The 139,490-nt window shown below is 56.9% G+C and overlaps 3 protein-coding genes across 8 annotated transcripts in view; 2 read left to right on the plus strand and 1 right to left on the minus strand.

Annotated features, from left to right (window-relative positions):
- The first annotated feature begins 18,914 nt into the window (after window positions 1–18,914).
- Window positions 18,915–94,251, plus strand: TNPO3 (transportin 3). The gene is given in 24 exon segments (XM_075924792.1): window positions 18,915–19,223; window positions 47,410–47,610; window positions 49,051–49,124; window positions 49,808–49,964; window positions 58,581–58,724; window positions 61,924–62,099; window positions 67,876–68,014; window positions 69,930–70,076; window positions 70,761–70,868; window positions 71,746–71,837; window positions 75,023–75,162; window positions 75,291–75,482; window positions 78,322–78,413; window positions 79,603–79,679; window positions 83,560–83,620; window positions 84,343–84,483; window positions 85,608–85,724; window positions 86,916–87,010; window positions 87,559–87,715; window positions 88,147–88,314; window positions 88,636–88,748; window positions 90,630–90,673; window positions 90,676–90,721; window positions 93,180–94,251. Coding segments are annotated over 24 exon segments (3,054 nt in total). The 5' UTR covers window positions 18,915–19,088; the 3' UTR covers window positions 93,418–94,251.
- Window positions 94,252–95,637: 1,386 nt separating this feature from the next.
- IRF5 (interferon regulatory factor 5) lies at window positions 95,638–135,275 on the minus strand. 5 transcript variants are annotated; one of them, XM_075924817.1, is made up of 12 exons: window positions 135,126–135,273; window positions 131,083–131,215; window positions 130,630–130,766; window positions 105,623–105,756; window positions 105,296–105,479; window positions 104,395–104,584; window positions 103,729–103,781; window positions 100,966–100,996; window positions 100,139–100,450; window positions 99,439–99,831; window positions 98,229–98,347; window positions 95,638–96,329 (listed from the first exon to the last, which is right to left on the minus strand). In XM_075924817.1, exons 5-12 carry the CDS (start codon window positions 105,467–105,469, stop codon window positions 96,099–96,101), a joined length of 1,503 nt encoding a protein of 500 aa, XP_075780932.1. In that variant the 5' UTR covers window positions 105,470–105,479; window positions 105,623–105,756; window positions 130,630–130,766; window positions 131,083–131,215; window positions 135,126–135,273; the 3' UTR covers window positions 95,638–96,098. The 5 variants fall into 5 exon arrangements, with proteins under 5 accessions (XP_075780932.1, XP_075780925.1, XP_075780936.1 ...); XM_075924810.1 differs by lacking the exon at window positions 105,623–105,756 and adding an exon at window positions 112,188–112,408; XM_075924821.1 differs by lacking the exons at window positions 100,139–100,450; window positions 105,623–105,756 and adding an exon at window positions 112,211–112,408 and having other exon boundaries at window positions 135,126–135,275.
- Window positions 134,036–139,490, plus strand: part of LOC102453769 (uncharacterized) — a 32,669-nt gene continuing 27,214 nt past the window's right edge. Inside the window, exon 1 of one of the 2 annotated variants that reach the window (XM_075924847.1) lies at window positions 134,036–134,365. In XM_075924847.1, the coding sequence (XP_075780962.1) occupies window positions 134,255–134,365 (111 nt within the window). In that variant the 5' untranslated portion in view covers window positions 134,036–134,254. The remainder of the gene's footprint in view (window positions 134,366–139,490) is intronic. The other variant, XM_075924835.1, reaches the window with a different exon arrangement.

Below are 139,490 nucleotides of genomic sequence, written 5' to 3' on the forward strand. Positions count from 1 at the left end.
GGGCACTAGTCCCCTCTCAGTCGACAGTCAAGGGCCGTTTTTCCAAAAAAAAACCCTCACACTGCAATTGCGTTCTTTCGGGGAAAAAACCAAAAGAACGGAGGGGTTTTCCCGACATTGGCAAACCTCTTTCTACAAGGAAGAAGCCTTTTTTCCAAAACAGCTCTTTCGGAAAAGGCCAGGGTTGCCAGATGGTTTAATCAAAAATACCAAACACCCTGCCCCTCCCAAAAAAACACCAGGGTGGGAATTCTGTTGAGAAAAAAAAGAGGGAGACCAAAGTTATTGACCAAAAAAAAAGATCCCTGAGAGTTGGTAAGCAAAAAAAAAATTAAAAATTAAAAAAACAGCGTGGCCCCTTTAAGAAATGCTTTTGAGGCTTTTTGGCCCTAACAGGCTGTTGGCAGCTGTCTGCCATCTTGTTTTCCTGTGGCGCACCCGGGATTTTCACCTCCTGGCCGGGAAAAAATCAGAAAATACTGGACATTTTATGTGTCCGGTGTTTTCAGAATTTTTTTACCACACAGGAGGTGAAAATACCGGCCTGTCCGGGTCAATACCGGACACCTGGAAACCTAGAAAAGGCGTGTGTGGATGGGGAAGAGGAAGTTCTCTTGGAAGAAGAGGAAAGAGGAAAAAGCACAGGTGCCCTGGTGGCCACCCTGCCCATAGTAATCACAGCTTACATGTGAGATAGCATCCATTCAGTGTGGACGCTATCTTTCGAAAAAGCAGATCGCTTTTTCGATGCGCTTTGGCAGTGTGGACGCTCTCTTCTGGAAAAGGTTTTTCTGGAAGATCTCTTCTGGAAAAACTTCTTCCGAAACAAGCCTGCAGTCTGGACATAGCCCCAGTGACTTCAGTGGACAGAAGAAGCTGTTCTCAGAACTTGGGGAAAACTTCACAAGCTCCCAAGCACAGAACATCAGAGCGGGCAGACCAGGTCAGATCAAAGGCCCATCTAGCCCAGTGTCCTGTCTGCCGACAGTGGCCAATGCCAGGTGCCCCAGAGGGAGGGAACAGAACAGGGAATTACCATGTGATCCCTCCCGTGTCCCCCATTTCCAGCCTCTGATAAACAGAGGCTATGGACACCACCTCTGCCCATCCTGGGTAACAGCCATTGATGGACCTAACCACCATGGATTTATCTAGCTTTTTTTTGAACCCTGTTATAGTACTGGTCTTCACCACATCCTCTGGCAAGGAGTTCCACAGGTTAACTGTGCACTGCATGAAGACCAGGACTGTAAGCATCAGCTTATTGGTTAACTGAGCCAGTGAAACTCTTACATACCTGATGACGGGACAAAGTAAATAACTTCTCCTGATTCACACCCGTCATGATTGTATAGACCCCTATCAAATCCCCACTCCAACTCCTCTTTTCTAAGCTGAAAAGTCCCAGCCTTATAAATCTCTCCCGTATGGCAGCCGTTCCAACCCCCAGATCGTATCTGTGCGGGTCATTTGTGGGCTGAGGTCCTGCCCCAGCTCGCAGAGACTTGTAAAGCGGCTGCCTATGTCAGAGTCTGTGCCTATTCACCCCTGTGCGGATGTAACCATGGGGGTCTTCGCCGGTAGCGCATATCTGGCTTTTCCAAGAGAGAAAATCCGTGACACCCGCTCCCCGCTTTCACCGTCAGACCTGCGGGGTTTGGAGCCCCAAACACAGCGGCCTTCTGCTAGCGCTAGGGAAGCAGCCGCCTGCCTAGCCGACTTCCACTGTCCCAGCCAAGTGTGACAAGGGAACACCTGGCTCCAGCCCAGCCCGTCACTTGCTGATGGACTTTTGCACCTCTGCCGAGCGCCCCGGTACAAGGGTCGTCCCCCTGCGACTGTATCCGATTTCACCTCCACTGGCTGTTTTGATTTGGAGAGAAAATCTCCTACCAGTGCTCTACTACCCTCTATAGCACACCTAGCAAGATCCCTGGGCGTCTGGCTGCCTGGCCTAGTGGTTAGAGCAAAGCTCTGGCCTACCGGTTCCAGCTGAAGCCGGACGGGCAGTCCAGGCGTGAAGCCCAGTGTCGTAGCCTAGCCAGGGGTCAGAGATCTACGGGGAAAAGTGAGCCAGAGGGGCAGGAGGCCTAAGCTGTGAGTCAGAGCGCAGGAAGGAGCTGGGGGCAGGAGCCAGGCTACAGACAGCGTCTGGCGGGCCAGCTGCAGTCAGTGGGTTGCCGAGACCCTATTTCTGCAGCCCAGACCCTGACTGCAGGTCCTACCTGCACCCCGTGGGCTACCTCACCCAGGGCCCCGACTGTCCTAATAATGACCGTGGGCGAGCTGAGACCAGCTCTATGCCCCGGGAACTAATTGGAGGGAAACCCCGCCTGTGTACGAGGATCACTCCCTGTCCGGCCTCTCTCTGCTTGTCCCTCGAACCCTGCACAACACCTTCAAGAGACCGGCTGGGGGGGCCTGGAAGAGAGGGGACAAGGAGGGCCCTGAAGGATGAGCAACAAGGGGAGGACTCTGTGTGGGAGCAAGGCAGTGTGGTAGGGGGAGGGGCTATGGGGTAAGGGACGGGGCCTCGGAGAAAAGGGAAGTATGAGAAACTAAAATGATGAGGGGTTTGGAACGGGTCCCATATGAGGAGAGGTTAAAGCGACTGGGACTTTTCAGTTTAGAAAAGAGGAGACTGAGGGGGGATAGGATAGAGGTCTATAAAATCATGAGTGGTGTGGAGAGGGCTGATAAAGAAAAGTTATTTATTAGTTCCCATAATAGAAGAATTAGAGGACACCAAATGAAATGAATGGGTAGCAGGTTTAAAACTAATAAAAGGAAGTTCTTCTTCACACAGCGTGTTGTCAACCTGTGGAACTCCTTGCCAGAGGAGGCTGTGAAGGCTAGGACTTTAATAGAGTTTAAAGAGAAGCTGGATAAATTCATGGAGGTTAGGCCCATAAAAGGCTATTAGCCAGGGGATAAAATGGTGTCCTTGGCCTCTGTTTGTCAGAGGCTGGAGAGGGATGGCAGGAGACAAATCGCTTGATCATTGTCTTCGGTCAACCCTCTCTGGGGTACCTGGTGCTGGCCACTGTCGGTAGACAGGATACTGGGCTAGATGGACCTTTGGTCTGACCCAGTACGGCCGTTCTTATGTTCTTATGTTCTTATGAGAGGTGGGGCCACATTTCGGGTGCTGGTACCCCCATCCTCCCGCTTTTAGGATGCTTCCACCACTCCTGCTGGGAGCTTTCCTTCATGGACTGAAAATCGTGGATTTAAATCATGGATTTAATGGAGACATTGGTTTCATGGCTCATTACAGTCATCCGTAACCACCGACACTCCTTGAGTGGAGTCACACAAGACATGTTTAACACACAGACATGCTAGCAGGCCACGGAGGACGGTTTCTTGCAACACTTCTTCTGCCAAACAATCCATTCTCCCTTCTATCCAACGGTGGTGCTTTTCCCCCAGACCTGAGACGAGCTCTGTGAGCTCCAAAGCTTGTCTTTTCTACCAGCCGCAGCTAGTGCGAGAAAAGAGAGTATCCCACCGCACCCACCATGTGTCTGTAAAATTATATTGTTCACTGGTAGAGCACCTTTTTTCCCGAATCATCCCAAAGCAGTTTGCCCCCTTTATAGTCATAGTGCTACTAAGATGCACCCTCCTGACTCCTGCAAACAGATGGGCCAGGTGCGAATTTGCTTCTTTAGGTCTGTAGAAGAACATCCATCCGCGCTGTGGGAAGTGAGGATGTATGTAAGAATGCAGCAGGGCCAGTTCGTGTGATTTGCACTGTGAGTCACAGGCTAATTGGTGTTTTTGCTTAAAGCTCCACCTCCTGGAGTCATGTAATGAAGGGAGCATCTCAGCTTTCACTCGTAAAGATAATTTTTTCTACTCTTCTCTGCAGCCCAAAGAGCTAGTAACCTTTCTTTACGGATGAAAGCTGAGACGCTCTCTTCATTATATGACTCCTAAAGGCTCAAATACCAGAATGTAAATAAAGAGTCCAACAGTTAATTATTTAATCATGACTTTTTGCCAAACACATAAGGGATGAGAGGCAGTGTTCGCTGTGAACTGAGTCCTTAGGCGGCCACCCAGGAGAGATTCAGATGCCACCCAGCTAATTGGTAGAGTGTCCAGCGCTGCCCACACCCAGCAGCATGTGTTTCTACTGGTGGTGCACGTCTGCGCAGGCCTCAGTGCACAGAACAAAATTTATTCTGCACACACTTGAAAAAAATTAGAGGGAACATTGGTGGGAGGATGAGTGTTCATGTTCTCCCCATCAGTATCTGGCCCAGACAGGAGAAGTTAAGGATCCAACCAGTAGGCCAAATTCAGTGATGAACCGTGTTCATGGGCCACCTGAGGCATGTTGCAGATGGGCTACAAAGAAGCAGCCAAATTCATGATGTTGAGGATGCTACTGACTATTTCTGAATGCTTGGATTGGCCGTGAAAGACCCTGAGTTAGAAAATAATAACATAAGAACGGCCATACTGGGTCAGACCAAAGGTCCATCTATCCTAGTATCCTGGCTGCCATCAGTGGCCAATACCAGATGCCCCAGAGGGAGGGAACACAACAGGTAATCCTCATGTGATCCCTCCCCTGTCATCCATTTCCAGACAAATAGAGGCTAGGGACACCATTCCTACCCCTCCTAGCTAACAGCCATTGCTGGACCTCACCACTATGAATCTATCTAGCTCCTTTTTGAACCCTGTTAAGGTCCTAGTCTTCACCACGTCCTCTGGCGAGGAGTTCCACAGGTTGACTGTGCACGGAGTGAAGAAAAACTTCCTTTGGTTTGTTTGCTGCCTATTCATTTCATATGGTGACCCCTACTTCTTATATTGTGGGAATAAGTAAATTACTTTTTTTATTTACTTTCTCCACAGCCGTCATGATTTTATAGATCTCTGTCATATCCCCCCCTTAGTCTCCTCTTTTCCAAGCTGAAGAGTCCAAGTCTTTTTAATCTCCCTTCATGCGGGACCCCTAATCATTTTTGTTGCCTTTTTCTCAACCTTTTCCAATGCCAACTGATGTTTTTGGAGAGGAGGCGACCACATCTGTACGCAGTATTCATGTCCCATGGTTTTATACAGAGGCAATAAATTATTCTCTGTCTTATTCTCTATCCCTTTTCCAATGATTCTAACATTCTATTTGCTTTTTTGACGGCTGCTGCCCACTGAGTGGATGTTTTCAGAGAACTCTCCACACTGATCTCTCTCTTCAGTAGTTGTAGCTAAATTAGCCCCCATCGTATTGTGTATATAATTGGGATTATTTTTGCCAATGTGCATTCCTTTGCATTTATCACCGTTCAATGTCAATTGCCATTTTGTTCAGAAAGAGCCATAGAGAAGTCCTCCAGGAGGCTAGAGAGGCTCTGGAGGAAGTAGCCAATCAGGGGCCAGAGAGGCCTACAAAAGGCGCTGCAAAGCTCAGCAGCTGTCAGTACAGGGGCAGTGCTCAAGGTGAGCAGACTGAGGAAATTGCCTGCAGGACAGGAAGCCCTGGAGGTACCAGAAACTGAGGAGAAACAGAGTCAGACTTGAAGACACCAGCACAGGGCCCCTGGTAGGTGTGTGACTAGGGCTGAAGGCTGAGTAGCCAAAAATGCTTTCCAAGAGACAGTGCAGGCAAACGCGCTCGGCCAGATGGGGGGTGCTCGCGGGAGGGGAGTGCTGCCCCGTTACAGCTACACCACGTGCAGGAGACATGCCGAGAAACTTCCGCCCGCTCCCTCGGAGCCAGCCTCATCCCCGAGCTACTGATGAAGTGAAATGGCCATGGAACGAGAGGCCAAACCCTGCCGCGGCTCCGGACCTGGCGGGGAGCAAAGAGTCGGACGAACTGAGCCAAGGCCGACGGGTGGGCTCTGAATACAGCCTGAGTTCGATATATTTCGGATCAGGAATGGAGGGGGAGCAGGGAGGCGGCAAAGCTTGCAGCTAACACGGTGAGTTTCCTTGGGCCGAGCCAGGCAGGATGGCAGCAGGCTCCCTGGAGAGACTCACGTGTGTGGCTCCCAAGGTGCTAGGTTCGATCCTTCCCGCCGCCAGGCGGGTCTGTCAGCGTCACACGACTGTAACCGGGCACGTTCCCTGGACTAAAATACTCTTCAATGCAGGGTCTCCTGGCCTCTAGGTGCCCATTGATAATTGAGGAGAGCTGCAGACTAGGATTTGTAGCGCTGTGCTTACGGTCCCAGCAAAGGCTGGTCAGCTGTGTTCCCTGTAAGCTGAATGCTTGGGGGCCACCCAGGAGAGATTCAGGTGCCACCCAGCTAAGTGGCAGAGCGCCAGCAGCATGTGTTTCTATTGGTGGTGCACATGCCTCGGTGCATGTACAATTATTCTGCACATGGATGAAAAAACTCAGCGAGAACATTGCTGGTCAGAGCTGCGCTTGACTCACAAGAGGCAAATTATCGGCCGCCCCAGCTGCCGCAGGGAAGCCCTGTCCAGGGTCCGGCATGCTGCAGGTTCCAGGAAGTCAGCGAGGCTTGCAGAAACTGGCTGACAGCTCCAGGAGCCGCGCCAGCTGAACCCGCGAGGGCGGCTCCTGCCGTGGGTGGGGCCGGTGAGAGGGCAGCTCCTGGGGGAAGCGGGAGGCTGCCGCTCCAGGGCAGAGAGCGAAAGGCGTGGGCGGCTCCCAGCCGCATGTCAGCCCATTCACAGGCTGTGGGTTCGGACTAGCCCTGGCTGAGTCACTTTCTGCTCAGCCCACACAGGAACTCAGCTGCCCTGCCCTCTCCTCCCCTCCCCAGAGCACCTGGGAAGCTGCTAACCTCCGCGGGATGGGACAGCAGGATGGGCTGGGTCAGGAATTTGGCCTCCCTGCCAATCCCAGCAGGAAACACCCCCGTGTCCTAGCCTGGCCCTAAAACCTAAACCCCACTCTCTGTCCTGGCTGGGTCAAGAAGCTTTTGGGAGCTGGCAGCCCATCCTAGCAGCAGCAGATGCTGGGAGGAGGGAGAAACTATCTAGCTGCCCATCACTGTGGCCTCTGGGCACCGTCTGGCACAGATCCCTCAGTGGATTCTGTCTGTCCTATACGGAGGGTGCCTGGGCACTACATACAACACCCCTGAGTGATTAATGGGTGGGGACGTGGGAGGGAGGCGTTCGGGTCTGATGGAGCCGTGGTTTCCGGCTGTCTGCCGACTCCGGGGACAGCATCACCCCAACATTGTTATGGGCAGGGGGCACCGTCAGCTGCCCGCGAGCTCCCAGTGCGGCGCTGCAGCCAAAAGAACGAACGGGATCCTGATGGGTAAACGGGGGACGCTCGAGCAGCAGAGAGTGATTGCACCTGTCTGGGGCCTTGGTGCGACAGTGGCTGGAAGCCCGTGCCCCGTTCGGGAAAGCCGTCGCTACGCTGCAGAGGGGTCGGAGACGAGCCAGGAGTCTGATGAAAGGGTTAGACAACCTGCCGTGTCGTGCCGGACTCAGAGAGTGCAGTCTAGTCAGTGGGCAGGCCCGGGGGTGATGTGATCATCACGTCACGGGACCCCTCTCCTGTCCTCAAATTTCCAGACACACACAGGCTAGGGACACCGTTCCTACGCATCCTGGCTAATAGCCATCTATGGATCCAACCTCTGTGAATCTATCTAGCTCTCTTTTGAACCCTGTTCAAGTCCTGGTCTTCACAGCATCCTCTGGCAAGGAGTTCCACAGGTTGACGGTACGCTGTGCGAAGAGAACCTTCCTTTTGTTTCCCAGACTGTAAGTACCTGCAGCCCAGCCAAGCAGTCGCTGGCGGGATGTGGAAGGAAGGCACATCCCAATGGAAAGAAGATGGGTATTTTTAACAGTGGGAGTAATGAGCCGTGGGAACCATTTATCCAGGGCCGCGGGGGATTCTCCAACGCTGGCCATTTTTAAACTAAGGCTGGATGTTTTTCTAAAGGCTTGGCTCCGAGGATTACCGCTGGCCAGGGCTCTGGCCTGGGATAGGCAGAAGGTTGGAGGTGACCACAAGGGTCCCTTCTGGGCTTGGAAACCATGCCACTATGAGCTACCCCTAAAACAGACCTCACCCTAGCTGTGTCGCACAGGGTGACTGAAAAACTGTGCACCAGAGTTAGGCCTGGTCTACACCGGACCAGGCAGGTCGGCTTGAGGTGCGCCACCCAGCCGTGCAAAATACGCAGCTGGATTCGGCTTACCTCGAGCCAAGCTGCCGCAACGGGAGGCTGTGCTCCTATCGGCTTCCCTTACTCCTCGCAGGAGGACCAGAGGCCGGCGGGGGCTGCTCTCAGCATGCGATTTGGGGCCTACACTCGATCCACTAAACCAAACGCTAGGAGATCCACCGCCGGAGGGTCGATCTTCTCCGTCGCGTGGACAAGACCTTGCGTCCCTGGTGTAGATGTGCCTCGGAGGATGGAAAGCGTCTGTCTACCTAGCTGGGGGAGGAGCTAGGGTTGGGACGGCCCCTTCCGACTGTAGCCCAGAGGCAGAGACCACTGGTAAGACAGAGGGGAGTCTGCGCTCCAGCCTTAGCTGAGCGCCAGCTGGCTTTTGGCTCGTGGTAGAGGCACGTGGCTTTCGCCCCTAAGGTCGCAGGTTCAGTCCCACCCGCTGCGCCCAGTGGACTGTAGCTCTGCCACTAAAACCCTGTAGTGTGTACGCCTTGCCTACCTGCCGGGAGGGCTTTTCTGTTGCCGTAGCAACACCGCCTCGCTGAGAGCGTAGCAAGGTCCACCACCGCATCCTTCCATCCCCATCAGGGGGAGGTTGGCCTAGGACCGCCCTCGGGGGCAGGGAGAGGGCCGCTTCCCTGAGCGATGGCCTTGTTAAGAGAAAGTTGAAGTTCTGCGCATGCTGGGTTGGCTGGGATCTGGCCCGTGGTCCTCAGCCGGGAGTCTTGTGGTCCAGAAGGGAACTGTCCGCTTCTGACAAGGGATTTGCGATGAAGATGCCCAGCAGGTCAAGCTGGGCCCTCGGGCAGGGGCGGGTGTAGCTGGAAGGACAGTTGGGTTATGTCTACACTCACGGCTTCTTGCGCAAGTAATATGCAAATGAGGCTAAGCGTGGAATATCGCCGAGCCTCATTTGCATACCTAACGAGTCACCATTTTTTTTCAGAAGAGGCTCTTGTGCAAGAAAGAGCATCTACACGGCCCCTTCTTACGCAGGAAAACCCTCTTGTGCAACGCCGTTACATCTATTACTTTTCAGGAAGAACGACGTGGCGCAAGAGGGTTTTTCTTGCGCAAGAAGGGGCCGTGTAGACGCTCCTTCTAGCGCAAGAGCCTATTCTGAAAAAAAATAGTGGCTCATTAGGTATGCAAATGAGTCTCGGCGATATTCCACGCTTAGCCTCATTTGCATATTACTTGCGCAAGAAGCCGCGAGTGTAGACATAGCCTTGTTGTTTTACACTAAGCGGAGCATGCAAAGGGGGAAGTAAACCAGTGCGATTCCATGCGGCATGCTGGGAAGAGGCTGGCGGGTTGTGGGCGGGGCTCAGGATACTTCACCCATCCTCCCCCCCCGGTACCCTGCTCTGATTCCTGCACATCTAACAACCCTAACTCAGCCCTGACTCCTCCACCCCCCTACATCCCCACCCCCTGTCCTGAGCTCCCTGACACTCCCCAGTCCTGGGACCCCTGGCCTTTTGTTTTGATTTGTTTTAGATCCAAGGGAAACCAGGACACTTCAGAGCTACTTAACCCCTAACCCCTTTCTGATGTATTGCAAGCTGTTAATACAGTCGTTTAAGTTCACAAGCCTTAACAACAACGACTAGACAATTTAAACCTTCAATACTCGACATTCTAAAGCAATTCAAACAGCGCCAAGCAGTGCAAAAGCAATTACTACAAGATCTGCTATAGACAATAATAAACCTTCATTCACTTACACTTCACCCATGTGCTACCTACAGCAGCAGCAGGAGGTCGTGGGTCCGTCTCTGCCCATGCAATGGAACGCCACCACCGCCGTAGCCGGCGTGAATGGCCTAATCACATCTAGTTACAGCAAACAGGACCTGTGAGTCAACCTGCCCATTCCCTGTCATCGATTGTTCTTACTAAACCCAATTTATAGCAGAGAGAGACTTCGTTGTTCTACTACTATGTACCGATGGATGACGTATTGTGCAGGACACGTAACATGCCCGGTACCCCTATTTGGGGTACCTCCTGCTGCTCTGTGCGTAGTTGACAGTTTCATGGCTGCAGCTGTACTTTTTGCTTATCAGAAACAGAAGTACCAACACAAGGCCGCTTGTTCTGTGTTCTTGACGTGGTCTCATGTACCAGGCTTAATCTGCATCGTTATGCAAAACAATTCCTGATTCTCGGGCCCTGCCTGCGTGCTTTGGTGCACCCGACTTGAAACAGGCCCGAAATCCACACTTTGGACAAGGCAGACATCACCAGGTATTGGCAAGGCAGGGGAGTGCAGGTTCCCCCACAGACACCCGTACCTCCGAAACCCCTGCCTGATTCCTGCACCCCCAACAACCCTACCCCCTGCCCTGACTCCTGCACCCCCTCACACATCCCCAGTCCCTGCCCTGTGTTCCCCAACATCCCCCACCCTGAGCCCCACACACTCCACCCCCACTTAAACGTTTTACAGGTACTGTCCTGTTGCAACCCCCCTCCGACCCTCTGTCCTGCCCTTCCTGCAGCAGGGAGTTGCATGGTCTGACTGCAATAGGGCCATACCTGTAAGAAATGTAGGTTACTTTCACCCCGGGTTGGTGACCCAAACTGGACACGGTTGTACTCCTCCTGAGGTCTCACCGGTACGGTCACGTCCCGTGACTTGAATGCCCGGCTGCTGTTCATCCCAGCTAAAATTGCATTTGCTTTTTTTGAAACAGCCTCGCATGACTGGTTCCCACTGATCCACCTCGCCTCCCGGCCCCTTCTCGGCCGTGCTGCCGCCAGCCTCCCCCACAGCCTCGGCGCAGGACGGTTTTCTTCCCTTGTGTTTGTCTGTGGTGGGTTTCACTTTGTTGTCTAGAGCCCGGTTCTCCAATGTAGCGAGACCCCTTTGAATTCAAGTCTGTCCTTCGCCGTGCCGGCAGCCCTCCCTCCGTTGTCAGCTGCCAATCCGGTCCGTCTGCTCTGGATTCCAACATCTAGGTCACGCAGCCACAGTGCACCTGGAGCCACGTCACTGGAGACCTCGCTCCGATCCGACGTTGTTCCGTTAACGATTCCTCCTTGCGTGGGGCTGTTTAATCCGTGATGCCGCCACTTAATGAAACCAACACTGAGAATCCCGTGGCACGTAGAGCTCATGCCCCAGTACCTCGGTCAGTCTCTAAGATGCCAGAGGACTCCTCGTTGTTTTTGCAGATACAGACTATCAAGGTTCCCCTCGGCGACGATCCACTTGAGAGTAGTTCGGCTGAGTCCTTGTTTCTCCAGCGGACTTGCTACACGTAACGGGGCAAATTCAGACGTCGGGATCCTTGCTGGTCAAATCTAAAGAGAACTTTGCAACTTGACGACGGGTCACACAGGGGCAAAGCATAAAACCCTCCTCTCTTGCCGCCAGTGTTTTCTGCAACAGCGGCTATTTATATCACTGTCATGTGTGCTAAGCACAGGGGGAAGGAGGGAGACACATGCCTGTCGAAAATGTTCCAGCCCCAGCGTAATGTCCTTTCATGGGACCTGACCGGCTCATGCAAGAACTATAAATGCACTGGGGACTCAGCGGGTGAATTTATAGACAAGCTCCTAGAGCAAGACACAACAGTCCGACGTAGGCCCCGCCCTCTTGGCAATGCGCTGGTAAATTTCACGTATCCCAATCGAAGCAGCGAGAGGGGGAACAGGTGGGTGGCGTGGGAGCTGCTGGATACTCGCCGGCCCGGGAGCTGTAGGGGAGGCTCTTTGCCTGGAGAAAGAGACGAGGTCTTTGTGGAAGATCTGCCTTCTCCTGGTGCAGAGGAGCACAGCCAACGCTGACTACGAGCACAAAGTGCTCCGTAATTGCTGTCCACGCAAAATCAATGACAACTGCTACCACTTGGGTTAGACATACGAAGAGAGATTAAACAGACTGGGGGTTTTCCCCTTAGGAAAGCAGACAGGATAGAGGTCTATAAAATAAGGGCTGGTGCGGAGAAAGTGAATAAGGAAAAGTTATTTGCTTGTTCCCATAACACAAGAACGGGGGGGTCACCAAATGAAATGAATAGGCAGCAGATTTAAAACAAGGGAAGTATTTCTTCAGGCAGTACACAGTCAACCTGTGGAACTCCTTGCCAGAGGATGTTGTGAAGGCCAGGACTTTAACAGGGTTCAAGAGCTAGATACATTCATGGAGATTAGGCCCAGCAATGGCTATTAGCCGGGATGGTGGCCCTAGCCTTTATTTTTCAGAAGCTGGGATTGGGTGACAGGGGAGGGATCACTCGATAGTTCCCTGTTCTGTTGATTCCCTCTAGGGGCACCTGGCATTGGCCACTGTGGGCAGACAGGACAGGGGGCTGGATGGACCTTTGGGCTGACCCAGTGTGGCCGTTCTTGTGTTCTTAAGACATTTGAGTACGGACAAGGAGCAATGGGCTCAAGTTACAGCGGGGGAGGTCTAGAATCATAGAACACTAGGACTGGAAGGGACCTCGAGAGGTCATCGAGTCCAGTCCCCTGCCCTCAGTACAGGACCAAATACTGTCTAGACCATCCCTGACAGACATTTATCTAACCTACTCTTAAATATCTCCAGAGATGGGGATTCCACAACCTCCCTGGGCAATTTATTCCAGTGTTTGACCACCCTGACAGTTCAGAACTTTTTCCTAACGTCCAACCTAAACCTCCCTTGCTGCAGTTTAAGCCCCTTGCTTCTTGTTCTATCCCCAGAGGCCAAGAAGGATGGATCCATCTAGGTTGGATATTAGGAAAAACGATTTCCCTAGGCGGGTGGGGAAGCCCTGGGCTGGGTTCCCTAGGGAGGGGGTGGAATCTCCATCCCTAGAGGTTTTAAGTCTCGGCTTGACAAAGCTCTGGCTGGGTTGATTGAGTTGGGGGTTGGTCCTGCTTTGGGCAGGGGACTGGACTTGATGACCCCCTGAGGTCTCTTCCAGCTCTGATTCTATGATGGCCGTCTGCCTTGCTGAAGTTTGAGCTCATGCTTCCGTCCCGCTTCAGATGGATTCTTGAGCATTCTGCTGCTGGATTTTATACAATCGAACCTCTCTGGTCCGTCAACAGCCGTGGCTCGGCAGGACGGCTGATGTTGCTGCACCAGAGAGCCCGGGAGCAGGGGCTGGCTGGGAGTCAGGCAGGTGGGAGCTTGGCCGGGGGCTGGAAGCAAGGTTGGCAGGTGGTCCGGAGTGCAGCTGGGCTGGGGGGCGGAGCCGGGCTGGGGGGCGGAGCCAGGCCAGCTGCTGACAGTGGACCTGGGTGGCCGGGGCCAACAAGCGGGTCAGTGGCTGGGAGAGGAGGCTGGCCAGGAGGTTGGGGGCCCACTGGGAGGGCCCAGAGGCTGGCTGCAGTAGGGCTGGCCTTGCCCTCGCCTGGTCTGGCTGGTTTGGGTCCTGGACCAGGGAGGTCCAAATGGATTAGCCGGGTTGTTCTTTGGGCGCTCACGATGCAGCTTAACTCCTTTGGGGCGGGTGCCGATGTGAAGGAGAACGAGAGGCTGGCGTCACCGTTACACCCGTATTCACCCCTCCGCAGCCCACGCCAGGAGGACCCGGGCGGGTCTCAGGTCTCCAGCCATTCCCAGCCTCTGGGAAGGGACTCTGGTCCCACTGCCTTCTCCACAGGGATTGTAAGGGGAGCCCAGCGCCCTGCCTTGCGCTGTGATACCCCTGCAAGCCAGCCTGCCGACCGGCCGGCCCCCGACTTCGCTCTCTCCCCAAGGGCCAGGGGCGGCACTTACGGGCCCGCTCCCCGCTCTTGCTCATCGACGTGAGGTGAAAGCGTGACAGAGAAACCTAACGGAGCCGGTAACGGACTTAAGCGCCCACAAAGCCAACCCGGCGTCACCAGCAGTCCTTCCAGTCGGGCCCCCCCGGACTGCCTGTCCTCGGCTGGGCTGAGCTGAGGCCCCGGGTCAGTCCCAGCTTGTACCTTCATCCCAACCCCCTTCCTCGGTCTCCACGTCCCCAGAAACCCCAGCTTGAAGGGGTGGCTGCGAACCGCCCTGGGGCTGGAGCTTCTCAGGCATCCTTTGCAGGCTGGGGGAGCCAACCCCCCCCCCCCCCCCATTCTGGCTCCTGGAGCAGCTGCGGTTACCCTCCCCCGCAGGGGAGAACACAGGCTGACACCAGCCCAGTCACAGGCACCAGATTCTACTTTTCCCCAGGCCGGGGTGCTCAACCCCCACTTAGCCCCAGGCCTCCCCCCCCCCCCCGTCTCCACACTTGTTCTGAAGCTCCACCCTGCCTCTCCCCCCCCCCCCCCTGCTCCTCTGAGCCTGCCCCTAGCAATCAGCTCCACCCCCACCCTCCAGCACGGGTCAGCTGGTCCCCGGTCCTCAGGAGGGGCTGGGAGGGAAGGAGCAGGGGAGCTTGGTGCTAAGCACCCCTTAATTTTCCCCGGTGGGTGCCCCAGCCCTGGACAACCCATGGCCGGGCGCCTAGAAACCCCGTCAGCAATTGACTACAATGAGTCTGCAAGAGCTGCCACACCTGGTGCCAGGTGACTTTCCCCAGCATTGGGGGGGATGCACCGTGGATTTGTGCGCCCCCTCCCTTTGGCAGAGACCTACTGCCATCAGGCACAGGGCAACCCCGCTGATCTTTCAGTAATAAGCCAGCCCTTCTCAGCAGAACCACCCTCCCTGCCAACCCTTCAAGTATCGTCGATTACAGACACAGCCGGCATGGCCATGGTGGGAACGCAGCGGCCCCTCTGTCTGGGGCCTGAAGGAAAGGAAAGGAAAGCAGCTTTAGATTGTCACCTTCTTCCATGTTCACCTAGCAAAGGCTGACTCGTGACCATTGCCCCCTTTTTAGAATGGAAAGGCAAATCCAGTTGCAGAGGAGAGATTAGAACCTGGAATTCCACAGATGCAACCTTATTTCTCAGGCAGGTACAAAGTCCTGCTTTTCCAAGGAACCAAATACCAAAGGAGCCATTTCTGATCTTGCAGCTCCCTTTGTCAACACACCCACATGAGGCCTCTCTCCAGTGTCTCTCCGTCACACCACTCAGACTCACAGCCTAGCTTTTTGGCTCTGCTTCTTCCTCCCCTCCCCTTCCCTTCAGCTGGGGGTGGTTTTGCTTTGGGCAGGGGGTTGACTTGATAACTCCGGAGGTCCCTGATAGCCCTAGTGTAACCACCACCAGGCAGATTCAAACCAGGCACCTCTGGAGTTTAGTGTAAGAGCCTTTACAGCGTGAGCTATAAAGCCAGCTGGCTCTCAGCTTGGGCTGTAGAGCTCCCTTGTTCTTATCTCTTGCTGTAAGTGGTCTAAGTGCCGCTCCATGGGACAGTGAACATGGGTTACACTAGGATTCTATGACTCACCTGCTACTAATTTCTGGGCAGATTCTATTTAGGTCTTGTTTTAGGTGTGGCCCTTAACTACCTCCTTGGGTGGGGTACAAGGACTGGGAGGGCTGAGAGCACCTCAGCTAGAAGAGACAGGGCAGGGGGCTAGTCTTACCCAAGAGGAAGCATCCCCCGTGGCCGATGACTGTCTCTTACAATTATTTTAAATGCAAGATGTGTCCACACATCCGTTTGAAGGTTTTAACTCCCTTCTCTATAGCAAAGTTTCACCCAGCTCATAATATGATTTACACAGTACCGTAGGAATGTGTAAAAACAACAAGGCACCCCATGGCACCTTAGAGACTAACAGATATAGGATCATGAGCTCTCATGGGCACTTCATCGCCAAATCATGCTGTAGCTCGCATCTGAGAAACACACACGCTAACGGCTGCATTCTGATCTCACATCTGAAAATCCAGAGCCGGTGCTGTCCCTCCAGATTCATGCTGTAACATACCGGAGCAGCATCTGACCCGTCAGGAGAGGGAGTACAGCCAAGGATGGCCATGAATAAACGGAGGGAGGGGAGAAGAGGAATTACAAATGCAAAACTAGAGCTAAGTGTTCTGCTACTTCCCATTTTATGAGGTTATGTAGGTGGCGCCAGATTCCGGCATCTTTCCTCCTGGAGTAGTTACTGGACTTGAGGAACAAGGGTCTAGTTGTGTGGCAGAGGAAATACTATAGAATGTTACACGTGACATCTAACCCTTAGAATTTATAAGGAACAGAGCCAACACTTTCCAAGTTGGGCCCCAACATCCTTATTTAAGCATATAACTAAACAGGCCAAATTTTCAGAGCTAAGGAGCAAGCTGTGCTTAAGAACATCAGAGCGGCCAAACTGGGTCAGACCCAAGGTCCATATAGCCCAGTGTCCTGTCTGCTGACCATGACCCATGCCATGTGCCCCACAGAGAGTGTCATGTGGTTTGACTTATTTTAGATCCAAGGGAAACCAGGACACTCCAGGAAAACTTAACCACTTTTTTATTTATTGCAAGCTTTAAGCAGTTAATACAGTTGTTTAACTTTTACACGCCTTAAAAACAAGGACTATACAAGTGAAACCTTAAATATTATGCATTCTAAAGCAATTAATACAGCATAAAGCAATGCAAAAGCAATTAATAGATCTACTATAATATAATAAAGTCTAGTTCACTTGTACTTCACCCATATGCTACCTACAGTACCAGGCAGGAGGTTGTGCATTGGAACACCATGCACTGGGTCACTGGTGTGAAGGGCCTATTTCCTTCTAGTTACATCAAGCAGGATCTGTGGGTCAGTCCTACTCATTCCCTCCCATTGATTGTTCTGCCATTTTATAGTAAAGCGAGATGTGGTCATTCTAATAATATTTACCAATTGATTACGTAGTGTGTTGGACAGTGTTTCTCAATCTTTTTTTATAAACTACAGTAATTCCTCATTTAACATGTGCCTGCTTAACATGTTTTCGTGATAGCACGATTTTTTTTTTAGGGAAAGTTTTTTGAATTACATGACTGTCCCCGGAATAACTCGATTTCGCCAGCTGGCCCATGGCCGGCAGCTGTGCAGGGCTTCCCCCGCCTCCCTGCAAAGCGGCGGAGGGTTCGCCACTCGCCGCGCTGTTCCCTGCTGACTCCCCCTCGCTGGACACCTTGCACCCTCTCCTCTGCCCCCGCTTGCAGGCCGGCGGTTGGGTTTCCCCAGCTGGCCCGTTGCTGGCGGCTGCACGGGGCTTCCCTCCGCCTCCCTGCAAAGCGGCAAAGGGTTCGCCGCTCGCCACATTGTTCCCTGGCGACCCCCCCTCGCCGGACACAGTGCGGGTCCCAGCAGACCCATCACAGGGGCATACTCCCAACCCAATCCCCCTCCCTTCTCCTCCCCTTCCCTTCCCCAGAGCCAAACACCTCCCCTCCCTGCTGTAACCCAGTCCCCTTTCTCCCCCAACCTTATGTCCCGGTCCCAACAGACACCGCCGCTTGACATGCAACCCCCATCTTTTCCATTATTTTCAATGGGAAAATTGACCCCGCATAACACGTTTTCACTTAACTTGATCATTTTCTGAAACATATCTATAGTGTTAAATGAGGAATTACTCTACCTGTTAAAAAATAAATAAGTACCCACAGTATATACAGTTTTCAGACACACTAAATTTTTTCTACCGTTGCAACACATTTGTTTAAACAACTTAATCGTAGCCAGGCGGGCAATGAAATTTTTGGGTGTAAAAAGTACAAAAGTAATAAAACTCTGTAAAACTTAAAACAAAAATTCAGTTTTCTCCAAATTTCAGTTGTGTTAATGTACCCCCAAGGATACTCATACCACTGGTTGAGAAACACTGTGTAGGATATGTAATGCCCAATGCCCCAATTTGGAGTACATCCTATCCAGGATGCTGCTGCTATGTGAGTAGTTGACAGTTGTATGACTGCATTTGTAATTTTTGCTTATCAGAAACAGAAGTACCAGTCCAAGGTTGCTTGTCATGTGTTCTTGACGTGGTCTCACGTACCAGGCTTAATCTGCTTTGTTATTCAAAACATTCCTGCCTCCCACAGCTTCTCCCTTGACCTCGCCTGCGTGCTGATGTGCACCAGGCCTGGGTTTTGCTTTTTAGAGAGCCGCATTGTGGACACCATTTATTGTCAAGGCAGAGAAGTCCAAGCTCTCCTAGTCACCCATTCCCAACTTCTGACAACAGAGGCCAGAACAGGGGTGAGCAATAATTTTAGATGAGGGAGGGGGCACTTTACTAATTTTTGAAGTGGCCCCAGACTGCCCCGAAAGGGGCGGGGCCTCTGGCAGAAGAGGTGGGGCCAGAACACTTCCTGCTCCCCCTCCCACAGACCCTGATTGGCCTGCGGGTGGGGGGTGAATGTGAAGTCTTTGCCCCCCACCCCTGCCTAGAGAGAACCCCCCATTCTGAACTCAGAACTCTTCTGACTTTGGTTCCAGCCCCAGGCCCAAGCTTCCGGCTCTTTCTTACTCCTACTGGGGGGAGGGGCGCAGAGGAGGATAGGGGGGGGGTCTGGGCAGCCCCCAGGCGTGGGGGGGGGTCTGGGCATCTCTCAGGCATGGGGGAGGGGCTAGGCAGCCCCCAGGCGTGGGGGGAGGGGCTGGGCAGCCCCCAGGCGTGGGGGGAGGGGCTGGGCATCTCTCAGGCGTGGGGGGGGTCTGGGCAGCCCCCAGGCGGGGGGGCACCGTCCAGCTGTGTCCAGGGGAAGGGGGCTGGGCCTGGAGCCGGTCTAGGCCGCTGCCCGGCGGGAACTGGTCGGTCCCGGCGTGGGGGGAAGGGGCCCGAGCAGGCGCCCCCTTCCCGCCTCCCAGGCCGGGTCACTTCCGGGTGGGGGGCAGGTGTGGCGGGGGCACCGGCCGGAAGTTGCCGCGGGAGGGGGGCGTTGCGCCTGCGCGGCGGGCGGCGGCCGGGCGGGGGCGCTGCGCGGGCGGAACGCGGCGCTCGGGCCGCGCGCTTCCGGGGGGCCGCGTTCGGGGTGACACCGCCCCTCCCGGTAACGGACGCGGGCGGGCAGGAGATGGCGGCGGCCCGGCGCGGCGGCTGCTGAGGGGCCGGAGCCCGGCGCGGAGCGGCCTGAGCGGGACCCGGAGCCATGGAGGGCGGCGCGGGCGGCGGGGGCAAGCCGAGCCTGCAGCTGGTGTACCAGGCGGTGCAGGCGCTGTACCACGACCCGGACCCCAGCGGCAAGGAGCGGGCCAGCTGCTGGCTGGGCGAGCTGCAGCGATCGGTCAGCGCCGCGCCGCGCCGGGCCGGGCGGGGGGGGGCTTTGTGCGCCCCGGGCCCCAGCGCGGGGCCGGGCGGGGGCGGGGCCGGGCGCCGCGGGAGGCCTGGCGGCGGGGCTAGGCCCGGCCGCGGCCTGGAGCCGGCCGGAGGCCTCGTGCTGCCCGAGCGACGCGCCCGCCCTCCCCGGGGGGAGGCGGCTGCGGGGACGGGGGCCTCGGTGCGCGCCGCGCGGGGGGGGGCGGGAGCTGGGAGCTTGGGGGGGCACCAGTAGCCGCGGGGGGGGCAGTAGCTGGGAGCTGGGGGGGGCAGTAGCTGGGAGCTGGGGGGGCACCAGTAGCCGCGGGGGGGCAGTAGCTGGGAGCTGGGGGGGGCAGTAGCTGGGAGCTGGGGTGGCACCAGTAGCCGCGGGGGGGGCAGTAGCTGGGAGCTGGGGGGGCACCAGTAGCCGCGGGGGGGGGCAGTAGCTGGGAGCTGGGGGGGCACCGGTAGCCGCGGGGGGGGCAGTAGCTGGGAGCTTGGGGGGGCACCGGTAGCCGCGGGGGGCAGTAGCTGGGAGCTGGGGGGGCACCAGTAGCCTCGGGGGGGCAGTAGCTGGGAGCTGCGGGGGGGCACCAGTAGCCGCGGGGGGGCAGTAGCTGGGAGCTGGGGGGGGCACCAGTAGCCTCGGGGGGGCAGTAGCTGGGAGCTGCGGGGGGGCACCAGTAGCCGCGGGGGGGCAGTAGCTGGGAGCTGCGGGGGGGCACCAGTAGCCTCGGGGGGGGGGCAGTAGCTGGGAGCTGCGGGGGGGGGCAGGAGCTGGGGGGGGCACCAGTAGCCGCGGGGGGGCAGTAGCTGGGAGCTGCGGGGGGGGCACCAGTAGCCGCGGGGGGGGCAGGAGCTGGGGGGGGGCACCAGTAGCCGCGGGGGGGCAGTAGCTGGGAGCGGGGGGGGGCACCAGTAGCCGCGGGGGGGGCGGGCGCTCCGCGCTTGCCACTTGCTCTCCTGCGAGATTCCTGCCCCCGGCTCCGGTTTCCGACGCCCGCGGCCGGCCGAGTCCGAGCGCTCTCGTGTGTCGGGACCGCCCAGCCCCCGGGCGCCGAACGGGCCTTGTGGCCGCGGCCCGCGGCGGTGTCGCTCGGCAGCAAACACCCCGGAGCCGGCTCCTGCCTGATCTGTGCCTCAGCGCCAGCTCCTCGTTTGCCGTCGCCAGGCCGAGCCTCGCTCCCTTCCTGCTAGCGAGAGGCCGGGGCTTTCTCTGGCCTGAGCAGCCTGCGCTCGGATCCGGAGCCCACGGTGGCTGGGATAAGAGCAGGCGCTTCACGTTGTTGCCTTCAGGAGCCCCAAGTACACGAAAGGAAGAATCTCTTTGTTCCGGAAAGGCCTGTGCCTATTTTATCCATTTCTCTGTGTGGTCTGAAGTGACTTGGCCTGTGTAGTATCCTTTTGCCTCAACTTGCTGCCGCACTGTTGCCAGATAGGGATTTTGGCTTTGAGACAGCGTGTTCTGTGCTAATGCTCCATTTTTGTGACAGGCTGTACACTCTTTAATAACAGGAGTTAAGAACATTATGATAAAGTTTTATTCCCACAATATGTCATACCATTAGCAGCTGGAATTTCAGGAGCCGGTTACAAAAAGTTTTGCTTATTTGCAAGTTGTGCTTAAAATACAGTGTAGAACTGAAGATAGAGGGGAAAGCAAACTCATTTTTACTATGTATTGTAACAAATCATATTATTTTACAGTTGAGAGATTTTATTTTTGCATCTGTCACAATAGACAATTTTCTTTGCCCTGATAGCAAGATAGCCAGCCATGGGTGACAACATAGTACTTTAGTGTTCCACCCCAGTACTCTTCCAGTTTGGAACTCCACTGCCGCTTGGTCCTGGTGCTTCCGTGAATTGTGACAGCAGGGGGAGACTTCACTTCCTCTATTGATTGCTGTGGTGGGTTTGTCTTAATGAATTATTGCAGGGATGGACAAACTGGGCTAGTGAATGGCCCTCCTTCATCTCAGTAGGCCACGAGACTGTCCTAACCAAGATGGTCCCCGGAACAGGGTCATTTGCGAACTGCTCTTGTGTACCTAATATTTGTACAGTGTACTGACCGGACACAGAGGGAGCACATGGCTCTCAGTCAATGTGGTATGCACATAACACACACTTCCCTTCACATGCCTTTGCCTTGGGTGTGTGTCACTTTAGTAATACTAGTAGGAAAAAAAACCTGAATGGAAACCAGCAGAATCTGGCAATTCTTAGTAGGGACAATGTTATGCAGAATGTCATAGAATCCAATGAGCCACAGGTTTGGTTTACTGGAGAACAGAGCCGTCCTGTTTTTTAATGGCTTTTCTTTTTAGTTCAGTTATATCCATTTTTATGACAATACTGTACAGCCATTGCTTTGCACCTTCGATAGAGAATCTCAGTTATAAATAGGCCAGTGGATGTTCCTGAAGATATATTGATGAGACCTCTTAGCAGATGCTTTCTTCAACTTTATAATACTGAACATGGATTTTATTGTGGTCGATGCTTTTCTACTCTGACTTCCACTTGAGTCCTGTTGGTTTATAGTGTTGGTTAAAGTCTTTTATTATCTCCTGTGTCAATGTAAACTTCCTGCTTTTCTTACATTTAGATGCATAACATTTTTTTTAGTTTGTTCAAACTCTGTGCTATTATGTAATTTTCCCCTCCTATCTATTTTTCTTAGTTTAATATCTTTCTTTAATTTTAACTACGCTAGAGGGGATTTCTCCCTTGATTGGTATTGGAAAAAGGGTGGTGGCAAGTGGCAAGTTCCTCCCAGTAACTCTGGAAAATGCAACCAGATTTTGAAATAACTTTTTTTCTTTTCCCCTGTAAAACTTCAGCTTACCGCGTGAATTTCTCTAGGCTTTTTTTCTTTTAAAAATGCTTGATGGAAACCAAAAGGTCTGTTATTCCTCACAGACCATTCACAGTGAAGCATACTTCCTTAACTGGGGACAGGAAAGGCAGACTCTCCTTATTTGGCACAGGCTTTGCGAAGGCTGAAAGGAGGAAATGTCAGTGACAAATTCTTGAGTTTGCATTTTTTCTGGGATTATAGAACAACCCTTTTTCTGGGTTGCGTGATTCTTTGATCATGCTTATTTCCTCCCTTCTCCCCTTCCAAGGAATATTAGCACATGATTTCTTTCTGCAGCTTCTTGGGGTTTATCTGGGCATCTAATTTGGTAGATCTACTGGTAATTACAGGCCATCTTTAAAGGACCCGTAGTCTTAAATCATAAGTTGTGCAACTCTGATCTAATCGATAAGTTTGGAGTAATATTTCGTGGTTTCAGACTCTTCAGGGTTGTTGATGCTAGGGGGCTGCCCAGTGTTGTTGGACATTAGTCAGAAGGCTAAGTCTACTAGTTTGAAGCCAAGACAAAATGTTACCTGTCTTGTCTGCACCCAGCATGGGGTCTGGGAATGGGTTAGAATCGCAGAAATCTCTAGGTCTGGAAGGGGCCTTCAAAGGTCATCAGGTCTAGCCCTGGTGCTGAGGCAAGACCAAATCAGCCTGCACCATCTTCCAACCCCCTCTCACAGTATTTAAGAACAGTTTGGCCAATGATGATGAGTCCACGCCCTACCTTGGAAACCTAATTTAGTGCTTAACTATCCTCATAGCTAGGAAGCTTCTCCTAATAGCTGATAAATCTCTCTTGCTGTGGATGAAGGTGATGCCATCCTGCCTTCAATGGACTTTTGAAGCTCTGTGTGATCTTAGGCTATCTCCAGCTCACCTAGCTGCAAAATGGGTACCTGATCCATCTGGCAGCTGGATATGATGTCACTTCCTTCTGTGTAGTTGGCTATGAAACTGACATGCCTAATGCATCAGCCCCCTGAGCCCTTGGCTTGGGGAAGCTTTGACCTGCCTCTTTATTACAGCATATTACATATTGGAAGACGTCACCCCCTCAGTCATCCCTTTTCAAGACTAAGCGTAACCATCTCTATAACCTTTCCTCCTGGACCAGGTTTTCTAGACCTTTGATCATTTTTGTTGCTCTGCTCTGGAATTTCTCCAGTTTCTCTGCATTTTTCCTAAAGAACTGGACACAGTACTCCAGGTGTGTTCTCACCAGTGCTGACCAGAATGGGACTATTAACTCCTTGCCTTGCAGAGAACACTTCTGTTCAGAATAGTCCCCTTTTTGTCAACTGCATTGATGGTGTTGGCTCATACTTTGTGATCCATAACTTCCACCAGGTATTTTTCAGCAGTGCTATTACCTGGCCAGGTAGACCCCATTTTGTAGTCCTACATTTTGTTTCTCCCTCCTAAGTGCTCATCTTCATTGACAGGGCTCGCCAAGCGGCGGTGAGCCCCACTCGCCAGCCGTGCGGTTCAGCTTGCTGCACATGCGCGGACCGCGTTGCGCGGCTGTGCTGGCTTGTAATCTACTCGCCACTGGCGAGTAGATTACACTAATTGTCAAGCCCTGTTCATTGAATTTCATTTAGTTGATTTCAGACCAATTCTCCCATCTGTCAGTCATTTTGAAGTCTAATCCTGTTCTCCAAAGTGCTGGCAACTCCTCCCAGCTTGGTGTCATCTGTGGATTTTATAAAGATGCTCTCGGCTTCATTACCTATATCATTAAAGAAAAGAGTGAATGGTATCAGTCCCAGGACTGACTTCCTGAGTAACTCTACTAAATAAACCCTCCCATGTGGGCAGGGAGCCATTGATAGCTGCTACTCTGAGTATTTCTTTCAACCATTTTGGTGCACCCACCTTATAGTAATTTTATCTGACCCACATTTCTGCGGTTTGCTTATCAGAATGTCATGTGGGCCTGTGTTAAGTCTTACTAGTATCAAGCCATATGAGAGCGATGGCTTCCCTCATCTGTTTGGCCCAGTCTATACACTTCTAATAGCTCCTAGTCTCTTCTGGGGTCTGAAGTAGTGAGGTGATACTTTAATCCAACAGATCCGTATTCTAATTCAGTGGCAAAGAAGCTATGTTTGCAAGGAGTGAAATTTCCTTGATGTTATGTTGACCTGTTACAAAATGTTGAGTAAATCTCAAACCTCTGAAAATCCAGGAAGTGCACAGTTAAGGATGCCCCTGCAATCTTAACTCTGCTCTCTTTGAGCAGTGTCCTAATGCACCCCACTAACACTGATACCTTTTTACTCTGCCGACACCCATTGCTGAAATGTGTAAGCTCTTCACCGCCTCCTACAACCCATTCACTCACCCTCAGGCTTCCTTCTGTCCCCTGGAGCTGACAGTCCCCCATGGGAAATTGTTTAGTGACGTTCCAGGTGCAGTCACCGTGATATGGGCACCCATGTTAATTGGTGGAGGCGTTGAAATGATGCATACTGGATCCTGAAGGTACATATGCTGCTCTTCCCTTGCTCACTCATCGCAGTGGGGTACAAAATATGCATAAGCAACATGGGTTTTTACATATTTATTGCTAAAGTCCACAAAGGTTCACTCTAGAAATATCAGTGGTAAACCATAGGCATGTTCCTAGAACTACTCCCATAAGCATAATGTCGCTTCATAGAAATTCTCTCCTAGTTTTTCTCTTTATTGATGCAAGCCTATTGTGATCTTCCAGACAGCTCATCTATGCACACAAGTAGTGAACATCTTAAATACTGTTCACAATTTGGGGTCACCAAAGACTTAGTGGGTGCCATGGGAAAAAACTGACCACTAGAGACCGCTTGGAAACACATTGCAGGAATAGATCTACAGCTTGGAACAAAGAGACTCCACCTTGAAATTGGAAAGTGGCAGACTTTTTCAGGGCTCCTTGTATCTCTGGAACCCCTGACTCAAATGACCTCAAATTTGGGTCATTAACCTTACTATATGTGCCCACAAAGCATAGCACATTTCAAGAAAAGCCATGCAAGCGTGCAGACTGTAGAGCACTTAGAAACATTGTCCTTTAAATAGGCCATGTCTACTACAAACGTACATTGACTCAAGTGACATTGGCATACAGTCGCCGTGGGTAGCACTTCACTTGTGCACGAGTGTACTCGGCCCTGTGTTTTGACAGCGCATGTGCTCGCTAGGAGTGCTTGTGTAGATGCAGCTTGGTGCACCATGGGTATCCCAATGTGCAGCTCACCACCATCCAGCACATGGGTTTTTGCAAAGTTTTACCCACTGCATGATGGGGCTGAAATGAGTTGCACAGATGTGACTGGGAACATGGTGTCAGTTTCCTCTATCAGAAAGAGGTAGCGGGGGGAAGCAAAGGGGGTGCTTCAAAGCAGCAGTTTGGTGTGGAGCCTAGGGCCAGACCCCGGGCTCCATGCAGTGCTGCCACTTTGAAGTGCCATGTACAGCCCGGGCTGGCTCTGAGCTTCATGCAGCATTTCAAAGCGGCAGCGCCACACCGAGCCTGGGGTGTGCTGCTTTGAAACACTGTGGGGAGCACGGAGCCAGTGGGGGACGGCATGAGTCCCCCGCTGGCTCTGTGCTCCCCACAGCGCTTTCACCTTAGTGTAGCAACGGCCATGGGGCTGTTGCTACACTTCAAAGGCGGAGGTGCCCTATGGACTAATCGAATAGTCCAGTGGTTCTTAACCTTACTGCAGTCTGCACCCCCTTGGTTCTCAAAATATGTTCTCGCACCCCTTATTAAAAACATTGAAGTTAAACCTAAGATGCATCATAAAAATCTGGCATGTCTCGCACCCCCAGAAAGGGCATCTCGCACCGCCAGGGGGTGCATGCCCCTCCAGGTTAAGAACCACTGGAATAGTCAATGCAAATTGCATCAACTACAGGAAACTCCCGCCTTACGAGAGCCCGAGTTGCGACCCCCTGCGCTTACAGCCCTTTTTTTTGTAAGTGCAGAAGGAGCCGAAAACCCCGACTTACGTCCTTGGCCTGCATTTACGACAGCGCACGGCACCTGTCGTAAATGTGGCCTCGAGTTACGACGCCCCCGACTTGCGACACTTCCCCAAGAACTGATTGCATCGCAAGTCAGGGGCAGCCTGGATTCGATTGGCCAATTAATGTAAATTTCACATCCCTATGCTTGACTGCTGCCCTCGCTGTTCACAGCAGGGCCCTGTTCTTGGGCTCTTTGAAAGAGGGGTGCAGAAAGGACTGGAGGGGTTTTCATTGAGGAGGGTGTGCAGCGCTTTGGACAAGAGGCAACTCAGCGGCTTGCACCAGATCGATTGTCGGCCTTTTGCTACCCCCGCCCCATTCCTTGGCTTTCGTGCAGCACTGCTGCTGGTCCCTGGCGGACCCCTTTTCCTGTGTCCCCTGAGGAATCTGCTCGTTCATGGGGAGGTTTCTATGGCTGGTCTGGCGTTGTGCCTCTTCTCCCCACAGGCCTCCGAGACCCAGCATCTGGAGAGTGTTGTGTGGGCAGCTTGGCAGTTGCAGGAATTTCAGGGCTTTAAACAGGAGGGGGGCTTCCAACCTGTGACCCCTGGGCAGTGAGCTCACCCTGCTGACCAGAGGGGTCAGTGTGTGTCAGCTGCTGGAGGACAGTAGATTGACTGAGTAGTGTGGCGTGTGCACTCCCAGTGCATCAGCCTGGGCGTATCAGCCGGGCTGGGTGCTGCTCAGGAAGATGGGGTTTCTAGCTCTAGCGCTCTGATGGGTGAGCGTCTCCCATTGGCATAGTTAACTCCTCCGGGAGAAGCTGTCTGCACCAGCACTTAGCTCGGTGTAACTGTATCGCTCAGGGGTGTGGCTTGTTCACCCCCCTGAGCAATGTAGTTCTGCCGGACTAGTTCTATGGCGGAACCAGCTGTCAGTCAGTGAAATGAGACCGTGACATCGGTAGGAGACCCAATTTCAGTGTAAACGTGCGTGGGTTGGTGGATGTCGGTACAAAGCAGATTGATAACTTCACAGGCCATGGGAAAGCAGAGGGAGATGGAGGGAAAGGCCTGGATGGCGCATCCATCTCCAGCACTGGTGGCTCTGAAAGGTGCGAAATGGCCCATTCATCTCAGTATGATCTCACCTCCATGGGGTGTTCTCGCTGAGTCGAGTAAGGTAGCTCTGAGAGATGTGAGCTGCTCCATTAATCGTGGTGGGTGTTCCTGGCCCCCTCCTGAGCAGCGCTCCCTCTATTCTTTTCCCGCTGCGTGGAATACATTTTTGTATGTGCACCAAGGCATGCATGAATGTGCACCACCATTACAAATAAAACTTCGCTGTGGGTGCTCTGCTGCTCAGCTGGGCAGCATTGGAATCTGTCCTGAGCAGCTGCCCAAGGGCCCAGTTTACAGGGACCACTGGTGCTGAGTCCATGTGATGTGCATGAAGTTCGCCAGTTCTCAGTTCATCTGGAGGGGCAGGACTGCCTCAGGTCCCAACTCACATGGAGAGGGTTGGGGGGGGGAGCCTCAGACCTCCCAAAAGGGTAAACCTCTCCCCTCCCCCGAGCCTGCCTGGCTCACAGGAAGTAGGTCCAACCCCTGGATATGTACATGGGGGCAGTGAGGGGACTCAGTTCCCCCGAGAGGCAAGACCCCAGTGCAGATCTGGGCACATACATGGGAAGGGAGACTGGAGCTGTTGGGTGCTGTTGCCCCTATTTTCCTCCCCACTGGGGCAGGGGGTGTCTGGCCCATGTCCCTCTTCCCAGTGTCTTACCCCTCCACTCACTCAAACCCCAGTACCCCCTCGCCTGACCCCCAACCTCTCTCCTCTCCCTTTCCATCCCCATTATCCCTCCTCTCCTTTCTCCCCGGCCCCCCATTCTACCCCCCCATAGCACTCTCCCTCCCACAAAGCATTCACGGGTCCAATTTTTTTTCTATAAATACTCCCATTACTTTCCTCCCACAATAAAATGGCCACCCATGACTCAGATGGTAGCAGCCTCCAGCCAATTAGTCTAAAACTCCCTTCTGTCTTGTATAGGGGCTTGTGGTTAATTGGAGGGTGAGTTCACAGTCACCAGTCTCGGAGGTCTGATTCAGCCAGTCACTAGCACTTCCAGTTTAACTGGCCAGGCAGCAGAAGGAAACTGTTTTTGTGGGAGGGGGCCTATCATTTGGGAAACCCTTGATCCAACGACCCCCAATTTGGATCACTGACGCTGCCGTTTCCCCCGTAAGGCATGCCAATTTTCAGAGCAGTCCGAGTAGCTCCATAGTCAAGCTTTAAACTGTATCACCTGACAGGAATGGAAACCCTCTACCCTTTTTCTGGCTTGACACTTGCCCGCTAAGCAAAAACGGTAGATTTTTAGCCCGTTCCCAGTTTGGGTGCCACACGGAATTAGTGGGTGCTGTCCATGCCCTTGGCTGTGGGGGTGCAAGCTGTGGGATGGGGCCGGAGATGAGGTGTTTGGGTACAGGAGGGGTTTCTGGGTTGGGGGGGGCTCAGGGCTGGGACGGGGGTGTTGGGGCACAGGCTGATCTCCGGTGGCTCCCGGTCAGTGATGGAGTGGGACGGACGGACGGACAGGCAGCTGGCGCCGTGGACTGCGCTGGACCCTGGGAGAAGCCAGCCACAGGACCAGTTCCACAGGCTGCCCCCTCCCCAAGTTCTGGCTCTGCACTCCCATTGGCCGGTTCCTGCTTTGTCGCCAGGCCTTGCCAAGCTCAAATGGTCGCAGCTCATTTTGGGCTTGATTTGGAATGGGGCTGGTTTTACTTTCCTGTGAGAGTTGGCTGCTCACCTCCACCCAGGAGCCCGAACTGCTGCTGGCCGCTTCCCGCGCACAACGCAGTCCGCAGCACTGGGACAGGCAGGAAGCTGCCTTAGCGCCCCCGCTGGTCACCGTGCAGCAAGGCGACCCAGGCCGGACTCTTCGTGACCCAGTCCTGGGGTGCAACCTGTACTTTGAAAGTCAGTCTCCTGAAAGATCTGCTCTTGGAAATTAGCTTGGGAGGGTTCAAACATCAGCCAGAGAAGCGCTGAGTTTTATCAACCTGTAAGCACAAACTCAGATGCTTCTGGGGGAGAGCTGCATTAAACAGACAGCTGTACCCCAGAGGGCTGTAGCAGTGGGTGGGCCCAACCTGGTAGTCAGGGTACAGCACAAGCAGATGGTGGCATTAGGGAGGTGTTTGAATTGTGTTGAATGAGGCTCATTCAGGCTTTGGGGCAAAATGGGAAAATGTCCGTGTGGGCATGCGTGACGAAATCCAGCTGAGCGATCACTTGGAGAGCTGCTTTCTATCAAGATGACTTACTGAGTATTGGGACCGGAAATTCACGAGGGCTGCACCACTACGCTAAAGATAACAGCATCAGCCAGCTGGCTGCTTTGTTGCACTCTAGGCTGTGTTCCATCTGCCCCCTAGTTTGCAGAATTTCTCATCAAGAAATGCAGGCCAGTGCTGTGATTCTCCTGCTCGGGACTTCTCCTTCATCATCTGGTCCCATCCCTCTTGTACATTTGTGATTTGGGTTCCTGCCTCGTTCTGATTGGTCGTGATTCAAACGGGCGTTTATCTGGGCTTGCCAGGTTGCCTTGTGTAATACATTTAGGCTACGTCTAGACTGCAAGCCTCTTTTAGACTACAGCCAGTACTTTCGATAAGCAAGCCACTTTTTCGAAAGAGAGCACCAAGGCAGTCTGGATGCGCTTTCGAGAAAGCACAGTTTGCATTCCATAGCCCCCTTTTTCGAAAGAGCGCTTTTGAAAAAAGACATTCTTCCTCGTAAAACAAGGTTTTCCCCGGTCGAAAAAACTGCCGTGTTCTTTCGATTTACTTTTGAAAGAGCACGGCAGCAGTCTAGACGCAGGGGAAGTTTTTTTTTTTTTTTAAAGGCCACTTTTTTCGAAAAAACCCTGTAGTCTAGACACACCCTTAGTGGATCACAGGTTTCATTTTTAGCCTTTGTTGTTTTGAGTTCCTTCTCTTGCTTAATTTATGGCTCTTTAACGATTCCCTCTCCACAACTCCCCGCTTCAGTCATTGCCACTAGAAACCCATTGAATGACTGAACATTCAATTTCTGTAGGAAATGACTGCTCAGACAGCGGTGCAGAGAACTTGTCGAGCAAGATGGTTGATCCTACTTCAGAGGATCCCATTTTGGTTTGTAGTAGGGAAGTTAAATTTTGATTAATCCGCTAATCAAGTAGTCGATAGAATTTCCATCGACTAGTCGATAAGGGGGGGCGCACTCGCTGTCCCTCTGTGCCTCTCCCTTTGAAACGTACAGGAGCCGCCCACAGCTCCTGTATATTTTCAAGGGAGAGGCCCAGTGTGTTCTCGCTGCCTCTCCCTTTGAAATGCACAAGAGTCACCCGCAGCTCTTGTACGATTTAAAGGAGCATCAGTCGGGCCGGTGTGAGCGGGACTGCTTGAATCCCCACTTGCGCCATATCCCCTCTGCCTCCACAGAGACAGTGCTGGGGTAATCAGCTTTTAAGCCAGCTCCCCTCGCTTGCTGCCTCTCTACCTGACAGTCGCTTACATCTCTAGTTTGTAGAATAATAACTCTGCTCTCATCTCAGGCGAGCTCTTGTGTCTTTGGTTTCAGAAATCTTCTTCCAACTTTGGACCATGCTCTCTGTTTCATGTGTTGTAGTACAGATGTTTCCCTTCAAAACTTAGCCCATCTCTAGGTTAACACTCTTGGTGGCCCTCTTGCTTTCTATTATTGTGTAACAGGGTTGAGTCTTTCAGAGCAATCGTGCTCATGCACCTCTAATGGAAAGATTTTGGTAAGAAGTACCCAAGCTGTCCCTCACAACACTGAAGGTCTATTACCAATTTTAGAGGTGAACTTTGTAGCTACACCTGGTTTGCTCTGACATGCGACTTGTCCAGCTCGCAGAGGGAATCTTGCTGCTTTAGGCCTTGTTTGCATTGGCACGTTTTGTTGCCAAAACCTGCCTTTGGCGACAAAAGAGCATTTACAACTAAAATGCAACTTTTGCCGGGGTGGGGGAAACACTCAGTTTTGGCAACCGAAAACTGCAAGGTCTTTGAGAGTCTTTTGACTCTGCCCCTCCCTCTATTGTTGACACAGAGCCAGTGTGGATTCTGCTGTTTTTGTTGCAAAAACTAGCTTCAGCTAGTATCCCCCAATGCCTGCCCTAAGGGCTGTGCTCAGGGTTTTGTGATCTCTGCTGCCCTGCAGGCATGCGCCCCTCCCCTTTCAAAGCTCCAGGAAGTATCTGACAGCTGAGTGAGCTGCTCCCTTTGGGGAACAAATAAAAAGAACAGCTCATCGGAATGCTCCTGTTCTGCTCTGCTAAGACAGCAGGCAGGCTGCTGCTGCCGCCGGGGGAGGGCTGGAGAGACTGCTGTGCTGCTTTGACATTCCTCCGCATGGAGCGCTCCCTGAGGAGGCTGTGGGAGAACTCGAAGGGAATCCCAAGAAGAGCAGGGATCCGTCCTCCCTTCCTACCACACTGCGCTGTGGGCTGCTTACCAACGCTGCTTTGCTCTGTCAACAGGGGAGCCAGCAATGCACCCATGGATTGTCGACAGTGGGAGGCAGGAAAAACAGCTTGACCGGTTTTCACTTTTGCGCCTCGACCACACTTCTGTTGCCAAACCTTCCCCATGTCGACAGAGCCTTAGTCTTCATTGCCTCAGTGTTCAAAGGGAAATCCGAATGCCTGCTCGAAGGGAAGGAGTGTTGAAAAGTTAATTAACCCTCTTTTAACCATAGTAATAGGACCTCCTCTGCCTGCCAGTTTGTGGTTTGAGGAATATTATGCCACACTCTTCGGAATCACCAGCCAAACTTCCAAGTGCTTGATGGACGTGAACGAATTCAATCTGATACTAGCCCCATGAAGTCAAGGACAGCCCTGCAGTGCTGGCCCCAGTACTGGGGGAGAGGGTACCCAGCCCTCTATGTAGGGCAGTGGTCACCAACCAGTCGATCAGGATCTACTGGTCGATCTTGGAGCCTCTGACGGGTGATCTTGACTGGTTTGGCTAAGAGGCTATCAAATGCTGGCACGTCAGCTGCCCCTCCCCCCACTTTTCCGTGGAGCTGTCCGTCCTCCCCTGCTTGTTGTGCAGGTCAGAGAAAGGAGAGGAGGGGGGGCGTTGAAGTCAGTGTGACCACTCTCCTCCCCCCCCCCCCGTGAAGTCTATCCCCACAGAACGGAGGGGGGCACAACATGTCTTGGGATGGAGGGAGTTTGCTGGATACTTTTGGGAGTGGTGCAGGGCCAGAGCAGGAGTAAGCCTGCCTTAGTCCCACTGCACCACCACCCAAGAACCACGTGTGGTAAGCAGTGCCCAGGTGGAGCCTGCATCTTGAATCCCTGCCCCAGTCATAAACCCCCTCCTGGACCCCAAACCGCAATCATAGCCTTGAGCCCCTCCTAGACCCAGACTCCCTTACAGAGCCTGTACCCTGAACCCCCTCCTGCACCCCAGCCCCAGACTCAGCTCAGACACTAAATCCTTTCGCACAAGACCAGAACCTGCACCCCTGCGTGATGAAAGGGAGGAAGGATGGGGGAGGAAGGGAGCTGGGGTGGGGCCTTGAAGAAGGGGTATAAAGGAAGCAGAGCACGGGTATTTGGGTTTGAGGTAGATCCTGGATTGCAGTTAAATTGAAAAAAGTGATCTTGTGCTTGAAAAGGTTGGAGACCCCTGATGTAGGGGCATAGCTCCCAGCAATGGGAGCCTGCTTACACTGGTGCCTTGCAGCACTGTAACTGGATCTGTTGGGCCGGTGTGTGTGTTTCACACCTCTGAGCACGTTGGTTACAGTGCAGTAACTTGCCAGTGGAGACTACAGATGTGAGGCTGCAGACTCCTAGCCCGTGGGTCTGGAATAGCCCTCCGCCCTTGCTGAGCAGTGGGTCTGCTCCCTGGTAACGGTTAACTGTTAAGGGTGATGCTTACTGGGTAATCCAGTTATCTGTTCACATCCTTAGTGTAGACAAGCCCTCAGACACAGACTACATGATTTGCTCAGTCACGGGAGGTCAGTGGTGGAGTTGGACTAGATCTAATGAACTTCCTTCTCAGAGACAGTGGGTGGAAGTTTTAACTAACTAGCTCTGGACTCTCTGGGTTGGGGTTTGGTTGTGTTTATGCAAGGGATTACTGCTGTTAAACAATGACTGGCAGATTATGTGCACTCAGCTCAGATCAGGATGTGTTGTAAAAGGGGGGTTAGTCAATTTCACTGGCGCTGACGGTTTCACAACCGGGTAGCAGTGAGTCATATGGTGACAAAACACTTTGAAATGGAGGATTCCTCTCGCATGGGTTGCGGAGTGTAATAGGAGGATTTAGAACATGCCAGTTAAAAGCTGGCTGAGCCGTGGATGGCTGCAGAACATTCAAGGCAGTGGGCAGCTTTCGGAAATACCAGTATAAAAATCCTCCCCTCCCTCTCTTGAACAATGCACCTGAGATTAGGTGGTTAGATGCCAAATGCTCCTCCTCCATCTCCAAACGAAATGCAATTGTTGAAGCTCTTCCAGCAGTCCTGTTCAGAGTTCACCTGCCTTCCATCAGGCTGCAGTGATCTTCCAGGAACCAAAAGCTTGTTTTCCCACACCCAAGCCATTTTTTTTTCAGGTGACAAATCTGAGGAACTGCTCCACATTGAGGTGTTAGCAGGCGTTTTGGAATACAAGGAATTAAACAGTCAGAACTCGCCAGGGCCAGATGGTTTTCACCAAAGAGTTTTGAAAGAGTTCAAATATGAAATTGCACAACTACTACTGTGGTTTTTAACCTGTGGCTTTAAAAAGGCTCAGGAAGCGATCCTGGCAGTTACAGGCCAGGAAGCCTGAATTCGATACCAAGCCAATTGGCTGAAACAATAGTAGAGAACAGAATTCTCAGACACGGATGAACATGGTAAGGTTGTGGAAGAGTCGGCATGGCATTTGTAAAGGGGAATCATGTCTCTCCAAATCCACAGGTTGAACCTCTCTAATCTAGCACCATACATGGTCTGGCATGATGCTAGTTAGCCAGATGTCCACTTACCAAGGGAGTGGCCAAGTTTCCTGCAGGCACATAAAGTTTGTCTACAACTACCAAAACTGGCTCTGTGTTCTGTGCTGTGGTTTAGCTCTAACGTACCCTAAATATCTAAGAGCCCAGGAAGCAGTGGGAGTGTTGGTAACGCTGCTAAGTAATATTGACGTCCTGTGGTTTGGCAAATTCTCTGGCTTGGTACCGGTCAGGTCTCAAGTGTGCCAGACAAGAGGTTCAACTTTTGGACAAGAATTCACTGAGGATGTCAGCGACCCACGGACAAGGAGAATCCAGTGGATATAGCGTACTTGAAGTTTCTGAAATGTGTTGACAAAAATCTCTTATCAGAGGCTCTTGAGCAAATTAAGCTGTTGGATAAGAGGAAGAGTCCTCTCATGGATCAATAGCTGGTTAACAATTGGAAGCAAAGTGTAGGAATAAATTGAGTTTCACAGTGGAGAGAGTTAAATCGTGGGGTGTCCTAGGGATGTTAAATACATGTATTCAGGTGAACGTGTAACTGCTGAATTTTTCATCTGTTTAATCTTTGTAATCTGTACAGGGACCAGTGCTATTTAACGCAGTCGTAAATAATCTGGAAGAAGGGGTCTGTAGTAAAGTGTGGAGACAGTTTGGATGTGTCCACACTGCAGTTATAAATCTGCAGCTGGATTGTGCTAAGTAATGCAGGCTCAGGCTGTGTGCCTAACTACACTGTAGTACAGGGCTACTCAACTTTGGAAGCCCCGCGGGCCACGACGATACTCGCAGCACTTGCCGAGGGCTGCACCTTAAGGGTGGTTGCATAGACATGCAAATATATGTGTATCTATGCAAATAGCTTCTTTCACACGGGCAGGCATGAATACAAAGGTTAAGGCAAGACTGCACAACACACAGGCCCATTTAAGTCAATTCTGCTGATATTAATAAAATGCAATAGTTCCCCGATTTCCACCCGTAGGACAGCACTTTTCATGAGCAATGAGAGTCCAGGAATTGAACTACTAAAATGCATCTCAGCAGAAGACCATTATATTGACTGTTTTTTTTGTTTTGGCTTCACAATTTTAACACATCAAACAAAAACTGCTTCGGCTTAGAAAGAAAATGGTATCCCGGTGTTTTGGGTGTTTCACTTGAAGCGTCAGGTTGTGCGTTGCGGTGATTTTACTGTAAAAGGAAAAGTTTCCAAGCCAGAACTCCAGCTGGCGGCGGGTGGGGAGCTGGGCGAGTCAGGCTGGACATGAGAGGCATAAAAGGCCAGGTGCCCGGGAGCCCCGTCCTGGATTCCCAGCAGTGCTGACGTCCCCACGCAGGAGTCTGTTGCTCCGTGCGGGACGGAAGCAGGGCTGCCCAGCCACAGCGCCAGACCAAACATGGCCAGTGTGAGCCAGTCGGCACTTCTCAGGCTCTGCCCACAAGGCTAAGCAGCCAGTGCCTCTCACAGTGCCCCAGCGCTCCTGACACCTCCTCCCCACTGGGGGCTAGAAACACCGACACCCTGTACCCGTCTGTGCCAGTCCATCCGTCCACATGCATCTTTCAATGCTCATCCCGCCTGGGAGACACTGTTGTGGAGTGTGTTCCCAGTGGAGCCCGTGTTCAAAGGATCCCGGCCGCGTGTTGAGCCCCATGTAAACCCAAACCGCCCCGCGTGCCACAAACGAACAGGCCACGTGTTGAGTAGCCCTGCTGTAGACATTTGGGATTAGGCTGTAGCACGGGCTGTAGGACCTTTCAAGATAGGAGGGTCCCAGACGAGCCTGATCCCAAACACTTGTCCTGCAATGAAACAGCCCAACAGCCTGAGCCAGCTGGCTTGGTGCAGCCACAGGAGTCTAATTACAATGTACGCATACTGTCTAGAATTACTCCAGATAGTTAAATCGAAAGCAGATTGCAAAGACGTACAGAGAGATCTAAAGGAACTGGGTGCCTGGACAACACAATGGCAGATGAAACTCAGTGTTGATAGATGCAAAGTAATACACGTTGAAAATGGTGATCCCGACTATATGTACAAAATGATGGGGCCTGAATTAGCTGGTATCACTCAAAAAGATTTTGCAGTCATTGCGGCTAAGTGTTTTTAGTTTGGGGTGGAGGGGTGGCACTGCGAGGCTTGCTGTGTGAAAGGGGTCCCCAGTACAAAAGTTTGGGAACCACTGGGTTAGGTAACAGAAAATGTGCCACAGTAAGAATCCGTGTTATGCCTGCACCTTGAAGACGCATGCAGTTCTTGTCATCCCATTTCAAAAAGTTGTATTGGAGTTGGAAAGAGTGCAGAATGGGTAACAGAAATGACTAAGTGTCTGGAACAGCTAGGAGGTCTAAAACTAATAAAAGAAAGTTCTTCTTCACACAGCGCATAGTCAACCTGTGGAACTCCTTGCCAGAGGAGGCTGTGAAGGCTAGGACTATAATAGAGTTTAAAGAGAAGCTAGATAATTTCGTGGAGGTTAGGTCTATAAAAGGCTATTAGCCAGGGGATAGAAATGGTGTCCCTGGCCTCTGTTTGTCACAGGCTGGAGATGGATGGCAGGAGACAAATCGCTTGATCATTGTCTTCGGTCCACCCTCTCTGGGGCACCTGGCGCTGGCCACTGTCGGCAGACAGGCTACTGGGCTAGATGGACCTTTGGTCTGACCCAGTACGGCCGTTCTTACGTTCATAAGAACATAAGAATGGGCATACTGGGTCAGACCAAAGGTCCATCCAGCCCAGTATCCTGTCTGCCGACAGTGGCCAATGCCAGGTGTCCCAGAGGGAGTGAACTGAACAGGTTCAAGCGATCTCCTGCCATCCATCTCCACCCTCTGACAAACAGAAGCTAGGGACACCATTTCTATCCCCTGGCTAATAGCCTTTTATGGACCTAACCTCCACGAAATTATCTAGCTTCTCTTTAAACTCTGTGCTAGTCCTAGCCTTCACAGCCTCCTCTGGCAAGGAGTTCCACAGGTTGACTATGCGCTGTGTGAAGAACTTTTTTATTAGTTTTAAACCTGCTGCCCATTAGTTTCATTTGGTGGCCCCTAGTTCTTGTATTATGGAAACAAGTAAATAACTTTTCCTTATTCTCTTCCATGCAAGGACATACTACAAAGACTGGGGTTGCTCATCTATTGGAGGGGTATGACCATCTATAAAATCATGAACGGTATAGAGTGAGTAAAGAAGTGTTGTTTACCCCTCCCCGTAACGCAAACTAGAAGTGGCCGAGTCGGGGTTACTAGGCAGCAGGTTGAAAATCAAAGGAAGCTGACCCAGTATGGCCATTCTTATGTTTTCACCCTTCCCACTGGGTTGGATTTTGTTATATAAACTCTTAGTCAGGGTGGCAGACAGCACTGAAACGCAAGGCTGACTTTGTAGAAAGGGGCAGCATCTCATTACTTTATTTCAAGAAAAATGTGGAGAAATTGGAGGAGGTCTAGAGAAGAGCAACAAAAATGCTGAAAGGTCTAGAAGACGAGAGCTGTGAGGGAAGACTGACGGAATTGGCCTTGTTTAGTTTGGAAAAGAGAAGACTGAGGGGGGACATGGGAGCAGCTTTGAAATATCTAAACGGGGGTCACAAGGAGGATGGAGAAAATTGTTCTCCTTGGCCTCTGAGGACGGGACAAGAAGCAAGGGGCTTAAACTGCAGCCAGGGGGGTTTAGGTTGGACATTAGGAAAAACTTCCTGCCTGTCAGAGTGATTAAACACTGGAGTAAATTGCCCAGGGGGATTGTGGAATCTCCATCACTGGAAATATTTAAGAGCGGGTTAGACAGACACCTGTCAGGGAGGATCTAGCGGTGCTTGGTGCTGCCCTGAGGGCAGGGGACTGGACTCGAGGTCCCTTCCAGTTCGAAGATTTTACTGCCCATTAGCAGCTAGATGGTACTTTCCACCCCGGAGCTCAAAGCGTTTGAATCTGAGAGGAATAAGTTGTATTGCCTGAGGTTCTGCAGCGCGGGAACAGCAGAGGCGGGGATCGAACCCTGACTCCTAGTGTACGACTTTAGACACTGGACTATTAGGGCTTTGTGGGAGGAACTCCCAGAAGGAGGGGAAAAAACGGGAAATCTTTACAATCTCCCCTACTCACCTCACTCCCTTTGTTGTGACCCTCTGAGAACTTACCCGAAGTGACTGACCTGGAGGGTTATTTTGACACGGGACACAACAACTCAGCCGTGTCAGTGAGCCTCAGAGCTGAGGTTAGCTGACATGGGGCTGTGCTCTAGGGCTAAAACAGCAGTGGAGACGTTCCATTTTTACCCCCACTGTGCGAGCTTGAGTCGTTTGACTGAGGCTTGCTGACATAAAGATTGGGCGCTTGCGTTTTTTGGTTTGGTTTGTTGCTGTGTCGACACACCTGTAGTAACTTGTTTAAGTTGCAACGTCATTTATGAACCTGCCATAAGAGGCTTGTTTTGTGTCCAACGGGCTGTGTAAATTAACAAATCCAACCCTCTGGGTGTGATCTTTCGTTGGTTAAATAATAAAAATAACTGGTTCTTAGCCATGAGCACTTCAACTTTTTGTTCACCATCAGCCTAACAAACCCTGTGAGCAACGTAGTGTTCCAGCAACATCCTTTATGTTCTCACAGCAGCATTTACGCCGGGGGTGGGCAATCATTTTTGCCTGGGAGCCAATATCAAACATTTTTGAAGTGGCCCTGGGCCACTCTGGAAGGGGCGGGGCCTAAACGGGAAGGGGTGGGGCTTTCCCCTCCCCTCCCCCCTTCCCACTTGGCACTCATGCCCTGGAAGAGGTTTGGCACACTCCCCCACCCCCAGGCCAATCAGGGAAGCCTCCTCCCGCCATGTGAGGAACACGTGGCACTTTGAAGTGTCATGGGCTCCTCGCAGGGCCGGGGCAGGGCAAAGGGAGCTTCACGCAGCTCCCCCACCCCCAGGTCATGATTGGCCTGGGGGCAGGGGAGCAGCAGGGCCTCTGAAGGCTGGATCCGGCCCGCGGAGGCCCTTTTGCCCACCCCTGATTTACGCCGATCAAGTCCTTGACTTTTAATAATGGTGGTTGTAATATGAACGGGAAAAGAATTTGCAGTAATTTGAGTTTTTAAGATTTTTTTTTTTCCATTCACAAATTCTTTGAACCAATTAAGGGTTTCTTAGTATTCATTACTGTAAACTACCCTGAGTAATTTCCATAGTTTTTTATTAGATTATGCCTGAGTGATTTGCGTATTGGATATTTGACTTGTGCTGGTTGGTTGCAGTGGGCACATAGGTCATGCATTTTTGGCAGTTTCCCAGGGGGAAAAACTCATTTAGGACAGGGTGCCGGTAAATCCTGCCTTCAACCCAGTTTAAATCAGGAAGCTGGGAAAAATAATTGCATTTATATTATTTTGAAAACTGTAATATGAGTTATTCCTAAAATACTGAACTGAAATATATAGACATTCTGATGTTTAATATAATTACATACTAGTATTATACCCACTGCAGTTTTACTTTTTAGTTTTACAGCCTTAAATATATATCTATCATTTGAATATGAAATTAAAATTAAGTGTAATGATGTTTAAAATAGAAAATGCCATAAAAGGAGTGTCTTATGAGAAGTTTGTTTTCCACAAACCTCAAGAGACTTCAATGCCTGGCCTTGATTTGCTCACCTGTAGGGAGTATCTCAAGGTCTTTAAAACCACAGAATTAATGGAGATTGCCTATCTCCTAGAACTGAAAGGGACCTTGAAAGGTCATCGAGTCCGGTCCCCTGCACCATCCCTGACAAATTTTTGCCCCAGATCCCTAAATGGCCTCCGCAAGGATTGAACTCATAACCCTGGGTTTAGCAGGCCAGTGCTCAAACCACTGAGCTATCCCTCTTCCCCTAATTACAGAAGCCACTGGGCTGGTAAATCTGCATTACATGTTTTGAGTTAAACTCAAATCTTCCAGGAGATATCTTTTATTTATTTTTATACATATAATGCAAATATTACGTGTACTTGATCATTACTCGTTAGAAAACTGTAGATTTCAGGATAGGAACTCCACCTTGGAGGGGGAGGTCTGTTTTGCTGCTGCTTTAATAGCTTTCTGTCTGTTTGAAAAGTTCATAAAAGTAGTGTGCAGTAGAGACTGGTAGCAGAGACCTGGTGTTTCCAGGGTATTCGACGTTCCGAAGGTAGAGTTCTATGGATTGGTTTGTGATTAACGGATGCTTTTTTAAAGTGGGCTGAAATGCAACATGGGTTATAGCAGTGTAGTTTTAGTTACTTTCAAGGCTAACTCCAGTGTAGACTTTGTCTCTCCTTCCACCCCATCATCCTTCCAGTCAACTAAAAAGATAGTGATGTACTGGGCTTGACAAACGGCGGCGAAAGCCGCTCTCCAGCCCCGTACTGCGCATGCGCAAGAGCCGCATTACACATGCACGTGCCGCCGGTAAACAGGGCACGCGGCTGAAATTACTCGCCCATGGCAAGTAGGATTCTATAGTTTGTCAAGCCTTGGTGATATATTAAATTTAGTGCTGATTGAGGCTTTGTCCATTGGAAATGATTCTGAGACAGGTTTTGAAAATTCCAGTAGAAAGTTTTTTGAAGGCTGGGGCGCAATGTTCCTTGTAAGTTTTTCCATCCTTGGGCAGAATAAAGTTTGTTCTATGCAGCGAGGAATGTGCAGATGTGCACCACCAATAGAAACACATGTTGTCTGCTATGAGCAGATGTGGGCGCTCTGCTAATCAGCTGGGTGGCCGCCCAGGTGCTCAGCTTACAGGGAACACTGGTGGGGAGGAGAGTCAGGAAATTCCCCCTTAGGTTTTTGCAATTCAAACCTATGAAATATACTAGAAACAGAATGTCGTCAAACTGGCTGCTTTCTTTTCAGCATCTAAACAGAAGGAAATGCAGACTGTGAACAAGCAGGGATGTAAATATTGAAAATGTTTCTATTTTAATATGCCGGTGGAGTACAAAGTCCTCCTCCTTAAAGATTTTGAGAGGGAAGCTTTTGTGTTCTCAGTCACTCAATCTGAACTCAGTACAGATCGGAGCCACTGCATGGGAGGTTTTGTCTAGTAGAAAATAGTGCTCCGCTCCCATTCCTTACCCAGCCGATCAGTGGGTGGCTCAGAGATGTGACTATAGAAATAGATGTGTGGGGGTTATTTGTGGTGTTTTAGAAATGAAATTGTGGTGTTTTAGAAATGAAATTCACACGTATTGGTGATGTAGTGCTGACATCAGTTTCCACACTTATCTTTGGGCGGACTCAGTTACAAGTGTGTTAGGCTTCTTAAAGGGTCCGAGAGAGCTCTAATGTTTGCCTGGGCTTTTTTGGACCGCAGAGGCAGATACGGTTCTCTGGTGCCTTTGAGGAGCCACGAGAATTCTTACCTTATGATAGTTCTTGTCCTCTTATCTAAGGCAGGCTTTTCGGCTGTGACTCCCCTCTGAATTAATTCTGAATCACACAGCTCTTATGTATACAGCCACCTACTCCCCCTAGAGCTGTGGATTGTACCAGTCTAGGGAGCAAGGCCTTGTTGGAAGATGGAATGTGTTTAGGTGCTTACATCACACCGTCATGTCTAAGTGCTTCCCAAGCATTTAAAAATAGATACAACATTACCTCCCTCTCTCCCTCCGTGGCCTGTAGGAGAAATAACCTGCTCAGGAGAGTCCAGTTTCAGCTTAATGACTCTGTCACGTTGACATGCCGCTGTCTTTCCCCAAACCAGCTGTACCCTACAGGAAACTCCCAATCCCTATGGCCTCAGAGTGAATGGTTAGTGTTGGTGGTGTACTTCAAAGTCCTGCACGGGATCTTTTCGGGGGAAAGGCAAAACATCACATATAGCAATCAGCTCTTATCATATGGGTATGATATATTTCTGTGTCTCTCACACACACACACACACACACACATATGTGCGCGCGCACACGCCATCTTGTTGTTACCAATAGTTGCTCTGCCTAACTGCACCGGCCAGGTGAGTTAGGTGGGGGAGGGGTAGAGCCAGGCTTCTGCCCATCCAGATCACTGCTCCCATGTTGACAAGATGAAAACCGGGGTCCCTCTGCAAGATGCCTTAGATTTATAGCCCCCTCTCATGCAGCTCTCTACCAGTTAATCACATGCATGTGCACTTAGTCGTCTGTGGCACCTTCCTCTGGGTGGTGTCTCAATGCTGCCAGGTGCGCACTTGCTGCTGACTCCCAGTCTGTATGTCCAGTCTTCTTTCAATGAACCCACTTCACAGGTCTCATTGTTCTTGGATCTGGCTTGCATCCCCTCTCCAACCATTACAGTGCGGGGAGGTGCTTGCCTTTCACACCTCATTCACTGAATAGGGCAATCAATTAGCAAAAGAACTATTCTATGAAATACAAGGTGTACAAAGGCTTAATACAAAGTTTCTTAAGATTTCATACAAAGTTTCCATGCTTAAGCAAAAAGTTTCTCTATCAAAGGATCAGAGGGGTAGCCGTGTTAGTCTATCAAAGGACTTAATGCAAAGCCAAAGGCTTATTACAAAGCTAAAAGGACTTGATACAAAGTAAAAAATTTCAGTGAGAAAATGATCAGTGAGATGTATCTTCATTGGACCCCAAACGGCCACTGTATTTTGGCCGTGTCTGCCCTCTTGCCTGGCACTACTTTGGCTGCCACATGCTGGGGAGTGTTGTCAGCTCACATTTTTGTTCAGCCTGACTAACTTAAACAGTCCAGTTCCTGATAGAGAATCCTCTGTATCTCCAGTTATTTTTTTTTAATCGATTGCAATTGTTAGAGGGATTTTGTGCTCTTTTGTTTATGCGCATCTTCTGCAGAGTGGAAGGAGCCTAGCACTAGCTGACTCCTCCCTTTGCAAACTTCCCTGGGGGTTGGAGGGAGATTAGGAGGTTGGAGGGTGATTAACCCCTCAGCTTGGGGAGAGATACAAGAGGAACAGGCAGGGGGAGAGTTTCTGGAGGGAAGGGCCGAGAAGCCCAAGATTTCAGAGAGGTGAGATCGCTCATCCTCTGCCTACAGGGCATACTGAAGCTTGGGAGAAGTACACTGGGGAACTTACCTCTGAGCAGGAGGACTGCTGGCAAAGAGAAATCCAGAGCGGGGGATTGTGCCCTGTGACCAAGGGCCTTCTCTCTTGCGCTGACTAGTTTACTCTTGGTTTAATGCAAGGGTCTCCAACATTTTTCCGCATGAGATCACTTCTTGAATTGAAGTGCAGCCCAAGATCTACCCTGGCTCCGCCTCCTCTGTGCCCCTTCTCCGAGGCTCCGCCCCTGCTCACTCCCTCCCCCCCATTCTCCTTCCCTTTCCCCAGGCTGGGGCAGAGGGCTGGGGTGCAGGCTCTGGTCTTGGATTAAGGGATTTGGCGTGTGAGAGGGGCTCTGAGCTGAGCATGGGGCAGGCAGTTGGGGTGCTGGAGGAATTCTAGATACAGGCTCTAGGAGGGTGCTCGGGACAGGTTTGGGGTTCATGACGGGTAGGTTTCAGGATGTGGGCTCCGACTGGGCACTGCTTACATCAGGTGGCTCCTGGGTGGCGGAGCTAAGGCAGGCTCACCCCTGCCCTGGCCCTGCACCACTTCCAAAAGCAGCCAGCAAAGTCCACCCCAAGTCCTGTTGTGCCCCCAGCCCTGCTCTGTGGAGATAGGATACAGGTTGGGAGAGGGGGCACCTTGACATCAGAACCCTCTTCTCCCTCCCCTGCCCTGCCCTGCACAGCAAGCAGGAGGCTCCCCAGGGGAGGGGCAGGAGAGGGGCAGCAGTAGGGGGAGGAGCAGTTGAAGCGCTGGCACTTGAGAGCCTCTTGGCCAAACCAGTCAGGATCCCGTCAGAGGCTCCAAGATCGACCAGTAGATCCCAGTCGACTGGCTGGTGACCCCTGGTTTAATGGGATGCACAAAGTAAGCAAATGGAGACAGACACTTTTGCTGATGGCAGCGATCGGCAATGTTTGTGGCCATTGTAGACTGAAAATTGTGACCTCCCCCCCCCCCAGTTGATGGTGTCCCTTTAAGGCATTTCCATAATTACATTTCAGTTTGGTTTTTAAGTTTCTTTTATGGGCCAGGAAACCTGATGAGATCTGGCTCCATGGGGGAGCAGACTGGGAAGAATTTATGTAATTTCTAGATATACTGGAGTTAATTCAGACGTGTTAATGCCTCGTGCGTCCCCACGTCTGGGCCCTTTCTTACTAAATTGGAAGCCTTTCTAAACACAGACATTTAGTCTTGTTAGACTAAACTAAACCTGTCAATCATGCAGTAGGTTCTCCAGCCTTTTTACTGTGTGGTCCTGCGGTAAGACCCTCTGTTGACCCTCTCCCAACTTTCCAGTCTCTCCCATTACTCAGTGCTCTGTATTGAATCCTACAGATGACCAAGAACTTTGCAGACCATTGGTGAGCCATGGACTGCTGTTGGCATCTCTTGTTTAGATTACCTTGGGAGTCTGGCGTGATTTGTTTACAGCTACTTACCCTTGGCTTTCCAAACTGGGCTGGAAGCAGCTGCTAGGGTAGAGTTGTGTCTACAGACACTAGTCAAGTATTGTTAAACTAGAACCATTTTGGAGCCTGTTTTTTGCTAGTTCAGACAGGCATGGGCAAGGCCTTTCGTATAATGATAGCTGGGGTTTGGAGAGAAAATGTGTGCAGTAGATTTTTGTCACCGATGGATATAGCAGCTGGAAAAGACGTAACACAAGATCAAGAACTTTCAAACGGCACAGACATCTGGTTTAAGGGAGACAACACCTGAGAGGTCCATAAATCTCATCCAGAATCGCTAGGAATTGCTTCGGGCCTCTTCAGTTCGCTTTGAAAAGGAACAGGGCCCTGTCCAAGCTATCGCTTTCGTCAGCTGCAGGGGAACTGAGCATGAAAGCCACTAGAGCAGTGTTTCTTAATCTTTTTAAGACTGAGGAACACCAAGCAATTTTTTTTATGGGGAACAGCAAGGATTTTTTTGTTGAGCGGAAAAAAAAAGTTTGTGGGGGGAGGGGGATTATTCGGGCGGGGGAAAAGGTTGCCTGCCCCTTTTAAGGGTGGCCATTTTGAATTCTATTGTTCTCCATGGCACACATCCGACTGCCTCGCGGCACACCGGTGTGCCATGGAACACAGCTTAAGAAACACTGCTTAGAGCAGTGTCAGCTTGGTGTTGGAGACAAAGATCTTTTGGGCAAATGGCCTGAAAGAGCCGACTGGATGATGCATGGAAGGGGAGTAGAGACCTGTGTTTGGAATGAAATGAAAGTCCTGCGGAGTAACTGCACTAGAGAGAACTTGTCTTAAAGCTACGAAACCCAGAGAAGTCAAAGCAAAGGATGAAACTGTCCTTAACGCGTGTTGTGTCTAGATATTGTAGATATTCAGGTGGGGTCAGGATTTACTGCCGCGGTGTCCTCACAGGCCTCTGGCTCCATTGATGATGATAACCAAAAGGCTGCTTGCGTGTTGGCCCAAAGACCACAAACCAGATGAGGATGGAAGGTGCCAGGCCAGATTTATTGTTAAGCAAAGTACAGTCACAGTTGTCAGTAGACTCTCCTGAACCACCACGCACATGACTTGCCACAACGGAATGACTCAATCAGTGGGAAATTTCCACTGCCCCCTACATCATACAGACTGTCGTCCCCCCCCCCCCCCCAGACATCACTTTATAAACAGGTACAAGAAGTCACACCTCACTGCTCACGTTGTCAGCTTTCCACCCTCTGACACTACTTAGATACCATCCATCACCCTGTACCTTATGGTTTGTTTTGATCATCTCTCTCCATCATGCTGTCACTTTAGACCCTTTCCTTACCCTGGGTCTGTGTCTGTGAGGAGTAGGTACCAAGGTTTTTTTTTTAATGAGCTGGTGGTACTATGTGATTTCAACTTATGACCAGTACCAGTGACTGTTCTGAACCAGGGCCTAGTAGCAATTAGCATTTTGCTCTCTCAGCCCTGTTTGTGCCAAGTTCTGTGAGCAGGGGCCTGCCTCTTGCTCACGCCTTAGCTTTGCTTTAAGCTAGTCATGTTTTGTCCGTTGGTAGCCAGGCTTCAGACCAGGCCAGTGCTGCATTGGCTTATGTTTTAGGCCTTCATCTTACTACAACTGTCAGGGTGGTTAAGTACTGGAATAAATTGCCTAGGGAGGTTGTGGAATCTCCATCACTGGAGCTATGGTTAGACACATACGTGTCTGGGATGATCTAGTTGTTCGTAATAGTGTAGCTTTGCACCTGGCTCGGCTGTAGTAGAGTCCCAGCTTACCTGGATATCACGATTATTCTGTAAGGCTGCCCTAGCTGCCTCGTTATTTCCTAGTCAGATGGGTTTTGTTGTTGGCGTGCGAGCTGGATTCCGGTCTCGTTTGCAGATCTAAAGTTTAACTGCAAATGATTGTCCCGAAAATATTTTCACATCCTTTCTGTTCTCTCCCTTCCTGCCTCATCCCCACGAAATGGCTTCAGTTAGCTATCCGCCGCTCAGGGGCAGTTCTTAGTCATTTGTTAAATTGCAGGGACCAGCTCGGAGCCTGAAGCTGTACTCTGGATAGTCCCAGGTAACTAGAGCTTCAGGCTGTATGGCAGCGATGGGCAACCTAGGCTCGAGAGTAGGCCGCATGAGTGGTCTTCCTTCAGCTCCATGGGCTTGATAGTCGTAAGCAAGAGTCTCCTGGATTAGGGGAATTTGCAGGTTGTGCCGATTGTGGCGTTTTGATGGGATGCGTGGCTCCCACTGGCAGCTGACGTGGGCAGCGGTAAAGAAAACGTTGTGTGCAGCCACACGTAGAACCCCGATGGGCCGCAGGTTGCCCAGCCCGCTGCATGGTGATGTGGGTGAAAGGCTAGTGTAGCCTTCTGCAGCTGAAATCAGAATGATTCCCCACTGCAAGAAGTGGCAGTGACCGCAGCTTGAGAACAGCTGTAAGCATTTGCATGTTTAAACCAAGGTCTGTTGGCAAAGCGGACTCCAGTTCTTCCCCAGAGTCGCCTGGTAACGGGAGACATGAACGTGTTCCCGCGGCAGCTGCATGCTCTGCTCTTACCTTCAGGGGAAGGCGATTGTCGTTGTCCTCAGGCCTGGCGTCTCTGGAAACCAGCCTCTGCTAGGGGACTGATGCGGAGGGAGTCCCGGCTGAGGTCTCCCTGCGAAGAAGGGGGTTGTAATGGCAGGAATTCTGGGGTCTTCCTTTTGCAAACTTGCGGTTGTTGAGCCCGGCGATAAATGCTTAGCTGCTCCAAGATCTAGTCCGCGTCGTTCTCTGCCTCTTGGCAATGTTCCATTCTGCCTTTAGGTCCATGCGTGGGAGATCTCAGACCAGTTGCTACAGATCCGGCAGGATGTGGAATCATGCTACTTTGCAGCCCAGACCATGAAAATGAAGATCCAGACCTCGTTCTATGAACTCCCCACAGACTCGCATGCTTCATTGCGGGACTCGTTACTGTCCCACATCCAGAACTTGAAAGACCTGTCACCCGTCATTGTAACTCAGGTAAGCCTTGTGTTCCTCCCCAGAGCGGGAGAATTTTTCAGCCCAGTCCCGTGCCACTTTCCTGTGATAACGGGTGAATAATTCGGTATCTTAATCAGATATTGTGTTGTGGACGTGGTGTTGTAACACCCATCACTGCCCTTCCAGCTCCATTCTGTGCCTTATTTCCGGAAAAGGACACAAAACAGTGACGTTAATCGTCGCCACCTAAAGGTTTTCTCTCCTGGCTTTCAGAAATCCAACATCATGCTCCCTGGCTGTGCTTGGTTTAGCGTGGTGCAAGACAAGGACAATCAAAGCCCTTTACCCCCAGACAGAGCAGTTTCTCCATACGTGGGCTCAGCTGAGTTGTCTTGTTTCTTGTCCAACGATCAAAGCAGCAGGGATTCGGAGCGTTAATTATTTTACCCCTCTCTGTGTTGCTTTGGGAGGGTGATGGGCGCAGCTTTGCCAGGATCTGTTCCCTGCTCAGCTACGCAAACAACACTGAATTACACATCCAAACGCCCTTGGCAACTAGAAGGCCTCAAGTGGGAGGTGCTACCATTTCCCCAGGGCTGGGTTCACCTTAGATACTGAAAACCTAATTCTTCCTCCTTGCTGTTAACTCAGCTCTCCTGCGTGTTACTGCAGAGCACTTGCTGAAGTCGAAATCCACCCCGCTAGCTGTTGGCTCTCGATCAGCCTGAAGGGTCTAATCCTGCGCTGGTTGAAGTCAGGGGGGATGTTCATATGACTTCTGCGTGGGCCAGGTGGGGCCAGAGTGAAAGCTGTTGCTAGCGGAGGGACTGTACGTGTCCGTTGCAAATGAAATGCAAATAACCTGGCAGGGACTGCTTAAGTGTCTAGGCACTGGAGTGAGAGACCCCTGGGGGAAGGTTTGCCACCGTGGAGAAGGTGGTTGACCATCCAGGACGGATATAATTTACAAGTGGGTGGGAGGTGCAGGTCTCATACCGACAGGTGAGTCGCACACCTGTGACCCCTCCGCTTGCCAGAGGTGAGACAGTTACCTGTCGGTAGGCTGTGCCTGGCACTGAGTTCCAAGGAGATACATGCTCTGCAATACGTCTGACCAATAACAGCCTGGCAGGTTTTAGACAGGAGAGGTCCCACGCTACTCTCTGTAAATTGGATAGCCATGGGTGAGAAGTTGTGCTTTCCTACAGCCCCTGCCCTGGGCTGGTGCATGGGGTGGTGAGCGTTGTCATGACTTCCACAGCAGAACAATAATACTTTGGTTCCTGGTCTGAGAGAGTCCTCGTGGGATTGTGGGGAGAGCTGTAGGGCCTGGCTTCACTTCTCAGAGGGCCTGACTTCTCCCCTCATTGTCGACCGGATCTGGATGCTTTTCTTCCTGCTTAGCAGTACTAATGGGGCACATCATGTGTGTAGCACTGGTCTTAGTCTTGTTCTTTTTTTTCCTCCCCTGCGTTGTAGCTCGCATTAGCAATAGCAGATCTCGCCCTGCAAATGGCTTCTTGGAAAGGCAGTGTACACACACTGGTGGAAAAGTAAGTATTGGTTTTATATCCTTAAGTTTTATCAAAATATTAACCAACAGATCCCTCGGCTCCTGCAAGACGTAGCCAATGAGAATGCGAAAGCGAAGGTAATGATCTGAAAGCCCGGCTGCACTTGTGTGCACGGATACAGAAGAGTGTGGCAGGAATCTGTGTCTAAAGCCTTTGGGGCGCCGGTCGAAGCCTTTCTCCCCTCCGTTTCTGTATTGCTTTACAAGCCCTTTCTCATGCACGTGGCTGTCGGCCTTTGGTTTCGGGTTGGGCTGCAGTTTCCCGCCAGTTAATGCTGCATCTTAGCTGGTCGCGGCAGTAGCTGGTTAGCACTGCCAGATGTTCCCTTCGCCTTCTGCAAGGGCCGAGTACTGTCCCTGTAACTAGTGCTCAAAGCAGGATCCACACAGGGCACCGCCCCTCGCATGCGCGTCACACTGTCGGGAAGGTTGCTATGAGAACTAAGCCCTGAATCTGGGGCTCTGATGCTCGTTTGTTTTGTAGCCGAACATTTGCCACGTGGTTTCAGACACCTGCCCTGAATCTGTCTGGGAGATTCCTCTCCGCTTCTCCGGCTGGGGTGTTAAAGGTGCTTAGACGCGCCTCCCGTTCGATACTGTGCGTGCTGGCAACCCCCTTTCTTCTCCTGCCGTTTCACTCCTCTGCCCCTCCCTCTGCTGCAGGTACAGCAATGACGTGACATCACTGCCCTTTCTGCTGGAGATCCTCACGGTGCTGCCAGAGGAGGTTCATAGCCGATCGCTGCGCATTGGCGCCAACCGCCGTACCGAAATCATCGAAGACCTGGCTTACTACTCCAGTACAGTGATCTCCCTTCTCGTAAGTCGATCCCCTGGAGCGCAGGCCAGTGATAAACCAGCCTGCTCGGGCGGCTTAGGGCACCGTCCACGAGGCTGTTTCAGGTCCAGCCCAGGCTGGAAGCGGTCAGAGAGCCATCAGGCCTCCTAGCAGCTGCTGGTGTGAAACTGTTTGTTTGCTTTCTCGATCCAGTCCGTAGCAGATGAGTCCGACACAGCCACAGCTGGGCCCCACCTGTAAGCAGGCCAAAAAATGAGGTTGGTCATGGAGACTTAGCTACCCCCCGAGCTAGTTCCTCCAGGTCAGGATTGGAGACATGCTAGTGAGGTGCAGGGTGTGTTGGAAACTTGCTGGTCTGCTCTTCGTTGTGCGCTCAAAGGCCTTCAGTCCAGCAGCTCTCGCTGGCACTGAATGCCTTTACGTGAACGGGGGGATGATTGTTACTTTTCCATGGCATGTCCGCCACCTGATTGGCTGCGTTGAGGCCCATTGTTGTTTTTCCACTGTCAGCCGTGCGTGGCTGAGATCGGGGACCGCTGCTGTTGAAACGGCAGTGAAAGCTTTGTATTGCAGAGTCTGCAATACCGTGCATTGGTGGGCCCCACTTGCAAATTAAGAAGGAGGAGTTTGATCTCAGACCATTCACTTTTTTGTATAAAAGGAGACTGCAGCAGCGAGAACCTTCAATGTTAATTGTAGGATAAAAGGTCTTGATTTATCCCAATAAGCACCTTGGGATTGACGGCTGCCTAAGACAGGGTACAAGGAGTCATTCTTCTGCTCTACTCGGTCCTGGTTAGGCCTCCATTGGAGTCTTGTGTCTCATTTCAAGAAAGATGGGGAGAAATTGGAAAGGGTACAGAGAAGAGCAACAAAAATGATTCAAGATCTAGAAAACATGAGCTAGGAGGGAAGACTGAAAGAACTGGGCTTGTTTAGTTTAAAAAGAGAAGTCTGAGGGGGGACATGATAGTGGTTTTCAGGTATCTAAAAGGGTGTTACAAGGAGGAGGGAGAGAAATGGTTCTCTTGGGCCTCTGAGGATAGAACAAGAAGCAATGGGCTTAAACTGCAGCAAGGGAGGTTTAGGTTGGAGATTAGGAAAAAGTTCCTAACTGTTAGTGTGGTTAAACACTGGAATAAATTACTTAGGGGAATTGTAGAATCTCCATCACTGGAGATATTTAAGAGCAGGTTGGATACACATCTATCAGCGATGATCTAGACGGTGCTGGGTCCTGCCATGAGGGCAGGGGACTGGACTTGATGGCTCTCAAGGTCCCTTCCAGTTCTAGGGTTCTGTGATTCTAAAGCAGGGGTGGGCGATAATTTTTGACGGGAGGGGCCACTCCAAGATTTTTGAAAGTGGTCGAGGGCCACGTTCTTCCCTGATATGAATGGAGATGTGGGGTCTGGAATAGAGGTTGGGTGCAGAAGGGAACCTGGGGTAAGGGACTGGGGTACAGGAGCGAGACTGTAGTCTGGGAGGGAGTTGGGATGAGGCAGGGTTGTGACCGAGGGCAGGGGACTGGAGTGCAGGGGTATGGGATGTGCCCGAGGGGATTGTGATCTAGGGCAGGAGATTGGGGTGCCAGATATGGGAGGGGGTATGGGTGTAAGAGGGGGACAGAGGGTTTGGGTATGTTGTGGGGGGGGGGAGACAGAGAGTTGGGGCAGGAAAGGGCTGGAATGCCAGAAGCAGGCGGTGGCCAAGAGACTTACTTGCCAGCTGCCAAACTTGCCTTCCTGCCTGCAGACTTAAATGCCATATCTCCACTGCAGGCTTTTCCAGCAGAGAGTACGCTAATGAAGCGCTCAGTAGCATTTGTTGCGCTGTCGTTGGCATATCTCTGCCGATGCGTTTTGCGCAAAAAAACCCTTTTGCGCAAGATCCTGTCTCCCTCCTTTCTTGAGGCATAAGGGATCTTGCACGAGGGGTTTTTTGCGCAAAACGGACCCATCTCCACGGCTTGTTTTTGTGCAAAAACCTCGTGCGCAAAAAGCACGGGCAGAGATATGCAATTGACGGCGCAACACATGCTAATGAGCGCTTCATGAGCACACTTTGCCTGCAAAAGCCTGCAGTGTAGACGTAGCCAAAACGTTTCCTAGCCAGCCTCCATGGGGGTGCTTCATGAATAACTGAGCCCAGGAGAGGGGGGCGGGATTCTTCTTAGCTGCCAGTTATTCCAACAAGCAGCTCCCATTGGCCGGTTTCTGCCAGAAACTGGCCAATGGGAATGTTCTGGGTGCGGGGTGGCTCCTAAAACTTTTCCCCCCTTCTCTCCAGTTTCAAAACAGGCAGGGAGCCCGCAGCCACATTTCTGCGGGCAAGCAGGGGAGCCTGCCTCTGCCTCCCCGCTGCCTCTGCGGGCCAGATCCGCCCGGATTTGGTTGCCCGGATCCTGCCCGCAGGCCATATTTTGCCAAGGCCTGTTCAGAAGGTTACCCTGAGTTCATGCTTGACTTGTCCCCCCCCTTCGTGCCTCACCCTGAAAAGATGCGCAGAGGCTCCCAACACTCACGTAGTGTTCACCCAAGGGACCATATGGTGGCAACTGCAAAAATGTGCCTAGAGGAAACCGTCGGCATCCGGCAGTGAATTTCTAGCCACGTCCCTGTTGGTGGCCCTCTGAGGAGAGTTCAGGCTCTCCAGGGAGCTAACTGCTTGAGGACGCGGGTGCTCAGCGGGGCTTGTGACTTGGGTTTGAGGAGTGAAACGAGTCCACCCGTCTCCACGGCAGTGGAGAGAGATTGAAAGGAGCTGACTAGAAATAGCCAACCCTGCTCCATGGGGGACAGTGTTTTCCCAAGGACGTGTCACTCATTTCCTACTAAATCATTTGAACGGCTACCCAGGAAATCCAGCCCCGGTGCACATTAATGCGAGCGCCTTCCGACTTCTTCACATTGCTTATTGAAAGGGGAAATACAGCAGGCCCCCGGCTGTGCGCAGTACGGCTGTTAATATCCTAGAGCCCCAGGTGGCACTGCGTTCTGATGGATTATAATTATAATAGATGGCAACAGAAATTATTTCTTTGCTTTGCCGCCCACGTTGTCGCTGCTTCTCTCTTTTTGCTGCCTTTTGCGCCGGTGTCTGTGTTGCTGTCCCTGCCCTGGGCTTTTCCTCCAGCTGCTTTCCATTTGCTGCAACTCTGTTGGCCATAAGCATTCTCGTTTCCATAGCTGTTGGAGCTGGAACCGTTCTCTTGAGTTACTAAGCTCTCTTATTCTCCTCCCTTAAAAGCATCCCAAGCTTAATGCAGGTTCGTTCCCCAGGTCTTCAGTGCTCTGTCTAACGCTCTGTGGGTCACCACTTCCTTTGTCACCTGAGCAGTCTCACCCTACGTTTTCCTGTGCTCACTCGACTGCCTCCACACCTCACTGCAGATGCCAGAATCAGGAGTGGCGAAAGCACCCTAAAAGCGGGGCACGTGGCCCACCCACTCCCCGCCCAAGGTCCCACCCCCCCCCCCCCACCTGTAAAAGTGATGGGGGCATGGCCTCCCGTCCCCTCCCTTCCCATCCCTGCTGGAATTCCCTTCTCAGCCCGACGCTGCACCCGTGGTCATTTGCAAACCGTTGTTATAGTCCCTTCTAGCTGCTGTTTAGCCCTGCCATATGTAGAATATGTAACCTTACTTTGTGAGTCAACTCTCTCGCCCATCTCAAATTCCCTTTGCTCTCTAGATTCCCTCCATCTTGTTTGTATCACTGCTGCAAAAAAAGCAAACATGATTCTGGGTGGCATTAACAGGAGTGTTGTGAACAAGACACGAGACATCATTCTTCCGCTCTGCTCTGTGCCCATTAGACCTCAGTTGGAGTCTTGTGTCCGGTTCTGGGCAGCACGTTTCAAGACAAATGTGGAGAATTTGGAGAAGGTCCAGAGAAGAGCAACAAAAATGATTCAAGATCTAGAAAACAGGAGCTAGGAGGGAAGACTGAAAGAACTGGGCTTGTTTAGTTTAAAAAGAGAAGACTGAGAGGGGACATGAGAGCAGTTTTCAAGTATCTAAAAGAGAGGAGGGAGAAAACTTGTTCTCCTTGGCCTCTGAGGATAGGGCAAGAAGCAAGGGGCTTAAACTGCAGCAAGGGAGGTTTAGATCAGACGACAGGAAAAACGTCTTAACTGTCAGGGCGATTAAACACTGGAATAAGTTGCCTAGGGAGATTGTGGAATCTCCATCACTGGAGATAGCGTAGAGCAGGTTAGACAGACGTCTATCAGGGATGGTCTTAGACGGTTCTTGGTCCTGCCGTGAGGGCAGGGGACTGGACTCAAGGACCTCTCAAGGTCCCTTCCAGTTCTAGTGTTCTGTGATTTTATGGTTCTGTCTTTCTGGTACCAGGTTGCTCAGAATTGGGCGTAGTGTTCTGTGCTCCAGCCATAGAGCTCCCTGCATAGTGATGGGACACCACTGCCCAAAAGCATCTCCGAATCCAATAGCACGTGTTGCCCTTTCCTTTGCTACCCTGTAACAAGCACCTCCAAGTCACTGCCCAGTGTCATCCTCTGTCTGGACTTGCCTTCGCTCTCCTGTGTTAAATCTCACTTTGTGTTCAGCTCCTGTTTCTTCAGTCTGTTCTTCTCTTTGTGTTCTTGTGGCTGCCTGTGACTCCTCCCCCAGCGTTTCGTTTCTTCTGTTTGCTTAACCTGCTAGTTGCTGCCTTTTACCGGCTCATCAGTAAAGATGCTAAAAAAACTCCTGGGGAAATTCTTCATCACTGCGTACGTGCAGATTTTTTTGTTTCCCTGCAGAAAAATGAACTCTGATGGGGAAGCAAAGGGAAGCCGCAAGAGGGGTCACTCGCCCCTCTCCGGCAGCACGGGCAGGTTGTTTTGGGCTCCTGGAGTCACTGCTAGAGACGTAAATCATTGTGCGAGGGATGGCCGGGGCGGGGGGCTTGGCAGTCATGCATGTGAGAGAGAGACTCTGTCCCTCTTTTTTGCTAGTGCAGCGTGCTCAGGGGGGTTCTGAGGAGCTAGGCGGGGGAAAGCTCCTTTACATTGCCAGTGCGGTGTGAAGGACAGCATGGCTCTAGAAATGCGTAAGGTGCTTTCGTGATTAGAACTGAATGACATTTTTGGACTGAAAAAATGTCCTGTCAAAACGTCCATGACCTGTTTGCTACGGACCTGTCTGGAGCGGAAGTCGTGAGTGCGATTCTCCAACCCTCACGTGCTCCTCCGTATCCTGGGATGTAGTGCTGATCACCTAATAAACCATCCTGCTAGTCTTTAAAGTGCTGCATAGGCCTGTCTTTTGGTCCCGTTAAGGATGTTAAGTATCAGGTAACTGACTAATCGAATAGTCGATCCATTTTTGCATCGACTATTCGATTAATCGATAGGGCTCCTCCACCTTTGAAGTGTAGCAACAGCCCTAGGGCTGCTGCTACATTTCAGAGGCAAAAGTGCCGAAGCCCAGGGTCAGCTAGGGACACCCCCAGGCTCCATGCGGAGCTGCCGCTTTGAAATGCCATGAGGAGCCTGACGCCGGGCTCCCTGCGGCATTGAAAGCGGCAGCGCCACATGGAGCAGCTGCACCCGGGCTGCCGCTTTGAAGTACCCCTCATTTTCCCCCCTTGCTGCCTCTGATAGAGGCAGCAAGGCGGGGGGGGAGGAGGGGGGAGAGCGACTAGTCCTTCACATCCCTAGGCCGCGTGTATTTTTGTTGTCTTATAACTCAAAAGGTCAACCCTGGCTACATTACTGCTAGGCCAGGGGGTTGGGGATTTCCTCCAGCTCTTCTCACTCCCATTCTCCATCCATTGTGTTGTAGCTGAAATAAATTACCAAAAGAACTGAAACCAGCGTGATTCTATTGTTTAATTAACACACACACATGCTGATTTTTGCAGCATTTTAAAATACTGCGCTGAGAGGGTTTGTTTTTGGCATGGAATTCCCTTCCCCCCCCCAGAGTATAAGTAATATCGGACCTAACCGCGTTCTGTGGTCTGACCCGGCGCTGTACTCACCCCCCCTTTGTCAGCGTGCCGGCCCCCTCGTATCCCTGTGTTCGGCTTTACAAGCTGAATTCTTTTCTTTTCAATTGGAAGTGAGCGCTTACTGCTCAGGTTCAAAGTTCAAAGCACCTGCCTCCATACATGTGCACGGGGTCGGCAACATGGGGTCAGAACATTGATCCACCAAGTTGTCCCATGCCCAATGGTGGCCAATATCTAATGCTTCCGAGGCAGATCAGTGACGTCGCTGCTCTTCCTCTGTGCCCTTCCCCCACCCCCGAAACACACCCCACACCAGACAGTGCACCTGCCTGGATACAGATGGCCATGGAGAGCCCATTTCTCATGGTACCAGTTGCCTTAATCCAGGTTCCGGACATCTCCTAACGTCTGGAGGGACCATCGTGGTCACATCACAGGCCCCTCGAGCTTGTACTAGAATTAGCTGGTGTAGGTTAAAGCCGAGGGGTCCGCAGAGACATTACCCCTAAAGCGGAGTGCTGCTGCTTTTGCTCGGGCTGCCTCGGACTGTCTCTGCGAAGAGAGGGGAGGCCGGCGGCTGTTGGTGAGTGGGTTAGATGAGCAAGCTTATCGCTCCGATTGCTTAGTGCCTCAGTAGAGATGATCTAGGAAGCCTGAGGGAGGCAGAAGCTGACGGTGGATCATAAAGGTGGAATCGGAGCATGTTCCACCAGGATGACCCTCCTGAAGCCTGGAAGAAACGCGGCTTATGGGGGCACAGTGGCATTCCCAGGTGGTTCCCTTTCCGCGCATGGATCGTCTGCAGATGTCTGCTGCCGAGAGGCTGCGGCTGCCGATTTCTTGGGCCAGCCCGTCGTGTGTGCGCTTTGCTAGCCAGGCTGCGCCCAGGTGTTTGCTTTGCGCTCGGCATCTGTGGATGGTTTTATGTTCAGACTTTCCTTTGCAAAGTCCAGAGTGGGCATTTGAATCAGCTGCCTGAAGAGCAACATGAAATCGATCTGCCTCTTTAGGGATGTGAATGGTTACCCTCAATGAGGGAGGTTACCCATTCTGGTTAACTGGTGGGACACGGAGCAGTCCCCCTCCCCCCCACCACCTCATGGTGGGCACTCCAGCCCAGCCAAAGTATCTACTGTCGGAGGCGGGGGGCCAGCCAGGCTGGAGTGACCCCCCATCTGCCCACCCTTCTATCAGTTAAACATGTTTAACCGGTTAACCAATTAAATGGGCTTTTACATCCCTAGTGTCTGTCTGGGATTTAACCGCTAGTTACTTATATTTAGGGATCTACCAAATGTGCAGCTGTGAAAATCGTGTTGAGGTCCATGGAATCTGCTCTCCCCTAGGAAATCTGGTTCTGAAGGCAGAGCCAGAGAGCCGTAGCGGCTGCCCGGGTGCCCAGGTTTTAACTCGGTGCCACTGCAGCACCAAAGTAAGGATGACCGTACCATGCCACCCCTTCTCTGCAGCTGCTGGCGGCTGGTGCTGCTGTCAGAGCTGGGCACCCGGCCAGCAGCTGCAGCTCTCCAGTCCGCCTTCAGCGCTGGGCATCCTGGCTCCTGCTGCTGCTCTTCTGCCCGCAGCGTCAGGCACCGCAACCCCCAGCAGCAGCACAGCAGTGGGGAGCAACACTTTTGAGCCTGGGCCCCTAGCTTGAGAGCTGTGGAGAAGACACACGCTTTTCTTGGGTTCATCGCGGAATAGACAGTCAGTTTCCAGGCCACGTGACACATCTGCGAGGGTCACTATTTACGCCGTGACCCACCCGTGCAAATTGTGCGACTTCTCCACGCGCTAGTAGGCCCCTGCTTGTGTCGGCAACAGGGGCTTTACTGGAGTCCTGTAGAGGCTGTAATGATGGACAGGGCTGCTAGGCTCTCTAGTGGTCGGGAAGCATGACCTCCTTGAAACACTACGGTGTGCGGTGAAACACTAGGCTCCATTCTCCTTGGAGATGGGGTGGGCTGGGGTCCCAAAACCCGAGGGGACCTCATTTAGGTTGGCCCTAACCTTGTCAGTGGGATTGCTGCTGAAGAACGGAAGGCCCTCCCTTCTCCAGGGCTGAGGGCGCCCAGCCACGATCCAAAATAACTCCCCAATTTCTTGTGGCACGCCAGTGTCCCGACTGGCATCCGTCTGGCCCGAAAGCCGCCTTCCCCCTTCCAGGCCCAGGCGAGCGTGTCTTGCAGCAGTGAGTGTAAGGAAACCATAACTTGGCAGATACGGAGCTTGTTCGGGCTGAGCGTCCCTCTTCGAGACGGGGCCCTGCAGGAAACCGATGTGCCGCGGACGAGTGAAAATATTCCGGGCTGCTTTCTCACCTTGCGCTGTCACTGCTGAGGAAGTCAATTGGTGTGCTTGGTGCACGGGGGCTTGTCTGTTTGGGCAGGGTGTGTGCCCAAGCCGTCTCCGATGCTCCTTCGCTCGTCTGCGTACAGCACGTGGCTCCTGTTTCTGCCCGCACCCTTTTCTCGAGAGTCTGATTGTAGGCAGGGGAGTGTCGCTGGCGGGAGGGGGATCGTCCTGCGGCAATCATGCAGTGGCCGCCATGTCCCTGTAAACCCGGCCCCTCTCTGCTCACAGCTGCCAGACCCGTGTGGTACACGGGAGGGCCTTCGTTCCGTGCTTGTGGAAACAGAATGGTGGCAGCGGGTCGCTAACCCATCCTTGTTCGCCCTAGATGACCTGTGTGGAGAAAGCGGGCAACGATGAGAAGATGCTCATGAAAATTTTCCGCTGCCTGGGGAGCTGGTTCAACCTGGGCGTGCTGGACAGTAACTTCATGGCCAACAGCAAGTTACTGTCGCTCCTCTTCGAGGTGCTGGTGAGTGTTCGCGTTGGGTTCCACGGGAGCGCCCGGCGCCGGGGAAGAACGGCGATTGCTTTTTCCCAGACGCAAAACGCAAGCCTTTGAAATTCAGCTGCCCCGTGCTGGTTCGTTTCCCCTCACCCCCCCGGCCCCGGTTGTAAATTTTGGCATGCTACGGTGACGCTCCTCGGGGGCCTTCGTGCAGGTCGTGGAGAGGCGTTCCCTCCCCTTGCTGGGCCCTTCCTTCTGCCTTAAGCACGAGGCCCGTCCCATCTCCTCATCCACTGGAAAGAACGCAACATGCTGCTGCTCCCCCTCCAAATCAAAGAGCCCGAAGCCAGCCCTTGCCGACCTTCGGAGCCATCTGTGCTCCTAGCTACACGCTGGCTCCTCCCCGCGGCCCGCTCCTTAGTGCTCCCTCCATTTCCAGCTGAAACGGCCCAGAACGGGCAGCACGGAGAAGCACATGGCAGCCAGAGCCCAGGAATCTCAATGAGCAAGAGCCCAGTTCTGGCCCAGTGGCTGGGAACCCCCCAGCTTCCCTTGCTCATTGCTGTCTTGCGGCGTTGGAAAATCGGGGCAGGCCCAGCTGGCTAAAGCTTGGTAATAGCCAATGGTACAAGAATTCTTTACGTGTGTCCTCTGATTGCACGGGAGGTCCCGAATTCACCAGCGGCTGCCGTCGCTGGCCTGAGACATGCCTGGAACGTGGGCAGATGTTCTTGCACAGCATGCTGAATCCGGCCAGGCCTCGGGCCTGGACAGGGAAGTGGAGGAGGGGCGATGTTTGCGTTCTCTGAAGTTCCAGTCCTGTCCGGTTCCCTTTTGGGTCAGAGAGCGTAAAGGCAAATGGCGAAGGTTCTTTGGGAGCAGGCTGGGGGGAAGCGTGTGGAAGGTAGACGACGCCCTCGTTAGCCCCCGGCGAGTGCGAGAAACGAAGGTTACTCCCCTCGTGCCGTAATGGAGTTCTTCAAGGGGGTGTCCCGGTGGATAGTCCACATCTTGGCACCAAGACCAAATGTGGAGCATCCACGTGGGACCCCTCTCGAGGCAGAACTGGACAGCAAAGGGCCGTGGTTCCCGGAGTTGGGGAGGAAACCAGCCTCCATTCCTCTAGCGCAGGGGTGGGGAACCCTTTTTGGGTTGGGGGCTACTGACCCACAGAAAAGTCAGTCGGGAGCCGCACACAAGTGAGAAGCCAAAAAACAACCCCCCCCCCCAACCCCTCACTGCCGTGGCCCCTGACTGAGAAGAAAGACCCTCCCACGTTCCCCTCACACACCAGAGCCTCGTGGGACTGGGCTAGTAGACTGTGTGCGCTCCAGTCCCTCAGTAGGCGCATGCCCCCCAGTCCTAGGAGGGGAGCCCTGAGGCTTGGGGGCTGGATCCTGGCAAGCCCCCGGGCCCCCGGGCCTGAGGTTCCCCACCCCTGCTCTGGAGTGACTGCGGAAGAGGGAGAACCCCGCACCTTTCGGGGCCACCGTCCTACGCTCCAACCGCTCGCTGGTCAGACAGCGACAAGACCCATGAATTTGTTCTCCTGCCGCATTTAAAAGGCCTCGGTCTGAGCGCTGTGAACATCTGAAATTCAAGCCGAGTGTGAAGACACCACCTCGGCCCTGGACTGGCCGTGCTCTGTGGCTGTGTTCCTGTCGAAAGCCCCGCTGCAACAAACCCTCCCTCGGTTTAGTTTGGGGTTCAGCTGTTCTATCCCCAGACAGGCCGGGAGCAGCTCAGTAAATCCAGTACACTGATCCAGGACACGGCCAGGAAAGGGTGATATTGGGGTTAGGGATGTTAAATGGCATTTAATCAGCTAATCGACTAGTCGACGGAATTTCCATCGTCTAGTCGATTAGTTGATGGGGGAACTGCAGAGCCGCAGCGCGGTTAGCGCCCAGTGCTGGGATCTATCCTCTCTGCGGCTCTGCTTTTTACAAGGCTGAAGCGCAGTGGGGATGGGGGAACCTCAGGCCCGGGGGCCGGATGTGGCCCCTGGCTTGCCTGGATCCGGCCCCCGAGGATCAGGGCTCCCCTCCTAGGACTGGGGGGCGTGCGCCTACTGAGGGACTGGAGCACACTGGTGGTTTCCAGCCTTGAAAGTAAATGTGAAAGTTGCCTGGTCGTGTAACCGTCCTCAAAGAAGCAAACGTGGCTGAAGATTTTCCAAGTTCTGAACCTTTAAGTCGATACTTTGTTCCTGCACAGTACAGCGGTTTTGTCCCTCCTTTTTCCGACACTTGGAACTCAGACGTTCCTGCGTCAGCTGTTCTCTCTCCAAATGTGCAGAAACCCCAAAGAGCACCAGTATAACAGGAAAATTAAATGTAGAAACTTGCATGAACGCACCTTGAAGGTTGAAGAGCTAAGCTCAGCGCTCCCGTCAGAAATTCCCCAATGGAACAGGTTTCTCCTGCTTTGTTCGCTCAGCCCTGTTGCCTGGGTGAAGTATTGTCTAATGTTGGTAACTTAATTTGCATTTGTTGCATGATCGTCTAAGCAAAGAACGATGCACATGACGGTTCCCATTGAGTAATGGAGAGAGGACTAGCCGGTGCGTCATGCATGAAACAAGGCTGGTTAACGTGGCAGGAGACCTTGTTATCCTCCGGGGGTTTTCTGAGTACACAGCTTTCTAGCCTGCGTGTCACGTGAATGTTTGTGTTTGCAGTTCGTTCCTCCCTCCCTCTCCTTGTTCACATGGGACTGTGCTGCTTCATTATGTGATGTCTGCAAAATGCTTAAAGATCCTCTTGTGAAAGGGCATTTATAGGTGTGCGCCGTATTGCTGCTCTTCGCCGCCTGCGCCCTTTGTAGGACACCAGCCCGGCCTCCTTCCCTGATTGCCCCAGGTCCTGCCGGAGCTATTAAACCTTCTGTGAAATGAGCCTTGCACAATGGCCAGGAATATTTAGCAGGCCTGAGTAATAAAACCAGCCTTGTACTTGCACCTTAGAGGGGTGTCTCCCCCTTCACACCCAAGGAGGAAGGGCGAGTACGTTTTTTCCCTCTGGTGCTGAGCTCCCTCAGCCCTAAGATGGCCGTTCATTTGTACCCTCCAGCGGCAGGGTGCACAGGGCGGGGGACAGAGGTGGTATGGACGGAGCAAGGCGCCAAGAAACACGACTTGGTGTTTGGGCTTCGTTAGGTGCAGCCTCTCGTATTGCTCCCCAGTCACCTGGCTCCTTTCCTTTCCTTCCCTCCCGCCCCACAGCGCCAAGACAAAACCTCCTCCAACCTGCACGAGGCCGCCTCGGACTGCGTGTGCTCGGCGCTCTACGCCATTGAAAACGTGGAGACCAACCTGCCCCTGGCGCTGCAGCTCTTCCAGGGGGTCCTGACGCTGGAGGCTGCCTACCACATGGCGGTGGCCCGGGAGGATTTAGACAAGTAAGCAAATGAGCTGCGCGGGGCACAGGCGGGGCTGTCGGGTCAGCGGCTGGGCGTGTGCGCACGACTGCTCGCAGGCCAGACAGCTGAGTCAGGGCGCTCCCTTGGCCGTCAGCACACCAGCCTGGAATCGGGGTGGGGGTTGGCCCAAGCGGTGGCGGGCAGGTGCCACCCTCAGCTGATGCTCTTCTCGGGGTGGAGAAGATGGGCTCCACCCGGGGTGGAAGGGGGGTGGCTTCGGGGGAGGGGAGAACAGCCCTTGCAGAACTCCAGCATGGCACTTCCGGTGCCAGGGGTCTGTCCCGCTCTGGAAGGAGCCCTTCTTGGTGGTTTTATTATGGTACGAGTTAAACCTAAATCGGAACTGCCAGACCATGGATGTTCCAGGACCAGAGAGTCCCAGTGAAGGCTGGTGCTCGGAGGCCAGTGGCCAGGCCAGGGCTGGGCATGCCAGTGGCGGGGGGGAGGCAGAAAGGACCCCGCCTGGTCTAGCAAAATCCCTCATCAGGGACTAGTCAGGCCTGAGGGTGCCGGACCCGGGAGGTCCAATCTGTAGCTGCTCCGGCCTGTACGGTGCCTAGCGCAATCCGAGAGCGTACAGTGCCAGACAGGTAAGGCCGAATAAAAGGCGAGAGGAGAAAGAGGGCAGAGTATCGACTTCCCGTGAATGACACTCCACGTCGCTCCTAGAACTGGCACTAGAACTCCGGGGTTAACTCCCCGTCCTGTGCACGGCCCACGTGCTGTCAGTTACAGAAGGCGGTGCTGTCTGTCCCCGGCGCTGCGAGATGGCAAACACGGAGACGTGACGTGCTGCAGTCAGCCGTCACTCTGTCGTCTTGGCGTTGATCTTTCTCCTTCAATCAGACTAACAAAGCTGGGTAGATGGGGGATAGGTTTTTTGCTGTTCAGCTCAGCCCCTCAAATAGCTTCCTGAAGAGGGAATGTTAAATTTAGAATAATTGGCTGATCACAGTCGCTGCAATTTGCATTGACTGCTCGACTAGTTGATAGGGCGCCTCCCCCTTCGAAGTGTAGCAAACCCTAGGACTGTTGCTATGCTTCAAAGGCGAAAGGACTCGCCAGCTGATCCCGGGCTCCACACGGCACTGCCACTTTGAAACACCGTGCGGAGCCTGACACAGGGTGTTACCGCTTTAAGTACCCCCTCCTCTTCCCCTTCCCCTTCCCCTCCTTCTGATAGAGGCAGCAAGGAGGTGGGTAGCGTCTAGTTGACTATTGCGTTGACCATCTGATAAGCATTTGCTTATTGGATAGTCGTCTAGTCCCTCACATCCCTATCCAGGACCGCCATCCTGCCTTCTAACTCAAATGCCGCCCTCTCTGTGACGTGCTGCTGTGAAACTCAAGGCTGATGAAGTTGGTTCACGTGCTTCTGTATCATGTGACATTGCCCCGCGCCTCCGTGGAGCAGTTTTTTAAACGAGGGGCTGGGAGAAAGCCGATAGGTGCGGAGGCGCACGTGGATCGGACAGAGATGTCCGTGGGGGATGGTCTATTAATAGAGTTTCTCTGTGTCCTAGTAAAGAAAGGAGGGAAGATAAAATATGGGGACGATCTGATGAGAAACAGTCAAATGAGAGTCCCATTCAGTCGCGTCAGGCAATGGCAGACCGCTAAAAAGTGACCAGATTTTTAAGTGCTCGTACACAGACACGAGAAGTCTAAATAATAAAACGCACGAACTAGAGCGCTTCATATTGAATAAGGATTTGGATATCAAAGGCATCACAGAATCTGGGTGGGATACAGTCGTCCCAGGGTGCAAAATATATCCGAAGGGGAGAGCAGGTCGTGCCAGACGGGGGTGGCACTATCCGTGAAAGGAAGCAGGGACTCCAATGAAGTCAAAATTGTAAATGAGCCAAACTGTTCTGCACGACAACTGTGAGACTGTGCCGTGGAAATGGAAAGGAGCTGTCAAAAAAGTGAAATGCCTGCAAGCTGCAGGGGAGCGCTTAAAAACCTCATTAGAGGCTCGGGCTAAATGCATTTCCCTCCCGCCCCACCCCAGACTGGCGAGGACCCAAAAAAGCCACCCCGGCTAAACACTGAGTAAAGGGGACAGCTTTAAACATCGGAAGCCAGCTCCTGCTGAGGATAATGCAAAGGAGCATCAACTCTGGCAAGCCAAGTGGGAGAGTGTAGTAAGGAAGGGCCAAAAGAGAATTTGGACGGTGGCCAGCTAAGGATGCCGCCTAAGAGCAGCATATGTGCGAAGTGCGTCAGAAGCGGGGGAGCCTGCCGAATACAGTGGCCCCTGGGTGATCGGGGGGCTACAGGAGCACTCGGGGAAGACGAGGCTGCTGCAGCCGAGTGAAATGAATCTTTGCATTGGTCGCTGGCAAAGGATAATGATCACCCAAGAGCGCCAAGGGAAGTCAGGAAATTGCTGAACTACAGGTTGGGCCTCCCTGGTCTGGCACCCTTGGGACCTGACTAAGGATGTTAAGGACTAGTCGACTAGTCGATATCTCCCCCCTCGCTCCCCCACCTCTTTGAGAGAGAGCAGTGGGCGGGGGGGAGGGTACTTCAAAGCAGCGTCGCACAACTGAGCCAGGGATCAGCTGTGTGGTGCTGCTGCTTTGAAACCCCAAGGGGGCTCAGCTGTGCGGCACTGCCCCTTTAAAACGCCGCACAGCTCCACACGGCATTTCCCTGGAACCTGGGGTCGGCTAGGGACTCCTCAGCTGATCCCAGGTTCTGCTGAAATGCTGCGCGGAGCTGGGGTCAACTGGGGACCCCCCTGCTGACTCCGGGCTCCATGGCTTTAAATGCACAGGAGCCCCCGCTGGGGACGCTCGTGCATTTCAAAGCAGGCACCCGCGTGCAGCCCGGTGTTAGCGGGGCTTCCCCCTGGCCCTGGGCTGTACGCGGGGTTGGGGCTCTTGTACATTTCTAAGGAGGGATGCGGACGTGCCTGTCGACTAGCTCAGTAGTCTGCTCGACTAGTCAATTAACCGCTAGTTAACATCCCTAGACCTGAGCAGTCCAGAAGGAGGGAGTTTGCCGGACCAAGGGAGGTCGGCCCCTCTGCTGACAGACTCCAGGCTCTCCTGGGATCTGTTAGCAAATCGCCAGGCTCCCCCGTCCCTGGGCTACTGGGCTCCCAGCTCCATGGCCAGCCGAGAGCGGGCTGCCAGCGCTCTGCCAGAGGCTGCCCCGGGGCATCAGGACTCCACAGCCGGAGGAGTCCGGCGCTCTCTGGTTCAGCAGCATCCACGGTCCTGGTGGACCACAGATGTTGCCGGCCCACAGGTTCAACCTGTCCTAAGTATGGTTTGTAACCTATCGCTCCAGTCACCCCTGTACCAAATGACTGGAGGGTAGCTAATGTAACCACACAGCATGGGAGGCGGGGTCTGCTCCGGCAGCCGGGAATGGGACCATGGCGGGGGGGAATGGACGGACGGACGGTCGGTCTGCTCCAGCAGCCGGGAATGGGACCATGGCGGGGGGGAACGGACGGACGGTCGGTCTGCTCCAGCAGCCGGGAATGGGACCATTGCGGGGGGAACGGACGGACGGTCGGTCGGTCTGCTCCAGCAGCCGGGAATGGGACCATGGCGGGGGGAACGGGCGGACGGTCGGTTGGTCTGCTCCAGCAGCCGGGAATGGGACCATGGCGGGGGGGAACGGGCGGACGGTCGGTCGGTCTGCTCCAGCAGCCGGGAATGGGACCATGGCGGGGGGGAACGGGCGGACGGTCGGTTGGTCTGCTCCAGCAGCCGGGAATGGGACCATGGCGGGGGGGAACGGGCGGACGGTCGGTCGGTCTGCTCCAGCAGCCGGGAATGGGACCATGGCGGGGGGGACAGATGGTCGGTCGGTCGGTCGGTCTGCTCCAGCAGCCGGGAATGGGACCATTGCGGGGGGAACGGACGGACGGTCGGTCTGCTCCAGCAGCCGGGAATGGGACCATGGCGGGGGGAACGGACGGACGGACGGTCGGTCTGCTCCGGCAGCCGGGAATGGGACCATGGCGGGGGGAACGGACGGACGGTCGGTCTGCTCCAGCAGCCGGGAATGGGACCATGGCGGGGGGAACGGACGGACGGTCGGTCTGCTCCAGCAGCCGGGAATGGGACCATGGCGGGGGGAACGGACGGACGGTCGGTCTGCTCCGGCAGCCGGGAATGGGACCATGGCGGGGGGAACGGACGGACGGTCGGTCTGCTCCAGCAGCCGGGAATGGGACCATGGCGGGGGGGAACGGGCGGACGGTCGGTTGGTCTGCTCCAGCAGCCGGGAATGGGACCATGGCGGGGGGGAACGGACGGTCGGTTGGTCTGCTCCAGCAGCCGGGAATGGGACCATGGCGGGGGGAACGGACGGTCGGTCGGTCTGCTCCGGCAGCCAGGAATGGGACCATGGCGGGGGGGGACAGATGGTCGGTCGGTCGGTCGGTCTGCTCCAGCAGCCGGGAATGGGACCATTGCGGGGGGAACGGACGGACGGTCGGTCTGCTCCAGCAGCCGGGAATGGGACCATGGCGGGGGGAACGGACGGACGGACGGTCGGTCTGCTCCGGCAGCCGGGAATGGGACCATGGCGGGGGGAACGGACGGACGGTCGGTCTGCTCCAGCAGCCGGGAATGGGACCATGGCGGGGGGAACGGACGGACGGTCGGTCTGCTCCAGCAGCCGGGAATGGGACCATGGCGGGGGGAACGGACGGACGGTCGGTCTGCTCCGGCAGCCGGGAATGGGACCATGGCGGGGGGGAATGGACGGACGGACGGTCGGTCTGCTCCGGCAGCCGGGAATGGGACCATGGCGGGGGGAACGGACAGACGGTCGGTCTGCTCCAGCAGCCGGGAATGGGACCATGGCGGGGGGGAACGGGCGGACGGTCGGTTGGTCTGCTCCAGCAGCCGGGAATGGGACCATGGCGGGGGGGAACGGACGGTCGGTTGGTCTGCTCCAGCAGCCGGGAATGGGACCATGGCGGGGGGAACGGACGGTCGGTCGGTCTGCTCCGGCAGCCAGGAATGGGACCATGGCGGGGGGGGACAGATGGTCGGTCGGTCGGTCGGTCTGCTCCAGCAGCCGGGAATGGGACCATGGCGGGGGGAATGGACGGACGGTCGGTTGGTCTGCTCCAGCAGCCGGGAATGGGACCATGGCGGGGGGGGACAGATGGTCGGTCGGTCGGTCTGCTCCAGCAGCCGGGAATGGGACCATGGCGGGGGGGAATGGACGGACGGTCGGTTGGTCTGCTCCAGCAGCCGGGAATGGGACCATGGCGGGGGGAATGGACGGTCGGTCGGTCTGCTCCGGCAGCTGGGAATGGGACCATGGCGGGGGGAAGGGACGGACGGTCGGTCGGTCTGCTCCGGCAGCCAGGAATGGGACCATGGCGGGGGGAAGGGACGGACGGTCGGTCTGCTCCGGCAGCCGGGAATGGGACCATGGCGGGGGGGAACGGACGGACGGTCGGTCGGTCTGCTCCGGCGGCTGGGAACGTGACCTGCTGCACAGATGAGAGGGGTGGAGTTTCTGCTCCGGAAAGAGAGAGAGAGAGAGAGCCCCAGAGTGTTAGTTAAGAACTTGGGTGCCCTGGTATCACACGTCCAAACCAGCGCCCGTGACCTCAATATTGATGCACAAGCCAAAACTCCCTGCGCTCCTGGTTGGAAAGTCTGAGGGGGACCCTGCTTGTGACCCCCGGTGCCTGAGTTCAGGGGCCAGCGTGCCCTGCCTGTGAGACGACCACTGTCTCTGGTCACATCTTCTGCTTCTCTTCCTTCGCCAGGGTTCTCAATTACTGCCGCGTCTTCACCGAGCTCTGCGAGACCTTTCTGGATAAAATCGTCTGCTCGCCGGGCCAGGGGCTGGGGGACCTGCGCACGCTGGAGCTGCTGCTGATCTGTGCGGGCCACCCGCAGTACGAGGTAGGGCTCGGCCGGTTTCTCGTGCTGCCTCCGCCGTCGGACAGCAGAAAGCCCTTCTCTGTCGCGGAGCTCGCTGGGGCGGGGTCAGGCCGGTGCGCGGTGGCCTGGAAAGCCTTGCTCCAAAGTGGTGGTGCGGAAGGTCCGGTCGAACTCCTCCAGGCCTGGGGCGGAAAGCCCTGAGGGAGGAGATACGGAGACGTCCCTCCTCCGTGTGATTGACGGCGTTTTAAACCTCTCGTGTGCTAGGGGCTGCATCTTGTTACTTCTGAGCCAGTCAGTCGGGGCAGGCTTAGGGAAAATGGATTCTGGGGTTCACTTGTGTTTTGGGGGCCCCCTGCCTTCCCACTTCCATTGTCCCTGGTTCTGCTACCTCCTCACCTCCCCGCATTGGCCTACGCTCCCTTCTGTGCCTCAGACCCCAAGCCTGCCCCACTCCTTGCCTCTTGACCACGCCCCCCTGGGCAGCAGCCCACCCGTAAGGCTGGCCCTGGTACCAGCCACGTTTGGGTGTATGTGGGTTCTCCCTCCTCGCCCCTCGCTTCCCACAGCACGCTTTGGCGGGTGGCTTGAAGCCCAGACTAGCCAGATCCCACGTGTGAGAGGAGAGCTTTCCTCTTCCCTTCCCCGGATCCCCCACCCTTGGGAGACCCCGGAAGCGCGTGGTGACCCACAGTCGTGCCGACGGATCCTAGCTGCGGTTGTGTCCCTTCTCTTCCGCTCTGGGCGCCCGTCCCACACGTACGGAGTCGTGGGTTGGCCCTCCTGCCGTGAGGTCACGGGCCAGGCCTGCTTGCCTCACCACCTACCCACGCGCCTCGTGGTGCGCTGCCCTTTACTGAGGGCCCATTCGCGCCTGAGGAGACAAGTGGGAAATGGGCCGAGCGAGTCTGAGGCGGCGAGCGAGCTGTTAGCCTCGAGGTGTGGCTGTCCGAACACGAACGGGCCCCTTAGGTCTGCGCTGCATTCCGATTGGGTACCGGACCGCTGTCAGTCAGTCGGGGGGCGGGGAGCCGTGTTAGTCGGTGACTGGAAACACTTAAAACCAACCAACGGTCCTGCAGCACCTGAGAGACCAACCCAACATGCAGAGGGTGGCGGGAGCTTTCGTGGATACCGCCCGCTTCCTCCGGCCCACGAAAGCTGACTCCACCATCTGCATGTTGGGTTAGTGTCTCGGGTGCTGCAGGACTGGTGGCTGTCAGTCAGAAGGTGCCGTTGCTTTAACTGACACATTAGAAGGTGCTTGGTCGTCCCGTGAGGGCCGGGGGCTGGACTCGATGGCCTCAAGGTCCCTTCTGGTTCTCGTGTTCTGTGACTTCTACTGGCTCACCCCCGGTATGGGCGCAGTTAGACTGGTACAAGGCTTGCGTCTGCTTAGAGCTGTGCCCGCAGGCTGGGGCAGCGCGCTCACTAGCGCTCATGCGTGGGCCAGGCTCTGGGGTGCGAGTCAGGTTCTCTTTCCCCAGGGGAGCAGGGAGCCCCCTGACAGAGCTTTGAGCTGCCTGAGAGGAGCTGGTGGCGCCAGCCGAGCTAGTGAACTGCATACAGCCTTGCCAGGCTCGCTAGCGGTACCGAGGGAGGCTACGTTCCTGCGTGCTAGACCAGAGCGCACCCCGCTGGGGGTGTCCTCACTGTTAGGCTGGGCGAGCCAGTGTCGCTCCTCCAAGCCCTGTGCCCACACTCCCCCCTTGATGGCGTCAAACCCCTGCTTAACGCTGCAGGTTTGGGAAGCCAAAGAAGCTGCTTGTTGTCGTGTCGGGGCTCCGGGCCCTGGCCTGGCTCCAGCGGGGAGCAGCGCCCGTGCGTCTCTGCCGCAGCCTAGGCGGCCTGGGGACCCGTTGCCCGGCCCAGAAGGCCGGCGGTGAAACGGTGTCGGTGGGAAAACGAGGCAGGGCTGGCTTTCCTCTCCCAATAGGTGGTGGAAATTTCCTTCAACTTCTGGTACCGACTGGGCGAGCATCTGTACAAAACGGACGATGCCGTCATACACAGCATCTTCAAGGCCTACATCCAGAGGCTCCTGCACGCCCTGGCCAGACACTGCCAACTTGACCCCGACCACGTAAGGCTTTGCCCTCGTCTCCCTCCGTCAGCTGAGGTGCCAGGGTCTGGCACCCTGGCCGAGCACGATCGCCTGACTGCCTCCCCGCGGGGCCCTGCTCTCCCTTCCTGGAGCCGTCCCGGCTGTATCCCCCACCTCCCAGGGAGCTTGCCTGGGGCGTGCGGGAAGAGGGTCTGTCCCGCTAGTGCAGCCCGTGTGGGGCGAGGCAGAGGGGCATCGCTCTGTGCTCCGTCCCCTGAGATGGAGGAGAGGCGCCCGTGGTTTACGGTGGCTCGATCCAGGTGTCCCTGATTCGGGAACACCCGTGGTTCGGTCACTGGCAGGGGGAGGAGGAAGTGGCTCTGCCCTCCCCCAGCTGGGAACGGCAGCGCGGCAGAATGCTGGTCTGGAGGCTTTTCCCTCGCTGCTCCCCGAGCAGCAGGGGGCGTGGAGCCAGGTGTGCCCCTGGGTGCCAGGTAAGCGCCCCACCTCCATCCCCCTCCCGGCCAGATCTTTCCCTCCTCCCCCCCCAACTGCCCTTCATTATGGCACACCCATGGTCTGGGCAGTTCCCCAATCCGGCATAGCCTCTTTCCCAAGTTGGAGCATAGCTTGCCTTGCCCTTCCCTTGCTGGGTGGGCTAATCAGGGTCTGGAAGTCCCCTTAGCTCTACAACCCCATTTCCTCCACCCCTCGCTCTGCTAGGAGGGTGTCCCGGAGGAGACGGACGACTTCGGGGAGTTCCGCATGAGGGTCTCGGACCTGGTGAAGGATTTGATCTTCCTGGTGGGATCGGTGGAATGTTTTGCTCAGGTGAGCCCCGGGCGATGCTGCTGTACCGCTGGCTAGGGGGCCGTCGCTCTGGGTGCGTTTAGCGCGGCCTCACGCACGCGGGGTGATGTAACGTCCGTGTTCTGCGACGGATCGGTCCCCGGAGATCTCCCTGTGGCTGCTCCCCTCCACCGTGCCGGCCTAGAGTCTCGCTGAGCGCCTCTGGTTTGATCCTGGGCTGCCACACCCCCTGCCGCGCGCTGCTCTTAGTTCAGAGCCCGCAGCGGTACTCGGAAGGCTCTCTGCACGTCTGGCCACGGTCACCCGCTATGGCCCAGCTGAGCCCTGCAAGCCATGTCGCAGGCTCCTTTCCTCTCTGTGGCTGAAGCTGGGGGTGCTGCAATCGTGCCCAGCAGTGGTGGGTTCTTGGCGTCCTATCCCCTGGGCCACGCGGGAACCCGCCCCTGCACCTTACCACAGGTAGGCCCTTTATCCCGCCTACCCCAGCACCGCCTGTCCTGAGCCGACCCCACCCCGGGGAAGACAGGACTCGAACACGTGACCCTGTCCTCCCCAGGCGGGCGCCCCTATCCCCTACGCCACGCGGGAACCCGCCCCTCCACCTTACCGCGGGTAGGCCCTTTTTCCCACCTGCCCCAGTCGGGGTGAGCTGCTGCTGACGGGGGCTTGTCGCAGGCCTTGGTGCGCTTCAGGCCCTCCACGCACACCCCCCGCTATCCCACCCCCCCGGGGCTGGCGGCGCTCGCAGGGAGAACTGGATTGGGTCGGTGCAGAGCCTGGCTCCAGAGGGAGCTGCGGAAGTGGGCTGGGAGGATGTGGGGAGGATCATACACAGTGCTACCCTGCTGTGCCCTGGCTTGCTTCATCCTCCGATGTGACCGGCTCTCTACCCCCACAGCTTTACGCAACCTTGAAGGACGGGAACCCTCCCTGGGAGGTGACGGAAGCCGTTCTCTTCATCATGGCCTCTATAGCCAAGAGCGTTGACCAGTGAGTATCGGGCGCTGCCTGCGGCTGCGGAGACTGAGCGGAGGGGCCGTGGCGGGCCGGGCTGACTGCAAAGGTCCCTGCCTGCCACGCTTGGGACGCTGTCCCCCTAACCGGTTCCCCTGCTAAAAACTCAGGCCCTGCGCTCCCGCAGAGCCCTGCAGTGTGAGCCAGCGATCCTGGCTCGGGATACGTGCTAGGCCAGATGCCGCCTTCGTGCATCCCGTCAGGGCCCTGCGGCACCCGGCTTCTGCTTTCCTTCTCCCCTTCCTCACCCCCGCTCCTTAATACGCCGCTGCCCCCAGAGCCCTCTGCTCCTCCACCCCTCCTGGGTACTCTCTGGTATTGGCTTGGGTAAGGGGAGGCAGGGAACTGCTCTGGGAAGCACCGTGTCAGTTTACAACTCATTGCACGGGGCTGTGAAAGCCAGCCTGGAGTATCCCCTGCTGGCAGCCGCCCTGGGATCGGGAAGGCTCCCGCGTCCTGGCTGACACGGGCAGGGGAGGGGTTGGGACGTCCCTGACAGCTCCTGCGGCTGGAGCCTGGCGTGATCTGTGGTCTGGCTGTCCTGACACCCCCACCGGAGTCACAAGGACTAGCAAAACGAGGAGGATAAATTCAGCATTGGCCCCGTGGCATTTGAGGTTTGCCGGAACAAATCAGCCAGGTGCCCCAGGGAGGGCGTTGTGTAGTCTGGCCCACAGACTGAGCGGCTCAGGCGGCCGATCATCCGAACTCCGCCTGTCACCGCGCTTCTCCTTTCTGACACGGTCCCCCCGTAGCCAGAGGGGTGGCGGTTTCGGGGAGCGGCGCGCTTTGTGTGGCTGTGCTGGGAGGTGGCCTGTTCCTGCATCGCTGGCCCCTGTTCCTCTGAACCAGGCACGGCCCACGGTGGCGCCTGCTGGCTGCTGATGACTTGGTTAATGGCGTGAAACGCGGGCAAGCTGCAGGAGGGAGAAACCTCCCCCAATAGGGCTGAAGTCCCTTTCGGTACCACCAAGGGGCCCGCTTCCCGCTTCCCCTCGTGCAGGCCTAGCTGCTGGATCCGGGCGGGACTTCACCCTCCAGCTCCCCGGCGCTTCTCGTGGGAGCGGAGAATGGCCGCACCCGAGTCCGGAGGTGCAATTCCACGTTCATTGGGGTTGGCGTCCAGCCAGCACGACTCCAGTTTCCTTTCTTTTTCCCTTGGGGGTTTTCCTGTTTTTTCTCCACTCGCTTCCTGTTTGTCCCTAATACCCAGAAATATCGCTCTGTCTATTCCTTAATCGGTCGCTCTACTGACCTTAAACTAGCCAACCCGAACATTGTAACGTGATCATCCAACCCAGTGGCTCCCGGCCTTTCTCATACTGCGCGCCGGCAAACCCATTCGCAAACTTCTGGCAGACCGGCATCATCTTATCTGCATTTTCATTAGGTAAATCATGAATATGCAAATATGTAAATAAATTGTTGCCCTCTGCCAAAAGCCCTGGTCCCCAGAGCTCCATGAACAGCACCCCCCTTCCTCCCCTGTGGCGGGCGGTTGCCGTAGCTGAAGCTGGCTGTTGGTGGTGGCTCTGGGGACCCCAACATAAGAACGGCCGTACTGGGTCAGACCAAAGGTCCATCTAGCCCAGTATCCTGTCTACCGACAGTGGCCAGCACCAGGTGCCCCAGAGAGGGTGGACCGGAGACAATGATCAAGCGATTTGTCTCCTGCCATCTCTCTCCAGCCTCTGACAAACAGAGGCCAGGGACACCATTTCTATCCCCTGGCTAATAGCCTTTTATGGACCTAACCTCCATGAAATTATCTAGCTTCTCTTTAAACTCTATTATAGTCCTAGCCTTCACAGCCTCCTCTGGCAAGGAGTTCCACAGGTTGACAACACGCTGTGTGAAGAAGAACTTTCTTTTATTAGTTTTAAACCTGCTACCCATTAATTTCATTTGGTGTCCTCTAGTTCTTCTATTTAGGGAACTAATAAATAACTCTTCTTTATCGGCCCTCTCCACACCACTCATGATTTTATAATGAATTATAACCCTAGACCCCTCCACCCTTCCACTGGACCTGCGCTAGCCACTGACCCCAGGGTCCCCTGTACCCAACCCCCTCCTCTCCCCCCCCCCCCCCAGTGCCTGCCTCCTGCCCTCAGAGGCCCCCGGTGCCAGACCCCCTTCCCAAACGCCTTAGTGCAAGCCCCTGGTGCCAGCCTCCTGTTTCCAGAGCCCCACTGCACCCAACTTCCCCAGTGCCAGACCCCCGCCTCTTAGAGCCCCCCAGCGCTAGCCCTGCCCTCGGGCTCCCCAGTGTCTCCCTCCCCCCACTTAGCACTTAGCCCTGCCCTGCCTCCCAGATGCCAGCTGAGTGCTGCTGCCCAAGTTGTGGCTGCTCTAAGGCTGCCGGTGCTGCTTGGCTGAGAAGTGGGGCAGGACACGCAGTGGGAGGGGAGACACTGTGCGGTGTATCCCTGGCAGCCAGCAGTTCGCGGCCCGGGACCAGTGGGGAACCATAGATCTAACCAGTTCTATCCCGCCACCTTCTTGGGTTTACACCCAGCAAAGTTAATTATACCAGAGTCCGGGACAATCGGAGACAGTAGAGTGGGGAGCAAGCCCTTGCCAGACAGACGGCTCCCAACCTGCGTTTCTAGGCTCTCCCCTTCATCAGCAGGCTGTAGAGAATAGCCCCAGGCTGCTGGGATGTGCCTTATTTCAATAGCAGTGCTCTGGACTGGTACGTGGGGCTTGTATAGGCCTTTCCAGGGCTGCTCGGTGTTCCTCAGGATCTCCGGCTGAACTCTCCGGAGTGTGCGCTGCTCTGTCTTGCACCGTAATCTTGCTCTGACCGGCCGGCATGTCTCACTCACTGTTCTTCGCTTGCTGCTGTTCCTTGCCGTCGTGTTCGGGAGCGCAGCTCCTCTCCCCGGTGATGGGCCCCTTCATAAAGCGCGTTGATTGAACGACATACAAGTGTGGCGTAGTCACCGTTCTCATTAGTTACCGTGCCCTGGGCTGGTTGGGGGGGACCTGTCCAGGCTCCTCGGGGTAGCACCTGCGGGGTTGCCTGTGTATCCGGTACGTTCGCCCTTCCAGTACAGAGTGGGTGCACTGGGTAAATGCAGGAACGGGACGGGCAGTCGGGTCAGTGTTGGGAGTAAGACTGCGCCAGATACCGAGTAACGGCTGCCCTCTCTTCCCAGGGAGAACAACCCGACGCTGGTGGAGGTGCTGGAGGGGGTGGTGCGCCTCCCTGAGTCTGTGCACACGGCTGTGCGCTACACCAGCATAGAGCTGGTGGGCGAAATGAGCGAAGTCGTGGACAGAAACCCTCATTTCCTGGGTGAGTCTAGCTCCGGAGCCCGGCTCGGTCCTGGCCCTCCGGGAAGTGTGACCCCTCCGAGGCCAGTGCAGCCAGTCTCCGAGTCACCGGCGTAATCCAGCGGCTCCTTGTGCTTTCTCCCTCCTCAGACCCCGTCCTGGGCTATTTGATGAAAGGGCTGTGTGAGAAGTCACTGGCCTCCGCCGCCGCCAAAGCCATCCACAATATCTGCTCCGTATGCCGGGATCACATGGCGCAGCACTTTAACGGCCTTCTGGAGATCGCCCGCTCCCTCGACTCCTTCATGCTCTCGCCGGAGGCTGCCGTGGGACTCCTCAAAGGTACTTCCTCCCAGGACCACACGTAGCCGAAACGCCATTGGGGCGATGGCGTGGGTCCCCCGGGGGGCGTGGGACAGCCCCATCGTCACCCATCCGTTGGCATCCTGGGGGTAACGGTGAGCTCTGGGCAATTCGCTTTGTCCATGCACCTTCTGGGCCCAAAGGTTAATTTTGTTAAAGCAAGTTGGATCAGTGTCTGCTCGGTTGTGCTCCGCTCTGAGGAAGAACGAGGTTCGTTTTCTGCCTGAAACCCAATTGCCGCACTTCGGTCCGCGACTCCGGAGGCTGGTAGAACACTGGAATGTCGCGCGTCAGTGCGAAGTAACCACATGGCCCAGGTAGTTTGAGAGTAGCTCTGAGCACACTGGACAGCAGAGAGTTTTTTTGTACTTCTGGAGAGGGACTGAGTTGTACCAGTGCAACATTCCATGGGCTTTCTTCAGTGCGTGTCGGCCACCAACTCCCACGAAGGGCTTAAAGGAGCAAGCTGCTTTTCAGAAGTACGCTTCTCCGTGTGAGTTAGCTGTTGAATTGCTTGTGCACCTGGAACAGGCCTGGCTTTAAAGATCTGCAGAGCCTCGCACCTACCGTGGTAAAGAGTTCCAGGCAAGCCGAGTGCTTACAAAAACCCGCCAGGCAGGGCAACTAGAGGCCTTGTTTAGGGAGTTTGAATACTCGAGGATTTGGATAGCAGAACGTGAGACTGCATTAGCAGAACGCGGTCCCAAGAGCACCATTGTCAACAGCTAAGTACCGCTGTCTGCAGGTTTCCGGTTTCTAAGCCATGTCCGCTTGCTGCTGGCATGTACGTCGTGTTGTGTGCAAAACGCTGGCGAGCAAACTCGCAGTGCGCGACATTTGGCTACATGACGCCTGCTGGTGCAACCTGAACTCTCGCGTGCCCGGCTGCCTCCGTCACGTTGCAATAAGGAAGTGGGCCTGTAATTGCGATGGTGCCCTGCATGTTTCAGGGCCCGATACTGTGGGTATCCCTGGCCCTTACAGCAGTAGGCAGTGAGGGGGCAATGCGAGTGTCCTTACGTTCTGGACAGATTGTAAGAGACACACACACACACACACCCCGATAGAGACATTTTGTGCCTTGTTCTTTTAAGGTCACAGGTATAACTGAGTGTGGCGGCTGGATTTTTCTCTTTCTCCAGCACACCGGCATCTTTCACCTCCCAGCCCAAGCGTCCTGGTCAGGCTCTGATCAAAGTGAAACCTCAGTGCCATGCTGTGATCTAGTGCAGTGGTCCCCAACCATTACAGGCTGCCGGGTGCCAGGGGGTGTGGCTGTTCGCCTGCCGGGCGCTAGAGGGCGGGGATACTTGCGCGCCCAGGGGCGGGGCCCCCCATAGCTGCGCGTCCTCGGGGCCGGTGCCCCCCCCCATGTGCTGCGCGTCCTCGGGGCCGGCGCCCCCCCCCCCCCATGTGCTGCGCGTCCTCGGGGCCAGCACCCCCCCCCATGTGCTGCGCGTCCTCGGGGCCGGCACCCCCCCCCCATGTGCTGCACATCCTCGGGGCCGGCGCCCCCCCCCCCCCATGTGCTGCGCGTCCTCGGGGCCGGCACCCCCCCCCATGTGCAGCGCGTCCTCGGGGCCGGCACCCCCTCCCCCATGTGCAGCGCGTCCTCGGGGCCGGCACCCCCTCCCCCATGTGCTGCGCGTCCTCGGGGCCGGCACCCCCCCCCATGTGCAGCGCGTCCTCGGGGCCGGCACCCCCTCCCCCATGTGCAGCGCGTCCTCGGGGCCGGCACCCCCCCCCCCCCATGTGCTGCGCGTCCTCGGGGCCGGCACCCCCCCCCCCCCATGTGCTGCGCGTCCTCGGGGCCGGCACCCCCCCCCCATGTGCTGCACGTCCTCGGGGCCGGCGCGCCCCCCCCCATGTGCTGCACGTCCTCGGGGCCGGCCCCCTCCCCCCAAGTGCCGTGTGCCCGGGGCCAGCGCTCCTGTCATGTGCCCAGAGCGCGGGCAGCCAATTGGCAGCGCTCCCGGGGCTGGCGCTTACCATGTGCCGGGGGCCGGCTCCGGCACCAGGCATGCACCACGTGCCCAGGGCCAGGCGAGCCCCGAGCACTTGGCGGGCGCACACAAATGCCGTGTTGGGGACCCCGATCTAGTGAGAGGAGTGTGATTTTATCTGAGGGATAATAACGTCACGTCCAGTCAGGACACCTGGTTATTGCTCTCTAGTCCAGCACCCTCTGGTCCGGTAACATCCAGAGTCCGGCGTGATTGTAGTGAGCCAGACGTCCATTCTCATGGGTGTAGCCAAGTTTCCTGCAGTGCCATACGCGCCCTCCCCCCGCCCCCCAAGAAAGAGCCCTGTCTGTCTGGAACACAAGCAGCTTGGGCAGGGGAGGATGGAGCACCCTGGGCAGACTTCTAAACGGCCTTCTTAAAAGAGCAAGGCCTGCTCTGCAACTTTGGTCAACAACTTTTCCCTGGAGTACCAGCACCTTTTTTAAACACTGTTCCTGGGAATTAAAGGGGCCGCGACTATTTTTCGGCCCCGGTCAGTTTCTTTTTTTTTTTTCTCAAGTTTTGCTGCTATGGGGGCGGGGACGTGAGAGTTTCTCAAAAATCAAAAAGGAGGCCTGATGACAAAGCTTGGAACCACTGTGCTAGACAATATTGACTTCCCGCAAATTCTCTAGTCCGGTCTAGAAGGTGCCAGATTGAAGAAAGGTGCCAACCTGTAGACGGTTTTTTTCCTGCTGCGTGTAAGGAGATTTTCAGTTGATCTGCTGCAGCTGGTCCGGCAGGGGAAACGTGTTCATGTCGTGTCTGAAACGGACTGCACGCCCACCTGACTGTTTCTCTCTCTTGCATTGCAGGGACAGCGTTGGTCCTTGCCCGGCTACCCTTGGAAAAGATAGCAGAGTGCCTCAGTGAATTGTGTGCCGTTCAGGTCATGGCTCTGAAAAAGGTGCGTTTGGGGCGTCACGGTTGCAGGGGTTTTGCCTTGTGATGTACCTGGTTTGGCGATGCCAGTGGGGGATGGGGATTTTCTGTGCGGAGCTTGCGCGTCGCTGTGGCTGCCACGTCCCTAGCATGGATCGGCTTGCTGCTCCGAGCGCTGCAAATAACGGGGGAAAGGCGAAAGCAAGAAGCAGGCTCTGACAACCCGGCCTCTGTGGGCATAGCTGCGGTGCTCACTGAAGTCACTGACTTACCCCAAGGCTGCTTCGGAGAGGCGCGCCGTAGCTGGATTTGCAGAATACAAGAAAGTGCTGAAAGGCCGGGAGCCGATTTGCTGGCAGCCCGAGGGCAGGAAACGTAGCCAGCTGCCGCATTCGTGCCGTTTCACTGTGGGGCCCGTCCCCACGTGTCCCTCCCAGCACGCAGCATGGCGTCTTGCTGAGAGCTGCTTCTGCCGGGATCAGGCTGGAACGGTGCTGCCATCTGGAGTCTCTGTGGACTGCACCACTAGATCGGGGTGGCCAGTCATGTTTGCAGGGAGGGGGGGCACTTCATGAATTTTTGGAAGTGGTCACAAGCCACCCTCACCCCCTAAAAGGGCGGGGCCTCTGCCGGAAGGGGCGGGGCTGTTCCCTGTTCCCCGGCAGGGAGGGAGGAAACTTACGTGCTCCTCCGCCCCCCAGGCCAATCAGGCAAAGTCTCTCACCCCACCCCGTCAGGGTGCTCAGCAGCTGGCGGTCCCCTCTGGTGCCGCGTGCCTCTGGGGGGGATGGGACGGGGAGGTAGACTCGGCGAGCTCCCTCGTTCCCAGGTCTCCATTGGCCTGGGGGAGGGGAGCAGCAGAGCAGCCCCGAGGCGGATCCTGCCCACCCCTGCTCTAGATGATGGGGGCCGGGAGCCACGTTTTGCTAATCCCAAGATGCCTTTTTGTTTGGAGTCGACTGCAGTGGGGTAAAGGCTAGAGGGGCTGGGAAGCGAGGGGGGCTAAGTAGGATTGCCTGGGAAGGTCCCGTCCGTACGTCCTTCCTAAAGCTAACTGGGCTGGCGGGCTCCCTGGTAGCTGCGGGAGAGGTGTCTGCAGGCCGTGGGGGGTGAGGCCTGGCTGTCTGGGGGGAGGCGCCATGGTGGCCGTGCCTTCTCGGCGGGGAGCTCTGCGCGGCTACTCAAATCCCTGCTGATTTTGCTTCTTTCCCCAGCTGCTGTCTCAGGAGCCGAGCAATGGCCTGTCTTCAGACCCCACCGTGCCCCTAGATCGCCTGGCTGTCATCTTTAGGTAAGAAAGGCAAGACTAGTGCGGGGGGGGGGGGGGGGAGATCCTGCAGGGACTGGCGGGGGTGGGGAGGCCTGCTGGTCTCTAGATCAGCTCCAATTCCCTGCGGCCGCCAGAGGCGCTCATTCCCAGAGTGTAAAACGGACACGTTCTTCACAGGCTTGGCCCGGGGTTATTCCCCGGCGGGTGCTCACGTACCCGGGGTCGGCGTATTGATTTGCGCAGGTGCCCTGGCGGGTCTGCCTCCGACCCGGGCGCTAAAGGGCGAGCCAGACCGACTGTGCCTGCAGTTCTTCCTCACTGCCCGGTGTGCGGAGCTTTGGCTTCCTTCCGTCTCTGGAGAGCCGCCCACCACGCTTGTGTGGAGTCCGGCATGGGACTCTCTGGTTTTCAGCCGAGTTGGATCTCTGGGTAGCAACGTTCCCGCCGTCAGAATGGGCCCCGGGCTCGGGGCTCGCACGCTGCGTGGCTGGCCGCCGCGGGCAGCTCGCCTTGCCGCAAGGTGCGCTCTCCCCAGTCCGACCTGTGCGGAGCGGCAACTTGGTCTGAGGGAGAAGGCCAGAAGCCCGGCTGGGGATCCCTGTACCTGGGCCTGACTCAGCAAGGAGTGGGCCTCCCACCTTAGGAGCACAGGAGGGAGCCACCGGAGCTGCGCGAGACTCTGCTCAGCCCACGGCGTGAGCCCTCCCAGGAGCTGACAAGAAGGGACCCGGTCTCAGGGCTCCGTTGGTACCAGACCACGTTCCACCAGCAACAGGGCCTCTGGGGCCAACCAAGTCTCTGCTCTAGGAACTGATGGCACTGGCAGAAAGCAGCCAGAGTCCCAACCGCCAACAGGACGCCGCTGCCTCACCTGGCCGGCGCGCACGGTAACAGACTGGAGGCCTCTGCCTCGCCTGGCAACCGCCAGGACTCCTCTGCCCGGCGCGCACGGTAACGCCGACAGGACGCCTCGGCCTCGCCCGCCCGGCGCGCACGGTAACGCCGACAGGACGCCTCGGCCTCGCCCGCCCGGCGCGCACGGTAACGCCGACAGGACGCCTCGGCCTCGCCCGCCCGGCACGCACGGTAACGCCGACAGGACGCCTCGTCCTCGCCCGCCCTGCACGCACGGTAACGCCGACAGGACGCCTCGGCCTCGCCCGCCCGGCACGCACGGTAACGCCGACAGGACGCCTCGGCCTCGCCCGCCCGGCGCGCACGGTAACGCCGACAGGACGCCTCGGCCTCGCCCGCCCGGCACGCACGGTAACGCCGACAGGACGCCTCGGCCTCGCCCGCCCGGCACGCACGGTAACGCCGACAGGACGCCTCGGCCTCGCCCGCCCGGCGCGCACGGTAACGCCGCCAAGACGCTTCTGCCTCGCCCGCCTGCCGCCAACTCGGTTGGTTCAGGCAGGCAGGCCTGCTCTTGCGCCAGGCCGAGCCACCTCTTGCCACATCTCTTCCTGCTCCCCGGTTGCATAAGGTCCTTCCTGCAGGGGGAGAGGGAGGTGCAGACTCTGTCAGGAGAGGCAGCTTATGGGAGGGGTCCGTTCTGTTGCCCAGGCAGCGTTCCCCTCCGGGGGATTGTCACTTCAGCCAATGGATTCCCAATTGGCCGTTCCTTGGGCGTCTGACACCTGAGGAACCGGCAGAGCACGCCTTCCCAGACTAGGGCCCCCCACCCATCTCCTTACCTGCCTCAGATCTGGTAGTGCCCAATGCCATAGGGTCAGCCCCCCATGACCACTGATCAGACACGTGGTTTCATCCGCCCTTACCACACCGCTCGCCTGACTCCATCTTGGTGGCCTGCAGCCGTGGCTCAGAACCGTCCCCGAACGCCCGGGGACTCTTCCCTCCGAAACAGCAGCATCCCTGCTGCGGACGTATCCCCACCGGGCACGCTCGGGCATCGTCCTCCCACCCTCAGACAAGCCAGTCCCACAGGTGCCTCCCTCTGACGCCGGGGAGCGCCCAGCCCAGAGCATTGGCACAGACTGAGACACCAGGGTGCCCGGCCGTATTCTGGAGCGTGAAGGCAGCCCACCCCTTTCTCCCTTCGGCTCCCCTCCTCCCCCTTACCCGCTCCCACTTCGGGTCTTACGGAGCGGTCGTCTGGGCAAGACCAGCATCACCCTCGTCTCCCCAGTCATCTCTGCGTGTCACCTCGACTGCCGATCATCGCGGGGCCGGGGAAGGGCAGGATCGGGAGGAGGGGCACAGACTCCAGAAGGTTCAGCTTGGAGCAGGGCTACTCAACTTTGGAAGCCCCGGGGGCCACTGATACAGCACACGCTGAGAGCCACAACGTAAGTGTGGTTGCGTATACATGCAAATATATGCAAATCGCTTCTTTCACACAATACCCGGCACATCGTCCCTGGGGCTGGGAACACCGACACCCTGTACCCATCTGTCCCGGCCAGCCCGTCTGCTTGCGTCTGTCAGTGCTCACCCCGCCGGGGAGACGCCTCGCTGCTGTGGAGCATGTTCCCAGTGGAGACCACGTTCAAAGGATCCCACCCGCAGGCCGCGTGTTGAGCCCCGCGTCAACCCAAACCGCCCCGCCCTGGCTTCGAACCTGCCAAGGGTCCTTGCCACTGGTAGAGAAGATCCCTTACAGGACGGTGTGTGGCCGAGTGGAAGCGTCGTCTTCTCTGGGTGCAAGAAACACTTCCACTGCCCAGAAGCTCCGGGTAGCCCCTGTAGGGCGGATTCCCTCAGACCGTGGCCGTTTCCCATCGTTCTTTGGGGGGGGGCGCCTGGCAGCGCTCGGTGCTTACCCCGGAGAGTTGCATTCCTGGTAGCTCCCCCCCACCCGCCAGAGGTGCGGGTGAGCTCGGCACCAGTAGCAGGTCGGCCTTACGCCACGTGCCATGGACGCCGTGTGTCTGCAGCCTGAGCACGTCCCCCAAGTCGTGTTTTCCCCTGCCCCAGTCAGGCCGCTCGGCTGTCGCTTCCGAAACCCCCCGCGTCTGAGGGAAGGCAACGTCCCCCCCTCGACAAGCCGCTCCCTTTCCCCGCACGAGGGCCCGGCCAGTTGGAACATCTCCCCGGCTCTTCTTCGCTGTCGTGGGACGTTCCCATGGGCCAGCCACATCTTCTGAGGTCCTTCAGTGGCTCTCTGGCTATATCGTACGCTGGGCGGCCTGTTCTTCCTCCCCCGCCTGGCGCGAGGGCGCACGCCGCTCCGGGAAGTACCTCCGCTCGGCATCGTGCGCTTCAGCCCGGAGTCCTCCGCTCAGCCTGCTTTGGGAGAGCAGGCCCTGGAACAGCCCTGCGGCCTGCCTCCTTCCCCCCCACCTCGAGCACTGCTTGTCTGTCCCCTCCCGTGGGGACCACCAGTGGGCTACTTACCTCAGAGAAACTGTGTGCTCCCCTCTCTGCCTTCTGCTGCCCACCCTCCGGAATGAGCTGTGGAGAAGGACTTGGGAAGGCTCTGCCCTGGATCTCCTCAGTCGGATAATCGCGGAGACCCAGGGTGCCGGCGTGGACCAGCGGATGCGGGGGGGGCGCACGTGCACGCACCGTGGAATGCTGGGCCGAGAGCCCTCCGGTTGTGGTGAGTGGCATTCGCTGCGGAGCAGAGAGCCGGGGCCGGGGGCTCGTGCGTTCCCCATCTCGACTCCATCACCTCGTGTCTGGTTCAGGTACCGCAGCGGTGACTCCTGGCTGGCGCCCGGTACGCGCTGGGCCTGCAGCCCCAGAGGCGACGCTTGTGACCCCTCTCCTCAGAGATGCTAAATAGATGAACTCCCCCTCCCCTTGCCCCAGGGGCTCGCTCCAGATGTGGGAGGCCTGCGCTGTCCCTGTGCGGGGGCAAAGGGGGGCCCTCGGCACCAGCCCCGACCTCCCCGGGACTATGAAAAGGCGTCTCACCCTGTGTTGTTCTTCCTAGGCATACCAACCCCATTGTAGAGAACGGCCAGACTCATCCGTGCCAAAAAGTCATCCAGGAGGTAAGTGAGCAGCGGCTGCCCCTCTCTGTGCGCGTCTAGCCAGGAGTCGGGGCGTCCGGAGCCGGTCTCCCATGGCGCAGCTCTGGCTCCAGGCTAGTGAGCTGGCGCGAGCCCCCCGTCCCATCCCTGCTGCCTCCTCCCTGGAATCCGAGCAGAGAGGCTGGAGAGAGCTGCCACGGGCAGGAAGTTGGGCCCAAGAACCAATGGGCTTGTATCCTAGTCACTTGGCCCCTCTGCTTGGCCAAGAGAGGGGTGAAGGCAAATGGGGAGCAAAGCTTCCCAGCCCCGTCTTCACCGAGTGCTTTGAGATCCTTGGCTGACCTGCTCTGAGCGCGCCACCGTCGCTGCAGCCGCAGGACGGGTTCCCTCCGGGCGGTGCCCGTCCCAGGGCCCCGGAGTTGGGGGCGTGCCTGAGGGGCACTTCTGGCCCATAGTTTGGGGCTTACAGGGATGCAGAGCAGGGTTCCCTGGAAGCTGAGCGCTTGTGCAGCTGCTCAGGAGAGCGTTAAATGCCGCCCCGCTGATCAGCCGAGCGCCCACAGCTAAGTTCTGTGTTTGTATCGGTGGTGCGCGTTCACACATGCCTCGGTGTACGTAAAACATTATTCCGCACATGCATGGGGGAAAACCGGCCCGTGGATGGAAGAGACTCGAGAGATCGTAGACCGTATTTGTGGGGTCCCTCGTGAATACCTAGACCCCTCCCCATTGTCCTTGCTCAGATCTGGCCGGTCCTGTCGGAGACCCTGAACAAACATCGTGCCGATAACCGCATCGTGGAGCGCTGCTGCCGGTGCCTGCGCTTCGCGGTGCGCTGCGTGGGCAAAGGCTCTGCCGCCCTGCTGCAGCCGCTGGTCACGCAGGTGAGCACCCCTCGGGGATCCGCTCCTCCGGGCGGGGCAGGGAGGGGAATCGGGCAGTGGGTGTCAAAACCTTGGTGCCTAAACCAGGCGCTACCCTGTCCTAGCACCTCCTGCTGGCCCCACACTAAGAACTGCCTCAGAGCCCTGCCGGCCTGGCTACGAGAGCTGCCGTCCAAAGGACGTGGGGGGCGGGGGGGACACTGCCATCGCCCCATGTCCGGGCGACGGAACGGGCGCCTCAGCCTAGGATAAGGCGCCGGCGCCGCTCGTGGCTAGTGCTTTATGGACGCCGGCAACGGGCGCAAGAGAAGAGGAAGCTGGGCTGGCTTCAGGCCTACCCCTGCTGCCATGGAAACCAGGCCTGCTTCTGGGTAGCAGTGGCTAGGAAGGAAGCCCCAGTTCTCTGGGGACAGCTAGGCCCAGGAATAATTAATAATTATAATTAATGGAGATTGCCTGTCTCCTAGAACTGGAAGCCCCCGGTGTAGGTCTCTGTCCGGCAGGAGGCTGCTCCAGTGGGTGCAGCGTATCCGGCGTGAGGGGTCCAGGCTGGGCTGAGGCGGTGGCGACGGCCCCGGGCTCGCTGGCCCCCATAGCGCGAGGGGGGGGGGGGGGCTCCTTTAGCCAGCCCAGGGGGTCTCAAACACCATCGTACGGCAATGCCCTTCTGGTGACAAAAACCACGTCATGGCCCCTGGGGGGGGGGAGGGGCGTCAATGCCTGAGCCCCAGCTCTGAGGGGGAGCGAGCAAAAGCTGAACCTCAAGAGTTTCAGCCCCAGGCAGGGGGCCTATCTCCTGAGCCCCACCACCCAGGGCTTCAGCCCTCGGGTTTGGCTTTGGCCCTGGGAAGTGGGGTTCAGGCTTCAGCCCCGGGCCCCAGCCAGCCTCGGCCCGCCCTGGGGACCCCAAACAAAGCGGAGCCCGGCCCACAGGCGGAGAGCGGCTGGCTGGCGCTTGGCCTCTCCCATGGCAGAGAGCTGAGGTCGGAGGGGCCGGGCCAGAGCTGGCCCTTTTCGGGGGAGAGGTCACCGGGGGTGGGGAGGCCGGGCAGCCTGGGGCCAGGGCCGGGCCCCTGCCGTAGGCCGCACCTCTCGCGGGGAGTAAGCGGCTGTGTCCTTGGCAGATGGTGAACGTGTACCAGGCGCACCAGCACTCCTGCTTCCTGTACCTCGGCAGCATCCTGGTGGACGAGTACGGGATGGAGGAAGGCTGCCGGCAAGGGCTGCTGGACATGCTGCAGGTGGGTGTTCCCGAGGGCCCGGCCGGCTCAGCCTCCAAGCCCCGCCCCTTCCCGCGTGGCGGCGGCTCTGCGGGCCCCTCTGCTTCTCTCCCGGCGAGTCCACGGGCCTTCGGCTGCGAAGCCGCGGCCGTTCCTGGGAATATTTCCACTTCTCTCCTGGCAAGTCCCCCCTTTCGCAGCCGGGCGGGGAGGGTGAGCGCCCTGCGGCTTTCCCCCGATGCTCTGTGCCTGAGGTGGGCCGTGGTCCCTCCCCGGCCCACCCTGCCAAGAGGAGCGGTGTTTCTCCCCGGCACAGCGAGGCTTGCTGTGCCGGGCCAAGTGCTGGCCGGAGGGAGGAGCCTGTAACGGCGCGCCCAGCGGGAAGGATTGTGCATCTGCACCCGGAACGTGCCCTCCAGGGCAGCGGGCGCCTGAGCTAGGCACGGTGCCCGGCCCAGGCATGGTGCGCGTTCGAAGCCCGGGGCAAGCGCCGGGCCTGGCTGCGTTCCGCAGGAAGGTCAAGCGAGGCCAATCACCCAGGGAGCGTCCGCCCGTGGCCGAGCTGGCCGTGGGGCAGCCCTCCGCCTCTGACTCTTGGTCTCGGGCACCTGCGGGTGGGTCTTCGGAGCTTCCCCGGGAGCTGGGGCGGGCGTGTCTCTGTGCAGCTCGCCCTGCCCTCCGCGGGGTGGGCTCGCCGGAGGGGGCCGAGGCCAGGGAGCCATTCACCAGCAGATCCCCACAGCCAAAAGCCGCCTCGCTGGATGCTGCCGCTCCCCTCAGCCCAGGCGCATCGTGTGTACGGGCCCGTCCCATGGCAGGCGACTCGGCTGGAGTCGGGGCACCTGGGTTGGCTCGGCCGTGGGCGAGTCCCTGGCTCGGAGGCAGGGAGACGGATTCCTGCCTCCCTGCGGCTTTGGTCCTGTTTGCCGAGGGATGGGAACCCGCAGCTGCGAGGGCCGCGTACGTGCCCGGGCGCAGGAGCTGAGGGAGGCCGCCGGGCAGCGTGAAACAGCCAGGTCTCTGCTTCTGCCGCTTTGCTGCCGCCGGCTCCGGGAGCTCAGACTACCTGCCGGCTACTCCCACGACGGAGCCTGACTGCACCCCGAAAGCCTGCGAGCAGCCCCTCCCTTCCCCTCACCCGCTTGTCCCCCTTCCCCGGCCTGCACCCCGAGGGCAGTGGCTGGCGGCTAACCCTTCCCTGGCCCCTTCCAGGCGCTGTGCTTGCCCACCTTCCAGCTCCTGGAGCAGCAGAACGGCCTTCAGAACCACCCCGACACCGTGGACGACCTCTTCCGGCTAGCCACCAGGTAACCGCGCCCCGCCCGGACGCCCTGAGCCCTCCCTGCTGCCTCGTGTGGGCTGCCGTGCCCTGGCGGGGGCTGGGCACGTGGGCACGGCTTCCCGGGCCGCTCGAATGGCTCGTCCTCTTCCTTTGGATTTCTAAGCTGGATGAACAGCACGTGCCACCCGCCCCCATCTCCTGACGTTCATGCTCACAGCCCTGTCCCAGCGGCCCCCCCGCAGTCAGCAACCGCAGCTTTGCCTGACCCCCCCCAGCCCACGCCCGCGCAGGCGCCTTTCTAGCTGCCTGAGGGGCTTGGCGGCCGCACCACACGTCCTTGGGTGGGGGACGGTCGGGGGGTCCAGGCAGCGACCGCGGCGTCGCCGTTGGTCTCCAGCAGGGGGCAGTCCCGCGTGCAGTCAGCCTGCTGGGGCTGGCCGTGGGGCAGGCGGAGTTGGAGGCCCCGGGTGGCAGCGGGAGGTCCGTGGGGCTGGCCCCGAATCCAGCCCCCGCCGCGAAACCGCCTTCTGGTGGGCCCCCGGCAAACCCGCCTGCTCTCTCTCGCCCTGCCAGGTTCATCCAGCGCAGCCCCATCACCTTGCTCCGCAGCCAGGTGATCATCCACATCCTGCAATGGGCCATCGCCTCCACCGCCCTCGACCACCGGGACGCCAACTGCAGCGTCATGAAATTCCTGCGCGACCTCGTCCACACTGGGGTCGCCAACGACGTGAGTGGTTCCCAGGGGGGGGATACGCCCTGCCCAGTCGGCTCCGGGAGGCCGAGCTTTATCCCCCTGTGGGTGGCTTCGATCCGCGTGGCTCTTGGAATTGCCCCTGACCGATGAACCGTTCAGAGCCGGGTTTGGCCTCCCGCCTGCCGACGGGGAGACCTCGCCTGCAGGGCCCAGCGCTGCTGCTGGCGGAACCGCATTGCCAGGAGCTGCCTCGGTCTCCCCATGGGAGGCTGGTGACCGGCTCCCTCTCGGGTCCCGTGCCACAAAAAGCCGGGGCTGTTGCTCGTCCGCCCTTCCGCCTGCACGTCGGTCAGTGCGGCAAGTCCTGCCTCGACAGGCACGGGGAGCTGGCGGGGAGCTGGGAAGGGCCCCCGGGGCAGGCGGGCGCCTGGGCTGGGCTCACCAGGCCCCTCTTCCTCCCGCAGCACGAGGAGGACTTTGAACTCCGGAAGGAGCTCATCGGGCAGGTGATGAACCAGCTGGGCCAGCAGCTCGTAAGCCAGCTGCTGCACACGTGCTGTTTCTGCCTGCCGCCCTACACCCTGCCCGACGTCGCCGAGGTGCTCTGGGAGATCATGCAGGTCGACAGGCCGGTAAGGTTACCCAGGGGGGCGGCCAGGGAGGGAGCAAACCACAAGGGTCCATTCCACCAGCTGCATGTTCGTGAGACGCCCCAGGGCGCTGGCCGTGCTCAGCCTGCGCCGCGCCGCCCTACCGAGCTGGGTACCCGTCCAAGCGAGGTCCGGGCAGGGGCAGGGTTGGGTAGCACCTTGGACTGCTTCCTGCGGGCTGTCCTGACCGACACGCACCCCCGAGACGGACAAGGAAGTCTCTGCTGGCGGTGCCGTCTGTGACGCTGGCCTGCTGGCCGAGCCACGGCGTGGTCTGGAGCTTCTCCCTTCCTCCCGCTCCAGACGTTCTGCCGCTGGCTGGAGAATTCACTGAAGGGTTTACCAAAGGAAACGTCGGGGGGAGCCATCCAAGTGACGCACAAACAACTCACAGACTTTCACAAGCAGGTGACTAGGTGAGTGACCTCGGGGGTGTTCAGAGGGGTTCCCGTGAGTCAGCCCCACGGCCCTGTCCCGGGCGAGCCCCGGCCTCTTGGAAACATAAGAACAGCCAGACTGGGTCAGACCAAGGGCCTGTCTCACCCAGCGTCCTGCCTGCCCACAGTGGCCAGTGCCAGGTGCCCCAGAGGGAGGGGACACAACAGGAAATCCTCCAGTGATCCCTCCTGTCGTCCGTTTCCAGACACACAGAGGCTAGGGACACCTTTCAAAGGTCTCTTCTCAGTGTCCTGGCCACTGTCAGAGCCCGGATAGTGGACTAAGTGGACCTGTCTGGCTGTTCTTGTGTGCTTCCCCTTCTGCTGCCCACGCTGCGCCCGGAGGGGTTCTTTGCCTCCTGTGCAAAGAACGGGATTGTTACGTGCCCCTCACCGTGGCCTCTGGCTGTTCTGTTACTGTATGTGCTGCCACTTATCAAACCCTCTGGTTCCTTAGCGCCTTCATCCCCTCCCACGCGGGACCTGTGGCCTTGTGGACCTTGCCCCTCCCCCCTCCATTTCCCTGCAGGGGGGCTCACAGCCCCTCCCCAGGCAGTCGGAGGGAGCCAGCATGGTCACAGCACAGGGCTGATAGTGTGGAGGGCTGGCTTCTGATTCTAGCACCAGCACTTCCCTGGGCGGGCGGGCGGGCGGGCTGTACGCAGGGGGCGCCTTGGCAGCACAGTGGGACTCGGTTTCCCAGCGGAGAACCGGCTTGGGACTTTCCATCGCCTCTCGCTGAGTCCATGCAGCGTATCACGGGGGGAGGGGACCCGCGAGGAGCTGGGAGACTGGCTGCCGGGCTCTGGGTCCGGCCAAGACTCCTTCCCCACTGGGCTTCCATTGGCTTCCCCCAGGCTGCCCCTCACCCTCCAGGCTCACCGCCGTCTGCTCTGCCCGTGGCTCGGCCGCTCCCATGTGACAGGCCGGCGGCTTTGCCCCGGGAGTTGTGTTGCAGGGAGGTCCCAGCCTGCTCTTCACCCAGCTCTTTCACACCCTCCGAAAGCGCCAGCCTGGCTCCCTCGGTCAGAAATTCAGCCCCAAGTCCTGCCTCCCCGGGCCTGTTCCTGCCACCGCCGGGTCACCAAGTCCCCTTCAGACTAGGGATGTAAGCGGCTAGTCGGCTAGTCCCGCGACTAGTCGCTTCCCCCCGCAGCAAGGCGGGGAGCAGGAGCCAGGGATGGGCGGGGGGAGCCCGCTTAAAAGCAGGTTCCCCCCAGCACCAGGGTCGCGGGAACAGCTGATTCCCGACTCCCGCTGCGCTTCAGCCCTTTAAATGGATTAGGAGCTGGCAGGCTGACACAGCAGAGGGGCAGCTGGGAATTAGCTGAGCAGAGCTACAGTGGGGTTAGCTCCCGGCTCCGGGCACATCAACTACTCGGAGGAACTAGTTGATTAAACTGCACTTACCCTGCCTACTTCAGACCCGGGCCGTGTGAGCCCTGGCCCAAAGGCCCCGCTGGAAAAGAACGAACTGGGGGGGTTCTGAATGGGATCCGGCAGCCCCGACGTGGGCACCGCAGCAGGGCCTGAATCAGCCCGTAAGGGTCTCTGGAGCGAGACGGACTCGTGCTTGGGACGACGAAGCAGGTTCCTCACCGCCCTCATGCCAGCCCCTGGTCCTAGGCCGGGACCACCAGCTGCAGCCCCCCAGAGCTGCACGCAGGCCGGCCGAGCGTTGAGCCCCGCTCGCTGTGGCGGGAAATCAGCGGCAGCTGCTCGCCGGGGCCGCGTGCGGCCTTGTGTCGGGGGCAGGCAGGTGCCTTCTGTGGGAGGTAAAAGAGGGAAACTGACGTCCTGTAGCATCTCCCGCTTCTGGCCCAGCTCGGCCTGCCCCTAACCACTGCCCTTCTCTTTCAGTGCGGAGGAATGTAAACAAGTGTGCTGGGCCCTGAGGGACTTCACCCGGTTGTTTCGATAGCTCGTGCGCCCGCGCTGTGCCTGTCTCCCAGGTGAGTAGCTCCCTGCCGGGCGGGCGCCCCGCAGCACGGGCCTGCGGCCTGACGCGCCCGGGACCTCGCCCACGACTGGTCGAGTGCAAACGTCCAAAAGCCTCGACCTGCGAAGTTCTGTGCGACCCGCCCCGATCCCACCCCGAACGCTGGCGAACGGGCTGTGGCACAGGTCACCGAAGGGGGAGCCACCTCTGGCGTGCGCTGTCCAATTCACCGCCAGGAACAACGTCCCGCACCTTGAAATCCGGTCTGTTGTGTGCTTTTACCCTCTGCAGATCTCAGCGCGTCTCCGACGGAGGGTCCCGACCCAGACGGGCGTGGCAGGGGGCTCACCGGGTTGTTGGGGGGGGTGTCACCTTATTGCCACCCCTCCTTCTGCGCTGCTGCCTTCGGAGCTGGGCGGCCGGAGAGCCTTGGCTGCTGGCCGAGGACCCAGCTCTGCAGGCAGCAGCGCAGAAGGAAGGGTGGCAGTACCCTCGCAAGCCATCCTTCTGCGCTACTGCCCGTGCAGGCGGGGCTCCCGGCCAGCAGCCGCTGCTCGCCAGCAGCCCAGCTCTGAAGACAGCACCGCCCCTACAATAATCTTGTGACCGTCCCCCCTGCCCTACACCCACCACTTTTTCGGGGGCAAGTCCCTACAATTACAGGACCATGGATTTTCAGGTTAAAATAGCTGAAATGATATGTCTGATTTTTAAAATCCTCTGGCCATGTATTTGGTAGCCATGAGCCCGGGGCTAATAGATCAAACGATGCCGGACTCGTGAGGCTATTTCCTGTCTGCCGTCTCAGGGGACCGCCCTCGCCGGAAGCCAGAGCCGTGGGTGCGGGCTGGCGCAAGGCAGGGGATCTAACCAGAGGACTGCACGCAATGCAGCCCTCCTGACTTAGAGCAGCTCAAATAGCCCCTCCCCTCTTGGCACCCCCAGCTGGTAGCTTTAGCATGTACATCATCTGTTCCAGGGGCAAAGGGCCAGGGACTGTTCGGAGTAACGGGGCTTTCACATCAGGGCTACGAGTTCAGATTCAGTCCCAGTGCAGGAGTCATGCAGACCAATATTCCCCTATTTTGTTCCTTCCGTGTGCAGGATAAATTTTGTTTTGTGCACAGAGGCATGTGCAGATGTGCACCACCAATAGAAACACACCCTGCTGGCGGTGGGCGCTCTGCTCATCAGCTGGTCGGCACCTGAATATCTTCTGGGCAGCCCCCCAAACACTCTGGTCCAGCCCATCTGAGAGCAGCTGGATTAAGTGGGAGTTCCAAGGGGTAGGGGACAAAGCAAAGAGACCAAGGTCGAAATCCAGCTGCCTTCTCCCTAGAGAGACTTCAGGTCAGGGGAGCATCCCGGTGGGTGGGGAGCAGCTTGGAACATGGCTGCTGCCCACTGGGCTAGAGACTCTCGTCTCAGGACTTGATCACCAACGCTCAGGTTTATACGTACAATATGGTGGGGACTAATTTGGCTACAACCACTCCAGAGACAGACCTTGGCGTCAGTGTGGAGAGTTCTCTGAAAACACCCTCTCCGTGGGCAGCGGCAGTGAAAAAAGCAAATAGAATGTTAGGAGTCATGAAAAAAGGGATAGAAAATATTATTGCCTCTCTATCAAACCATGGGGCGCCCGCATCTTGAATACTGGGTACAGACGTGGTCGCCTCATCTCCAAAAAGAGCTCTAGGCATTGGAAAAGGGCAGCAAAAATGATGAAGTTTGGAACGGGTCCCAGATAAAGAGATTAAAAAGACTTGGACGTTTCAGCTTAGAAAAGCGGAGACTAAGGGGGGATATGAGAGAGGTCTATAATACCATGACAGGTGTAGAAAAAGTGAATAAGGAAAAGTTATTTACTTGTTTGAACTAGGGGTCACCAAATGAAATTAAGAGGTAGAAGATTTAAAACAAACCAAAGGGAGTTTTTCTTCATGCAGCGCACAGGCAACCTGTGGAACTCCTCGCCAGAGGATGTTGTGAAGACCAGGACTTTAACGGGGTTCAAAAAAGAGCTAGATAGAGTCATGGTCCATCAATGGCTATTAGCCAGATTGGGTAGGAATGGTGTCCCTAGCCTCTGTTTCTTTGGAGGTGGGTGACAGGAGAGGGATCACCTGATGATTCCTTGTTGTGTTCCCTCCCTCTGGGGCACCTGGCCTTGGCCACTGTCGGCAGACAGGACACTGGGCTGGATCGACGTTTGGTCTGACCCAGGCAGGGCCCGTTCCTAGGTTAATGACAGAATAAAAACTGTGCGTAGTGCTTCGGGTGCACCATTCAGCCTCTGGCTCAGTTGTAGCAGTGCAACTCCGACTTCCCTGGGGTGACTGTTTGCAACAGGGCCCTGTGGCTCTCGGGGGGGCGGTAGATCCTGTCCGTGGCTGGGGAGCCGATCTTGGTAGCGGTAAATCGCCCGGCGTGCTCTGGAAATACTGACTTTGCTTTCCATCCCCCGCCAGGAATGTCTTTTTATTTAGAAGACAGGAAATAACAAACCCAAGAATGTGTCCCACAATCAGCAAACTTCATTGTGGCCGAGGGCTTTTGCTCTCTCTAGTACCGTCAACCCGAAGAGACACTTCGCCGCCAGAACCAGCCCGTGAAGTTCCTGTTTGTGAGAGAGAGGGCCACTTGACCCCGACTACAGATGGCTGCAGCCCGACCGACGGCATTGCAGGGGGAACGCTGCTTTCCTGATGGACTTGCTTTAAAAAAAAAAAAAAAAAAGAGAGAGAGAGAGAGAGGGGAAAAAAAACAAACAAAAAAAAGAGAAATGAAAAGAAAGGAAAAAAAAATTTGCCTGGCAGCAAAAAAAAAAAAAAAAAAAAAAAAAATACAAAACAAAGTAGAAAACTTTCTGTGAAATGAAAAATAAAATAAAATTTACTTAAACTGTGGGGATTAAGAATTAAGACCCAGCAAAACCAATTGTCCGCCCTGGGAGGGGGGAGGAAGGCACCCAGGTTTTTAACCCCCCCCCCCCCGGACTTGCCAGCTTCCTCCACTCCCTCCCTCCCCCCCTTCCCCCCCTTAATCGAAAAGAAACAATCGGGAGGATTTGGTTCCCCCATGCGGTGCTGTGGGGATCCTGCCGTTCGCCCCTGTGGAGCGTACTTCCAGAGCTCTGGGAGTTTAAACTTAACCCCCCCACACACACCCTCCCTCCTTAACCCCCCCCCCCCCAGCTAAATCTGATACCGCAGAGCTGTCAGCCTTCGGGGGGAGCAGACTGGGATAGACTGTTATATATTATATATATATATTTCTTTTTTTAGTTTGTTTTTTTAATTTGGTTTTATTTGGGTTTTTACCATGAGGGGGAGAGAGGAGAAGCGCTCCGGAGCTCGCGGGGACGGGGCTGACTCATTGTACGCAGCTGCTTTGGGAACGGCTCCCCGGGAATCGCACACTGACAAGAGCTGAGCCCCTGCGCAGGCGTGTGGCGTGCGCGAGGCTGTTCCGTCTGGTGTTGTAGCCATCTCGAGAACAATAAACAAACAAAAACACAAAAAATAAATTGAAAAAAATTCAGCTGTCGGGTTTGTGCCTCGTGTCTCGGGCGCTCGGCCCAGTCTGCGCGCTGCCCGCGAGGGAACAGCAGAGCGATTTGGATTTTCTGTGCTTGTCCTGAGACTGAGCCTGGTCGAACCCTCTTTTCCAGCCAAGCTGGCCTCTGCCACTCTGGGAAGAGCATTAACACCCCCCAGGAGCACTGACTGGCACAGCAGCATTCGCGGACCTGCCTGTAGTGTGCCGATTCCTTCGCTGGCCTGGGTAGAGCCTTTGAAAGGACACGCGAGCAGGCCGGGGGGAATTGCTGAATGTTACAAGTAAATGAACAAAGAGGAGCAGAGTCCAGGTGTGGTATTGCCCGGTGGGGGCGGGGCATGCATTGCAGCACCTGTGGGTATGTTGTTCATCAGTCACCGTTAGCTGCGGGGAGAAAGTTGCTCGCTAGCGTGGCTGTGTAGTGGGGAGCGACCTGTAACGGCTGACAGGAGCGTGAAATAGCTTTAAAACCAAAGGAAGTTTTTCTTTACTCCCAGGCAACCTGTGGAACTCCTTGCCGGAGGATGTGGTGAAGGCTAGAACTTCAACAGGGTTCAAAAAAGAGCTGGATAGATTCATGGAGGTTGGGTCCACCAGTGGCTGTTAGCCAGGAGGGGTAGGAATGGTGGCTCTAGCCGCTGGTTGTCTGGCCTCTGGGGCACCTGGCATTGGCCACTGTCAGCAGCCGGGATGCTGAGCTGGATGGGCCTTTGGGCTGGCCTAGTCTGGCTGCCCTGATGTTCTTATCGTGGCCGAATGAGCCAAACAGCAAATCCACCCGGGGCCGTACGGCTGGAACGGGGCTTCCCTGGCTCTTTGCTTTCGCCATCGCAGCCGGCTCACGGGGGAGCAGCTCAGCGCCCAGCCGGGTGCTAGACTTAGCTAGGATCAGGCTTTGCCCCCCCCCCCCCAGCCACGAGAGGCATGTGGGAGTCCAGGTTTGCAAGCTCTTTGCCGAGCCCTGCAGGAACATGCCCCCCCCTGCTGCTGGAGGGGGCTGCTGAAATAGCTCGGAGCCAGGCGGGCCGGGAGGGACTGGCAGCGCGGAGCAGCCCAAAGCCCGGCCTGCCGGTCCAGCCCCCGCAGCTGCGCATTGGAGAGATGCTGCCACCCGGCTCAGCCCCTCCAGCTGACACGGCCCAGGCGGGGGAGGAGGCCCCCGGGGGGGTGGGGCTCATCGTCCCCCTTGCAAGAGAGCTAGGGCACGGCCTCTACCTGGGCCCCCAACGGGCCCGTCCTTAGTGCCCGGCTTGGTGGACGTGTCAGGCTGGGCTCTAGCCCCCGGGGCAGGGGGGGGCCGGGCAGTCTCGGGGGCTCCAGCTGCGTCCCTGCCCATCCCCCCAGGCGGGCGGAGAGACGACACCCCGGTAGGCGTGTGGTTGCTTTATTAACAGCTGGGCCCCTCCCTGGGTGCCGGGGCCCGGGGCACTAAGGGCAGTGCCCAGCCCCGCCCGCGGGCTGGATCCAGCAGGCCTGGCCTTGCCCCAGGCCCCTGGTGCCCCCCGCCAGAGCTGCCAAGTTCCAGTCTCTGCTCCGTCCCAGGCAGCGCCGGTCCCTGGGGCCGAGCCGGAGCCGAGTCGTCCCAGCTGGTGAAGGCGCAGGCCGGCCTCCAGCCGTCTCCCAGCGGGCACCCCTCGCCCCGGCCTCGGTGCAGCAAAACGGGAGGGCCCGGAGCAGGCGGCTGAGCCGGGATCCAGGGCGCGCCGCCCTGCGGTTGAAGCAGCGGAGGTCAGTGTGCCTCAGTTTCCCTCCCCAGGGCTGGTGCGCGCAGGCCTGCGCCCTTTGGGGGGCCGGGGAAGCGGGTGAGCACGTGCGCCAGGCTCCCCTCCTCACTGCTGCATGCTGCTGGCTTGCATCGCCCACGCGTCCGGGCCTGGCGCGAGGGCCGGGGGCCCCTGCAGGCTCTGCTGGTTTTGCCAGAGCTGATGCAGCTCCTTGAACTGCTCCACCATCCTGTCCTTCAGGTCGGGGTGGGAGATCTGCAGGCGGATGCTGTCGGCCGACCAGGAGAGCTCCCCCGAGAACATCTCCAGCAGGATCCGGGCCGCCACCGGCACCACCTGGGCGGCAGACACAGACGGGCAGGCGGCAGCAAGCGCCCCTCTGCCGCTGGAGCCCCCCGGCCCCTCGCAGCCTCCGCCCCACTGTCCCTGGAGGGCCCCTGCCCTGTCACCCAGCCCCTCTGCCGCTGGAGCCCCCTGGCCCCTCGCAGCCTCCGCCCCACTGTCCCAGGAGGGCCCCTGCCCTGTCACCCAGCCCCTCTGCCGCTGGAGCCCCCCGGCCCCTCGCAGCCTCCGCCCCACTGGCCCGTTACCCAGCCCCTCTGCCGCTGGATCCCCCCGGCCCCTCGCAGCCTCCGCCCCACTGGCCCGTCACCCAGCCCCTCTGCCGCTGGAGCCCCCCGGCCCCTCGCAGCCTCCGCCCCACTGGCCCGTCACCCAGCCCCTCTGCCGCTGGAGCCCCCCGGCCCCTCGCAGCCTCCGCCCCACTGGCCCTGGAGGGCCCCTGCCCTGTCACCCAGCCCCTCTGCCGCGGGAGCCCCCCGAACCCTCGCAGCCTCCGCCCCACTGGCCCGTCACCCAGCCCCTCTGCCGCTGGATCCCCCCGGCCCCTCGCAGCCTCCGCCCCACTGGCCCGTCACCCAGCCCCTCTGCCGCTGGATCCCCCCGAACCCTCGCAGCCTCCGCCCCACTGGCCCTGGAGGGCCCCTGCCCTGTCACCCAGCCCCTCTGCCGCTGGAGCCCCCCGGCCCCTCGCAGCCTCCGCCCCACTGGCCCTGGAGGGCCCCTGCCCTGTCACCCAGCCCCTCTGCCATTGGAGCCCCCCGGCCCCTCGCAGCCTCCGCCCCACTGGCCCTGGAGGGCCCCTGGCCCATCACCCAGCCCCTCTGCCGCTGGATCCCCCTGGCCCCTCGCAGCCTCCGCCCCACTGGCCCTGGAGGGCCCCTGCCCTGTCACCCAGCCCCTCTGCCGCTGGATCCCCCCGGCCCCTCGCAGCCTCCGCCCCACTGGCCCTGGAGGGCCCCTGCCCTGTCACCCAGCCCCTCTGCCGCTGGATCCCCCCGAACCCTCGCAGCCTCCGCCCCACTGGCCCTGGAGGGCCCCTGCCCTGTCACCCAGCCCCTCTGCCACTGGATCCCCCCAGCCCCTCGCAGCCTCCGCCCCACTGTCCCTGGAGGGCCCCTGGCCCGTCACCCAGCCCCTCTGCCACTGGATCCCCCCGGCCCCTCGCAGCCTCCGCCCCACTGGCCCTGGAGGGCCCCTGGCCTGTCACCCAGCCCCCACCAAAGCCCGGTTCGTCTCTCCCAGCTGCCCAGTGGCCCACTGGGACTCCACCTGGAGCCTAGCCCCGGGCCGGTCCCCTCCCTCGTGCGCCTCTGGTGCACCCTGGCACTGCCGCTCCTCCACCTCCCTCCCCATGTCCCTTGACTCGCCTGATTCACACCCTGGCCCTGCTCCGGGCGCTGGAACCCCGCCAAGCAGCTGTGCCCAGCATTCCAGCTGTGGGCGCGAGTCGGGCGCTTTGTGGCGCTCCGAGCAGGCTGGGAGGCGGAGGGAGGGGCAGGAACTGGGGGGGGGGATCCAGGGCCAGGCTGTGCGAGAGGGGCAGGGGGAGGGAGTCGGAGAAGTTTCTTCTCCGGGGGTTCTAGTCCTCCCAGCCCAGGCAGAGCCCCGAGGGCCACGGGCTGCTACAGCCCGTCCCTGGCTTTAGACCACAAGCGGCCGGGCCCGTTCAGCGCCACTGAAATACCCCAGCGGGTCGCAGGGGGGAGGCTGCTGAGAGAAGCGGGCACCCGTGTTCCCGGCCCAGCCTCCCAGCCCTGGGGATCCTGCTCGGGACGGCCCCCCAGGGCCGGGGGCACCTCTGGGTGCAGGCGGGGGGGGGGGCTGGGCCGTGGAGAAGGGGGGAGGGGCTGTAACAGGGCCCAGCCAGCGGCAGCCCCCCCCCCCCCCCCTCACCTGGACGGTGATAAGTTTCTTCTCCTTCGGCTTGTGGTCCGGCCACTCCTCCCCGAAGCAGAAGAAGATTTCGAAGGGGGGCGGGGTGCTGGTCTGGCCCTTCTGGAACAGGATGAGCCCTGGGGAGCCCCGCAGCAGAGCCGCCGTGAGTGGGGGGGGACCGGTGGCATTTCCAGTCCCCTCTCCCCTGCAGCGACCCCCCCCACCCCCACCCATGGGAAACTGGAGCCTTCGTGGGGGGGCGGGGACAGAAGCCAGCAAGGGGGAGGTGAGAGGTTGGGGCAGGGACTGGGAGGAGGGGCAGAAGCTGGGGAGGTGGGGAGACCCCCAGGGCTGGAGAGTGCAGGGTCTGGGAAGTGGGGGAGACAGCAGGTGGAGAGACGCCGGGGCGGAGAGACACCAGAGGTAGAGACGCCGGGACAGGTGGGGGGGGGAGGGAGACACACTCCGGGAGAAGACACCAGGGTGGGGGCGGAGGGGGGAGAGACACCAGAGGCAGACGCCCAGAGCTGGGGGGGGAGGGGGAGAGACACCAGAGGCAGACGCCCAGAGCTGGGGGGGGGGGAGGGGGAGAGACACCAGAGGCAGACGCCCAGAGCTGGGGGGGAGACACCAGGGGCAGATGCCCAGAGCTGGGGGGGGGGGGGAGACACCGGGGGCAGACGCCCAGAGCTGGGGGGGAGACACCGGGGGCAGATGCCCAGAGCAGGGGTGCGGGGGGAGACACCGGGGCAAATGCCCAGAGCTGGGGGGGGGGGGGGAACACAGGGGCAGACGCCTGGAGCTGGGGGGGGAGACACCGGGGGCAGACGCCCGGAGCTGGGGGGCGGGGGGGAGACACCGGGGGCAGACGCCTGGAGCTGGGGGGGGGGGGGGAGACACCGGGGGCAGACGCCTGGAGCTGGGGGGGGGGAAGACACCTGGAGCTGGGGGGGGAGACACCGGGGGCAGACGCCCGGAGCTGGGGGACGGGGGGGGAGACACCGGGGGCAGACGCCTGGAGCTGGGGGGGGGAGAGACACCGGGGCAGACGCCCAGAGCTGGGGGGGGGAGAGACACCGGGGCAGACGCCCAGAGCTGGGGGGGGAGACACCAGGGGCAGACGCCCGGAGCTGGGGGGGGGGGGGGGAGAGACACCAGGGGCAGACGCCTGGAGCTGGGGGGGAGACACTGGGGCAGACGCCCAGGCCGGCCCCCCGGCCCCCCTCACCGTTGAGGAAGCTCTCCAGGCTGAAGAGTTTGATCTTCCTCTCGCGCTCGATGGGGTTGGGGCCGGGCGGGGCGGGGGCGGCGCAGGGGCCGGTCCAGAAGACCTTGCACTGGCACAGCCGGATGGCGTAGATGTCCTGGCCCTGCAGCTCCAGGATCAGGCCCCGGTCCATGGCGTCCAGCAGCTGGCAGGTGTAGAAACGCTGCTTCTCGTTGGCGATGTGCTGGGCCTCGGGGAAGCGCACCTGCTCCAGCGTGACGGGCCCGAACAGCGCCACCTGCTCCCGCGTGGGCGCCAGGCTGCTGTGGAAGAGCCGGCAGCCGTGCGGGTTGCTGACGGTCAGCGAGCTGGCCTGCCGGCCCCGGTAGTGGAACTTGATCTCCAGGTCGGTCACTGGCCGTGGGGAGAGCGAGACAGGCCCCTTAGCCTGGGGGACGGGGCCCCTTAGCGCCGACCCTTCCCCCCCCCCCGCCATCCTGCCTCTTGTGCCACCCACGCCAAGGTGCCCTCTGGCCTTTTCCACTCATGCGTGGAATAAATTTTGTTGTGTGCGTCGAGGCACGTGCGAATGTGCACCACCCGGAGAAACACACACCGAGGGGTGGGTGCTCTGCTACTCAGCTGGTGGCATCTGATGCTCTCCTGAGCGGCCGCCCATGCAGGGCACTCGACCCCACGCCTGGGGGCACAGGACACTTACAGGGCAGCATGTGCGGGCTGATGAGCAGGTCTGGGATGAACTGTTCCATGGGCTGCACAGCTGTGTCCTCAGGGGGCAGGGGGCCTGGGAGCAGGCTGGCCAGCGGCATGCTCTCGGCGGGGCTCTGTGCGGCCAGCTCTCCTCCGGCGGCGAAGGCCCCCGCGGCGGGGGGCGGAGGCACCCCTCCATCCGGGTGCAGGAGTTCCTGGGGGCCCAGCGGGGCGAAGGGGCCGTTCCCGCAGGGGGGGGTGTATGGGGCTTCCTGCTTCGGCCACACGTAGGCGGGCAGCGTCTCCGCGCCCTGGCTGGGATCTGCAAGCCACCAAAACCCACCGGCTCAGGGCCCCCCCCGGCAGCTGGAGCCAGCCACTGGCAGGGCCCTGGCGTCGCCAGCCGTGCCCGGCTCCAGCCCACGGTGCCCACCACCCGGAGCCAGGCTCTCCAGCACCCCTGGGCGAGGCCCCTCGGCCGAACAGAAAACACCGGCCCCTTTCCAGCTGGGTCCCCTCCCCTCGCCAACCTCAGCCGACGGCTCAGGGGGCCCGGTCAGCATGGGAGCTGGGGGGGACGGGGGGGGAGGGAGGTGCTCAGAGCCTCGCAGGGTCCTTGCCACTGGGCCGGCTGGAGCGAGGGGCCCGGCTAGCGGCTGATGGGACGGGCCCGGTCGCAGCTTCCACTGGGGCTCGGCTCAGCCCCGGCACCACAGGCCCGTCGCAGGCCAGGGTGGGACCCGAGCTGGCAGGGCGCCGAGGGGTGGGGGGCTCTTGTCCCTGGCGCTCGGCTTGGGGGGGGACCAGCCCTGCACATCCTGCCCCCCCGGCACTCACCCGCTATCGTCAGCATCGTCATTTTCTGCAGCTGTGGGAGAGACAGACGGACGGGGCTCAGCTCCGGGGGGCGGCGACCGACCCGGGGGGGGGCAGAGTAGGGCCCCCGCCAGAGACCCCGCCTGTTGCCCCGCCCCTGCCCTGAGACCCCGCCCCTTGTCCCACCCCTGCCCTGAGACCCCGCCTGTGGCCCCGCCCCTGCCCTGAAACCCCGCCCCTTGTCCCACCCCTACCCTGAGCTCCTGCCCCTTCCCCAAGACCCTGTCCCTGCTCACACTATCCCCCGCCACCACTCGCTCAAGAGGGGGCGAGGGCTCCAGGCTGGGGGTGGGCTCTGGGGCCAGGGCGTGGGGTGCTGGGTCCGGAAGGGGGCTCCGGGCTGGGGGCGCCTGAGGGGTTCCAGGTTGTGGGGTGCTGGGTCCGGAAGGGGGCTCCGGGCCGGGGGTGACTGAGGGGTTCCAGGGCGTGGGGTGCTGGGTCCGGAAGGGGGCTCGGGGCTGGGGGTGCCTGAGGGGTTCCAGGGCGTGGGGTGCTGGGTCCGGGAGGGGGCTCCGGACCGGGGGTGACTGAGGGGTTCCAGGGCGTGGGGTGCTGGGTCCGGAAGGGGGCTCCGGGCTGGGGGTGCCTGAGGGGTTCCAGGGCGTGGGGTGCTGGGTCCGGAAGGGGGCTCCGGGCTGGGGGTGCCTGAGGGGTTCCAGGGCGTGGGGTGCTGGGTCCGGAAGGGGGCTCCGGGCCGGGGGTGCCTGAGGGGTTCCAGGGCGTGGGGTGCTGGGTCCGGAAGGGGGCTCCGGGCCGGGGGTGCCTGAGGGGTTCCAGGGCGTGGGGTGCTGGGTCCGGAAGGGGGCTCCGGGCCGGGGGCGCCTGAGGGGTTCCAGGGCGTGGGGTGCTGGGTCCGGAAGGGGGCTCGGGGCTGGGGGTGCCTGAGGGGTTCCAGGGCGTGGGGTGCTGGGTCCGGAAGGGGGCTCCGGGCTGGGGGTGCCTGAGGGGTTCCAGGGCGTGGGGTGCTGGGTCCGGAAGGGGGCTCCGGGCTGGGGGTGCCTGAGGGGTTCCAGGGCGTGGGGTGCTGGGTCCGGAAGGGGGCTCCGGGCTGGGGGCGCCTGAGGGGTTCCAGGGCGTGGGGTGCTGGGTCCGGAAGGGGGCTCCGGGCCGGGGGCGCCTGAGGGGTTCCAGGGCGTGGGGTGCTGGGTCCGGAAGGGGGCTCCGGGCCGGGGGCGCCTGAGGGGTTCCAGGGCGTGGGGTGCTGGGTCCGGAAGGGGGCTCCGGGCCGGGGGTGCCTGAGGGGTTCCAGGGCGTGGGGTGCTGGGTCCGGAAGGGGGCTCCGGGCCGGGGGTGCCTGAGGGGTTCCAGGGCGTGGGGTGCTGGGTCCGGAAGGGGGCTCCGGGCCGGGGGTGCCTGAGGGGTTCCAGGGCGTGGGGTGCTGGGTCCGGAAGGGGGCTCGGGGCTGGGGGCGCCTGAGGGGTTCCAGGGCGTGGGGTGCTGGGTCCGGGAGGGGGCTCCGGGCTGGGGGCGCCTGAGGGGTTCCAGGGCGTGGGGTGCTGGGTCCGGAAGGGGGCTCCGGGCTGGGGGCGCCTGAGGGGTTCCAGGGCGTGGGGTGCTGGGTCCGGAAGGGGGCTCCGGGCCGGGGGCGCCTGAGGGGTTCCAGGGCGTGGGGTGCTGGGTCCGGAAGGGGGCTCCGGGCTGGGGGCGCCTGAGGGGTTCCAGGGCGTGGGGTGCTGGGTCCGGGAGGGGGCTCCGGGCTGGGGGCGCCTGAGGGGTTCCAGGGCGTGGGGTGCTGGGTCCGGAAGGGGGCTCCGGGCTGAGGGCGCCTGAGGGGTTCCAGGGCGTGGGGTGCTGGGTCCGGAAGGGGGCTCCGGGCTGGGGGCGCCTGAGGGGTTCCAGGGCGTGGGGTGCTGGGTCCGGAAGGGGGCTCCGGGCCGGGGGTGCCTGAGGGGTTCCAGGGCGTGGGGTGCTGGGTCCGGAAGGGGGCTCCGGGCCGGGGGTGCCTGAGGGGTTCCAGGGCGTGGGGTGCTGGGTCCGGAAGGGGGCTCCGGGCTGGGGGTGCCTGAGGGGGGGGCTCCAGTCGGGGGGTGCTGACCTCAGCTGGAATGCCCAGCTCCTAGGCAGAGGGCCCGGGGGGGGGGGGGGGCTCACTGCCTGTGCCTGCTGGTGCTGCCCCCAGCTCCCATGAGCCTCGGTTGCCAGCCAATGGGAGCAGCCAGGCTGGTGCTCAGCGCAGGGGCCGCCCCGCGTCTGGGGTGGGACGTGCCGGCTGCACTGGGAACCAGCCGCGCAAGGCCGGGCTGGGGGCCGCACGGGGCCAGGCCGGGCTGGGCAGGGAGGGGGCCAGGCTGGGGGCCAGGCTGGGGGCCGCACGGGGCCGGGCTGGGGGCTGCACGGGGCCAGGCCGGGCTGGGCAGGGAGGGGGCCGGTCTGGGCAGGGAGGGGGCCGGGCCGGGGGCCGCACGGGGCCAGGCCGGGCTGGGCAGGGAGGGGGCCGGGCTGGGGGCTGCACGGGGCCGGGCCGGGCTGGGCAGGGAGGGGGCCGGGCTGGGGGCTGCACGGGGCCAGGCCGGGCTGGGCAGGGAGGGGGCTGGGCTGGGCAGGGCAGGGAGGGGGCCAGGCCCCGCTGCGCCCTGACCGGACGTTGAAGGGCCCCGTCAGCGGCGCTGGCTGGACCCAGCTAGTGGGATCGGGCAGCCCAGGGGACTCCAGGAGCTCGGCCCCAGCAGCCCGCGAGGGGCAGGGCCAGTCGCCCGCCAGCCCCAGCCCCCGTCCTGCACTTACCTCCTCCTCCTCCTCGCCCAAGCAGCCGCCCTGCTCCTCCCCAGCCTGCGAGTCTGCAGCGGAGACATGGGGGGGCAAGTCACACGGGGGGGCCAGTGGCCGGCAGAGGGGGACACTTGGGTGGGGCCCGAGTTAGGGTGGGCGAGGGTAGGAGCATCAGGACCGTCTCTTCCCCTCTCCAGCCCCTGGGGCCACACACACTGGCCAGGGAAAAGCGCCGCCCCAGCTGGCCAGCCCAGGAATTGGGGCTGGGGCCTGCCCCCGCACACCCGCTGGGGAGCAGGGTCGGAGCAGTGGGTGGGTCGCAGGGCTCACTGGCTGCGGAGAGGAGGGGAGGGACACGGGAAAGATTCCCGCGCCTGTTTTCCATCCATGTGCGGAATAAATCGCGTTCCGTGCACTGAGGCATGGGCGGAGGTGCACCACCACTGGAAACGAAGGCTGGCCGCGACGGGCGCTCGGCTCATCAGCGGGGCGGCACCGGACTCTCTCCAAGCGCTCAGCGGACCGGGAACCCTGGTGCTGGGGCCCGATTCTGGAGCGGGCTGGGGGCCGTTTGCAGGGGAGGCCCTGCCCAGACTCGGCAGTGCCGAGGGGGGGCCCACTGAAGAGGGGAAACTGGCCAGAGACGCCCGGCTCCCCGCCCCCCGGCCCGGCTGCGGGTACCTCCGTCGGGCTGGGGGCCCGGGCACACCTCGTAGATCTTGTAGGGCTGCATGGGCGTGTCCTTGGTGCCGTCGTAGATCAGCTTGAACTCCCGGCTCTTGTTGAGGGCGCAGCGCAGGTTGGCTTTCCACTTGGCGGGGTCGGGCTCGTCCACCCCTTCATTGTACTTGCCCGTCTCCTTGGCCCAGGCCTGGCGGGGGGGGGGGGGGGGCAGACACAGGTCAAGTCCAACCCTGGGTCTGGGTCCGGAGCCTGAGAAAGGGCCCCCTCCGGAGCCTGGGTGCACCTCCGCACATGCTCCGGCCCTTCGCCTGGCAGCTCAGCTGATGAAAGATTCCCCCGCTGCACAGCCGGGGCGGGCCGCTCACAGTGTCCCGACACGCCCCATGCACTGGCAGGCGGTGAGCCTGGCTGGGATAAATGCCGCACGTCCCAGCCCGGCTGGCAGCAACACCGCCAGCTGGGTACAATTAGCTCCGTTTCACTGGGGAAACTGAGGCCCGTTCAGACAGACACCTCAAGAGGCACCCGAGCAGCTCAGCATTTCGGGGCACCGAGCTCTGGGTTCCCATCTGCTGCAAGGCCTGAAAGGTGCAGCAAACACCACCCGAGACCTAACCACTAGGGAGCACTGCCCTCTGGAATTAAACTGACCGCACACTGGCACAGCAGAGAACTGACCCGAGCCAGGGCTCATCCCGAGGGCATTGTGGGACACTGGGGTTATGCTGAGCCCACCCATCCCCAGGGGGCGGAGTACCCCTGGCACGCCCATTGTAACCACCACCAGGTGGATTTGAACCTCCCACCTCTGGAGCTTAGTGTAGTGGCTATGAAGCCAGCAGGGTGCCCTGTGCCCCGAGGGCTACCCTCCCCAGCCCGGCATGCCCCGGGCGCTCACCTTGAAGACGGTGTTCTCGTCGTCCTGCGTGGGGACGTGCCGGGTGGCATGGCGCCAGGGGATGCAGAACAGCTTGCGTTCGGGGTTCACCCACTGCAGGCCAGGGTACTGGTTGCTGTTCACCTGGGCGATAAGCCAGGGCTTCAGGCGGATGCGCCTGGGATGCGCATTCATGGCGACTCGCCTGCATCGACACAGAGGGACAGACCGTCTCAGAGGCAACGCCAGGCACCCAGCTAGGGCCATGGGGCGGGACTGAGGGGAGACGAAAGGACCAGGATAAAAGTAGGGGCGGCGGAATCCGCATGTCCCCGTTTTCACGGGCACCTCGGGCTGGGAGGTCCCCAAATCCAGTCCCCCACGCTGAGGCAGGACCAAGGAAACCCGGACCCGTCTCTGACAGGTCCAGCCGGTTCTTTTCCCCTTTTTCAGGTCCGGTTATTCAATCGCTCATCACAAATCTGCGGCAAACACAAAAAGAGAATCCTGCAACGAAACCGACCGCAACGGTTGCTCCACTTTTCGGTACCACAGACCAGCTGGCTGCCTTCCCAATCTCTATGGGTATGTCTACACTGCAGCGTTTTTCCAGAAAAACGGCCGTTTTCCCGGAAAAACAATCCTTACGCCCACACGGCGATTGCGTTCTTTTGACAGAAAGTCAAAAGAACGGAGGGTTTTCTCCGACAGCGGTAAACCTCTTTCTATGAGGAAGAAGCCCTTTTCCGAAAAAGCTTTTTCGGAAAAAGGCGTGTGTGGACGCGGAATAGAGTGTTTTTTCGAAAGAAGAGGCCTCCAGGAAAAAGCACAGGTGTCCTGGTGGCTACTCCATCCACAGTCATCACAACTGAAATGCGAAATAGCGTCCAATCCATGTGGACGCTCGCTTTCAAAAAAAAGCACATCACGTTTTCATTGCGTTTTTGCTGTGTCGACACTTTCTTTCAAAAGAAGCTTTTCCGGAAAAGCTTCTTCTGAAAGACGCCTGCAGTCTAGACGTATCCTACCCGAGACCCCTCAAGACCATCCCTGGTCCGCACACCGCTCAGGGAGAAACACTGACAAATACGATCCGGTCAGGTCTCTCAGACTCTGACAAAAACTCTTCTTCAGAGGGCTAAACAGGCGCAAAGGACCACCGACGCGGTCACCACCAGGGACTGAGAAGAAACTAAACGCTTTTCTATGGTGATGTAGTAAGAGGAGGACCCATGTAGCACACGCCCAGCGTGAGGCGTGACACCTCGCCAAGTGTTGTCCGCTGTTAGCTAACATGAAGCAAAGCAACGCTGGGAGCAAGACGCAGGCCCTGTGCACAGATAGGGTTGCCAGATGGTTTAACTGAAAATACCAACTCCCCCCCCCCCCCAAAAAAAAAACACCGGGGAAAAAATTCTGTTGATAAAAAAAAAAAACAGGACCCAAGACTTATTAAGCAAAAAAAAAAAAAAAAAAAAGCATGGCCCCTTTAAGAAAAGCCTTTGAAGCATTTGCCGGCCATCTTGTTTTCCTGATCGAGTCAGAAGACAGCTTCCCTGTGGAACCAGGTAAGCGGGGAGGTCTGGAGGGCCCCGGGGGGAGAGGCTGGGGGTTGGGTCCGGTTGCTGAGTGTGTGTAGGGTTGACGGGTGTCCGGCATTTTCGCCTCCTGGCAGGGAAAAAAAATCAGAATATACTGGACATTTTGTGTGTCCAGTATTTTCTGAATTTTTTTACCAGGCAGGAGGCAAAAATACTGGACTGTTCAGGTCAATACCAGACACCTGACCACCCTACTCACAGAACATGGCACTCGGTGGCGACTGTAGAACAGAAATTGGTACTGGGCACAGGTTGAAAGCACCTTCCAAAAGGATGGTACCACCAGCTTGTGAAAGAAGACCGTGGTACCCACAGTCCCCTCAGAGGCCGACCCAGATCCAGGGAAGGGTCTAAACTGACAGCATGATGGGTAGAGACGTTCTCACTGAACCAGCAGGTGCAGGGGGATATCAAAGTATCACAGCACACTGGAACTGGAGGGGACCTCGAGAGTCATCGAGTCCAGTCCCCTGCCCTCACGGCAAGACCCAGCACCGTCTAGCTCAGGGCTACGCGACACGCAGCACGTTGGTTTGTGGCCAACGGGCCGGGTTTGGGTTTACACGGGGCTCAACGTGCGGGGTCCTTTGAACGTGGCCTCCACTGGGAACACGCTCCACAACGGCGCGGCGTCTCCCCGGCAGGTGAGCACTGACAGACGCAAGCAGACGGGCTGGCTGGCACAGACGGGTACAGGGTGTTGGCGTTTCTGGCCCCTCAGGGAGGAGAAGCGCTGGGGCATTGTGGGAAGCGCTGGCTGCTTAGCCTAGTGGGCAGAGCCTGAGAGATGCCGACTGGCTCACACTGGCCACGTTTGGTCTGGCGCCGTGGCCAGGCGGCCCTGCTTCCATCCCACACGGAGCAACATCAGCCCTGCTGGGAATCCAGGACGGGGCTCTCGGGTACCTGGCCTTTTATGCCTCTCGTGTCCGGCCTGACTCGCCCAGCTCCCCACCCGCTGCCAGTTGGAGCGCTCTGTCTTGGAAACTTCTTTTTACAGTAAAGTCCCTGCAAGAAACGCACAACCTGATGCTTCAAGCGAAACTCCCAAAACACCGGGATACCATTTTCTCATTAAAAGTGCTGTTGGGTAAATGTTGCATTTTACTAATATCAGCAGAACTGACAAACGGGGCCTGCGTGTTGTGCTGTCTTGCCTTAATCTCTGTATTCATGCCTGTCTGTGTAAAAGAAGCGATTTGCATATATTTGCATATATATTTGCATATACATACTTAAGTTGCGGCCCGCAGCATGTACAGTGAGTATCCTTGTGGTCCCCGGGGCTTCCAAAGTTGAGTAGCCCTGATCTAGACCATCCCTGACAGGTGTGTGTCCAACCTGCTCTTAAATATCTCCAGCGATGGGGATTCCACAACCTCCCCAGGAAATTTATTCCAGTGTTTCACCACCCTGACAGGTAGGAAGTTTCTCCTGGGGTACACAGCAATGTTATTTCGAAATAACTTAATCCGCGGCTACACACCAGGCAGTTATTTCGAAACACTGTCAAGCTGGAGGACTTCTTACTCCGACTCCTGTGACCCTGATTGTGCAAGGAGTAAGGGAAGTCAGACGCTCCCAATTTCTAAATAAGCTATTTCGTAATAAGCTATGCAATTGACATAGCAGGGCTTAACTTGAACTAAGCTATGAACTGTGAGTGGTGTAGATACACCCCGAATGTCCAACCTAAACCCCCCTTGCTGCAGTTTAAGCCCATTGCTTCTTGTCCTGTCCTCAGAGGCCAAGGGGAACAATTTGTCTCCCTCCTCCTTGTGACACCCTTTTAGATACCTGAAAACGGCTCTCATGTCCCCCCTCAATCTTCTCTTTTCTAAACTAAACAAACCCAATTCCTTCAGCCTTCCCTCATAGCTCATGTTCTCTAGACCTTTCATCATTCTTGCTGCTCTTCTCTGAACCCTCTCCAATTTCTCCACATCTTTCTTGAAATGCGGTGCCCAGAACTGGACACAAGACTCCAACTGAGGCCTAACCAGCACAGAACACAGCGGAAGAACGACTTCTCGTGTCTGGCTCACAACACTCCTCTTAATGCCTCCCAGAGTGACGTTGGCTTTTTTTGCAACAGCGTCACGCTGTTGACTCATATTTAGCTTGTGGTCCACTCTGACCCCTAGATCCCTTTCTGCAGGACTCCTTCCTAGACAGTCGCTTCCCGTTCTGTGTGTGTGAAACGGATTGTTCCCTCCTAAGCGGAGCACTCTGCATTTGTCCTTATTAAACCTCATCCTGTTGACCTCACACCATTTCTCCAGTGTGTCCAGATCATTTTGAATTATGATCCTATTCTCCAAAGCAGTTGCAACCCCTCCCAGCCTCATATCCTCTGCAAACCTGTCTTGCCAGGACAGTCTTTGTCCAACCTAGGGGGCAGAGGGAGCTCCCACTAACTGAATCAGGCCATTGTAAGGGAGTACATATGTGTAGCGGTTCAGTGGTGGCTCCTGACAGCTATTATTGTACTTCGCTTAACAATGAACCTGGCCGGGCACCTTGGATCCTTATCTGATTTGTGGTTTTTCACTGCTCTTGAGATCTGCTGTGTTACCTCCTTGCACAAGTCAACACAGCACACACAATTGCGCACACACGCCGCAGCGGACCCGTTCCCGTCACTGATGGAGCGGGAGACCCGCCAGGACACCACGCCGGTAAGTCCTGATGACCACAGTGATCAAACCCCGGTTGCCCACAAAAGAGCTCACATCCTGGGTGCTCTCAGAAGCTGGAAAAGTCTGCAGTCCAAAAGAGCAAGGGGGAGCTCTTCCAGCACTCGATTAGAAGGTATCGACACTCGACTATACTGCCATTGGAAAAGGTTCCGAAAAAGGGCAACAAAAACGATGAGGGGTTTGGAATGGGTCCCAGATGAAGAGAGATTTAAAAGACTTGGACTTTTCAGCTTAGAAAAGAGGAGACTGAGGGGGGATAGGAGAGAGGTCGATAAAATCATGAGTGGGGTGGAGAAAGTGAATAAGGAAAAGTTATTTACTTGTTCCCACAATATAAGAACTAGAGGTCACCCAATGAAATGAATAGGCAGCAGGTTTAAAAGAAACAAAAGGAAGTTTTTTTTCCCCCACTCAGCACACTGTCAACCTGTGGAACTCCTTGCCAGAGGAGGTGGTGAAGGCTAGGACTTTAACAGGGTTCAAAAAAGAGCTAGATAGTTTCATGGAGGTTAGGTCCATCAATAGCTAGTAGCCAGGATGGGTAGGAATGGTGTCCCTAGCTTCTGTTTCTCTGGAGGTGGGTGACAACGGAGAGATCAGGCTGTGTTTCCTGCCTCTGGGGTATCTGGTATTGGCCACTTTCAGCAGAGGCGGCTCAGGGATGGGGTAGGGGTTTGGGGCTCGGAGGGAGTTTGGGTGCAGGGATTCCGACCAAGAGCAGGCAGTTGGGGCACAGGAGGGGGATCGGGGTGCGGGCTCCTACTGGCTGCAGTTCCCGTCCAATGGGAGTTCCCAGACGACGGGACCCCTGCCTAGGGGCCGCAGGGACATGCCGGCCGTTTCCAGGAGCTGGACGGAGCCAGGACAAGCAGGGAGCCTGTCTTCACCCGCTGGACCGGGCGCTGCGGATGAGAACCTGGCGCCTGGACCCAGCACCCACCAGCACAGGGGCAGGGGGCGGTGGGCAGGGGCGACCGAGTTACATGGACACAGGCAGGACGAGTCCTATTAATCTCATTTGGTGATCTCTAGTTCTTACGTTACGGGAACAAGTAAGTACGTTTTCCTTATTCGCTTTCTCCACACGAGTCATGATTTTATAGACCCCATCACATCCCCCCCAGTCCCCTCCTGGGGTTCGTAAAGAGATTGCAGGGGGAAGGACAGACAGAAAATGGACAGACAAGAGTCATCATCCTGGCAGTCACACCCCCACCCCAGCTACTGGGAGCCCACGTCCCGGCCAGACTGGGCCAGAGAGCAGAACCCAGATGACACGGCCATCTCTAGCGGCCCCAGCTGAATGCTTGGGAGAAATAGTACCCGACGCTAAGCAGCAGCTCCAGCTAGGGCAGGGGCAGGCAAGCCCACCCTGCTGGAACCCCAGGGCTCAGAGCTGGGGTCCAGTGCAGTGCCCAGGGAAACTGAGGCACACACTCAGGGTTCCAACAGAACAGTAGGAATCACGTGCAGCATGACAGAGCGAACACAACCCCCACTCCGTCACAGGGGGCTACTCCATAAATTGTGGGCCGTGGTCCAACCCGGAGAGGGCGGGGCCTCAGGCCGAAGGGGCGGGGCCTCAGGCCGAAGGGGCGGGGCTTTCTAGGCACTGCGCGCCCCTGCCAGGGGCAGGAGACGTCACGCGCTCCCCAGCCCTCGGGCCAATCGGACAGCGTGACGTCATTCGAGAATCTTAGCTGCCAGCTGCCAAGAAAGCAGACCAGCCCGTTCCCAGACACTGGTTGTGGAGAACAGCCTGAGTGCGGCTCGGACAGAGCTGGAACCAGAAGGCAAAGAACCCTGCTTGTATTTATTTTGACTGCGAGATTTTTTTTTTTTTTTTTAAAGCAGATCTCATGCCTACAGGGGTGAGGGTGGGAGACCGCGACCGGGGGGAGGGTGGGAGACCAAGGTGACTTTGGAACATTCGAGGTGGGTGCGATCAAGCCCAGGGTGAAGGGGCGAGGGGGGAAGGGGTCCCTCTCTTTGCACCGGAGGGACCCAGGTCTAGCAGGGTCACACACAGAGCCCATCCTGCCTCGGGCGCGCCAGCCGCAGAGACGCGGGCCGCGCGGAAAGGCCTCGGAGAAGAGCTACAACAATCCTCGGGAGGAAAGGTGAGGCTCGTTCAGAGCGGCTGGCGGAAGCGGCCGAAAGGGCGGCTCTGAAACGCCTCCCGAGGAAAACACATGACCCCAGGGGAAGAGAAAATGAGGCGGGAGAATAAACGCTGGCGAAGCAACAGGAAGCGGTTACTGGGAACGGCGGCTGCGGAACAGAATGCCGCTAATGAGGAAGTACCCCATGGACGGGCACAGAAGCCAGCACTATTAAAGGGACAACGTCCCCTTCAAGTCACATCCCCTTCCAGACGGAGCTGTAAGCTCTCCCCGGAGCTAACAGCCACCCCAAATCCTTTGGGCAGGTCTTGTGGTGATGGAATCGCTTGACCTCGACTGCTCTTACAGCCCAAAGGATAAAAATCCATCTAAAATATTGGACTTTTTAAAATTCATATTAAATATGTAAAAAAAAGACATCGCGTTTGAAATTGACCACCTGCGTTAAGGTCTAGACTTACGCTCTATTAACATCGTTTAAAATAAATACAGCACGATAACAGGAAGCCGTACATCTGCTGCCACGTTTGAAAGATGGTCAAGCCACCGAACTGGCAGGAGTCGCTGGGGTAGCAGCTGGAAATTCTCAACCAGCTTTTGCGAGCAACAGCGTCTTCTGCAGGGGCAGGGAACGTATTTTCTTCACCTCCGTTTGCTCGGCTAGTTCAGCTCAATGGCCAGTTCCTTCCAAGTGCAGAAGTCAACTGGGAACTGAAAAACAAGCGAGCTTGTTTTCCTCTTCCAGTCTGAGAATCGAAACTAGAAGTAAGAGACTGAGCTGTACTAGTTCTAGAATGCAGGATGGGGGGGGACGAGAAACAATCGATTCATTTCACTGACTGCCCGTATTTTCTGTCTTTAATAAAGCGGTTCGTTTTAAATGCAAACCATGTTGCAGTACACTCTTTGAAGCCAGCACTTTTAGGGTCGTTTAAGAAAAAAAATTAAATGGCGGTTTTGTGCGTTTTAATTGAATTTGAATTCTCATCCAAGTTAATCATCTATTGAATAAGAAATGCTTCGGGTCCCCATTTTCTCATTGCATAAATATTAAAAATGAAGAATCTGAATAAAACGTTCAAACTGAGTCTATAGCTATCGCGTATCCTCCCGATTAGCAAAAAGCAGCACTGAATTTAGCACAAAGGCTGCGTATTTCTTTGCAAATCAACATGGCTCCATGGTTACTGCCAACGGGGAACGGACCCGTCTTTTGGAAAATATAAAGTGCAAACACAACACACAAATAATATCGATGATTTAAATCAAGGCTTCCTCCTGGGTGATTTCAATCGACCCACTCTGTTACAAAGGCCGTTTTCGGCCTTGTTTCTGCAGGGGAACAGCTGACTTGGTGGAGGAAACCGAATACAGTACTGGCTACCCAGAGCTCGGCCAGGGGCTGTTCGGTGCAGCTTTCCACACGGAAATATTTTGGTTAGGCTCATGGTATCCCTGTAATACTGGAGCTGATCTTGGCCCTGCTGTCTCCAGACCAACCCTTGGGCCCAACATAGTGTCAACTGCCAACAGGCCTATGCCACAAGAGAGAGGGTGAGTGACAAACGCCCAGGTTTGACTCTTTCCACTCAATGCAGGCGTGCCAACCCCCTCCCCCAACACTCACACTCACACTCACACTCACGGGACCATGACACTAGAAAGTAATGAGCAGAAGGAAGAACGCGGCTGTGAAGCGACCTCCTCCAAAGGTATCTAGGCACCTAACACCCTCTAAAACCAATGGGAGTTAGGCACCAAAACACCTTTGAGGAGCTGGGTGTAAATTCGCCAGGTTAGTCGAGGCCATAGTACAATGTGAGAAGCGCCTGTTGGTCGGGGGGGAAGGTGGAGCTAAGTGGGACGGGAGACCTGGGTGCAGCTCCCGGCTTTACCAAAAGGTGATGTTAACGGACTAAAATAGGACCACGTCAAGTCTTGCTGCAACCACCGTTCTATATTTCCAGCAAATCGTGCGCAGAAAGGGCGACGGGCTGGGGGTTCTGTCCACTCTTATAGTCCTCTGTTCACTCTGGTTTTGTATTCACTGGGGCTAGGTCTGGACTGCAGGCCTCTTTCGGAAGAAGCTTTTCCAGCAGAGATCTCCCGAAAAAACGTCTTCCGAAAGAGAGCGTCCACACTGCCAAAGCGATTCGAAAAAGCGATAGCATCCACACTGAATGGACGCTATCTCGCATGTAAGCTGTGATTGCTATGGGCCGAGTGGCCACCAGGGTACCTGTGCTTTTTCCTCTTCCCTCGACTTTCAAAAGTACTCCCTCTTCTCCATCCACACACGCCTTTTCCCGAAAGAGCTCTTTCAAAAAAAAGCGTCTTCTTCCTAAGAAGAAGTTTCCCAATGTCGGGAAAACCCCTCTGGTCTTTCGATTTTTTTTCCCCGAAAGAATGTGACTGCAAAGTGGACGTTAAGTGAGGGTTTTTTTGGGAAAATGACCGTTTTTCCGAAAAAACTCTGCAGTGTACACATAGCCTGGTTGCTTTGTTGTGCTGTGTGCGATGCCTACTGTCGTGACTGTGTGTGTGGGGGGGTGCCCAGTGGGCAACGGGATTTCTGGGGGAGTGGCCTGACGCCTGAGCTAGGTGCTGGATTCAGTCTGGTGACACTTTGCCTCCCGGAATCTGAACAGAGCAGGAGGCGGAGTCTGGGGGGCTGGGAGCAGTGGCTGTGGGTCTGAGTTAGTTTTCAGCTGGCTTGGAGGAGAAGGGAGCCTAGTGGCCTGCAGGGGGAGCTGGGGCCCAGAGCTGGGGTTCTTGGCCCCCCTTTCCCAGAGATGATGGTACTGGCTGCTCCAGGTTCCTGTAACAAGAAATCTGGGCTACACTGGGTCTCTGTCAACCCACACACCTTCTGTTCTACCTGCCGCCTGAAAGTCCCAACTGGCTGCGGAGGGGGGTGCCGGGCCCGGGGACCCCTCCCCCCACTCCGTGAGAGAAGGCAACCGAGGGAGGGGCCAGGAAGCGGTTCTGACCATCCGGGTGCAGTGACTCTATTGGTCTGCAGGTCTCATTTTCGTACCTGAAGCGCTGAGCTTTGGGCTCTGGGCTTGGATTTCAAGGCGTCTCCTTTGGAGACGACCCAGTGAAGCATCAGCCCGTGCACGGACTATTCAAGTTGATGGCCCACTGAGGAGGCGGCCGCGGCAGATACTTAGCCTGGGGAGGGGCCAATTCACAGCCGAGGAGCTTTCCTGGTAGCGTTTGGACCAGCAGGGGGCGGAAATGGCTTCTACCCGCAAAGAGTCAGCCACGGACGGGTGACTTGCCCCAGGTCGGTTCCCGTGCCTGGACACCGTCTTGGTACAGCACGTCTCCATGGTAAGAACACCGGGCGTCCCGCCACATGGCAGAAGCCACCAGAAGACCTGGGGATCTCTCCAGCTGGTCTCTTTCCTGCTCCAGCCTCTGGGCTGCGGACTCGCCCCAAGGGGAGCAATGGAGCCAAGGGGCCGAGGACCTGCCAACGATTTGGAAGTAGCGAAGTTCATCGACTTGGGGAGTATGATGGGCAGAGACGGAGGAACAGACAAGGAGATCAGGGCTAGGATAGGGAAAGCAACAGCTGCATTCAAAACTCTTCGTCCCATATGGAGCTCACAAATAATATCTGCGAAGATGAAACTGAGGATCTTCAACACAAATGTGAAGAGGGTGCCTTGTATGGATGTGAGACCTGGCATACTAAAAAGTCTTCAAATCACAAGCTACAGACATTCCCACACAGCTGCCGGCGGTAAATCCTTCACATCAAATGGCAAGACTGTGTCACAAATGAGGAGCTTTGGAACAGAGCAGGACAAGAACCACTTGATGTTGAAATCAAGAGAAGAAAGTGGGGATGGCTAGGCCACACTCTCAGAAAACCAGCATCCAGCACAGCCCATCAAGCTCTCACATGGAGCCCGCAAGGAAAACGCAAGAGGAAGGCCTCAGACAACGTGGACATCTGCTGAGACTGAAGGACAACAACTGGGGTACTTCTGGAGTCAGCTAGACGTTTTGTCTCAAGACAGAGTGAAGTGGAGGAGACTTGAAGATGACCTACGCTCCACTCGGAGAGCAAGGGTTTAAGAAGAAAAAGAAGAGACGTGACTTGAACCAGGAGTTGGTTCCTTCATGCCACCAGCCTGAGCCAAGACCTCGGCAACTGGTGTGTGGATTTGATTCAGTTGACCAGTTTTAACTCCCCCCTTCTTTTTATAAGCAAGTCTTTGGATTTTAACAAAAGACAGGACGATGCAGCACTTTAAAGACTAACAAGATGGTTTATTAGATGATGAGCTTTCGTGGGCCAGACCCACATCCTCAGATCAATTTGTGGAAGAAAATTGGCACAACCATATATACCAAAGGATACAATCAAAAAAAGTGAACACATAAAATCGACAAATCAGATTTTAGAACAGAGGAGGGATGGGGGGGAGGTTAAGGTCTATGAGATAATGATATTAGAGGTGATAATTGGGGAAGCTCTCTTTGTAATGGGTAAGATAATTAGCATCTTTGTTAAGGCCCATTCGTAAAGTGTCAAATTTAAGCGTGAATGACAGGTTCAGAGGCTTCTCTTTGAAGTCTTGCGTTAAAAACTCTTTGAAGCAGGATGCAGGTAGTCAGGTCATTGAGACAATGCCCAGTCTGGCTGAAATGGCAAGACATTGTTTTTTCTTTGTGAAACTGTCTGATGTCTGTTTTGTGGGCATTGATTCTTTGGCGAAGTGTCTGAGAAGTTTGTCCAATGTACATAGCAGACGGACACTGTCGGCACATGGTGGCATAAATTATATTTCTGGATGAGCTGGAATATGTGTTCTTGATCTTATAACTGACCATTTCAGTGGTGGGGCCAGCGTTCCCACACCAGTGCCCCAGGAGACCGTAATGCACCTCTGACTCCCCCTGCACCCCGGCATGCACTTTCACGTGCCCCGCGCCACAGGAATCCCCAAAGCAGAAAGGGAGCTGGTGCTGAGCAGGAAAACCTCAGCCCCCAAGCATGGGACCAAGAGACAGGATCCAGCCAATGGCCCACGGGGGCCTGGGACTGATTCATAGAATCCGAGAACACTAGAATTGGAAGGGACCTTGAGAGCCATCAAGTCCAGTCCCCTGCCCTCATGGCAGGACCAAGCACCGTCTAGACCATCCCTCACAGGTGTCTGTCCAACCTGCTCTTAAATATCTCCAGAGATGGGGATTCCACAGCCCCCCATGGCAATTTATTCCAGTGTTTAACCACCCTTGCAGTTAGGAATTTTTTTCTAATGTCCGACCTAAACCTCCCCTGCTGCAGTTTAAGCCCCTTGCTTCTTGTCCTGTCCTCAGGAGGCCAAGGAGAACAATATGTACTCCTCCTCCTTTTGACACCCTTTTAGATACCTGAAAAGCGCTGTCACATCCCCTCTCAATCTTCTCCTTTCCAAACTAAACAAGCCCAATTCTTTCAGTCTTCCTTCCTAGCTCATGTTCTCTAGAACTTTCATCATTCTTGTTGCTCTTCTCTGGACCTTCTCCAATTTCTCCACATCTTTCTTGAAATGCGGTGCCCAGAACTGGACACAATACTCCAACTGAGGCCTAACTAGCGCAGAGCAGAGCGGAAGAATGACTTCTCGTGTCTTGCTCACAACACTCCTGTTAATGCAGCCCAGAATCATGTTTGCTTTTTTTGCAACAGCATCACACTGTTGACTTATATTTAGCTTGTGGTCCACAATGACCCCTAGATCCCTTTCTGCAGGACTCCTTCCTAGACAGTCGCTTCCCATTCTGTATGTGTGAGACGGATTGTTCCTTTCTAAGAGGAGCACTTTGCTTTTGTCCTTATTAAACTTCATCCTATTTACCTCAGACCACTTCTCCAATTTGTCCAGATCATTTTAAATTTTAACTCTCTCCTCCAAAGCACTCGCAACCCCTCCCAGCTTGGTATCATCTGCAAACTTACTAAGCGTACTCTCTATGCCAATATCTAAATCGTTGATGAAGATATTGAACAGAGACGGTCCCAAAACAGACCCCTGCGGAACCCCACTTGTTATGTCCTCCCACCAGGATTGTGAACCGTTAATAACGACTCTCTGACACAGGTTTGTTTCCTGGGCACCTTGTCTGCCTTCCTGCCCGGGCACTAGCTGGCTCCCACCCTGGGAGCGCTTAGGGGGCAGAACTGTACTGTGTCCCCCATCACATAGGAGGACAGCTCCTAGCACACCTGGATGCCTGGAGGGGGGGGGGGCTCCTTTCAGCGCTAGTGGGATATTGACAGCTCCTGGAGGGAATGTGTGTCATAGGCCCTGTACTGCTGGTGGGTGTGTGGGACTGGCCCTGTTGTCGAGGAGGCAGCTGAGGCTAGATGGGCTATGTGGCAGGTCAGGGAGTCAGTGGCAGGAGCCACGCTATGCTGCTCCCAGCTAGGAGTCGCTCTTTGTAGAGCTGCCTGATCCCTGTGGGGGAGGGGATGAAGGCAGAAGTGGGATAAGAGTTGCCAGGGACTGAGAACAGGGGAATGGAAATTGGGGTCAGCTCTGGGCAAGCCCCCATGGGCCAGTCTGCCCCGCGACCTGACCCGAACACTGGCTGGCGCTGGTTTCTCCAGAAGACAACAGAATGCCTCATCTCCTCTCACCCCAACTATACGTACAGTATGATGGGGGCTAATTTGGCTACGACAAATCAGGAAAGAGATCTTGGAGTTATCGTGGACAGTTCTCTGAAAACTTCCACACAGAGTGCAGCGGCGGTCACAAAGGCAAATAGGATGCTAGGAATTATTGGGAAAGGGATAGAAAATAAGACCCAGAATATCTTACTGCCCCTGTATAAAACTATGGTACGCCCACATCTGGAATACTGTGTACAGATGTGGTCTCCTCACCTCAAAAAAGATATTTTGGCCTTGGAAAAGGTTCGGAAAAGGGCAACTAAAATGATGAGGGGTTTGGAACGGGTCCCATATGAGGAGAGGTTAAAGCGACTGGGACTTTTCAGTTTAGAAAAGAGGAGACTGAGGGGGGATATGATAGAGGTCTATAAAATCATGAGTGGCGTGGAGAGGGCTGATAAAGAAAAGTTATTTATTAGTTCCCTAAATAGAAGAACTAGAAGACACCAAATGAAATTAATGGGTAGCAGGTTTAAAACTAATAAAAGAAAGTTCTTCTTCACACAGCGTGTAGTCAACCTGTGGAACTCCTTGCCAGAGGAGGCTGTGAAGGCTAGGACTATAATAGAGTTTAAAGAGAAGCTAGATAATTTCATGGAGGTTAGGTCCATACAAGGCTATTAGCCAGGGGATAAAATGGTGTCCTTGGCCTCTGTTTGTCAGAGGCTGGAGAGGGATGGCAGGAGACAAGTCGCTTGATCATTGTCTTTGGTCCACCCTCTCTGGGGCATCTGATGCTGGCCATTGTCGGCAGACAGGATACTGGGCTAGATGGACCTTTGGTCTGATCCAGTACGGCTGTTCTTATGTTCTTATGTTCACCCTGCCTTTCCCATCACACTCCTTCCTGACCCCAGCTGCCCAGCAGTTTATGCCCTGATGCATGAGGGTGAAGAGCCAAAAAAGTGGGTTTAGACTTGCAGCAGAAATCAGTCCACCAAGACTGAGGCCCTGGAGGTTTTTCGCCTTCCTCTGTAGCATGGGGCACGGATCACTACTGGAGGATTCTCTGCATCTTGGGGTCTTTAAACCATTTGAGGACTTCAATATTGGAGATATAGGTAGGAGGATTATTCCAGGAGTGGGTGGGTGAGATTCTGTGGCCTGCATTGTGCAGGGAGTCAGACTAGATGATCGTAATGGTCCATTCCGACCTTAAAGTCTATGAGTACGTCTACACTGCAATGAGTTTACCAGCGAATTCGATTTAGGGGCTTTATTCCAGAATCCCGTTTCACTGCCGCGTGTAGACGCAGGCAGTTACTTCGGGCTAATCAATTTCTAAAATGGCGACCGGCCAGGAACTTGCAAATCAAGCGTGGGATATTTAAATCCCGGGCTTGATTTGCAATTTCGGTCGCCCTCATTAGCCTCCCTAGATCCATCTAGGGGGCTGGTGTAGATTTACCCTATGAGGGGCACGTGCAGAGGAAAAACACAGGAGCCTTCCTTCCTCTGTCTTTCAGCTCCGGGAGCAAACAGCACTGCTCAGCCTTCCTCCATGATATTTACGTGCTGCCGGGACTTTACAGCCCAGCTGTGTGAAAGCAGAACTTTGCTACCAAGTTTTTGATACCTGGAAGCACATGACCGCTCTGGGAGGACAGGGGACTTCCCAGGCCTGGGGGGATCCTACCCATCGTTTCAGCTGTGCTCTCTTTGACACGCTAGGAAAGACTTTTAAAATACTTCAGGGAACATTTACGGTGATAGGCACCAACCTGCCAGCAACAGGCATCGCAGGGCCCTGGCTGAGCCAAGCCCAGTTAACCTGCGGAACTCCTTGCCAGAGGATGTGGTGAAGACCAGGACTTTAACAGGGTTCTGAGAGCTGGATATATTCATGGAGGGTAGGTCCATTAATGGCTATTAGCCAGAATGGGTAGGAATATGTCCCTAGCTTCTGTTTGTTTTGAGACGCTCCCTGCTCTGCACCCAGCCAGCAGGGGGCGCAGAACTTTGCTGGCCACTTCTAAAGCCCAAACTGCCCAGCACCCGGGTACCCGCCCAAAGATGCCAAGTGACCAGGCGCACACTGGAAAGGGGAGGTGTAGCCGGCTTAGGACCGTGGGGAGCGGCTCTTGGATTTTGCAGGACCAATGACATTTGGTTTCTGGGGAAGCTTGTCACACGGAGCTCTCGCCAGGGGCCGGCTGCTGCCCCCCCGGGGCCGAGGAACTGGGGAGCGGAAACCAGGCCAGATGGAAGGGGCTGGGAATGGTTGGTAAACGAGGCAGCAGGGCAGCTGCTAAGAGGAGTTGATGAACGGCGGAGAGTACAAAGTATAGGAACAAATCCTGGGCAGCCAGGGTCATCCTCAACAGACTGCACCCTGTGTCTACCTGGAACGTCACGGCCCCGCGGGGAAGGCCCCCACATCTTGCTGCTCCCGAGCACCTCCACCTCTTCGGCTAAAGGAAAATCTCCACTTGTGGTTAGCAATGCAAGGCCAAGGACACATGGACAAGACCTTTGGATTCCATCCAGCAGAGGGCAGTGCCGCGCATACACACCGTAGCACAAACCTGGGCCTAAGGGCTTTGCTGCTCAGCGTGGCATGGCAGGCAGCTGGCCTCCTGGCCGTCCCTTCGCTTCGGACCGCTTGCCGAGGGCAGGCCTGCCCGGTTGGACAGCTGTCCGTCACGAGAGCGCTCGCCACATGGCGAGAAAGGGAAGTGGAGGTTTCGAGTCGGCGCTTAGTCACAACCAGAAGGGAAACGACCCACGAGAGGGGAGGAAAACAATTGGGCTGGTTTTGTTTAGAAAAGACTGAAAGGGGACAGGAGAGCAGCTTTCAAGTACCTCAAAGAGTGTTACAAGGAGGAGGGGGATGTCTTCCTGCCGAGGACAGGACAAGAAGCAAGGGGCTTAAATTGCAGCAAGGGAGGTTTAGGTCGGACATTAGGAAAAACTTCCTATTTGTCAGGGTGGTGAAACACTGGAGTCAATTGCCTGGGGGGGTTGTGGAATCTCCATCACTGGGGATATTGAAGAGCAGGTTGGACAGACACCTGTCAGGGATGGGCCAGACGGAGCTTGGTCCTGCCGTGAGGGCAGGGGACTGGATTTGACGACTCTCGAGGTCCCTTCCAGTCCTAGTGTTCTCGGATTCTATGATTAACAGGAGTGTTGTGAGCAAGACACAAGAAGTCATTCTTCCCTTCTTATGGGCCACCTTCCCTTGTCTTTTCTCTTCCTAGATCTTCCTGGCCAATCAGGTAATTGCATAGCCGGCCACGCCCTCCCATGCCCACGCCGCCGGAACAAACACAGTCACATGTGCCTGGTCACTGGGTTTCTTCCCGGAGCCATTTGATTTCCCTCGAGGCACTTGGGAGCCTCCCCGGTGAGTGGCCAGGTGGAAGGGCTGGTTCGGCTGGATCTGGATATTGTTCCTGCCCCGGGATCTCGGAAACCCAAGTCACCGAATGCCATCCCGGCAAATACACGACGTTGAGAAAACAGTCAAGCTACCAGTTCTTGCCCACTCGGCACACACGGCTCCGCCGGCGCCCCGCAGTGCTGACCCACGGCGCCCCGCAGTGCCGACCCACAGCCCCCGCACACACAGCTCCGCCGGCGCCCCGCAGCGCCAACCCACGGCCCCCGCACACACAGCTCCGCCGGCGCCCCGCAGGGCCGACCCACGGCCCCCACACACACAGCTCCGCCGGCGCCCCACAGCGCCGACCCACGGCCCCCGCACACACAGCTCCGCCGGCGCCCCGCAGCGCCGACCCACGGCCCCCGCACACACAGCTCCGCCGGCGCCCCGCAGCACCGACCCACGGCCCCCGCACACACAGCTCCGCCGGCGCCCCGCAGCGCCGACCCACGGCCCCCGCACACACAGCTCCGCCGGCGCCCCGCAGCGCCGACCCACGGCCCCCGCACACACAGCTCCGCCGGCGCCCCGCAGCGCCGACCCACGGCCCCCGCACACACAGCTCCGCCGGCGCCCCGCAGGGCCGACCCACGGCCCCCGCACACACAGCTCCGCCGGCGCCCCGCAGGGCCGACCCACGGCCCCCGCACACACAGCTCCGCCGGCGCCCCGCAGGGCCGACCCACGGCCCCCACACACACAGCTCCGCCGGCGCCCCGCAGTGCTGACCCACAGCCCCCGCACACACAGCTCGCCCGGCGCCCCGCAGTGCTGACCCACGGCTCCCGCACACACAGCTCCCCCAGCGCCCCGCAGTGCTGACCCACGGCCCCCGCACACACAGCTCCGCCGGCGCCCCGCAGTGCTGACCCACGGCCCCCGCACACACAGCTCCGCCGGCGCCCCCAGTGCTGACCCACGGCCCCCGCGATACCAGCCTGGGTCGCCCCCGCACACACAGCTCCGCCGGCGCCCCGCAGTGCTGACCCACGTCCCTCACGATACCAGCCTGGGTCGCCCCCCGCACACACAGCTCCCCCAGCGCCCCGCAGTGCTGACCCACGGGCCCCGCACACACAGCTCCCCCAGCGCCCCGCAGTGCTGTCCCACGGCCCCCGCACACACAGCTCCCCCAGCGCCCCGCAGCGCCGATCCACAGCCCCTGCACACACAGCTCCCCCAGCGCCCCGCAGTGCTGACCCACGGCCCCCGCACACACAGCTCCCCCAGCGCCCCACAGTGCCGATCCACAGCCCCCCGCGATACCAGCCATGGTCCGCACGGTTCTGCCAGTGCCCCTCAGCCCTGACCTGCAGCCCCTGCTCTCCCAGCTCTGGGCTCCCCACTCTCACTGCTTGTAACCTCCTGAAACTCTGGGCAGAAACTCCCAATACTCCCGAACTGGGGGGGGCTGCTTTGTTGGGAGGGGGTTGGAGTGAATGGGGCCAGGAATGATCCCAGCCCCCCCCCCCCCCGTGCCCAGGGATCGGAGCCCCGCTCCCCACCTCTGCGGGGTGCCTCGTGAGCAGCTGGGCGTCTCTTGTTTGAAGCAGAGATTTTGGGCCACAGCTGGGAGCCAGCCAAGGGCGGCTCTGCACTAGCTGTGCCCTGGGAGCGCCGGGGAACCGTGCTGCCGAGACGGATGGGAATTGCCCTAGACGGTAAATACCGGCAGAGGCAAAGGCGGCCACTTGCATCATGCCCCGCAATTCTGGAATCCCGGCTTCGAGTCTCGGTGCGTCGGCCCCTCAGCCTGCCCGGGCGGGGACGGGAATCCGGGCACAGACACTCACCGGGCCACGGGTCACAGCCCGGCCCCAGCAACCCATCTGTCAGCGCCAGACTGGTGCGCCGTGCGGCCAGACCGGTTCATCCACCCATGGCCATGCTAGGACCTGTCCCTGCGGGTGCCCAGCCCCGCCCCTCCCTTGGTGTGCCGCACAGCAGGTGAGAGGAACCCGCTCTGACCCTCGGCTCCCAGGGCTGCCTGTGCCTCAGGCTTCTGTTGCCGGTCACAGACTCCTGCTCTAACCACTGGGAAGGACTGCCGCGTCCTGGTCACTGATCCATAAGAACGGCCACACTGGGTCAGCCCAAAGGTCCATCTAGCCCCGTGTCCTGTCTGCCCACAGTGGCCAATGCCAGGTGCCCCAAAGAGAGTGAGCAGAACAAAGTATCATCAAGTGATCCCTCCCCTGTTGTCCATTCCCAGCCTCTGACAAACAGACACCATCCCTACCCATCCTGACTAATAAGTATTGATGGACCTGTCCTCCATGAATGTATCTAGTTCTTTTTTAACTCTGTTAAAGTCCTGGCCTTCACAGCATCCTCCAGCAAGGAGTTCCACAGGTTGCCTGTGCGCTGAGTGAACAAAAACTTCTTTTTGTTTTAAACCTGCTGCCTATTAACCTGATATTGACCTATAAGCCAGGTACCCGCAGCTGGTGAGAGGGGCTTGGACGTCGCAGGACAGGTGTCTATCACAGGGCAGGGGGCTTTTATAAGGACTCACCCTCTTAAGAGGTGTTCGAATCCTGCCAATGGGGCTCAGGCCAGCCTGGCTCAGTAGAGCAGGCGCCATTTACCGACTCCATCCTCCCTGGCTGCAGGGAAGTTGGGTGCAGTGGGAGATGGGCCGATTAACTGCCCCGGACGCATGTGGCGGAGCAGCCAGTGAGCAGGGATGGATCAGACAGGAGGCTAGGCAGGAACAAGAGCACAAAACCCAGGCCCTGTACGATGGAGCAATAGAGACTTGTGGGAAAGCAGGACACAGCAGCAGGTCCAGGGTCTCCAGGCTGGAACCCGGAGCAGGAGTGGGCTAGCACTAATCCCCAGAGTGACCATCAGCAGGCAGCAGACCCAGTGCTAATCCCCAGACCAACCAGCAGGAGGCGCCATTAACAGGCAGCAGACCCAGAGTTAATCCCTGGACCGACCAGCGGGAGGCGCCAGCAGCAGGGAGCGGACCTAGCGCTAATCCCCAGTGTGGCCAGCAGGAGGCACCACCAGCAGGGAGCGGCCGGAAAGCGGACCAAGCATGGCCCGGCGGAATGGCCCCCATCACTGGGCTGTACAAGTACCGACCGCTCTCTTTCCGGGGCAGGCCCTCTGCTGGCCACGGGAACCTGACGGCAGTGGCATCGCTACCAGCGCCACGCTCAGCGTCCCATCCAACGTGCTGGCCAATCCTGTGGCCAAGCCCACGGCCGCCTCACGCTGCAGCCTCTGTTCTTCGCCCCCAGGGTGCCGGCGTCACGCACCTCGGCACGCAGCCCCCGCAGTGATGCGATCCCTAGAGTGCGTCCACGCATGGCGGCTTGGGCGGGAGCAAGAAGGGAGATTGAGCCTATTGTCGGGGGACGGCTCCGGAAAGCCAGCAAGAGTCCAGGTACGCGGCGCAGGGGCCGCGCCGACCGTGCATCGACCTCGTCACAGCGCTCAGGGCGGGGGCGTGGAGAGCCCTGCGAATCTGCCGACTTCCACTTTGTCTCCGGAGGTATCCGCATCCGCCCACGTGGCCGGGTACCCCCCACACCTGCTGGACGGGGCGCACTGGCCCATCTTGTGACACTGATTCCACTTTCAGAGACCCACACATCTGCTCTACGGCCTTAGCAAACGGGTCTTTTTTGTGGCTGCAGATACTAAGCTGTGCGCCTTGGTTGTGGGGGGGAGTGCTGCCACTTCCCTCACCTCTCAGCCCCCCTGCCCTGAATCCTGCACCCCCTTAGCTACCTCACCCCTTGCCCTCCGATTCCTGTACCACAGGGTCATCCATGTGTGTGTGCGCGTGTGTGTGTGTGCGCGTGTGTGTGTGTGCGCACGAGAGAGGTGTGTGTGTGCGCACGAGAGAGATGTGTGTGTGTGTGTGTGAGAGAGAGAGAAGGGTGGGTGGGTGGGTGTGTGAGAGACAGAGAGAGGGTGGGTGGGTGTGTGTGTGTGTGTGTGTGTGTGAGAGAGTGAGTGAGACAGAGAGAGGGTGTGTGTGTGTGTGAGAGACAGAGAGAGGGTGGGTGTGTGTGTGTGTGTGTGTGTGTGTGTGTGTGTGTGAGAGAGAGAGAGACAGAGAGGTAGGTGTGTGTGTGTGTGCGTGTGTGAGAGAGGTGCACATGTGTGTGTGTGCGCACGAGAGAGGTGTGTGTGTGTGTGTGTGTGAGAGAGAGAGGTGCGTATGTGTGTACGCATGTGTGAGAGAGAGAGAAGGGTGGGTGGGTGTGTGAGAGAGTGAGTGAGACAGAGAGAGGGTGTGTGTGTGTGAGAGACAGAGAGGTAGGTGTGTGTGTGTGTGTGTGTGTGTGTGTGTGTGTGTGAGAGAGAGAGAGAGACAGAGAGAGGTGTGTGTGCGTGAGAGACAGAGAGAGGGTGTGTGTGTGTGAGAGAGAGAGAGAGAGACAGAGAGAGAGAGACAGAGAGAGGTGTGTGTGCGTGAGAGACAGAGAGAGGGGTGTGTGTGTGTGTGTGTGTGTGTGTGTGTGAGTGAGAGAGAGACAGAGAGGTAGGTGTGTGTGTGTGTGTGTGAGTGTGTGTGTGTGTGAGAGAGAGACAGAGAGAGGTGTGTGTGTGTGAGAGAGACAGAGAGAGGGTGTGTGTGTGTGTGTGTGTGAGTGTGAGAGAGAGACAGAGAGGTAGGTGTGTGTGTGTGTGTGTGAGTGTGTGTGTGTGTGAGAGAGAGAGACAGAGAGAGGTGTGTGTGTGTGAGAGACAGAGAGAGGGTGTGTGTGTGTGTGTGTGTGTGAGAGAGACAGAGAGAGGGGTGTGTGTGTGTGTGTGTGTGTGTGTGTGTGAGAGAGAGACAGAGAGAGGGGTGTGTGTGTGTGTGTGTGTGTGTGTGTGTGTGTGTGTGTGTGTGTGTGAGAGAGAGAGAGAGAAGAGAGAGAGAGAGTGAGAGCGAGAGCGAGATGTGTATGTGTGTGTGTGAGAGAATGTAACCGGGGCCATGGCGGCGCACATCCGAACAAGTGCCCATGTCAATGTTGGGGCTCTAACGGTACGAGAGGCCCCTAGGGTGAGGGTTCAAAGTGAAACCCCTTCCACAGCTGGGTCGAAGCCAGGCCGCGTACGCCGACCCAGCCCCAGTGCGCACATCACTCCGAGTCATCTGACGAAGTGGGTTTTACCCGCGGGAGCTCATGATTCTCGTTGTTTTGTCTCAGCGGGGCAGCCGTGTGAGTCTGTACGTTTAAAAGCAACGAGGAATCCTGTGGCACCTTAAAGGCTAACAGAGATAGCGAGAGAGAGAGAGAGGGTCGTGAGCTTTCCTGGGCAATACCCGCCTCTTCAGAAGAGCTGGGGAGGAATAAGAGAACCCCAGAATTTAGAACAGAAAAAAAAGGGGGAAAATCCCACCTGTCAATTGTAGAACCAGTGCTAAGGAGGCTAATTAAGTGGGCTGGAAGCGTCCCATACTTCGCTTTTGATGCACAAGTGAGGGGTTAAACGCAGGGGAGACTGGCTGTGTAATGCGACATCCCGTTCACGTCTTTGTTCAAGCCCTGCATTTGCAGGTGGATGTCAGTTCCACGCTTTCTCTCTATTTTGGTCAGTCTCGAAGGTGCCATGGGACCACTCGCTGTTTTTCAGGCATTAGGCTTGTTAGTTTCGTAGGGGGGAGAAATTGCAGGGCCAGTGTGGGGCAGGGAAAAGTATTCCTTTAAGCCAACCAGCAAGCCGAAATTTGCATGTGCTGCCTGATTGGCTGAGAGGTGACCAGTAGTTTGCCCAGGGTGAGTGGCAGGTTCCAGAGCTGCATCACTCTTCCTCCAACTGGCTCCCCGGTCAATTTCAGCCTCTGCTTGTGTCATCGCACCACTACAGAGGTTGCTCTAGCAGCAGCCAGGGCAGGGACGGGCAGACAGGTGACCCAGAGGCAGGCACTTCACCCTTGCAAGCTGGCTCTTTCCCTGCCAGGCCGAGCCCCGCGGGAATCGGACACCCAGGCTCTCAGATCTGCCCCGTTGCAGAACCCTCGAAACCCAGAGGGACAAAACGTGGCAAGCAAACAATTGTGGCTGCCAAAGTGAGCTGGTGCCATCTGCCAGGTACACAGGCGCAGAACCGCCGCTCCGTGTAGCTGCACACCGTCACGCACACCCCGCCAGCTGTCAGCCATGCGGCTGCTCCCCTCCCGGGTGGACAAGTGCAATACCCCGGCAGAACAGCCGCGCTCTGCCTGTGTGCCTGGAGCCAGACCCCCAAATACCTGCTCACAAGGACCTCCAGTGGCCTCCCTTCATTCACTCTGTGAGCGGAAGGCCTGGATCTCCCCTTCCGAGCCCCCGCCCGCCTCCTACAGCCGACAACAGGCCCATGAAGCACAAAGAGCTGAGACGAAAGGCAAACCCTGCACAGGGTTTCTATCCGGCCCAGGCGGGAGCTGGTCCCCAGCTGAGATCAGGAACCGCCCCGAGATGTACCATTGCCCATGGGACCTCGCGTGGGGGCATCAAGTCTGCAGCCGCAGGCACCGGCCCTTGCTAGAGATGGGAGATTCAGTTGCATGGGCCAAGGCCACATTAACTCTCCTGCAGGCCCGGGACTATTAGATTCCGTGGGGCCAAAAACGAGGGGTTCAGTGTGTGTGTGCGGGAGGGGGGTGCTGCGGGGGGAGGGCTCCGGCTGGGTATGAGGTGTCTGGGCTAGAGGAGGGGGCTCCAAGCTGGGGTTCAGGGGTTTGGAGTGCGAGATGGGGCTCAGAGGAGGTTGGTGTGGAGGTGCAGGGGCTGGGTGGGAGTTCGGGTGCAGACACGGCTCGGGGCTGGGGGGGGTCAGATGCAGGAGCAGCTGGGGGGAATTCGAATGAAGGAGCGGCTCGGGACTGGGAGGGAGTTAGGGTGCAGACACGGCTCGGGGCTGGGGGGGTCAGATGCAGGAGCAGCTGGGGGGAATTCGAATGAAGGAGCGGCTCAGGACTGGGGGGGGAGTTTGGGTGCAGGAGCGGCTCGGGGGAGAGTTCGGGTGCAGGTGCCGCTCGGGGCTGGGGTTGGAGCTTGGGGTGCAGGGCGCTTACCTGGGGCAGCTCCCAGTTGGGGGGAGGGGAACAGATGCCTCCTGTGCTCCCCTCGTTCACCTGTAAGCATTCCCCAACAGCTCCCATTGGCCACAATTCCCAGCCAATGGGAGCTATGGGGGCAGAGTTTCCAGGCAAGGGCAGTGTGAGGACAGAGCTCCTGGCATTCCCTGGGACGCAGCCCTGGGGGAATGGAGGGGGGAGAACGACAGCACATGGTGCCGCCTGCCCTCCCCCGCCAGGAAGGGCTGGCCCAGCACACGGGGACTTACTGGCTGCAGCCTAGAGCTCTGGGTTAGGGGGGTCTCTCTTCACCGGCAGCCTCAGGCCCCTTTCTTAACCCAGCCCCGGTGTGGATCAGTGTTCTCATCCCAGCTGGCAAGCGGTGGGTTCCTGGGCGTAGGAAATCCAGGAGCGAGAGAGTCTCCCGGCAGCGCCGGCTCTGAGAAGCCACCGGCCCAGAAAGCAGCATCTTGCACTGCCCTGCCGCGGGGATTCCAGTGGGGCTGCAAACCAGCTCCCACCCTTCTGGCAGAAAAGGCAGCAGCAAAAATTCCCTGGGAGGCTCCACCCGCGAAACTGGGTGCTAATTTCCACACCTCCCAGTGGACCCTGTTCCCATATCCAATTCCACAGCGGCCTCCCGTTCACGCCAGGGAATACGCACGTCTTGGAAGCCCCTTTGAGTCTTCCCGCAAAGGGACATCTCGTGCTACGTTCCCCATCGCTCCCAGTTGAATCCCAGCCCCAGGTTTTGTTGTGTTTGTACCTAAGCTAGCACCAAGGGGCCTTGTGTAACCTGCAACACCTAGCGTGGATCACTGACCCAACAAGCCCCCACCTGTAACCGCCATCAGATGGATTTGAACCTGGGACTTCAGTGTCGGCGCCTCTACAGCTTGAGCTATACAGCCAGCTGGTTCTCAGCCGAGGCTGTCGAGCTCCCTCGTTCTTCTCTCTCACTGTACGTGATCTAAGTGCCGTTGCATGGGACCATGACACACACTAGGTGTGTGGGATACCTTTCTGGGAGCAAGTGTATTCCTAGGCATTATCAACACAGACCCATCGCAACGGCCTCCTCACAACTTTTATTTTTTAAACCAACTTCCAGTCTCTTCCTATTTCTGACGGCGTTTCCTTTACACACAGACTTGAGGGGTTGTTTTTTTCTAAATTCCTTTTAAAAAAAACCTTTCCTCCTGCCCTGCAGATGTCTCTGCCTTTCTTTGCAGCCAAGAAAACACCAAGCCACTAACGGACTGTAGAAAGGAAGAGTGAAACTGACTATAAAGCACCGTAAAACGCCATGAAGCAAAATGCAAAGGCAGAGACAATTCGGTTTTCTGCGAATGTCTCCCAAGCTTACTAATCCTCTGTGCTACTTGCAAGGCTCAGAAGTGCTAAGTTTTCTGACAGTCTTCTTGAAAAATCAAATCTTTACCCCTTTCCACGATTTTTTTTAAAAGGAGGCGGAAGGAGTAGAACACTGCTCACTGACTCCATATTCTTGAGTTTCACCTACATCTTGATTGTGACTTGACCATATTCAGTAGCTGGGTGATATGGTAACAAGTTCTTATTTACTACCCCTTCCCCCCCACACACACACCTATTAATTAAACATGAATAATGATCCTGCAAGAACAGACAGACTCCACACCCACACAGCACTGCTCCCAGGTCGGAACGGGAATTAACCATTCAGAACCACATCGTTCTAGCTGGCAACAGCGCATCAAACACTGGAGAGAGAGAAAAAAAAACCCCACAAGCGCCAGGACACCCTATACGATCACAGGAGGGCTCACACTAGCCTTCAGAAAACCAAATGTGCAAAAAACAAGCGGCCTTACCTTGCGTCGGTTCCCTGAACGGAAAGAGAGAAGAGGCAGCCCACGATTTATTGGAAGCCCATGGAGGTCTAGCTTTGAATTGAGTGTCAGAGAGGGGAATTTGAAACTTGGGCTGGGGTTTTTGTTCTCACTTCGGCCTGTGAAATAAAAATAAGAGAGACACTTCCTCAAATCATCAGAAATAGAAAGGGGTTTCCGGCGACAAAGCGCAAAAACTCCATAACTTTGGGAGAAGGAGTGTAAACAACCGGACGAAGCCTGAAACAGCCCCCGTGTTCGTATCACAAGCGAGCCCCGGAGACCGTGAGCAGGAACCTGCAGCGTCAGGTGCCGTGTGGGCAGAGACAGCCTTAGCCGTGGAAATCTTGCCCTACCGGAAGCTCGGTTCAAAGGAAAGGCAACCAAACCCCAGACAGGCAGGTGTGGGACCTAGCATTAAGCCTCTTGTTTCACCTGTGACTCAACTCTGTAGAAATACCGAGGTAGAGAGAGGGAACCAGGATGAGTTGTTTTGCAGATGACTTCCGATCGTTGTAATAAAAATGTGTGTCCGTTTCAGAACCCGGGGGCACCTAGAGGGTGATGCCTAGGAGCAAGGAAACCTTGTTAATTTCCTACCCTGCTCTCCTAGGCTGTGTCACCCACGGGAGAACCATGCAGTAGAGCAGGCGTCTCCAACCCTTTTCTGCTTGAGATCACTTTTTGAATTTACGTGCACTCCAAGATCTCCCTGAAACTCAAATACTCTGGTCCCGTCACCTTGGTGCCTCTTCTCCGAGACGCACCCCCTGCTCACTCCATCCTCCCTCCCAATAGGCTAGGGCAAGGGGTCTGGGTGCAGGCTCTGGCCTTGGATTAAGGGATCTGGAGTGTGAGAGGGACTCGGAGCTGCAGGCAGCTGGGGTGCTGCAGGGGGTTCTCGGTGCAGGCTCTGGGCGTTTGGATGCAGGGTGCTCGGGGCTAGGGATGCAGGACTAGGGGTAGGGGTGGGCGCTGGCTGAGCACTGCTTATCACAGGTGGCTCCTGGGTGGTTCTAAGGCAGGCTCACTCCTGCCCTGGCCCTGCGCCGTTCCCAAAAGCAGCCAGCAAACTCCATCCTGTTGTGCCCCCTCTCTGCTCTGTGGAGATAGGATACAGGGTGGGAGGGGGGTACCTTGACATCAGCACCCTCCTGCCCCTCCCCTGCTCTGCACAGCAAGCAGAAGGCTCCTAGGGGAACAGCTCCAAGGCAAAGGACAGGAGAGGTGTAGCAGGTGGGAGTGGGGGGAGGCAGCTGAAATGCCAGCACTTGATAGCCCCTTGGCCAAACCAGTCAGGGGCTCCTAGATCGACCGGTAGATCCCGATCGACTGGCTGGTGACCCCTGCAGCCGAACCTTGTCGGACTGGGCCGCAAAGTTCTGCAGGACTCTAGGCACCACCCGGCGAGATGACAATATGGCCACGCCGCTCAGACATTGGGGGGGGGGGGGGTGTATTTAGACAATGCGACCCACATTTCAGCAACTCCAGGAATGTCCTTCTTCGGGCATCTGCACACGTCTTCTCCTAGTCTTCTGGCAGGGCTCTTGCCAGAAGCACCCGCATTCGAACACCTACCCCCCCCCCCACGGGCCCGTTCCTCGGCTATTCTGCACAGGCCTGGCCCGCCCCCTTCCCGGCTGCTGTTCGGGCGTGGGTTTTGAAAGGCCCGGGTAAGTACGCTGGGAAATGGCAGACTCAGCATTCTGACCCGGCTTCCGCAGCTCCGCCCTGCCTGGCTCAGGGCGTCAGGAGGGAAACTCCCCTTGCGCCTCTCAGCAGCCGTATTCAGACGGGGAGTTTATTACGACCAGGCGACCTGGGCTCAGGGAGGGAGAGTTAATTCTTCCCTTGGTCACTGGTCCAGGAGCACCCTCTTGGCTAGTGTTTTGCCTCTGGCAAGAGCCAGAAATTACTGCTTGGGAGAAAGGTAACCCCCCCGCCCCCATCACAGTCTGTGCAGCAGTCGGATATGGCACACAGAGGCGGAGAGGCCGGGGGAATAAACCAGTTAGCTTTTGCCTCAGTTGTCAGCAGTTGTGCGGCCTCCTAGCACTCTGCTATTCGCCCTCCATCTCTCTCTCCCGCTAACATGGGCCTGCTCTGTGCCCTTCTCCCCAACAGGTGCAGCTCGGAGGAGCAGCCTGCTCCGTCTCTGCTGCACTTCAACGGCAGCAGGAAACTTTTGTTCTTTAGTCCCCATCTGTCATGGGGGGGGGGGGATCCTGTAGTTTGTGCACAAGGCGTTTGTGCGTCCACACAACCCTGCAGAGAGAATGCGTGTGCATACACACAACTCTGCAGAGTAGGCATGGACGCAGCCCAGCACAGAGAAGGGTGCATGTACACACAACCCTGCAGAGAGAATGCATGTGCATACACACAACTCTGCAGAGTAGGCATGTAGGCAGCCCCACAGAGTGCATGTGCATACACGCAACCCTGCAGAGAGAGAACGTGTGCTACACGCAACCCTGCAGAGAGAGAACGTGTGCGTACACACAACCCTGCAGAGAGAGAATGCGTGTGCATACACACAACTCTGCAGAGTAGGCATGGACGCAGCCCAGCACAGAGAAGGGTGCATGTACACACAACCCTGCAGAGAGAATGCATGTGCATACACACAACTCTGCAGAGTAGGCATGTAGGCAGCCCCACAGAGTGCATGTGCATACACGCAACCCTGCAGAGAGAGAACGTGTGCGTACCCACAACCCTGCAGAGAGAGAATGCGTGTGCATACACACAACTCTGCAGAGTAGGCATGGACGCAGCCCAGCACAGAGAAGGGTGCATGTACACACAACCCTGCAGAGAGAATGCATGTGCATACACACAACTCTGCAGAGTAGGCATGGACGCAGCCCAGCACAGAGAAGGGTGCATGTACACACAACCCTGCAGAGAGAATGCATGTGCATACACACAACTCTGCAGAGTAGGCATGTAGGCAGCCCCACAGAGTGCATGTGCATACACGCAACCCTGCAGAGAGAGAACGTGTGCGTACACACAACCCTGCAGAGCAGGCATGGACGCGGCCCTGCCCAGAGAGGGGTGTGTGTACACACAGCCCTGCAGAGAATGCATGTGCATACACACAGCCCTGCAGAGAGAATGCATGTGCGTACACACAGCCCTGCAGAGAGAGAGAACATGTGTGTACACACAACTCTGCAGAGCAGGCATGGACGCGGCCCTGCCCAGAGAGAGGTGTGTGTACACACCGCCCTGCAGAGAGAATGCATGTGTGTACACACCGCCCTGCAGAGAGAATGCATGTGTGTACACACCGCCCTGCAGAGAGAATGCATGTGTGTACACACCGCCCTGCAGAGAGAATGCATGTGTGTACACACCGCCCTGCAGAGAGAATGCATGTGCGTACACACAACTGGGCACAGCGGCAGGTACGCGGCCCTGCAGGGAGACCGTGCATGTGCGCGCCTGGCAGCGGAGCGTGCTGGCGAGGAAGCAGTCGGCCTGAGGACGAGCCCATCGGCAAAGCTTGTGTTTCCAGCGGCACCCAGCGATCAACCCGCCTGTGCCGCCCGCGCCTCGCTTGGGAAAACAACACTGGCCCAGCCAAGAGCCTGCGCTAATGACACCGGGGGCGGGGGCCGGGCACCAGCGCCCCCCAGCCCGGGCCCCGCCTGCTTTCAGCTGCTGGCTCCCCGGGGGGCGGTCCAGCTCCTGGGAACTTGTCACGACGGTAAGGAGGCGGCCTTCCCCGGGCACCTGTGCCTGCCCCCCACCTGTCGGTGCTGCCCCAGCAGGAGAGGGGCCGGAGCGGGGCTGGGGTGCAGGGGCCGGCGCAGGGCAGGGGCGCAGGGGCCGAAGCGGAGCAGGGGTCGGAGCGGGGCAGGGGCGCAGAGCAGGGGCGCAAGGGCCGGAGCGGCGCAGGGACGTAGGGGCGCAGAGCAGGGGCGCAGGGAGCGGAGCAGGGGCGCAGAGCAGGGGCGCAGGGAGCGGAGCAGGGTCCGGCGCAGGGCAGGGGCGCAGGGGTCGGGGCAGGGGCGCAGAGCAGGGGCGCAGGGGTCGGAGCGGAGCAGGGGCGCAGGGCAGGGGCTCAGGGGTCGGAGCGGGACAGGGGCGCAGAGCAGGGGCGCAGGGGTCGGAGCGGAGCAGGGGCGCAGGGCAGGGGCGCAGGGGTCGGAGCGGAGCAGGGGCGCAGGGGTCGGAGCGGAGCAGGGGCGCAGGGCAGGGGCGCGGAGCAGGGGCGCAGGGAGCGGAGCAGGGGCGCAGGGCAGGGGCGCAGGGGTCGGAGCGGAGCAGGGGCGCAGGGCAGGGGCCGGAGCGGAGTAGGGGCGCAGGGCAGGGGCGCAGAGCAGGGGCGCAGGGGTCGGGGCAGGGGCGCAGGGCAGGGGCGCAGGGGTCGGAGCGGGACAGGGGCGCAGGGCAGGGGCCGGCGCAGCGCTGGGGCGCTCGGGGGAAGGAGTCCCGGCGGGTTAGGGGCCGGGGCCCGGACTCACCCTGCGCTGCGCTGCTCCCCTCGCTGCCCGGGGCCGCTGTCAGCCGGGCCGACTCCTGGCTCCGGCAGCCGCCGCCGCCCAGCACTTCCGCGTGCGCAGCCCCGCACCGCCCCCGCGGCTCAGCCGGCACCTCCCTGCCGGCCCGCACCTGTGCCAGCCCCTGCGCCCCTCGCCTGCCCAGCCCCAGCCCCGCACCTGTGCCAGCCCCTGCGCCCCTCGCCTGCCCAGGCCCAGCCCCGCACCTGTGCCAGCCCCTGCGCCCCTCGCCTGCCCAGGCCCAGCCCCGCACCTGTGCCAGCCCCTGCGCCCCTCGCCTGCCCAGGCCCAGCCCCGCACCTGTGCCAGCCCCTGCGCCCCTCGCCTGCCCAGGCCCAGCCCCGCACCTGTGCCAGCCCCTGCGCCCCTCGCCTGCCCAGGCCCAGCCCCTGCGCCCCTCGCCTGCCCAGGCCCAGCCCCGCACCTGTGCCAGTCTCTCCCAGGGTATCCTGCCCTGGGCCGCCTGTTGATTTAGCCAGAGAGCTGCTAACCCCGCACCGCCCAGTGCGGTTGAATTGGATTGACTGTCACTGAGACCTGAGTTTCAGCTGGGTGGGGCAGTCACAGCCCACCCCCACCCCCTGGGCAGCCCATCCACTCCTGCCCTCCAGTCTCTTGTGTAACCTCGTTGTATGCCTGGGTATTGTCTCGCCAGCTCTCCCAGCCAGCTACCTGGGGACCAAGAGAGCTGCGCCTTTTCAATTGGGTTGAGAACCGCTGTGCTGCAGCATAGCACAGGGGGTGCTGGGGGGATGCTTTGCTTTGGAGAAATTCAGCTGAGATCCCTTCTCCTGGCTGGTGAAATGAACCCGTCAATCTCTTCTTAATCATAGAATCATAGAATCCGAGGACGATACCCCTCTGCTGGCCGTTCAGTACACGCTACGGATCTGGGGTAGCGATGGGAAGGGTTAACCGGTGGGGCTGGAGCAGCTCTCTGCCTGCAGCAGTCAAGGGGGCTGCCCAGCCACCGCAGATGGGTTGCTCCAGCGTCCCAGCCGGAGCAGCCTTTGTCCGCATTGAGCCCATGGCAGGAGGTAAGGGGGGGCATTCCAGCCCAGCAGCAGGGAGAGTGGGGGGCCGCTCCAGCCAGTTTGGAGAGGGCCCGTTTGCCCCCTTTAATCGGTTAACTGATTAAACAATATGCCAATTAAGTGGGATTTTACTTCCCCACTCTAGGGCTCAGTAGAGAATGGAATTAAACCAATGTATTTATTCCATCATGTCTTCTTTCCACACTTTTTGTCCCTTGGAACGTACTCCTTTTAAAGCACAAACTGGAGCTCAAGTTTAACCAACAAAACAAAATTCTGATGTGCACAGTTTAAAATAGTCTAGCCTCTCGCCAAAAAGTCTGGGGTAAGAAATAGTTTTCTTAGCTGAAGCATTTTTTTAAACTGCTCACCAAGCGTATGTCTACACTTGCACCCTAGTTCGAACCAGGGATGCAAATGTAGGCATTCGAAATAGTCGATGAAGCGGGGATTTAAATATCCCGCGTTTCATTAGCATGATTTTGCCGGCGCATTACTCCGATCAACAGCTGTTTCGAAAGTGAAAGTGCGCGCCGGGACGCGTTAGTTCGAACCAAACTCCTTGGTTCGAACTCCTCATTTTTTGAGGAGTAACATTAGTTCAAACCAAGGGGTTTGGTTCGAACTAATGCGTCCCGGCGCGCACTTTCACTTTCGAAACAGCTGTTGATCGGAGTAACGCGCCGGCGAGATCAATGCTAATGAAACGCGGGATATTTAAATCCCCGCCTCATCGTCTATTTCGAATGCCTACATTTGCATCCCTGGTTCGAACTAGGGTGCAAGTATAGATATATCTTAAGCGCCTCCAGTCACCAGCTTCGAGGAAAGCCAGTTTCAAATTCCAGAGCAGGGAGAAGTGATTTCAAGATGGTGTTCCCCCATTCTTCCTGCTGGCATTGTAGTAGCAGCTATAGTTAGGTTGTCTGGACAGTGTTTCCACACCAAGCCGCTGTTGTCAGTCACTTGTAAATATCTGACGGCAAAAGGTTCCAGAGAAATGTGAAATATTCATTTACTTGATTTTATCTGCTTCACCTGCATTGGCAAGGCCGACCAGGAATGCTATTTGATAAAAGGCTGGGATTTAGCCTGGGGATCTCTGACAGTACCTGAGCTGTTCCAACAGGACTGTGTCAATGAATGTAGTCATCAGACCCATTCCAGATGTGAGCTAGACACACAAAGAAAAGGCCTCGTGCACAAGCTGCGTGTTTCTCGTTCCCCCATAGAGATGTTAGAAATATTAGACTGACACAGTCACAGAGTTTCAGCACAGCTTTTTCAAAGGTTGGATTTAACATAGCTATTGGCTGGGTGACATGGCTGAGTTCTGTTCCTCGCTCTGCCCTTGACGTGCTGTGTCACTTCTCCTTAACATTTCCTCAATTGTCAAATGGGGGTGATGCAATGCATTCTGAGAATCACAGATTTTAACACCAGACAAGACCGCTAATCTGACATGGCTGCAGAATTTCATGCTGTGATTCCTGTATCTGGACCAATAACTTGTGGTTGAACTAGACAGAACATTTTAATCTTGATTTAATGACTCTGAAGTGTCTAGTATTTGTTTATTATTGTGATTATTTAATAAAGCAGTGACATGTTTATTGAGTTTGTTGGCACGAAGAGGCATGTAAGCAGTGGAAAATTAGTGGGGTGGCGGATCAGACTTATGACAAGTGATGTTAATATTCAAAAAGCTTTACAAACTGTTAAAACACAAATTGTCAACATCATGTCAAAACCTATCAACTAAACATCTCTAAGTCACACCGGTTTACTGTTCCTATGCTAGTCCATTAGTAACGAGCCGCATTCCAAATTCTAAATCATTGGATCTTGACCATAGCAAGTTCTCAAGCGCATTTTTCATCCATTGGCTAGCTGTATATTTCTTTTATTAGCGATGGAAATTTTGTTGTCAGTTTGGGTGTGCACAGGGAAACAGGTTTAGCAATATCAAACAATGAAAATGAAATGCTTCTACACCTAGGAGTAATGAATTAAAAGTTACAAGGTCTGGAGCAGGGGTGGGGAACCTTTTTTGGGTCAGTGCCACTGTCCCACAGATATAGCGGGGGCTGCACGCAACTGAGGAACCAAAAAAAAAAAACCCAACCACCCACTCTCCCAATACTGGAGGGAGCCCTGAGCCTCGGGCCAGATCCAGGCAAGCCGGGAGCTGCATCTGGCCCCCAGGTCTTAGGTTCCCCACCCCTGGCCTACAGGTCTGGAGACCTCTGATATAGCCATTAGTCTAGGGGTACATATATACCATGCATACATGTAGCCAACCTGGTTGGGGGTCTGTGACGGGACTAAAAATAGTTCACTTCATGAAGAGTGTTGCCTATGGCATATCCCTTTTCTGATTTTGGTCCTGATTGGCAGTCCAACTTCTAGTTGGCCCCCTATTCTAGTTTATCTGGTTATTGACACCTGGGCTATGTCTACACTGGCATGATTTTCCGGAAATGCTTTTAATGGAAAAGTTTTCCGTTAAAAGCATTTTCAGAAAAGCGCATCTAGATTGGCAGGACACTTTTCCGGAAAAGCACTTTTTCCAGAAAAGCGTCCGTGGCCAATCTAGACGCGCTTTTCCGCAAAAAAGCCCCGATCGTCATTTTGGCGATCGGGGCTTTTTTGCGGCAAACACTACTGTGCTGTCTACACTGGCCCTTTTCCGGAACAGTTTTCCGGAAAAAGACTTTTGCCCGAACGGGAGCAGCATAGTTTTTCCGGAAAAGCACTGATGATTTTACATTAGATCGTCAGTGCTTTTCCGGAAATTCAAGTGGCCAGTGTAGACAGCTGGCAAGTTTTTCGGAAAAGTGGCTGATTTTCCGGAATAACTTGCCAGTGTAGACACAGCCCTGGGGTATGTAGATTCTGGACTTGGAGTCTAAGCTGACATCAGTTAATGGTAACATCCCCACTGACTTCTGTGGGGCACGGACTTAACACGCAGTTCAAGCATGACAATTTCTTGAGGACAGCTCCCCTGGTGCTGGGCCTGCCCCACATCACAGAGGAGGCACCATAGTTCCAGGCCTCATGTCAATCTAGCATGGGGGGGGATGGGCTCTGCAAAGGTCAGTGCTGTTGCACATGCTGGGGGAAGTGTGCACACCCCCATCCACTTCCCGGCCAGAGAGGATAACAACCTGCTATTGCTAGTAGCTGCTTCCGCAGCCCAGTGAGCTAGGCTGTGCTGAGGGAGCCAGGCTGCAGTGGCCCCCAAGTCCTCAGGCTGGGCCCCCTCCCTGCTAGCCCTGCACCCCCTCCCCCG

This window comes from Pelodiscus sinensis, chromosome 1 (assembly GCF_049634645.1).
Source record: "Pelodiscus sinensis isolate JC-2024 chromosome 1, ASM4963464v1, whole genome shotgun sequence".
NCBI lineage: Eukaryota > Metazoa > Chordata > Testudines > Trionychidae > Pelodiscus > Pelodiscus sinensis.

Bases quoted from the DNA above. Each gene is read 5' to 3' on its own strand.
- IRF5 (XM_075924829.1), bottom strand. The intron at 104,585-105,295 runs GTGAGCGCCCGG...CCCCCCCGCCAG, and splicing joins ACGAGAACACCGTCTTCAAG to GCCTGGGCCAAGGAGACGGG. The intron at 99,832-100,138 runs GTAAGTGTCCTG...CCCCACGGCCAG, and splicing joins CAGCCCGCACATGCTGCCCT to TGACCGACCTGGAGATCAAG.